The sequence below is a fragment of the Cervus elaphus genome, chromosome 9 (genome assembly GCF_910594005.1).
Source record: "Cervus elaphus chromosome 9, mCerEla1.1, whole genome shotgun sequence".
Classification (NCBI taxonomy): domain Eukaryota; kingdom Metazoa; phylum Chordata; class Mammalia; order Artiodactyla; family Cervidae; genus Cervus; species Cervus elaphus.
This window is the reverse complement of record NC_057823.1, coordinates 47,657,745-47,771,588: the sequence shown is the minus strand read 5'-3', so window position 1 is coordinate 47,771,588 and position 113,844 is coordinate 47,657,745. Positions and strand designations below refer to the sequence as shown.

The 113,844-nt window shown below is 37.3% G+C and overlaps 2 protein-coding genes and 1 non-coding gene across 4 annotated transcripts; 2 read left to right on the top strand and 1 right to left on the bottom strand.

Moving 5' to 3' along the window:
* Positions 1 to 235: 235 nt before the first annotated feature.
* On the bottom strand, positions 236 to 69,184 carry SEC24A (SEC24 homolog A, COPII coat complex component). 2 transcript variants are annotated; one of them, XM_043912801.1, is made up of 23 exons: positions 67,964 to 69,184; positions 45,535 to 46,017; positions 40,908 to 41,078; positions 38,882 to 38,959; positions 38,165 to 38,331; positions 37,727 to 37,899; positions 36,774 to 36,876; positions 35,512 to 35,638; positions 33,812 to 33,921; positions 30,383 to 30,495; positions 28,810 to 28,928; positions 24,525 to 24,580; positions 23,225 to 23,431; positions 21,824 to 21,944; positions 21,358 to 21,516; positions 17,905 to 18,078; positions 10,916 to 11,026; positions 9,221 to 9,396; positions 7,686 to 7,823; positions 5,368 to 5,472; positions 4,840 to 4,932; positions 3,496 to 3,599; positions 236 to 3,214 (listed from the first exon to the last, which is right to left on the bottom strand). In XM_043912801.1, the coding sequence occupies exons 1-23, from the start codon at positions 68,058 to 68,060 to the stop codon at positions 3,100 to 3,102; spliced, it is 3,300 nt and encodes a 1,099-aa protein (XP_043768736.1). In that variant the 5' UTR covers positions 68,061 to 69,184; the 3' UTR covers positions 236 to 3,099. The 2 variants fall into 2 exon arrangements, with proteins under 2 accessions (XP_043768736.1, XP_043768737.1); XM_043912802.1 differs by lacking the exons at positions 236 to 3,214; positions 3,496 to 3,599; positions 4,840 to 4,932; ... (6 more) ...; positions 21,824 to 21,944; positions 23,225 to 23,431 and adding an exon at positions 24,075 to 24,152 and having other exon boundaries at positions 67,964 to 68,522.
* A 6,334-nt stretch (positions 69,185 to 75,518) lies between these two features.
* Positions 75,519 to 104,000, top strand: SAR1B (secretion associated Ras related GTPase 1B). The gene is made up of 7 exons (XM_043912803.1): positions 75,519 to 75,667; positions 85,766 to 85,841; positions 89,436 to 89,555; positions 95,128 to 95,193; positions 96,676 to 96,779; positions 97,822 to 97,953; positions 99,329 to 104,000. Exons 2-7 carry the CDS (start codon positions 85,784 to 85,786, stop codon positions 99,443 to 99,445), a joined length of 597 nt encoding a protein of 198 aa, XP_043768738.1. The 5' UTR covers positions 75,519 to 75,667; positions 85,766 to 85,783; the 3' UTR covers positions 99,446 to 104,000.
* On the top strand, positions 91,153 to 91,259 carry LOC122701110. The gene has a single exon (XR_006342958.1). It is a non-coding gene; the product is annotated as a U6 spliceosomal RNA (small nuclear RNA).
* Positions 104,001 to 113,844: the final 9,844 nt, after the last annotated feature.

Genomic DNA, 113,844 nt, shown 5'->3' with positions numbered 1-113,844 from the left:
AAACATATTGAGAATTAAAAAATAAAAAATTTTAAACCCTTTCAATCTAGAATTTTAAACCTAGCTGTTCTTGAAGAGTGAGCATCTAGAATTAGGATTATGAAATCGCAGACTCTGACTGAGGTTTAAAGCATCTTCAACAGGATTTTTCCATTGACTTAATTTGGATGTACAACATAGAACTACTCAGTTACTGTCAAGTTATCCATGTCAATTTAAATACATAACCACAGTATGAAGTTCTTTCAATTAACTTTATTGAATAGCCAAATCGATAAGTTAGCACAGTTCAAACGATTATTTGCATGGGTTACAAATGACTTTTTTTTTTTTACAGGAAAAAAACAGTGAGAATTACAAACTGTAAAAAGGAAGACATCTTGTCTCTAACATTTCAGAGAAGCAAGATATAACACAGCACATTGAAGATCAATACATATTTGAATTTGAAAACAAGAATTTAATGTTACAATATTATACACTACTTTACAAAATTAAAATTTCTACATAAGGATTATACTTGTAATAGTTAATAAAATCCTGAAATCACATTTGGTGGTCCCCTAGATAACAGCTGTTATGCATCTTTGATTAGAAGAAAAATCTTTTATCCTAATTATTGTAAAACAGTCTATTAGATTCAATACATTACATTAAATTAAAACAATGAAATATAGGCAAACTAAAATAAATGGTACAGCTTGAGTGAATATTAATGTGCCAGACTTACAGAAATGTTATTTTAAAAATCCTAGAAATTAGAAAAATAGAGTACTTTTTATGGTAGAACTGCCACTCAGATTTAAATACCAAGATTGCCCTTGTCAATTACTTTAGTAGTTGTAGATCTGTAGAAAATTCAAGGATCTTTCATAATTTACAACTACAATAAAAAAAATATGGCATAGTGTAAATATTAGTTGCTTTACATCAAAAAGTAATACAAGATGAGATAGCAGGTAGTGCCCTACTTAAAAAAAAAAAAACTAAACTAAAAAACACATTCAATATTGCAAAAAATAATTGCTTAATATCAATATCTCCAAAAGATTCATTCATTCCCTCATTACTGGGAGAACAAATATTGTGAATTCTTACTAAAGTTATGTTTTTTATGACCTGGCTATTATAAAATTATTCTGGATTGCACATGTTATGCAATATCTAAAATAATTTTTTAAAGTAAATTTGTGAAATATACCAACAAAGCATGTGGTAATAACAAGAGTCATACCCACTTAGGGATGAAAGTGAGGCACAAGGAAGATTACTGTCCCTAGGAGCACAAACTTTCCCCTCTAGAAGATTCATTACTACTATTAAAAAAGGACCTACAATATCAACATTTAAAATTCACATTATGAACAGAATTTTAGTTATTTTAAGAAACATCAGTGCATAATAATGACTCTCAGTTTCTTTAGAAGAGGGGAAAATAGAAATGTATTCTAATTAGCTACAATTTGAAAATTGCTTTCTAATAAAGGAAGCAGCTTTCAAGAAAATTTCCAATTCAATGTATCACTTCCATACTGAAAATAAACCTTAACACTGCTTAAGGGAGATAATATTTTTATAGAACACAATTATTCTGATCTGGCTGGCAAGCAGTAGTATATACTCTAGTGGGACCTATTTCTTCCCTACCCCAAAACAATTCAGTTAAAGTCAGCTCATATTGATGTAAACCTGAAAGTTACTATTTCATTGGTGATCATATAAGATCAAGATTGTAAACACATTTTTCTAATCCATTAAAACAAAGAAACAAAAATCTTTTCATCAAGTACTACTCATGAACAACTTTTACTTCAAGAAGTTCATACAAGACAAGATGAATCTGTGAAAACTGGACCAAACTCTTTTTTAAAGATATTCTATCACACCACCTTAAATATACAGATGTATAATTTACCTATTTGTAAAAAAAAGTCACTTAATAGTTTTTACTATGATATTTCTCTGGCCAAATCAAAAAGCAGTATCTTGAGCATGTTCAGAAATCAAGTTTCTTTTATAACCTCCATATATCAGACTTGTGTGATCTTAATAACCACTAAACCAAACAGCGGCATTCATGCTTTACTAAGTTTTAATGTTAAGAATGAATCTTATGAGCAACTTCCAATTTAATTATTAAACTCCTTAGAAAATGTTACTGATGGATTTGAGACAGCATTTAAGAAATCTTTAATTTCTTTCATTCATACTCATTTCACCAATATAATGCCTTTATATTATACATCACAGAGCAGAAATGTACCAAATAAAACCCACTTAAAGGATCAAGATAACTAAGTTTCTCATCTCCCTATTATTGCCAGTCCCAGCATATTTATGAAGACAGCTCAGATTTTTTTCACTGCAGAGTAAGATAGTGTGTCCAAGCAAGTCTTCTGCAGTCGAATCAGAAAACCACTTAGAGTTTTCACTCTAAATCAGTGACTTTGTTCTTCAAGTATAGAGAATACTGACAAAGCTTGACTGTATCACTTCATATTCTTCTCAAGCTAGACTAGAGTTAATTTACTCTAGTTTTAGTTAACATGATGATCCTTTTTCTTCCTTTTAAAAAAAAAAGCAAAACTCTGGGGGATGGATACTAGTTTTCCAACATATTATTTACTTCAAAAATCTTTTTATTTTAAAAAGATCATTATCAATGGATTTGTAACTTCCCCACAACATTTAATCTTGTGAGGTTTTAAATGTAGCAGCCAAAAATTCAGAAAAAAATGAGAAATATACATTTGGAACACAGAAGTCTTTATTTTACAAAATGTACTTTGCCTCTGCAATACTGTCTTATTTCAATCCATAACAACTCAAACATAATTGGCAGCAAAGAAAAAAGATAATTTGTGTGATCAATCATATGCAGATATATTTTGATTTGAAAAATACAGTATTTCAGAGTTGCATGTTTGATTCTCCGCTGTGTTCCTTTATTTGCTACAATTTGTTGAAATCACAGTGAGAACATATAATCATCACATTAGTCCACAAACCTAATAGGAAAGGAAGGTATTACACATTCTCAGGTGTTCTGTGTTATTGTGACTTTCCTTTGAAATTATTAAGTCGAGTATCTTCATTTGTTCATTTATTCACTTGCTGTTGTATATGCAAGAGGAATTCATAATATGATAATGCAGATTCTGTTCTGTCTTCTACCATGTTTTGAAGGAAGTTTGCTTTCATTGGACTCTCATCCCTTAGGAATAAAAGACAAATATTTATATATATTAGACGAAACGTAATAGTAAAATAAACAGTGGATTTGTCACAAAGCTTTGACATCTATTTTGCTAATAAATGGATATAAAGCATAACTTAATACTACTAACTTGTACTATTTATTAAAAATAAAAATTTTTTTCTATACCCTTCTAAAGAGTTTGCAATAGGTTATACATACCTATGATTCAACTCAAAGGTTTCCTTGCAAAGCCAAGCAAACTGCTTTAGTGTCGACAAATGACAAATTCAACTTACCTTATTACATAAAGTATTGGGTAAAATGGTCTCTGCTCTCTAAGCCAAGAGATGAAAGCTATTGTTCTGGCAGATTCTGGTGTATCAAGTTCTGGAAGGTCTGTCTATTAAAAAAAACCAGCAACATACAACTTACTCTAAATTATCAACTATAATACTTTTCAAACTTTATCTTGTATATGAATCACCTGAGGATCTTACTGAACTGCAATTGATTTAGGATGTCTAGGGAGAAGCCTAAGATTCTACATACCACAATTTTCTCCCTACCCCTAAAGGGTAGGCAGACTTTTTAAAGGAACAGATAATAAATATTTTAGGCTTGCAGGTCATTTGGTCTCTGTTGCAACTTCTCAACTCTGCCACTGTTCCACTGAAGCAGCCACAGACTATACTATAAGTAAATGCACATGGCTATGGTCCACTGAAACTTTATTTACAAAACCAGGTGGCAGGCCTCCTTAGGCATAGTTTATCAGACACTGATCTAGAAGAATATGCTACCTCTTATCTTCAGTATATTATGACATCTAGAATTAACTGATCCATTCACACCGTTATTACAAATATAAGAATTTCTTATCTCCTCATTACCTAAAGCTCTTAGTCATTCAGATCAGCCATTAAGCTAGTGCTTATCCTAGATAGAACCCTATGTCTTTTAAATACATAAATGTCCTAATGACTTCTATAAATGAAGTTAAACCCATAAATATGACCAAGATGCGGACATAAAATATATTCCAAAGTTGGTGACAAACTGATAGTTGAAACTGAAAAGTATGCATGAAATAAGACCATGTTATAATTAATTCTAACTTTAAAATTCACAACTATCCAAATGTTACATAGTTTAACATGTGCTTTCTATGTGTTGTTTCAAGTACTCCCCCATAAGCAACAGCACTCTTATTTTACAAATGAGGCTTTTAGAGAGTGGGTGACAGAGTCCAATAATCAATATATATCCAGCTGATATTGGTCTCAAGTTGTTGGTTTGTGTGGCAGTTAGCTTAGTTCTTACTCTAAAGCAGCAGTTAAAAGGGCTCTGCCAAAGAACAATGAAATCACTTGCAAAAAACACAAAACACAGAAACAGAAGAGCCCTAACACTAATGCCAACTGCTGCCAACAGCAGCAAACTTTTTTTGGCCATTAACTACGTTCATTACTTTCTCACTAAAATAGTATACACACATAAGAACAAGCAAGTAAAAAATGCAAAATAACCTAAAGAATGCCTCTAAAATACAGCTATGATTTCAAAATAGGATGTCCATGTTTTTGCCATCATTTGAAACGCCTTTTAAGCCTATCACAATCACTATAATTACACAGTCTTACCATGGTCTGTGGAATTAATGCATAGTTTTCAACTCCTAGAACTTGGCTGAGAAAATTCTGTCCACAATTTCTTCCAACCCAAAGCATTAGTACCTGGAGACAGGAAGAAAATTATTTTGAGATATAGCTTAACAGTGAGATATTGACTCAACCTTTAACCACTGACTGTGTTTCAAAAGATCAAAAAGGGTAAATCCATGGCTGATTCATGTCAATGTATGGCAAAAACCACTACAATATTGTAAAGTAATTAGCCTCCAACTAATAAAAATAAATGGGAAAAAAAAATTTTTTTAAAAAAAAAGAAGATCAAAAAGGGAAGTTAGTTTACCAAGACTGTATAGCCTCCAACTAAAGTAAAACTACTATTTACCATAACAGGACATTGTATGCTCCGCATGCAAGGAGACTATGGAGGAGAAGGTGGCAAATACAAAACTATATAGATTAAATAACACATAATCCGTTAAGAGAGAAACTAAGGGGAAAGAAGGTAGCAGTGTACAGAGAGAAGTCAAGACTACTCACAGAACCTGCATCCATGAGAAAGGCCCCATCCCTGCTGAGCTTCTCCACTGAAAGCTGAAGAAGAGGCGGCTGAGGTATAGTGCGATCACTGATGCTGATTGCTCCCTTAAAAATTCAGCAAAAGATTAAAGCTTTTAGATATAACTATTAGGGAGCCACAATTTAATAAAAAGAAATTTAATGAGTGTTACCCTTGAGACTTTGGAATTTATTTAGGTAAATTACAATTATTCATATTTAAACATAAAGACGAGGAGGAAATATGTATCGTTTATCTAAACAAAGCCATCATGATCCCAGTCAAGCCAACTTACTTTCTGATCTTAATTTATTATTTTAAAAAACTAATGCAAGCCTGTGATGGTTAGTTATCCCTGTCTGAACATCTCGACTGAGGGAAAACAATCTGTTCTGAGGCTTAAGGGAAATTTAAAAAAAAAAAAAACACAAAAAAACTAATGCAATAAATGTAATCAGTACTCATGTCTCCTGATTAGATAAATTACATTAATGAGATCCAAATAAATCTGGAATTTAGTTAATGGTAACAGATGATTGTGTGGTTTAGATCATATACACATCCTGATGTAACAGTAAATCTAATGCAAGTGAATTTTCATTAGTTCTCTTCAATTTAACACTTACTGAATAAGGCCAGAAATGGAAGTTTCTCATTTGTCACTGACTATAATACTGCTATCTTAAAATATACACCTTTAATTATTTGTAACTATTCATTTTTGACCAAAATTTGATTTAAATACTAAAACTTGGTACTTAATGAATCTTATCTAAGGGAGAATGTAAATAAAATACTGACCTATCAAGGGGTACTACCAGTGAGAAGGCTTTAGCTCTACTAGGGCCTTAAGACCTTAAGTACCTTAAGGTACTTAATCACAGTACCTTAAGACCTCTGGCCTTAGGGCGTGTGGGGAAGAGACTATAGCCCAAATACAGCCAATCAGAAATTAATGTGAACTAAGAAAAGAAAGCCTTGTCCTTCTCTGGTGTTAAAGATGGGATGCTATCAGTGGCTCTGTTTTCTAGTCTTATATAAAAGGCTGGTCTGAAAGAATGAGGCAATGCAAACAAGAGTCTATGAATTTGAGTTAGACCTGAGTTTAATTAGACCCTAGCCTTTCCTGTGGTTTGTGTTTGAGTGCCCCATCAGTCCCCTTTCTTTCCTAAGCTCACTTGCAAAAGAGAGTCCTGATAAATATACCATTGAAAATCTTAATAGTGCTTATCTCTGAATGTATGTACTATGAGTGATTTATTTTTCTCCTAGTGGTCTCCACATTATAGACGTCTAACATACTGCATTTGTATTTTTATGTTAATTTGCCACTTTTCAATTTGAGAAAAATATAGATCCAGTTAGTTGAACTTGTCAAACACAGGAGTAATCTTAAGTCATTATTTTTGTAATACAAATTAATGTCATCAACAATTTTCATTTGCTAAAAAGTTATCTCCTTCATGTATGCAAGGTACCTTAAAATATTTAAACTCAAATGTTTTTAACCATAGTATTACTTCTAACATATATATCCTAACTTGATTACAATGTATTGTAGAAAGATTATGATTTAACATTTTCATGCTTGCAGCTTTAACTCTAGTAAATTTCCTATGAAGGGAAAATAATGTTACAACTTAGACAAATATTTTCTTTTCAATTCAAGAATATTATTACACTAAACAGTGACTGGGCATTCAAGTGTAATTTCACACTGGATACTCCTTTCAGATCAACCTGTTTAAATAAATAAATCATAGGTTGCTCTTGGAGAAGGCAATGGCACCTCACTCCATTACTCTTGCCTGGAAAATCCCATGGATGGAGGAGCCTGGTAGGCTGCCGTCCATGGGGTCACGAAGAGTCAGACACGACGAGCGACTTCACTCTTACTTTTCACTGTCCTGCACTGGAGAAGGAAATGGCAACCCACTCCAGTGTTCTTGCCTGGAGAATCCTAGGGACGGGGGAGCCTTGTGGGCTGCTGTCTATGGGGTCGCACAGAGTCAGACACGACTGAAGTGACTTAGCAGCAGCAGCAGCAGGTTGCTCTAGTCAATTTGACAATGTCTTCATTTACTTAGATCTCTCTAAAGATTTGTCTTAAACAAATAGTAAAGTTTATTACTTTAATAACTAGGTAATATTTTCAGGAGCTTCCCAAAGCCAAAATTTCTTTATATAAGAATAAAATGAAAAGCTTTAAGAAAGAAATCACCTTTCTTCATTTCTTCAATGGATTCAATATAATTAGGCTTATAAACATTCAAGTGAATAAAAAAATGATCAATCTTACCTCATCTGAGAGATTGTCAACTCTATACAAATTGGGATGAGTTGTGAGCATAAGGTAAACCAAGGGCTGATTTTTCACTTGACACATAGCAAAAATGCGTTCATCTAAACGTGCATTTGTCCCAGTCTGAAATGATTTCTATAACAAAAAAATATACCCATCAGAAAAAAGGTATTTGACAAATACATATAAAATTTTGCAAATATCAGCTGTTAAAAGAATATATTCAAACAGAATTAACAAATTTACTGCTACTTGTTCTTACAAAAATATATCTTAATCAAAAAAAATATATATATATATCTTAATCAGTCACACACATCTATTAAATTGTGGCTATATCCTCACCTAAAAGTCTTGACAAATTAATTATCTGACCATGGCAAAATCATTCCATCTCTCTGGCATCTGCTTCCTAATGGAATCTAAACATTCTATCTGTCATAAAGCAATAGTGATACAAAAATCTAAATAACTGGACAAGAAGGATAAAGTTACACTGCAGATGCCAAAAAAAAGGCATATGAAGTATGAAGAACCAAAGATATAAGTATTCTGTAAAAGCTGAGTGATGATGAATGGTGGTTAACTATCCTCATTTCTCCTACAGCTAGAGAAATTAAATAATGTATAATAACAAAGCTCACAAATCAACCAAGAAAATTAGTAATTTGAAGACAGCTACTTAGTAGAATAGAGTTAACAAGTAATTGTCAGTTTCAACTGGAATATTAGCTCCATGAAGACTAAATTCAGAGATAAGGTTTTGGGCATTTCTATTGATGGAAAGGAGTAGAAAGAGGCAGAGAGATAACAGCAATGAAACTTTGCTTTAAAACAAATGCACTGACTATAAGTAAGGAAGATTAGAAAAGGCTGTTAAAGAAAGAATACTATAGGAAATGAAAGACATTCCATTTATTCATTCAAAAACTACTTACTGAGTGCCTATGGGCTTCCCTTGTGGCTCAGCTAGTAAAGAATCCGCCTGCAACGCAGGAGACCTGGACTCGATCCCTGGGTTGGGAAGACCCCCTGGAGAAGGGAAAGGCTACCCACTCCAGTATTCTGACCTAGAGAATTCCATGCACTGTACAGTCCGTGGGGTCGCAAAGAGTCGGACACAACTGAGCGACTTTCACCTTCTCTGGTTCTATCTGTCCTGGGGTTCTACACTTACTATTCAGAAGCATTAATTACCCTGAACTCTGTCATCTAATATTTCACGCCAGAAAGCCTGCAAATTACTGGTGTTTTATTCCCTACGTAAGACATTAAAGGTCACCTATCCTCAGGCTAAAATAATAGGAAGTGCACCATGTGCATGCCTCTTCTTCCAAGCTTTGTTTCTCCTTACATACATCCTCCAGATCCTTTAGGTAGTTAATTTTTTGTATTTTTTCCTTTAGGTAATTAATTTTTTCTATTTTTTTCCAGAGTTTAGAAATTGTTATCTATGAGAAAGAGGTTCACAGGACAAAACTTTTGGCTATTGACACTTTCACTGTGTTAGTTTCTGGTTTTGATTCTTTTACCTGTTTAAGGAGAGCCAGCACAAACAGTGGGAAAAGCCGAAGAGAGAAAGGAACCATGAGTCCAGGCTGCTGGTTACTTAGGGCTGAAGAACGATAAGCTGAAAGGGAGTCTATGACGGCATTCACTAGGGCATCTCGAGCATCACTCAGACTGGCAGTCACAGACCTGTCAACAGCTAACAGAAGTTGAAGTAGGGACAAAAGAGAAAAAAGACAGAAGTTTAGTCACCCCACTGTTAAGGATAGAAAAACTTTTTTTAATTATACAAATTTTCTCTCAAGTTATTACATACACAAGGAACCAAACACAGCAGTTAAAAGCACATACTTTGGAGAATCAAACCAACCTGTGTTGAAATGTTGTTTTGCTCTTTCCTAGCAGTATGAAAATCTGGCAAGTAATTTAACCTTTATGACCCACAGTATCCTTATCTGTAAAATGTATACACTGGAAATACAAATGGAAAATATATACCCCAAAATTTTTTCCAATACCAAAAACACTGTAGTTGCTTTGAAAACTTCTCAAATTATAGCTAAACTCTATTCATGTGGTATCAAAAATACACTCAATGAAGTGACATTATTAACTGCTATGACCAAATTTATATATAAGAAAAAAGAATGAAGACTACTATTATCTAAACTCAAGGATTTTGACAAAATGTGAGGGGTAAAAAGTACATATTGGGATCAACCAAATTTAGTAACAGAACTAATACTTGTTGTGAAGATTTTTTAAAATTCACATATACTCCCTGACATATAGTTGCTATTGTTAATAATAAAGATATTGTTACAAAAATGTACTAGTTCAACAAAATATAAAGGCAATGGATCCTCAAATTTCTTAGGTTACAATTTTTAACTTTTAACACATGAGACTAAAGTGAAGTTAATTATTTATCATGTTACATTAAAGAACATTTTTTTCCCAATAGGAAATTCAAGAAAATAGGTAATTATTCCTATTACAGGCATTTGAGTTTGAAGCAAATTGATGATTGAATTTGAAGCAAAAGGACTCACTGGCAGCCATCCCTGAAGGAGAAAGGGAGCAAGAACCAAGATGACATTAAGCTCTATGTTTTTGAAAAAGGGATCCAAAAAGAAAACAAAACTAAACAAAATTCAAGAAGGCAACTCTGACATGGAAGACATTAAGTAAAACATGGCATTGAAGTCCACAGCAGGTAGACTGTGAGACAGAACACAGTTTGCATGTATGTGTCTGTATGTGTGTGTGCACTCAGCTGCTCAAACAGTTTTGTGGTAGCCTAAGGCCAGTGAGGGAAGAAGAAGAGAGCAAGCAGTAACTGTTAATTAATGGGCATGAGGCTCATTCAGGGGTGATGGAAATGTTCTAAAACTAGACTCAGGTGATGGCCATACAAATCTGTATACATACTCATGGATGTATATATGGAGTTATATACTCAAATGGGTTAAGTGATAATTATATCACTTATATCTCAACAAACTGAAACTAATTTCAATAAAGCTGTAAAATTAAAAAAAGAAAAAAAAATCAGGTTATCTGCAGCAGACCCATTTATTCAAATAGTTACTTGGCAGGCATACACTGAATCTAAAATACTGAAATTGTAAAGCAAATTATTCAAAGGAAAACACAAGTATATAGATTTTTCAAATGCTACTACTTGTAATATGTTTACAATAGGTAATAATTCTTACCCATATTGGCCAATAACCCTGAAATTGCTTGAACATCAGCTCCAAGAAAGACTTCATTTAAAGTTGAAACTACCGGCAAACACAGAGTATGAACACGAATTCTTCTTTCACCTTTGGAGAAAACATACAAATAATAGTGAGGAACAACAATATTAAAAAAAAAAAGGTGTGTATTAAAGTTACTCAGGGGACTTCCCTGGTGGTCCAGGGGGTAAGACTCCATGTTCCCAATGCAGGAGTCCCGGGTTCAATCCTTGGTCAGGGAACTAGATCCCATATGCTGGAACTAAAGAGCTTGTATGCCACAACTGAGATCGAAGATCCCCCGTGCCACAACTATGACCTGGTGCAGCCAAATAAATAAATATTGAAAATAAATTAATAAATAAAGTTACTCAGAAAAATCACTTCAATTTGGAACCAAACAGGATTATGTGTAGTAAGTAGGAATAGTATCAAAACAAACTCTAAACCATTATTTTTTCTACTACAAACTTTTTTCAAGGTACCACTGAAAAGACAATAGAGATCATATCCAAATGATGGTAACATGCTAGCTTCTTTAAGATTTCTTTTCTGAATTTTTTGATTATTTTATCCTTTTTGTAAAAGCGATTTTGGTAAAATATAGTTTAAGAAAACACTACTCCAAGATATGTTCTACATTCTGTTTTGATATTCAAACTCCAGAGAAATTTTATACTGTTCTTTTTAATCACAGGAAAAAAAAATTAAAAGAAATCCACTAATTCAATTTGACTCAGCTTGTGAAATTAAAAATAAAGCTTTCATTTAAAAAAAAAAAGTCACAATACTTCCTCTTTGCTAATTACCCACACAGCAAAAACCAGTAAATACAAGAAACAAAAGTGAAAACCATCTGAGAACCATATAATATCAAATATCAAGTCAAGCTCTTAAAAAGTTCTAACGCGCAAGACCCTGAACACCAAAGAAGAACAAGCAAAAAAACTGGAATGGATACCCACACTACAACCTGTAGGGACACATGATGACTTACAAAACCTTATCTAGGAGGAGCTCATACAAATTACTTTTAAAGAGAAGTAATATCTATGTAAAAGGGTGATATTATTTACAGCTTCTATTCTAGATAAAAACATTGGTAACTAAAAGAAATAAGATACAATGTTTAGCCTATCATAACAACAACTATTATATACTTCAGTTCAGTTCAGTTACTCAGTTGTGTCTGACTCTTTGCTACCTCATGAATCACAGCACACCAGGCCTCCCTGTCCATCACCAACTCCCAGAGTTTACCCAAACTCATGTCCATCGAGTTGATGATAGATACAGATAAACTCACAAAATCAAAAGGTGGTATTAAAAGGGCACTGAATGGGACTATAAATTGGTAAAATATTTCCCATGGCAGTAGCATGGCAGTAGCAAGATTTTTCTAAACATCTCTATATTTTTATTTCCAATTTGAGAAATCCATCTTAGTGAAATTTTTAGATGACAAAGATTTGCAGACATGGATAGAAATTATAATCACATTTTATTTAGGTTATTCTTAGAAAACATTAGGAATAACCTACACTAATAATTAATACAGTAAGTATATAAAAAGATGTCCAACATTATTTATTAAGGAAACATGAAATAAAACTAAAAGTGATACATTATACTTTATTAAAAGGGCATAACAAACAAAAAACCTCAAACCAAAAATAACAAGCAAAAACTAAACAGATAACAGTAAATGCTGGTCAGAATGCAGAGCAGGTGGAACTCTCATACACTGCTTAGAGCACAAAATGGTACAGCTGCTTAGAAACAGTTTGGCAAGTTCCTAAAAAGTTAGACATAAGCTCACCATACAACCCAGACACCCATCAAAAACACTGAAAAGTATTTAACCAAGTGAAATTATAACTTAGGCTCATACAAAACTCCATATGCAAATGTTTATAAGGGTTATATCTGAAATTGCCAAAAACTGGAAACAACTCAAATGTACCTAAGCTAGGAAATAAACAACCTGAGTACAATGGAATACCATTTAGGAATAAAAAGAAACAAACTACTAGTAGATGAAACAACATGGATGAATTTCAAATCCACTGTGTTAATTGAAAGAGCCAGATATAAAAGGTTTACCTACTGTATGATTCTATTCATAAAACATTTTTGCAAAGGCAAAAGTAAAGGGTCAGAAAACAGATCAATAGTTGTTAGGATCTGGGGATGGGAGACAGCCCAAGGACATTTTGGGGGTAATGGAACAGATTGTGATACTTAAATTATCAAAACTTGTGGAACTGTAACTTCCCTGGTGGCTCAGATGGTAAAGAATATGCCTGCAACGTAGGAGAAAATGTAAAAGTTGCTCAGTCATGTCCAACTCTTTGCAAACCCATGGACTGTAGCCTGCCAGGCTTCTGTCCATGGAATTCACCAGGCAAGAATACTGGAGTGGGTCGCGATGCCCTTCTCCAGGGGATCCTCCAGACCCAGGGATCGAACCCAGGCCTCTCGTATAGAGGGCAGATTCTGTACCGTTTGAACTACCCAGTAAGCTGGGTTCAACCCCTGGGTGGGCAAGATTCCCTGGAGAAGGGAATGGTAACCCACTCCAGTATTCTTGCCTGGAGAACCCATGGACAGAGGAGTCTGACAGGCTATAGTCTACCGGGTCACAAAGTGAGTATATCTGTTTCTATGCGTGTAATAGCTGTCATTGCCAATATGACAGGCTTAAACGTCTTAATTGTTAGTTATAAATGTTTTTATCTAGAATAGAAGCACTAAATAACGTTACCCTTTTAGACAAGTATTCAGTTCAGTCATTCAGTCGTGTCCAATTCTTTGTGACCCCATGAACCACAGCATGCCAGGCCTCCCTGTCCATCACCAACTCCCGGAGTTCACCCAAACTCATGTCCACTGAGTCAGTGATGCCATCCAACCATCTCATCCTCTGTCGTTCCCTTCTCCTCCTGCCCCCAATCCCTCCCAGCATTAGGGTCTTTTCCAGTGAGTCAGCTCTTCGCATCAGGTGGTCAAAGTACTGGAGTTTTACCTTCAACATCAGTCCTTCCAATGAACACCCAGGACTGATCTCCTTTAGGATGGTCTGGTTGGATCTCCTTGCAGTCCAAGGGGCTCTCAAGTGTCTTCTGCAACACCACAGTTCAAAAGCATCAATTCTTCGGCACTCAGCTTTCTTTATAGTCCAACTCTCACATTCATACATGACTACTGGAAAAACCATAGCCCTGACTGGACAGACCTTTGTTGACAAAGTAATGTCTCTGCTTTTTAATATGCTGTCTAGGTTGGTCATAACTTTCCTTCCAAGGAGTAAGCGTCTTAATTTCATGGCTGCAGTCACCATATGCAGTGATTTTGGAGCCCCCCAAAATAAAGACAGCCACTGTTTCCACTGTCTCCCCATCTATTTCCCTTGAAGTGATGGGACTGGATGCCATGATCTAAATTTTCTGAATGTTGAGCTTTAAGCCAACTTTTTCACTCTCCTCTTTCACTTTCATCAAGAGGCTCTTTAGTTTTTCTTCACTTTCTGTTATCAGGGTGGTGTCATCTGCATATCTGAGGTTATTGATATTTCTCCTGGCAGTCTTGATTCCAGTTTGTGCTTCATCCAGTCCAGCATTTCTCATGATATACTCTGCATATAAGTTAAATAAGCAGGGTGACAATATACAGCCTTAACGTACTCCTTTCCCTATTTGGAACCAGTCTGTTGTTCCATGTCCAGTTCTAACTGTTGCTTCCTGACCTGCATACAGGTTTCTCAAGAGGCAGGTCAAGTGGTCTGGTATTCCCATCTCTTTCAGAATTTTCCACAGTTTATTGAGATCCACACAGTCAAAGGCTTTGGCATAGTCAATAAAGCAGAAAGAGATGTTTTTCTGGAACTCTCTTGCTTTTTCGATGATCCAGTGGATGTTGGCAATCTGATCTCTGGTTCCTCTGCCTTTACTAAAACCAGCATGAACACCTGGATGTTCACGGTTCACGTATTGTTGAAGCCTGGCTTGGAGAATTTTGAGCATTACTTTACTAGCATGTGAGATGCGAGCAACTGTGCGGTAGTTTGAGCATTCTTTGGCATTGCCTTTCTTAGGGATTGGAATGAAAACTGACCTTTTCCAGTCCTGTGGACACTGCTGAGTTTTCCAAATTTGCTGACATATTGAGTGCAGCACTATCACAGCATCATCTTTTAGGATTTGAAATATCTCAACTGGAATTCCATCACCTCCACTAGCTTTGTTCGTAGTGATGCTTCCTAAGGCCCACTTGACTTCACATTCCAGGATGTCTGGCTCTAGGTGAGTGATCACACCATTGTGATTATCTGATTCGTGAAGATCTTTTTTGTGCAGTTCTTCTGTGTATTCTTGCCACCTCTTCTTAATATCTTCTGCTTCTGTTAGGTCCCTACCATTTCTGTCCTTTATTGAGCCCATCTTTGCATGAAATGTTCCCTTGGTATCTCTAATTTTCTTGAAGAGATCTCTACTCTTTCCCATTCTATTGTTATCCTCTATTTCTTTGCACTGATCGCTGAGGAAGGCTTTCTTATCTCTCCTTGCTATTCTTTGGAACTCTGTATTCAGATGGGTATATCTTTCCTTTTCTCCTTTGCTTTTCGCTTCTTCTTTTCACAGCTATTTGTAAGGCCTCCTCAGACAGTTATTTTGCTTTTGTGCATTTCTTTTTCTTGGGGATGGTCTTGATCCCTGTCTCCTGTACAACGTCACAAACTCTCTGTCCATAGTTCATCAGGCACTCTGTCTATCAGATCTAGTCCCTGAAATCTATTTCTCACTTCCACTGTACAATCATAAGGGATTTGATTTAGGTCATACCTGAATGGTCTAGTGGTTTTCCCCACTTCCTTCAATTTAAGTCTGAATTTGGAAATAAGGAGTTCATGATCTGAGCCCCAGTCAGCTCTTGGTCTTATTTTTGCTGACTGTATATCAAAAAGATAGGACACTGAAAGATGAACTCCCCAGGTCGGTAGGTGCCCAATATGCTACTGGAGATCAGTGGAGAAGTAATTCCAGAAAGAATGAAGGGATGAAGCCAAAGCAAAAACAACACCTAGTTATCAATGTGACTGGTGATAGAAGCAAGGTCCGATGCTGTGAAGAGCAATATTGCATAGGAACCTGGAATGTTAGGTCCATGAATCAAGGCAAATTGGAAGTGCTCAAACAGGAGATGGCAAGAGTGAACATCAACATTCTAGGGATCAGTGAACTAAGATGGACTGGAGTGGGTAAATGTAACTCAGATGACCATTATATCTACTACTATGGGCAGGAATCCCTTAGAAGAAATGGGAGTAGCCATCATAGTTAATGGAAGAGTCTGAAACGCAGTACTTGGATGCAATCTGAAAAATGACAGAATGATCTCTGTTCGTTTCCAAGGCAAACCATTCAATATCATAGTAATCCAAGTCTATGCCCTTACCAGTAACGCTGAAGAAGCTGAAGTTGAATGGTTCTATGAAGACCTACAAGACCTTTTAGAACTAACACCCAAAAAAGATGTCCTTTTCATTACAGGGGACTGGAATGCAAAAGTAGGAAATCAAGAGAGACCTGGAGTAACAGGCAAACTTGGCCTTGGAGTACAGAATGAAGCAGGGCAAAGGCTAATAGAGTTTTGCCAAGAGAATGCACTGGTCATAGGCAGGTATTTTAAAATAAATAAATAAAATAAATTAAAAATAAATAAATAAAATAAAAATAAATAAATAAATAAAATAAAAGTAATTTGTGGAACTATACATTAAAATGGTAGATTTTACCTAGTTCAATTATATATTAGGGTTTTTTTTTTTTAATAGGTTAAGAAAAATCAATGAGAAAAAGGACTGGGAATTATTCTGTCAAATAAAAAATAATATCTAGATTCAGAAATCTATCTTACTTTTACATTTATGGTGTGCAATGTTATTATCATCATAGTACAAAAAGTGGACTTCTCTAATACTAATAGTTTTCAGTAAAATATCTATCATACACTTTTTATAGATTTTGGCAGGGTTGTAAAAATCAGTAGACACAGCACAATAACACTTTTCAAAACTTTTTTTAAGGAGACGAAACAGAATTACGGTGAGAGCTGTGAATCTTTAAAATAATAAAAATAAATTTGGGGGCACTCTCCTGTTCCCCTTCTGATGTCTATGTCAGAAGCTTTCTCTGTCCTTTTTGCATTGTAATAAAACGTCTGCACAAAAAATAAAAAAATAAATAAATAAAATAAAATAAAATAAATTTAACCAGCCTTCACATCATCTTTTGGACAAAATATATTATAAATTAATTAGTACTAAACAAATTATACCCTTAAAAACTGTTTATCTTGCATTTGAACTCCTTCAAAATTCAACTCAAATGTCAACCTCTGTGAGACCTTTCCTGGAAACCCTATCTTAAAAGACCATCACCCCTCAGAACCTTTTAAACCCTTTACCAGATTTCTGTTTCTCATTAACTAATGTCACTATATAAACATATTATTATTTTACTGATGTATCCTTTTTATTGTTTGTCTCCCCTATTAGAATAAGGGCTATGAGAAAAAGGGTTTTAATTCAGTTTGATTGTTGTGTTACCGTAACGTATTTCAGACACTAAGTAGACTCTTAATAAGTATCTGTTAAATACAATGCTTAAAAAATTAAACACCAAATATCTTAGCTTTATCAAGAATAACAGAAAGCCTCTTAAGATTAAGATCACTTTTTTGGCTTAACAGAAATGGTAATTTTTTCCAAAGAAGATGGATTTTATCACAAGCCATAGACATGGCTTTTATCACATGGATTTTATCACAAGCCAATTCAAAAATCTTACCTTTGCTCCATCATTGTGCTTCTAGTTAACAATACTGTATTTTAGACATAATTTTGTTAAGAGGATAGATCTCATGTTATGTGTTTTTGCTATAACGAAACAGACAGAAAAGCTTACCTTTGCTGGATGTATACAAGAGTGCTGACTGAAAGGATACCAACTGAGTGTCAGTAAGACTCTCTTCCACTGACATCTGTACTGCATAGCCAGCATCTGGGTTTACATTGGGCAAAGACAGTAAGTCTGTTGACCGAACAAAGAAGTTCCCATGGAAAGTATGAATGGAAAGACCTAGAAAAGAAAAAGGCATCAAAATGATTTACATACACCTACATATAAAGTTTAGATGTAGTTTATAAAAAGATAAATACTCAGTCTTCACCCATTCCAGGCACACAGCTTCTAAAACCCTTAGAATTCCCTAAGTGTTGAGGGTTATAAAGTTGTCTTTTACTATGTTAACTAGGTGACTTCTGGAAAGGAACTAGGATGGAAAGAAACTAATGATGGGGGCGGGCTACCAGAGTATTCAACCATTTGATTACAGAGGGTTAGAACTTTCAGTCTGACATTCCCCCCACCCCCAACCCACTCAGTACCTACAGGGAGGGGAGAAGTGCTTGAGAGTGACGTAATCAGTCTTGACTATGTAATAAAGCCCCATAAAACCCAAAAGGACAGGGTCTTTACGAGAGCTTTGGGATTGTGAATACACGGAAACTTGCGGAGAATGAAGCAAGCTCCAGAAACTCCAGGACTCCACACCCTTTTCCTTTCCTCATATCTTGCTCTATGCATCTTGTCTCTTTTTTTGTTGTTGAGTTATATCCTTTTAAAATAAACTGGTAATCTTTACTCAGCTATTAAAAAGAATGCATTTGAATCAGTTCTAATGAGGTGGATGAAACTGGAGCCTATTATACAAAGTGAAAAACCAATACAATGCTGTAAAGTAAAATAAATAAATAATTTAAATTTTAAAAATAATACAAACACAGAAAACTCAAAAAATAAAATAAAATATACAAAGTGAAGTAAATCAGAAAGAAAAACACCAACACAGTATATTAATGCATATATATGGAATTTAGAAAGATGGTAACAATGACCCTATATGCGAGACAGCAAAAGAGACACAGATGTAAAGAACAGTCTTTGGGACTCTGCGGGAGAAGGTGAGGGTGGGATGATTTGAGAGAAGAGCATTGAAACATGTATTTTTTTTTTTTTGAAACATGTATATTTTAATATGTGAAATAGATTGCCAGTCCAGGTTCGATGCATGAGACAGGGTGCTCAGGGCTGGTGCACTGGGACAACCCTGAGGGATGGGATGGGGAGGGATGTGGGAGGGGGGTTCAGAATGAGGAACACATGTACACCCATGGCTGATTCATGTCAATGTATGGCAAAAACCACTACAATATTGTAAATATTTTAAAAATTAAATAAAATAAACTGATAATCTAGTAAGTACAATGTTTCTTCTGAGTTCTATAAGTCATTCTAGCCAATAATCTCAACCAAAGGAGGGATTTGCTGGAACCTCCAATCTATAGCCAGAAGCAGAGGTAACAAATTAGACTCACAACTGGTTTCTGAAATGCGGTGGTGTGGTGTGTGGGGAGGCAGTCTTGTGAGACTGAACCCTTAATCTGTGGGATCTGATGATATCTCTAGGTAAGCAATGTCAGAACTGAGTTAATTGCTTGGTAGTATGGGGAAAACCCACACCCTGACACTGGAAACAATCATATTAAATAATACACAGTAGTTAGTAAGAATGAGGATGGGATAAAAGATAACTTCTTAAATGAATTCAACACCACAGTTCAAAAGCATCAATTCTTTGGTGCTCAGCTTTCTTTATAGTCCAACTCTCACATCCATACATGACTATGGGAAAAACCATAGCCCTGACTAGACGGATCTTTGTTGACAAAGTAATGTCTCTGCTTTTTAATATGCTGTCTAGGTTGGTCATAACTTTCCTTCCAAGGAGTAAGCGTCTTTTAATTTCATGGCTGCAATCACCATATGCAGTGATTTTGGAGCCCCCCAAAATAAAGTCAGCCACTGTTTCCACTGTTTCCTCATCTAGTTCCCATGAAGTGATGGGACCGGATACCATGATCTTAGTTTTCTGAATGTTGAGCTTTAAGCCAATTTTTTCACTCTCCTCTTTCACTTTCATCAAGAGGCTCTTTAGTTCTTCTTCCCTCCAATTTATCTACTACCTATTAAATGAAAGCCCTATCAAATACCAGCTGGCTTGTTTGCAGAAACTGACAAGATGAAACTAAGAATCATATGAAAATGCAAGGAACCCAGAATATCACAATAATTCTGGTAAAGAAGAAAAATGTGAGAGGACTCATACTTCCTAATTTCAAACTTACTACAAAGTCACAATAGTCAAGAAAGTTTGGTACTTGCATAAGACAGACATATAGATTAAAAGAATAAAATTTAGAATCCAGAAACACACCCTCCCATTTATGATCAACTAATTTTCAACAAAGGGACATAGAGGACAAGACAATTCAATAGGGAGAGAACAGTATTTTTTAATAAATGGTGCTGGGACAACTATATCCACATGCAAAAGTATGAAGTCAAACACCTACCTCATCAAAAACAAAAATTAACTAAAAGTAAACCAAGGACTTAAATATAAAAATTATAACTATAAAAATCTTAGAAGACAACATATGAATAAATGTTCATGACTTTGAATTAAGCAGTCAGTAGTTGCTGTGAAAGTGAAAGTCGCTCAATCGTGACTGACTCTTTTGTGACCCCATGGACTACACAGTCCATGGAATTCTCCAGGCCAGAATACTGGGGTGGGTAGCCATTCCCTTCTCCAGGGGATCTTCCCAACCCAGGGATCGAAACCAATCTCCTGACTGCAGGTGGATTCTTTACCAGCTGAGCCACCAGGGAAGGCCAAGAATATTGGAGTAAGGGTAGCCTATCCCTTCCAGGCAGATCTTTCCAGATTCCTAGGAATCGAACCAGGGTCTCCTGCATGGCAGGTGGATTCTTTACGAACTGAGCTACCTATGATACCAAAAGTACAAATAAAAAATTAAAAAAGATGATAAACGGGACATCACCAAAATTAAAAATAATTGTGCCTCAAAGGGTACCATTAAGAAAATGAAAAAGGATGGACTTCCCTGGTAGTCCCGTGATTAAGAATTCACTTGCAAATGCAGGGGATACCAGTTCAACTCCTGGGCTGGGAAGACCCCACATGCCATGGAGCAGCTAAGCCCGTGAGCCATAACTACCGAGCCTGCAAGTACGCACGCCGCGTACTACTGAAGCCTGCAAGCTGCAACTATTGAAGCCCTTGGCACCTAGAGCCTGTACTCGGCAACAAGAGAAGCCACCGCATTGAGAAGCTCACGCACTGCAACACGGAGTAACCCCTGCTTGCCACAATCAAAGAAAGCCCAAGTGCAGCAATAAAGACCCAGAACAGCCAAAAATAAATAAAGATGATTTAAAACAAAACTCCATTTATGCCTTCATAAATGTCAAAAAAAAAAAAAGTGCCCCCACCTTTGGTACACCGAATCCTCATGACTGCCTCAAAGCCAATCTTCCGAGTGAGGTACCTCTGTAGTTCCTTCTGCAATTTCTGTACTTGGACTGGGTTGTGTTGATGGTGGTAAGAGGGATAATAATAGACACTACCTGCTGAATACCGAGAAATACAACCTGAAAGAGAACATATAGTCCTTTTAAATTCTACCATCACCTACTATTACTAACACAAAGTAACTACAAGCATTTGAATTGACCTTTCTTTACCTTCCAAGACATTGTCAAAAAAGAATTCATTCCTTTAAATAGTAATAAAGACACTTCTCTATTATAAATGTTCAGAGAAGAAGACTACAAGGTTAATTATAAACTAAACTGACTTCCCAAGGGAATAAGAATTCCTTCACTTTGTCATCTATGTCATCATAAAAATACCATTTTGACTTTCACCTGAGAAAAATAATCACTAGGAAGAACTTACCCAGAGAAGCCAAATCAGAATACTGTCCACTGAGAAGGAATAAGTCAACAGCTACCTGCTGACCAGAACAGTCCAAGGCTAATTTCTTATAGAAGTCAGTTGATGGTGTCAAGTGAATTTCCTATTAATAATTACAAAGAGAAAAAATTTTAAATCATTAAATTGTCATAAAATTTATATACCAGTTCATATATACCAATGAGATGACACTAGAGATGCAGGTTCGAGCCCTGCATCAGAAAGATCCCCTGGAGGAGGAAATGGCAACCCACTCCAGTACTCTTGCTGGGAAAATCCCATGGACAAAAGAGCCTGGTGTGCTACTGTCCATGCAGTTGCAAAGAGTTGGACACAACTGTGACTGAGCACACACACGCACAACCATATATACTGAGGGTTAACAATTATCTTTGAACCTTTATGTTTTGTAATATTTTCTCTTTTTTTCAGTAAGAAACATGTCCTGCTTAAGAATTTTCTATTTTGCTTTACTTTTTTTAAAAAGGAATATACCTATTATACTTATTTTGATAATCTTTTAAATGCTTAGTGCTGGAACTTCTAAACAATTCATATGTAATACTTTTCACCTATCATAAGAGATAAGTACGATTGATAGTTTCACTTTATAAATATAAGGAAACAGAGTTACTTAATTACTTAAGTAACTTAATTACTTAAGTAATTAAGTAACTATTCAAGCTCACACATTTAAAAAGCAGTGAAACTTAGGCAGACTTATTCCAAAGCTGACACCTTTAATCATTATAGTATATGGCCACATTCTCATTATCTTTTGAGAAATATGTATCTTAAAATAAGTTTATACACACAAGGTGCTCAAAAACAATTCAGGACAATCAATATAACCAACCATGACTAATTTTACTCATCATTCAGGTTCTACCTTGTCCCTAGCAAGCATATTCTCTTAGTTTCCCTGACTTTCTCATCAAAGGCAGGTGGCATTGCTGCTGCTACTTAGTTGCTAAATTGTGTCCAACTCTCTGTGACCCCGTGGACTATAGCCCACATGGCTCCTCTATCCATAGGATTTCCCAGACAAGAATACTGGAGTGGGCTGCCATTCCTTCTCTAGGGGATCTCCCTGACCCACACTGAATCCACATCTCCTGCACTGAGAGGCAGATTCTTTTACTGCTGAGCCACCTGGGAAGCTACACGCAAATTTGCTAGTGGTCTGCTAAAGATCTAACATAAGGTAAGAGTGAATCAAATAGAAAATAATGAAATAGAAATGACTACATAAAAGAGAAATGATTATCCATTTCCTTATATTCCCTGTTTTTCATAACTTAAAAATAAATTTAAAATAATCTCTCTAGTCAAAGGGACAAGACACCAGCATAAATCTTATCATACACTTGATGACTTTCTAACCTTAGCAGATGATCTTTGGTTGGGTTCCTCTCGAGGTTTCAGGGCTCCCACTCCAAGAGTAGGGAGTTGTGTTTGAAAAACAGACATGCGACCACCAGTTGGGGACATCAACTTAAAGGCAGCCTGAAGAGCTGGACCCAAGGCACTCTGAGTCTCCAAGGTCTTGGTGAACATTTGCGGCAAAGTTTTCAGTAAATCTTGGACGAGCTTGTGAAATAAAGCAAGAAAACTCAAAAGTGTTACAATAAAAAAAATTTTTTTCACAATAAGTCAGTAAGTAATACAATAGACAGGACATTGAGTCATGATGATGGTCAGAGAATCTACAGACAGTACAGTAAACAATGAAGTTGGTCAAATGACAAGAAAGCCATTTTAAGTCAACATTATAAATTGGCAAGCAAGACAAATCAAAATTGGGGCCTTACAGTTCTTGCACATGCAGTAGTCCAGCAAGACTATAAGTCCAAAATATATCCAAAAGAACCATCACAGTTTAGAGATTTGACATATTTAAATGCCATGAAATATGGCCTTCTCAATCACCTCTATACACTTTATTCTTTTCAGTTCCAAAGTGTATTTAACTCTTCCCTATTGCAAAATCTAAGGTAGCCAGTAAATTTGCCAACTAGTGATATTACTACAAAAGAAAAACAAAACAAAAAACAACTACCTCTTCAGGTTAGGTTGTACAAATAAAGAGAGTTAATGGGAAAAAATACTTTGCGCTATGGCAAAGTCACCATTGCCAACAGCTGAGACCATAGACTTGCTAGTTAAAATGTTACCCCTATGGCATATATGCATGTACAGGGTAGACAACATCCCCCCTTCAGACACATTCTGTTCACCTCTCACTGTATTATGTCATGGCAATTTCCAGGCAGGTAATAAGAGTTTCTTCTGAACTGACCTCAATGACACTCTGTGAATCAGAAAAGCAAAGGGCACTGAAAGCAGCCTAAAGTGCTTCTACGTAGTGACCAGAAGCTTATCTCAGCAACCCTCCCAATTTCCCAAATGGCTGGCAAGGCAAGTTTCCTGCATCTTATCCTGCTTTATGGAACAGACTTATCTTCTACCCTATTACAAACTGATACATTAAACTTAAAAGCAATCAGTTTAAGGGCAAACTCAAAAGCTGTTCATCTGATGAATTTTAACTAATTGCAAATATAAAATGCTACACATCCTAGAAATGTCACAGAAAGAAGCAAAATTCTACATAAAGTTCATTTTAAAAATACATTCCTTCAACATTTCAATCAAACATGTCAGATAGGAAAGTGCCCCTTACCTCTTTACTTTCATTTAAATTTACTAATAAGTTCTCCGGCATAGGTATAAAAACATCTGAAAAGATAAATAAATATTTCTTTTAAACAAAACAACTGTCACAGATGTTCTAGATATATAACACTGATATAATTAACCACCCCCACACTTAGAGAAAAGCTCTACTTTCACAGCAATGTATACCTATGTTCATAGAGTTACCAAAACAGCACTGATTTAGGTTTCTATTGTAACTTATCTGTTATGTAAAAGGTAAATAGTCTCTCAGAAAATAGAGATCCACAAGCACTCTGTAACGTTTGTACAAGTACTCCGCTTCTTAAAGACAATTTAGAATCCTGCCTTAGAATTCCTGCTTAGCCCCAAAAGCAGTCAAAGAAACACTCCTGGCATTAAAAAAAAAAAAAAAAAAAATCTTGACTAAGAAGACACACAAAAATTCTGTCTTGAAATAGAAGTAACACAGCCCACTAACAACTGCGTCATTCATAAAGTGGATACTTTCTCAGAAAGGAGGCTACTGTCCTACTTAGGGCTATAAAATCAAGTAAATCGCAAGGTATGCTAAATGGACACATCAGAGGAGTTTTTCAGTATTCAAATTTATTCCTTCTTATGTAGTAAATACTGTTTTCTGAAAGGAAGCAAACTGGAAGGAAAATGTGGGTGGTGATGGAGTACTTTGAGGGGGTCTCACTTTTTACATTTTTGTACTGTTTTTCATTACAAAATTACAAAAATAAGGCTCACCATAATTCTTATAAAAATAATACCAACAGATAATTTGAAACATTAAATATTTAACTATCATATAAAAAAATCTACTGTTTAGATTTCATCCCTTTTATCTTTAAGATTTTAATAAAAGTTTTAAAATATAATCCACACACCATGAAATGTACTTGTGCAGAAGGCACACTTCAGTGATCTTTTTACTGTATGCACAGAGTTGTACAACTGTCACCACTATCTAATTCTAGATCCTTTTCATCCTTGCAAAAGGGAACCCCACACTGATTAGCAGTCACTCCTCACTTCCCTACCAACTCCCAAAGCTCTAGGCAGCCTCTAGTCTTCTGGTCTCTGAACTGGCCTATTCTGGACATTTTATAATAATGGAGCCACACTATGAGGTCCTCTGTGACTGGCTTCTTCCTCTTAGCCTAACATTTTCAAGATTCATCCATGTTGTTTTTTTACTGCTGAGTAATATTTCATTATATGGATATCCTACATTTTGTTTATGCTGGGTTGTTTCCACTTCTTGGCTGAATTGTTAAAAAACATTCATGTACACATTCTTGAGTAGACATGTTCTGTACTGTTTTATTTTTAATAATTCATGTTAACAATTAAAATAAATTGAAATATAGTTGCTTTCCTATTAAGTAAAAATGCTGGGTTATATGGTTAACTCTATGTTTAACTTCTAGAGGAACTGACAAAATGTTTTCCCTAATGGCGGCACTATCTTCCATTCCTACTACTAGTGAATGAAGGCTCTACTTTCTCCACATCCTTGAAAAAACTTGCTACTGTCCTTTAAAAAAATGTTTGCTATGTGACACCCAGCAAGGGATATTCATCAGCTTTTGTATAAAATTGAGAGGCTGAACCATATCAGTAAATTCACAACTTGGCCCATTATCAGAATCACCTGTTATGTGATTTTATTTTATGCCAAGTAAGTATTTGGAGAAACATGAATAGGTAAGAGAAAGGGGAAAGACTGACTTGGCTGCTCTGTTGTGAGATTTGGAACAACCAGGACAGAAGGGGGGCTCTATTAATCTATTGCATTTTAAAGATGTACAGCCAATTCTCATAATTCACAGATTTTATAGTTGTGAACTTACCTATTTATTAATATTTATTTGTAATCCCCAAACCAATACTCATGGAACTTAACCAGTTATCCAGACATGCTCAGAGCAGCAGAAAATTCTGGTTTTGAGATTTCTTTTTAAGTGCTCTGATATGGCATTTCTTTGTGGTTTTCATTTGCATTTCCCTGGTAACTCATGATATGAGCGTCTTTTCAAGGGCTTATCAGCCAACTGCATAGACAGAATGTTGAATATGGTGTACCATAGAGACAAGGCTATTCAAATCCTTTGCCCATTTTTTAATTAGGTTGTCTTTTTATTAAGCTGTAGAAATTCCTTGCATGATCTAGATATATATTTTGATCAGATATATGACTTTCAAATATTTTTTCTCATTCTGTGGGTGTCTTCACTTTCATGATGGTATCCTTTGAAACACAAAAAGCTTTAGTTTTTAAAAACATTTTCATTTTTTTATTTTATTGAAGTACAGTTGATTTACATTGCTGTGCTGATTTCTGCTGTACAGCAAAGTGACTCAGTTATACAAATACGTATTCTTTTCCATTATGGTTTATCATAGAATATTAAATACAGTTCCTTGTGCTACACAGTAGGACCTTGTTGTTTACCCAAGGTTTTAATTTTTAAGAAGCCCAACTTACCTATTTTCTCTTTTGTCGTTTGTGCTTTTGGTGTTTTATCTAAGAAATCACTGCCTAATTCAAGGTCACACACTTCTATGTTTTTTTCTAACAGTTTTATAGTTTCAGTCTCATATTCAGATTTATGATCCATTTGGAGTTAATTTTTTAAACTGTGATAAACACATATAATATGCAAAGTTTATCACCATAACCATAAAACAATTTTGTCATTCTTTTTCAAATTTTCATTCATTTATTTAATTTTTTTTTTTGGCTGCACAGGCTTTCTCTGGCTGCCGTAAGTCAGGGTTACTCTCTATTGTGGTGCCCGGGCTTCTCACTGCAGAGGCTTTTGCTGTTGTAGAGCAGAGGCTCTAGAGCACTTGAGCTTCAGGAGCAGTGGCTCAGTGGGCTCAGTAGTTGTGGCACATGGGCTTAGCTGCCCCATGACAAGCGTTAACTTCCTGGACCAGTGTCCCCTGCATTAGCAGATGGATTCGTAACAACTGGACAACCAGGAAAATCCTCACCTCAACCATTTTTAAATGTACAAATTGTTTTCCATAGCACTGAACCATTTTACATTCCTACCAGCAATATACAACAATTCCAAAGTTTCCACATCCTTACCAGTCCTTGTTATTTTCCATTTCTAAAAATAATAACCATTCTAATGGATGTCAAGTGGTATCTCATTGTGATTTTGATTTGCATTTCTCTAATGACTAATGATGTTGAGCATTTTTTCCTATGTTTATTGACCATTTGTACATCTTCTTTGGAGAACTGTCTATTCAAGTTCTTTGTCCATTTTTGAGTTGTGGTTTATTTACTGCTGAGTTGTATGTATGTCTGTTAGTCACTCAGTCATGTCCAGCTCTTTGCGACCCCATGGATTGTAGCCCACCAGGTTCCTCTGTCCATGGAATTCTCCAGGTAAGAATACTGGAGTGGGTTGCCATTCCCTTCTCTGGGGATCTTCCCAACCAAGGGACTGAACCTGGATCTCCTGCATTGCAGGTGGATTCTTCACCGTCTGAGCCATTAGTAGCTCTTTTATTAATCCTTTATCTTATGTAAAATTTGCATATACATGTGTTTTCTCTGTACTTCTCTACTTCTTTTTACTGTCTTGATAGTTTTCTTTCATGTACAAAAGTTTTTAACAGTGATCAAGTCCAATTTATTTATTTTTTTCTTTTGTTGCTTCTGCTTTTAGTGTCATATCCAGGAAATCACTGCCAAACCTAATGTCATGAAGATTTTCCACTGTTTTCTTTTTTTTTTCCCCACTGTTTTCTTATAGTTTCAGTTCTTAAGTTTAGGTCTTTGATCCACTGAGTTAATTTTTTTTTTTAAATATGGTTGAAGATAAGGGTCTAACTTCATTCTTTTGCATGCTCAGTTTTCTCTGAACCATTTGTTAAAAAGACTGTCTCTTCCCCATTGAATGGTCTTGGTATCCTTATCAAAAATAAAGTTACCATATATGTGAAGGCTTATTTCTGGGCTTCTATTCTGTTCCATTGGCCTATGTCTATCCTCAAATACTGCCTGAATGAGATTTAACATTAACTTGCTTTTGTTGCCTTGTTCAGAATTCACTTTACCTCCATAACTCTGTTTCCTCTTCTATAAAATAAGAGCTTTGACTGAAGAACTGTCACAAGTTCAAAAATCTTGTCACTATATACTCAAAGTTTTCCTCAATATAGTAGAATCATACCAAGTGATCTGAATTGGCTGAACAATCATGAAATATTTCTAAAACTAAAATTTCCTCAGTTCATTAATTTAAGTATATAATATATACCTTCAATATCTGAAACTATTAGCATCTGAGGTTGAGAGAGACCTTCTTGAAGACTGTAGAAGTGGATTGTACTATCAAATGTTATGAAGCCAATTTTTGTCCTGGTGTTGCCAGGAAGCCTAAAAACAAATTCAGAAGAATATTTTATAAAGTTTTATATTATACCTAAAATATCTGCAAAGAGTTACATACAAACATTTGCTTCTGTCCTGTGGAAAATGTCCCAACATAAGTGTTTTTAATCCATGCAGTGTTTAATCACCATGGAAACATATACTACTCAAAAGAAAACACTACACATAACCCAAATAATCAACAAAACCAAGCAATAATACAGCAATCCAAAACTCATTATACCTATATAAAGCTATATTAATCACTTAGGAAATGACATATAAAAAACAACAGAAAGTATATAAAAAGTCTGTAGATGATTTTAACTTACAAAAAAGACTTCAAAAAATTACCACATACCAACTCTAAAATGTAATTTACATACTGCATAAATCTACATACTGCTTTACATACTGTATCTTTTTTTTTTAATTGCCTAAATTTATTTTTATATTGCTTAATGCATTCATTTAAGAAGATCAGAAAAAAGACGTTTTAAAGAACTTAAATATGTAAACCTTAGTTTTACAAGGGGAAAAACAAACTAGTTTTCATTCTTGGGTAAGTTAGTAAACCCTTTCATCAACAAACAATTCTTATACACAACCTACAACATTAAAAACACAAATGCCGATAAGAACAAAAATGTCTGTAACCAAGCTGAGGGAGTTAGTCCATTTCTGATGAGATTTGCTCCTGAACATTCTTCCTTACCATACAAGAGCACAAGAGTATTTCATTACACTGAAAGGTCATGCTAGCTTTCATGGGTTATACTAAGCATGTAAGAGCCATTTAAAGTAAAGTTGTTTTAAGAGGCTTAAATGACCAGCAAATGCAATGTGTAGACACTGTTTAGATTCTTTTTCCAACAAACCCACAATAAAAAAAATTCTTGAGACAACCAGGAACAAAAATTGAACTGGATATTATATCATATTATGGAATTACTGCTAATTTTGTTTGATGTGATTCTCATATTTTAGTTACGGTTAAAAATAACTCCACTTATTTTTAGGTAAAATGATCATATTATGGAATTACTGTTAATTTTGTTGGATGTGATTCTCATATTTTAGTTACGGTTAAAAATAATTCCACGTATTTTTAGGTAAAATGATATACTGACTGAGATTTGCATTAAAATAATCTAGGAGAAAAAGCAGGGGCAGGGGTAGATGAAGCAAGAACAGTTGAATGCTAAAAATACTGAACCTGAGGCTAAGTACCTGGAACTTCACTAAGTTCTTTCTATTTACCACATCCTTGAAATTTTTCCATAATAAAAAGTTAAAAATAAACTAGTATTTCTCAGAGAAAGGGAGACCTAAAGTTAACTGTGGATTTAAGTGGACTTTTAGAACATAATTACATAGCTTTTTAAATATATTTTGGAACTACCTATTCATTTTATTAATACAAACACTGTTTCTAAATTAACCTGAGTTAAGATACTTACAAATCCAGATTGTCTAACAAACTCTGGCAAACTGAATTCAAGTATCCAGTTTCAACTGCATTGTGAGACACATCAAAAACAAAGAGGTACACTGGAGGCTGAGGTGGTCGTAACTGAAGGAGAAAAAGGATCTCATTAAATACAATTAACAGGATTTAATTTAAACTTACCATTTGTCATGTCTACATATAGCAAAACAATAAAATAAACATTATTTACAGATCAAGTGGAGCCTATAATAATAATAAATGAAGAAAATAATATAGAAAGAAGTTTTTTTCAGATGCATACTTAGAAAAAGGAAAATGAGAATATGATTGTCATCTGTCAGAAGAGTGTTTTTTCTAGGACAGGAAGGAGAATACATATATTCAGAAAGCTTTTAGGGGACCTCCTTGGTGGTCCAGTGGCTATGACTCTGTGCTCTCAATGCAGGGGTCCAGGATTCAATTTCCAGTCAGGGAACTAGATCCTACATGCCAGAACTAAAAGAGCCTGCATGATGCAACTAAGAGTTGGTGTAGCCAGATATCAGGTTGGTGCAAAAGTTTTGCATTGTTGAACTTTGCCATTTGATATTGGAAAATTTTTTAAGTAAATGCGGTTATGATACACATCATTTTAATGCACATTTCTTGCTTTATGTTTTTTGCTAATGAATTATTACTTGTTAATTTTGTATGTATTTTAGACTATAGAAATTGTTACTAGACAAAAAGCGAATTCTTGCAATTTTCTTATCGGCGTTCAAAATGGGTTATAAAGCAGCAGAGACAACTCACAACATCAACAATGCCTTTGGCCAAGGAACTTCTAATGAATGAACAGTGCAGTAGTGGTTCAAGAAGCTTTGCAAAAGAGATGAGAGCCTTGAAGATAAGAGGCACAGTGGCCAACCACTGGAAGTTGACCACAAACAACTGAGAGCAATCATCAAAGCTGATCCTCTTAAAACTACACGAGAAGTTGCCCAAGAGCTCAATGTCGACCATTCTACAGTCATTTGGCATTTGAAGCAAACTGGAAAGGTGAAGAAGCTCAGTAAGTGGGTGCCCTCATGAGCTGACCGCAAATCAAAGAGGTTGTCATTTTGAAGTGTCATCTTCTCTTATTCCATGCAACAAACACAAACCATTTCTCAATTGGATTGTGACTTGTGACAAAAAGTGGACTGTATACAACAACCCGCAACTATCAGTTCAATGGCTGGACCTAGAAGAAGCTCCAAAGTGCTTCCCAAAGCCAAACTTGCACCAAATACAGGGTCCTGGTCACTGTTTGGTGGTCTGGCGCCAATCTGATCCACTACAGCTTTCTGAATCCCAGAAAAACCATTAGATCTGAGAAGTATGCTCAGCAAATCGATGAGATACACTGAAAACTGCAACACCTGCAGCCAGCATTGGTCAACAGAAAGGACCCAATTCTTCACGACAATGCCCAACCACCTGTCCCACAATCAACATCTCAAAAATTGAACAAATTGGGCCACAACATTTTTGCCTCATCTGCCATATTCACCTGACTTCTTGTCAACCAACTACCACTCCTTCAAGTATCTTGACAACTTTCTGCAGGGAAAACGCTTCCACAACCAGCAGGATGCAGAAAATGCTTTCCAAGAGTTTGCTGAATCCTGAAGCATGGATTTTTATGCTACAGGCATAAACAAACTTATTTCTCATTGACAAAAATGTGTTGCAGTGGTTCCTATTTTTATTAATAAAGAGCTGGTTGAGACTAGTTAAAATGATTTAAAATTCAGGGTCCAGAACCATAATTACTTTTGCACCTATCTAATTAATAAATGGGCTTCCCTGGTGGCTCAGAGGGTAAAGCGTCTGCCTACAATGCAGGAGACCTGGGTTCGATCCCTGGGTTGGGAAGATCCCCTGGAGAAGGAAATGGCAACCCACTCCAGTACTCTTGCCTGAAAAATCCCATGGACGGAGAAGCCTGGTAGGCTACAGTACATGGGGTTGCAAAGAGTAGGACACACAAATGAGCAACTTCAGGAAGGAATTAGTAAATAAATATTTTTTAAAAAGAAAACCTTTTGAGAGTATTGGCAATGTTCAATTTTTGGACCTGAGTGGTGAAACAGTGGTATTATGGTTAGTTGGTAACCTATATATTCATGATTCATAGGCTTTCATCATATTTCACAATTTAGAGAAATTACAGTTCTGAAAATGACAAATCAAGTCAACTTGAGTTGGTTATTTAACCAACACATTTCAACCAGTTGCAGAAAAATGCACAAGTATATTTTAAACTTGCAGAAAAATGTACAAGTGTATTTTGTATATACTTGCAGAAAATGTACAAGTATATTTTAAAAATTGCAGAAAAATGTACAAGTACATTTTAAACTTCCAAGCTCAAATATTTGTCTTCAATTCAATAAAAAGCATCAAATAATCACACTCAGAACTTGATGTATAATATACTTTTATATTTTTTTGCACATATCACTTGCCAAATTCATAGAATCTGCTGTCCAAGAAGTAAGTCTGGAAGAAGCAACATCTCTTGCAGACCTAGGCAAGTTTCCAAATGTAAAGGAAGCCATTTTTACAAAAGCTGAGGTAAAGAAACGGAGGAAAGCCAATTCAAAAAAAAAATTCTTCTGATTTTTTGGCTTTACATAAAGAAAGCTATAACAGCCATTTAAGTGTCACAAAAACGTTTTCTACACTGAAATTTCCATGTGGTGAAAATAGACTGAGTCCTCATAATTTCTATAGTAAAATGGCCCCAACTGACCAGATAGAGACTATCCCATAAAAATACACTAAAATAAAGTATTAAAAGTTGGTATTAAGTCTTATCTTCCATATTCCCTTTTCTTAGAGGCAATTACTGCATAGAGAAAGAGAAACCAAAAGTTCTGGATTTTGCAAGTCACTTAAGTAAATCTGTTTCATACCTGTAAAACAGGATGAACAGTGCTTAAGTAAGAGTTGTTTCTGATGATCAAAGAGATATATGTGGTTTGTAAAATGGACAGTACTAATCAAACATTAGGCATAATTATTATCTTTTCAAATGCAAGACCTCAGATACTCACACAAGTGTATATATAAGTACTTGAAGAGGATACACATCACATTATTATTTGTAATAGCAGAAGCCTAGAAGAGACCTAAAAGTAAGTATGATCCCAATACTCTATTGCAGATTTCTGAATGGATACCCAAGAAATAAAACGGAACTTCGCATATACTTTCACTCTCCAAACTTACCCTTATATACAAATTAACTATGTTTATAATGAACAGGATAACTTTTATAAGTTAAAAATATAAAATTTCATTAAAAAACTATATGGTATATTTAAAAAAAAATAAAATAAAATAAAAAACTATATGGTATATTTAAAACCCAGTATTATGAAGTATTTATGCTACATAAAAAGTGAAACTTTACCATGTATTCTGAAGGAGCCATAAACTCAATTGTAGCATTTTGAACTTCAGGTCTTCTGTGAGGTTCTCCATAGACTCTGGTCAAAGGGTTGTACATGAATTCTTCAGGAACTATGTGAATTAACAACATACACTGTTAAAACTGAAAGGATTACGTTTAATACAGCTTGCATTTGGCTGTTTTCTTAATTTAGGGATTCATATATAATTCAATATAAACTAAATATTAAAAGCTAAATGCACTTTTTTTTTTAAACTTGGCCATGCTGTGAGGCATGTGGGATCCCAACCAGGGATTGAACCCACTCAATAACCACTGGACTGACAGGGAAGTCTGGGTTAAATATACTTTATTTTTGAGTTCCATTTAATTTCTCTCCATAATGAACAGCACTAAGTATGTTTTCCTTTTACAATTACAAGTACTATGACTTTTCCTATTTTCTAATATCCTTTTTCTCTTAATTCCTGGAAAGCTGCTTTCCTAAAATACTTTAAGAGGATGATAAAAACTCATTAAGTGCTAATTATTTTCTTAAACGCAAGACTAAACTTTGTCTTAAATTTCACAGTGGTAAAAGGATAGTAACATTTGATGTTGTTTACAGACTCTGGTTGCCCCTGGAAAGCTACGGCAAAAATACTTCAAAGTATTTTTAGGGTATCAGGGTATGGGGCATGGTGAGTTTCAAAAGTTATTAAGACCTCTATGGAATATCAGCTGCCTTCTGCTTACAAAACACTAGTGCTCCAATATTTTCTAAATTATCACTGCACCTGTCTTCTCAATAACTGTTTAAAAATTCAAATCCCAATATATGCTAAAGGGTAAGCTATAGTTCATGAAATGCTCTGGGCTGCTTATGAAAGTGACTTCAACTTTTATTACAATTTAACTTCATATACCAAAGCACATATACATAAGCTTTTAAAGGTGTACTAAACACTATACATACATATATTTTCTGAATTATTACAGCATAAAAAGAATGCTCTTTTTCTACCCTCATTTTCTTCTACTCTAAAAATACAAACAGTAAAAGTGGTTTTCAAAAATATCAGAAGCTCCTCTATTTCCCAATACTTAATGAAATGTCCTTCTAAACAGATTTTTAGAAAAATTGAAAACTTAATTTTCAATGTGGATATCGGCATGCCCTTTTTCCTTCTCTAATCCTAATAGAATGTTGTTAGGTGATATTTCTCAATATATAAATAGTGAAACAGTTACTGAAGGCTATCTCCTCCTCATTAATTACTGAAAAAACTACATTCAACTAACCTTCTAGCACTGCCCACCTCCCTTCATACAGCAGTGAATGAAGCTAATGGCAGCTATTCTGTGGACTTATTTTCTCTCACCCTAGAGAAAAGGCACGGGACAATTTCTAAATAAAAATATTTCTTAAATTATAGGCTTAAATAATACCATGAAATATGCCATTTATTATATGCCTAATATAATAAATGTGAAAAAGTGGTATCAAAGTAATATTACCATATTTTTTTGCTTAAGAAGTATGTAATCATTTATATATAAGTATAAATGCCTAGGAAAAAAGTGAAAAGAAGTTATATCTGAGTGGCAGGATTACACATAAATAAGACAGGAGTTTGTGGTTTTTTTTGCTTTTTTAACTTTACATTTATATTATCTGATTCCCTACAATGAATATAATAATGTTAATAAAAAAGACATACCATCATTAATTCGGTAACATAAGTTACACTTCCATCTCCTTTGATCAAGAAAGCTGACAAAAGGGTTGATGTATGTCCTGCATGAACGGCATCTCACAATTGTACTAGAGGTAACCACAGGCAATTGCTGAAAAAAAAAACCACCAACTAATTTATTAAAGACAGCAATCATCATGTCTAAGGGTAAAGCAATTAATCCATACAACTGTTGCAATATTATAATTTTCGAGGAAAAACTAGGGTAAAAAATGTGTCCAACCTGCCACACAAAATATTATGCAGTTGACATGTATTTATTTTTAAACCTTAATGATTTTCCTGAAGACTATTCTCATTAAATTTTGCCTTTTAAAAAGTTTTTATTTTCTCATTAAAAGTTTACATTGCATACACGACAGTGTAAAGCAACTATACTCCAATAAAAATTGATTTGAAAAAAGTTTACACTGCAAAATCAACATAGTAAATTTACAGTGTATTTCTGAGATGAATGGTGAAGGATCGATCAACATTCTAAAAAAAAATCAATTAAATTATTGGGAAGTTTCTTCATGTTACATTAACAGGCTACTAAGTTCTCATAAAAGAACTATCACAAAGTAAGTTATGGTTTAAATCATATTTCAATGTTTTATTTGACTTGGCAATTATGCTATTTAAAGTCTATCCTACATATTAAAAGATCTAAAGTCTTAAAATCAAAAATCAATAAAGGCAATACAATCCTATTACCAAAAGGAGGTTGGTTATGGGAAAGTCATTTCACCAAAAAAAAAAAGAGAAAGTCACTTCACTTATGAACTGATCAACTCAAATGACTGGGTCACATGTCATGGGTCACATGTCAAGGTCCCAAAGCCTTAGGACAAAAGTAGAAGGGCTTTTTTTTTTTTCCTCCTTTTTTTGGGAAACAGTTTCTCAAAGCAACAGACTTTACTCCAAGAATAGAAGAACTGGGAGAACAGGTAAAGCATTTTAATGGGTAAACAATTTACAACTTTAAAAAAAAATACTATGGTTCATTTATCTATTTTCTTCAGTACATCTATCCTACTCAGTACCTCCTGAATTTTTCAACAATATGTTTATTTTATCTCATTGTAAAAGTGTTTGATAATAACCTTTTTGACTGAAATACAAATAAAGGAATTTGTCAATGGTCAAATTCCTAAAGACAGCTCAAACAAAATTCTTGCATTATTATAAAAGATGCCTTACCACTAAGATAATTTTCCACATTTACTTTCACTAATAAAACATACCACTAGGTCTTTAAAAGGATGAAGCAGCAGTCCCAGAGGAAGTTTGGCTTTATTCAGTAAGGCCTGAGTCTGAGGAATGCTAGTCAGTGTGCAGCGAAATAACCTGTATCAAAGTAAAAATCATGTATCAGTTATTACTATGACTAGTTTGGAACAAAAAAATTTCAAAAGATTTAAAAGGTACATGTTGTAACACTGGATCAGATTATAAATGAAGTACTTCAACAGGCTCTCACAAATTTTATCCTTGCTAAATATTTAAATCCTATTCAGAAAGAAAGGGTAGATGGTTACAATCCCATTTCACATAACAAAACAGTTTCTTCTCAGCTTGTGCATAAGACAGCGTGGACTATCAAAGGACTTACTTTTTCTTTATATAAATCTAGATTGCACTGGAATTACAAGGTGGTAACCCAAATTTGCAAATGTAAAGTTATATGTATTACCTGAAAGCTCAGTTTTGTATTAGGTTCTAAAAAGGCGGTTTAAAAATAACACATTCAATTTATCAGAAGTCTTCATATCTTAAAAACTTCATAAACTTAAACTCACAACCAAATTGAGAAGAGAAAAGCATACTATAATTATGTTTGCTATGAAAAATAATTTAAAAGGATAGCAAATAAAGGATTACAGAGAATCAAATCTCCACACTTCAGACTTTGAAAATATAATAGAGCCACCATAATGATAATGAATATCATAGTCCCAATAGAGTTGATAAGAGCAACTATCAGATCAGGCATTACAACCTTATTTCTTTACTTAGAACATTTCAAATATCAAGTAAACAACTAACAAAGTACTGTTTTGTGCATGCAGACTACTTTCATAAATTAATACACCTACATAGCTTGCTCAAAATACATGAAGCTCAAAAAAAAAATCTGGAAGCATTTTAGAACAAGTAAAATGTCATATTCAATAAAAAGTACTGTTTGAAACCTTACTCTGGGTTACAGTTCAGTTTCTGGATATCTTCATGCAAATTTGGAACTGGAGGCTGCAAAGGTGTCGATGGAAGCATGTTTCTCTCTTGAAGAAGATTGATAACTCTTAGCCCCTCTGGATGTAGGCTTAATCCACTCATACTTGCAGTTAAATGATTAGCACCTAAAGGAGTCTAAAGAAATATAACTTCACATTAAGTAGCCTTTACAATGTCTTCCATTGAAAAGAGAAGCATATATTAATAACAAAACTGTAATCTCGATTTCCTGGTCAATTGTTTTGGTTCTGGAGACATCTAACAGGACAAAAGTCTTATGAAATACTCATTATCATTCTAAGTTGGTAAAACAATGTTCATTGTACCTTCCTTAAATGTTTTCAGGTGAAAATAGTTTAAATCAAAAAGCAGAATACAGGTTATTAAAAGAAAAGTATACCTGAGTAAAAGCCTGTGGACCACTTGCGTAATTCAAGGAAGAGGGTGGTATTCCTGTTCCTGTTGTACTAGGTGGTGTTGTGTTCTGATAACCAGGTGGTAAAGAGGGATATGAATATCCAACACTTCGGCTCATTGTGGGATTCTTATTAGTAGGCTGTGATGTTGCTAGAAACAAGGTAACTTTTAAGTTCTATTTTACACTCCAGAGTACTTTAAATCAACACATAGATCCATTAAACTTGTAACTCCAAAATCCTTTGGGTAACTTAATACTTTAACTCATCAATTTTGTAAAATAAAACAAACACTAGTAACAAAGTGAGAGCAATGATTAAAATCTAGCTAATGTGGTCTATAGCTATAAACACACACAGGTTAAGTTTAGTATACTTAATTTACTCATGTCATGTACTAAATATTGTATTCACTAAAATTTTAATTCAAAACAACTTTAACTAAAATATGATAAATGTTCAAATGGATAAATTTAAATAGGTCTAACTGATAAAAGTATTCTATAGTCATAACATCATAATAATAAAGCCCATAATCCCAATTCTAAAGGGGGGGGGGGGGGAACCTAACAAAAAGTCTAAATCCATAGAGACAGAAAATGCTAACAGGAGATACCATTGCATGACCTAATTATTAGGTTTTCTTCCCTGTTTTCTATCAGGAACACATAAAAAAAATAAAAACTTTCATAGCATCTCACCCAAGAAGCCACCGCCTTCAATCTCATCATAACTATTGTGAACCACCATAGATCCATTATTGGTATTTGATATAATACCTAAGGAGGAAGTTTATTAACAATATTTAAATTAGAACCAGTATTACAATTTCTGCAAGATCTGATCTAGTGTTTAAAATTTATGATAATGTTCCAAATGACAAAGAGCTTAAACCACATCCCAGGAAATGTCACATGTTGAAATAAAAATTTCAAATAAGATTCTAAATATACAAAATATATAAAAGTTTCAAATAACTTTATAAACCTCTAAAAAGAATGGTACTTTGTGCAGTTTACAAAATTATATACAATCTGAAAGTTTTAACAGTTTCAAGAGCAGCATTAAAAACTTCTCAGGAGCAGTACACACTAAACTAAGTCACGAAAATCAATACTATTTAAGAATGAGGATAAATACGGATGAGATAAACTATGAGGGTAAAAACCTTTAAAAGAAATACAGAACAAAAAAAAAAAATTAAAAAAAAAAAAAAAAAGAAATACAGAACAGAGTAGAATCTAGAATTAACTCTAAAGTTATGTATAGTAATTAGAACAATTGCCTTAGTCCAGCAAACTAAACTAATAATAATAATCTATCACTAAAATTTGTTAGCTCTAATTCAGGTATAGAAGAAATCAAATCAGTGAACAGCATCACCTCTAGCACCTACAAATAAACGTGTTAACTTTTAACAGTCATTTTAATACCAAATAGATAAGTTTAATGACTTCAATAAAGTTAGTAACTCCTTTCCAATTCTCAAGACCACCATGACTTTACCCATGAGTTGATATATTAATAGAAAATCTTGGTAATCTTGTAGAAACAAAAACACTGAGCATATTTTTATTTATTTACTGTTGGCTGTGCTGGGTCTTAGTTACTGCACAGGTTTTTCTCTAGTTGCAGCAAGCAGGGGCTACTCTCCAGGTGCTACGTGAGGGCTCCTCACTGCATCGCTACTCTTCTGCAGCACATGGGCTCCAGGCTGTGTGGCTTCGATAACTGTGGCATGTGGGCTCAGCAGTGGCAGCTCCTGGGCTCTAGAGCACAAGTTTGGTTGCTCTGTGGCATGTGGGACCTTTCCAGCCAAGAGATCAAACCCATGTCTGCTGCACTGGCAGGTGGATTCTTTACCACTGAGCCACCAGGAAAGCCCTGAGCATATTTTTAGTTGGTTAAAAGTTTAAATACTTATTCCAGCTTGATTTTCAAAATTATCATGTGAGACACTTACTTTATCATTTTGTTACTCATTGTTAACATGATCCTTTTCAAATTATACACAGGTCAGTTTTTTTCCCTACTAACAATACTAAAAAAAGGAAATGGTAGGAGAAAATACAAAAATGATAATATTGATTGTACTAAGTTGTAGAATATGGGCAGTGGCTTTTCCCCCTCTTCTTCTGTTTTCCTATTTCCAATCTTGTTACAATGGTTATATTATACCTAAAATCCAATTTCTTACTTTACAAAACATTTTAAGTTAATAAACTTGTATTTTAAAGTTACATCTGAAGATAATGGTTTAAAACTATAAAACATGAAAATGTTTTTACATTTTACTTTTTATTTAGGCTTATAAATGTTTGTTAACAGTGGCAGTTTGTTAACAGTAATGGTGGCAATCAAAAATCTGCTTCCACAAAAAAGAGCCGATATATTAAAAATATAGCTTCAAACATCATGTCCAGAAAAGCAAAAGTCCCCCTCTCACTTCCCTCTACCAAGAGATACGTAACTTTATAGCCATGATTTTTAAAGTCTGCACAGTAACAAAAAAGTTAACAGTGATCCCAAAGGCTAGTCCACAGCCCAGAATAGAGGAATGGAAAACTGAGAAATTTTTTTAAACCCTAAATTCCTAAGGGGCATCTCAAACCAAAACAACCAGATTTTCTGGAAAAATATGGCTTGTGTGCACAGAATTCAGAGAATATTAATCCTTCCACCCTGAGTCAAAACTTTAGGACTTGACTTGGTTTTTGTCCTGCTTACCTTCTTGGTTGCTAGTTGAATTAAATGAGGGCTGGGGCACAGTTCTAGGTGTCAATTTCCGAGGAGTAAGGGCCCTCACTGGAGGTGGTCCTCCAGTTGGAGGGGGGCCAAGAGGAGCTCCTGGCTGAAAAGTGGTAGGCAGAGGTGGATTTGCTAAGGGCAGTGCAGACCCTATGGAAACAATGGTTTTTCACGCGTCACTTAAGAACTTAAGAAAAAGTCCAAAACAGCCTTCCACCAAATCTAAATAAGTTCCAAATTTATATTTTCATTATAAACCAACAAATTACTACAAATAGGTTAACTTTTCAGATTGACTGCCTAATTTTACATGCATACTTCACACATTTCCAAATCTCTCCTACCATAATTCTTGTGTGTGTGTGTGTGTGTGTGTGTGTGTGTTTGTGTGTGTACGCGCGCACTCAGTCGCTCAGTTGTGTCACTCTTTGTAATCCTATAGACTGTAGTTCATGGAATTCTCCAGGCAAGAATACTGGAGTGGGTTGCCATTTCCCACTCCAGGGGATTTTCCCAACCGAGGGGTCGAACCCAAGTCTCCTATGTCTCCTTCACTGGCAGGCAAATTCTTTACTGCTGTGCCACCTGGGAGGCCACCATAATTCTTACCTGTCAATTATTAAAGCAATATAAAGTCGGGATCAAATCACTTATAGAGTAGACACAATGCCCTGTTTATTGCTTAATTCTTATTAACTGGTCACAGAGTTTCAACAGGCTATGTCAAGTATTGCAGTAGAAATTAACATGAATAAAATTTTATGGAGTACTTATCAACATAGCCCATTCGATTACCATCAATTAGGGTTAGATTTAGCTTTCTAAAACTACAAAGTATTCTGGTTATCCTAAATTCTCCAAGTTTTATCTCATTTTGCTTCATTTTTATTGGGGGTATAACCTGTTAATATTAGATAATAAATGTGTACACTGTTTATAGTGTTTACCTAGTAATAATTATAAGCAGGTTACTTTCAATAATGACTTACATCCTATATTAAGAATACTTCCTAGGCTTAAAAATCAGGAAATGATCCAAAGTTTATGTAGAAACCTTATGAAACACTGCTATCCAAAATGCTTAAAAGGTATCCATCAAACTAACCTAAAAAATATCATGGTATTCATCCTTGTATCTACCAGTATCTCACTGCCTAAATTTCACCAATTTTCTATTAGGGTAGTAAGTTCTACTCTTGAGGAAATTCTGTGTGATATGGAAAGTTCCAAAACCCACAACCAACTTCTCATTTGCCAAAAAGGAGCAATAGTCTACAAAGTAGATAAAATACTACTGATTAAATACACGTGATTTAAATTTTCATTTTAATACTTGTTTTTTTTTTTTTTTTAATACTTGTTTTTTTATCCTTTGAATTTAATATATTCTATCTGTGTTTTATAAAATTGAAGGAATAAGGACAGCAAATATGAAAATTTTCAGTGTCTCTTCAATATTGTTGAATTCTTCAGTGCTAAGTCACTTCAGTCATGTCCAACTCTTTGTGACCCCATGGACTGGAGCTCACCAGCCTCCTCTGTCCCTGGGTTTCTCCAAGCAAGAATGCTGGAGTGGGTAGCCATCCCTTCTCCAGAGGATGTTCCCAACTCAGGAACCAAACTGAAAAATGATCTTCCAACAAGACTAGTCAGTGCCCTGTTGTCAAAAGTGAAGATAGAGATTTATTGCCATGGAACTCCCTTATCGAAGGATAGAGATCAGTCAAAGGAACAAAAGGGCAAGGTACACTACCAACTCAGCATGAACAAGAATGTATGATACATCTGGCTACAAAGATGTAACAACCTAATGTTTAACAGAATACAAGTGAGCTTATTGAGATTTTTCACAGCTTAAGAGGAATACTGTTGAATCCAGAATAAGCTACGTTTCATAAAATAGACTTTATTTTTTCAAGCTGAATGACTCTTATTTAGAACATTAATAGCTAGAGTTTCAGAATCTGGCTTCTGAGATCTCTAAAGCTAATTACATGCTAAAAGGTGGCCTATAAGAAAAGAAAAAGTTAGAGAATTTTAATATGTGAACTATATATTTTGCATAACTTAGATACAGTTTTGAGATCAGACAGTCAGGCATCTACCAACAATGATGAAAAAACAGAGGTAAAAATCAGGGAATTTTTTGAGGTCTCATTAAGAAAAGAGAAGAGCAGTCAAATAGTTCTTTCAGCAGTCATATGCTTCTTTTACACAGAAACCTTCCTAAATTTTGGCACTTCCTTATGTCTCTGTCACTACATCTGTGCTATAATCAACGTGCTCTACCTGGGGGCACCTCAGGGCGGTCTACCTTCTGTTATAGCCAAAAAAAATTTCAGGGTATTGATCACATGCTTTGTAATGAGAGGCTACACTTCCAAGTAGTTTTTATTTTTTAATTTTTTAAAAAAATATTTATTTATTTGGCTGCATTGGGTATTAGTTGCAGCATGTGAGATCTTTAGTTGTGGTATGTGGGATGTAGTTCCCTGACCAGGGATTGAACGTGGGTCCCCTGCACTGGGGACATGGAGTGTTAGCCACTAGATCACCAGGAAGTCCCCCAAATGGTTTTTAAACAGTACTTTTTCCTAACCTATTTTCTTGTGGCTTTGGGCAAATTATTCAAGCCTCACATTTCTTATCTGTAAAACATACTGCTATAAAAATTAAATAAGATAACACACATTCAAGTTTGGTAAAATGCTGGAAAATAACAAATATTCAATAAATGTTATAAAGAAGTGAATGTTCATTAATTTCAAATGATTAATGCTCACTCACAGTGTCAAATAAATAAGAATACAAGTAATCAGAAGGATTTTGGTTCTAACAATGATAGGTCAGAAGATCTTTCCAAAGAAACCAAGTTTCTAGAAGCACCCTTAATCTTTACAAGACCAAAATGCATTCACCAAGGTTAGTGGCTAGTCAAGAGGCTAAGAAAAATAGTTTCAGCAGTTAACAAACTATAAAATGCAAGAAGTCCATGTAGTATCTAGATGCATAAATACATATTAACATAAAAAGGTAACAACTGATAATACCATTTCACTTGAAAACTTTTACTAGTTCATTTCCTTGAGGATATCTGCTGAACAGAATCAATCTGCAGATCCCAATATAGAATCTGAATTAATAGTTAAAAAAAAAAAGAATAGTGAAATGGTTAAATGAACCTACTTTTGAACCACATATGACCAAACAATGAGGTTAAAAAGATTTAATGATCAAAGTGAGTCCAAGAATACATAGCTTTCTTCCCAAACTGATGTACAGATTCAGCACAATCTCTATCAAAATCACAGCTATCTTTTTTTTTCCCCCAAAATTTACAAGCTGATCCTAAAATTCTGAAGGAAATGCAAGGGACTGAGGACAGATAGAACAATCTTGGAAAAAAAAAAATAGTTGGAGGAGTCAATATTTCCAAACTCAAAGCTTACCATAAAGCTATAGTAATCAAGATGTTTGGTAACAGTTTAACAATAGACAAATAGATCAATGGAACAGAATTCAAAGTCCAGAAATAAATCCTACATTTATGATCAACATAACCCTTATTTTCAACAGGGGTGCCAAGATCATTCGATGGGAGGAAGAACACACTTTCTATCCTAGGACAACTATATATCCACATGCACAAGAATAAAGTTAAATCCCTACCTACCAACACCATATGGGGCTTCCCTGATAGCTCAGATGGTAAAGAATCTGCCTGCAATGCAGGAGACCCCAGTTCAATTCCTGGGTCGGGAAGATCCCCTGAAGAAGGGATAGGCTACCCACTCCAGTATCTTGGGCTTCCCTTGTGGTTCATCTGGTAAAGAATCCGCCCGCAATGCGGGAGACCTGGGTTCGATCCCTGGGTTGGGAAGATCCCCTGGAGAAGAGAAAGGCAACCCACTTCAGTATTCTTGCCTGGAGAATTCCAAGGACTATATAGTCCATGGAGTCACAAAGAGTCGGACATGACTGAGCAACTTTCACTAAAAACACCATATACAAAAATTAACTCAATTTTGATCAATGTTTGATCAAATTTGATCAAACACCTAAACGTAGGAACTAAAGTTATAAAACCTTAGGAAAAAAATGCAGGGATAAACCTCTGTGCATGGCTTTCTGACCACAGATGTGCTCAATAGTACTCCTCACTTCAAAAGTAAGTCTGTTTTCACCGCCCCTCCAAGATTCTCGAATTTCTGCAGTCAAAAACTGTCTGGGCTTTAACAAATAGATAAGCCAAGCCTTAGATCAAGTCCAGAGAGAGACCACAGGGATTGAGTTTCCCTAGAATACAAGATGGAACCTTGCTAATGTAAGTACTGGCCAGTCCTCAAGGAAGTGATTCTGCACGCATACCTGAAACCCTAAAATATCACAGTTGACCCAAAGAAACTCAGATAATACCTTCAAAGGAAAGAAGCAAAGCAGAAACAATCATGATTTTAACTTAACCCGAAAGTTGCAGAAATAATCTAAAGATTAACAGTGATCAAAAAAATAAAGTCTTCCATGTGATTTTAAGACCGAAATAGTAATTTAAACATTTAAAATAAGCAAAATTTTCCTATTTCTAGCACTCCTATAAGAACTCTACCTGATTTTATGACGTTGTTTTGAAGTGAAGTATCTCCAGAAGAAACATATTGAGGACTCATCAAATTTGTATTCCCAGTCATGGTTGGTTGGGATGACGCACGAGGACAATGGTTTGTCTGTGACAAATAGTTATACTGCCAATTCGAAGGTGATGGTACGCTGGCTCCAGGAGGAAAGCTACCAGAAGGCATTGGTGTAGCAGCTGGGTTCTGAGAAGTAGGTAGTGGCATTTGGGGACTAGGACCACTATGGAGTGAAGGTGTCACTGGATGAGAAGCCACAGGTGGTCCATAGAGAGCTTGTCCATGTCTCTGATAATTACTTAACGGAGAAACAGTCTGGGAACTACCAGAGTTAGACTGTCCGGAGACTGGATTCAAGGTCTTTGCTGGTATTAGATGAGGGTAGGATCCTGTAAGCTGAGAATTATACCCTTGGCTCACTGACACTTGTGAAGACAGGAGGGCATTCTGGACAGGACCTTCCAATAAGAGCAGGAAAAATTAGTCTTACAAACAAACAAAGCAATACTTAAAAAAATACAGTAAAATATATGCTACTCTTAAAACTCAACAACAAAAAGACAAATAACCTAATTAAAAATGAGCAAAAGCTTTAAATAGTATTCAAATATACTTCCAAAGACATAAACAAATGGCAAAATGTTCAACATTATTAGTCTTAAGAGAAGTGCAAATCAAAACCACAATGAGATATCACTTATACTAGGATGGTTAAAAAGACGGCAAATAACAAACGTTGACAAGGATGTGGAAAAACTGGAACCCTCATACTTTGCTAGTGGAAATGTAAAACAGCACAACTGCACTGAAAAGCAATCTTGGCAGTTCTTCAAAATGTTAAACATAGATATCATATAATCCAGCAATTCCACTCTTGGTCTCCGTAAAAACTTGCAGACAAATGTTGATATTATTATTATTATTTTTAATAGTCCCAAAGGAGAAACATTCAAATGTCCGCTAACTACTGAACAGATAAACAAAAGGGGCATAACCATACAATGGAATATTACTTGGTCATAAAAAGGAATGAAGTACTGCTGGCAAGCTATAACATAGATGAACCTTGAAACTTTATAATAATTGAAAGGCACTACTCACAAAAGACCATACGCTGCACAAATCATTTATATAAAATGTCCAGAACAGAAAAACCCAAAGACACAGAGGTAGATTTGTGGTTAGGAACAGGGAATAGGTAGTAACTGCTAATGGGTATGGGGTTTCTTTTTTGGGGTGATAAAGATATATTTATTTATTTATTTCAGTTGGAGGCTAATTACTTTACAACATTGTAGTGGTTTTTGCCATACATTGATATGAATCAGCCATGGGTTTAATGTGTTCCCCATCCTGAACCCCCCTCCCACCTCTCTCCCCATCCCATCCCTATGGGTTTTAGAGTTGGTTATAGTGATGGTTATTGCACTGTACATTTAAAAAAACTTTTTTTCATTTTATTTTTGGCTACACTGGGTCTTCACTGCTGCGCACAAGCCAAGGCAACTCTCCAGTTGCAGGGTGTAGGCTTCTCACTGTGGCGGTTTTTATTGTTGCAGAGCATGGGCTCTAGGGCACGTGGGGTTCAGTTGCTTTTAGTTGCTTGGTGGCATGTGGAATCTTCCAGGACCAGGGATGGAACTCATGTCCCCTGAATTGGCAGGCAGATTCTTAGCCACTGGACCATTACGAAAGTCCTGACTGTACATTTTAAAGCTGTTATATATATAAAAAATTTATCTCTAGAATCACCACTTCTCAGGAATATAGTCATTTCTGCCCATAAAACTAGAAAATGAAAAGAAATAAGATGAATATTTTTTAAAAGGTGGCACTCATACAAAACTAACTCCCGTGGACTCTCTACATTTAAGAGATATAACAAAAAAATACTTATCTTCCACTCATACCCTCTCAATCCACGCAACCACAGTACAAATACCATTAGTTTAATTTGAACCCTTTCATTAATTACACAATACTTACACAAACATACACAAGTATATATATATAGAAGGAGAGGGAGGATTGTGTATGTGTAAAGCACATACACATAAGTAGTATGTATCTGGGGAACGCTAGTTGATAAGCATTCAGTTCAGTTCAGTTCAGTTCAGTCACTCAGTCGTGTCCGACTCTTTGTGACCCCATGAACCGCAGCACACCAGGCCTCCCTGTCCATCACCAACTCCCAGAGTCCACCCAAACTCATGTGCATTGAGTCGGTGATGCCATCCAACCATCTCATCCTCTGTCGTCCCCTTCTCCTGCCTTCAATCTTTCCCGACATCAGGGTCTTTTCAAATGAGTCAGCTCTCCGCAACAGGTGGCCAAAGTATTGGAGTTTCAGCTTCAGCATCAGTCCTTCCAATGAACACCCAGGACTGATCTCCTTCAGGATGGACTGGTTGGCTCTCCTTGCAGTCCAAGGGACTCTCAAGAGTCTTCTCCAACACCACAGTTCAAAAGCATCAATTCTTCTGCACTCAGCTTTCTTTATAGTTCAACTCTCACATCCATACATGACTACTGGAAAAACCATAGCTTTGACTAGATGGACCTTTGTTGACAAAGTAATGTCTCTGCTTTTTAATATGCTGTCTAGGTTGGTCATAACGTTCTTTCCAAGGAGTAAGCGTCTTTTAATTTCATGGCTGCAGTCACCATCTATGTGCATTACTCTGCCAAAAAATTTTTTAAAAATACAGGTATTCTTTCAGAACAAAAGAAACAGATCCACATGTGTTAGTTGACTAATTGCTTATAATAATGAAAAATTGGAAACAAATATTCATCAGCAGGAGACTGAGTAAATTATAATTATTCACACAACAGACTAATTATGAATAAAATGAATAAACCAGATGTACATCTATCAATTTAGATAGACTACAAAAAGAAAACTAAGGACTTCCCTGGTGGTCCACTGGTTAAGAATCTGCCTGCCAATGCAGGGGACACACATTTGACCTCTGGTCCGGGAAGATTCCCCGTCCAGAGGAGCAATGAAACCTGTGTGCCACAACTGCTGAGACTGTACATCCTGGAGCCTGTGCTTTGCAACAAGAAAAGCCAAAACCGCCGAAATGAGAAGCCCACACATCGCAACTAGAGAGCAGCCCCTGCTTACTGCAACTAGAGAAAGCCCTCACGTAGCAACAAAGACCCAGCACAGTCAAAAATTAATAAATAAAATATTTAAGAAAAGAATACTGAGAAAAAGGAAGTTATAGAGAAAGAAGTATGATATCTTTCTTACACAAATCTTTTGATTATGAAAATTTTCATACATAACACAAAAATATAAAACCACTTTTTGCAGTCTCCCACACACAAATCAATGAAATATCAATAGGAAATATATTTGATTTATTTTGGATTGTTTGACATTTTACAATAGAAAATCTTTCTTTCAGGAATTCTCTGACAGTCCTTTGGTTAGAAGTCCACGCTTTCACTGCAGAGGGCCAGGGTTTGATCCCTGGCTGAGAAACTAAGAAACCCCAAGCTGCGCAACAGTCACACACACACACACAAACAACTTTCTTTCTCTCATAAACATGATATGTCTCTCCATTTATTCAAAACTGTTTTATATAATTCAATTATATTTCATGCTTTTTTTGTAAAGGTATCTTCCTTTAAATTAAATGTAGTTAACTTGATATTAGGGATTCTGTAGTTTGTAAATTACTATGAATAGAACATTTACTTTCACTTCTAACTAGTAAAAGGCTGTCAGGTATTCAAAGTACCATAAATGCCCAATTATAAGGTGAGATTTTCCTCAAAAATTATTTCTCAAAAAAGAAGGCACCATACAAGTCTCTACAAACATTCTCATTGTACAATAATGCTTTGTTCTAGTGGATTAACACTGTTTCAAACAGTAGGTACGATAAATTAATGAGTTACAAAATCAATAAGCTATAAACTATCTTTTTAGTTAAGAAATAGAAGACAGTTAAGAATGGAAAATATTGCAGGATATCAAATGTAATAAAGGTAACTATTGTGAGGTTTCATTACAAATATAAACATATATGAATATGGATACTGGGTCACTATTTAAAATGTATATCTTATTGTAGATTATAGTCAAAATCTGAAAGCCTGTGATCAGCTGATACCTTTGAATCTTCTTTCATCCAAGATTTATTCCTTACATATCCTATTACCTTTTAAAACATGGATCAGATCAACTTTCTACTCAAAACTTCCAAAGTCCTTAGCTTATAAGATCCTCTATGTCCCTGGCTTCCCCTCTGGTCTCATTTCCGACTTCCTTTGTTAAAAAATTTTGAACATTCATTTTATTTTAATGAAACAGTGCCAGGATAATACATATGTTGTTTCTGAGCTGGAAGTAAGTATCCTGTAGTCTTCTGATTCTATTTGTTTTTCTTGTTCTTGCAGCAAATTTTAATATAAAGTTCAATTTTCCTTTAAGATTAGGTTTAACAGATTATGCCAAGTCAGACAAGAAAATAGCCAATGTCTTGAACCACAGCTTCATTAGTTCTATATTTGTCATATTAATTACACATGGTTCTTTTCTTATTAGGCTGTTCCCATCCTAATTTGATTTTGCTTTCAGTTAATATTATCTGTTCATCTATATGGGCTAAGGGGTCTTTTTATCTGGTATCTCTAATTTTGGAAAGATGTCTATGCAGGGCTATGTTTAAGCCAAGTTGGCGCAGATTTGCAGTTCTAAACAAATACACACCTTTATAACTTTACCTTATATCAGTTGATCATATAATCTAAAATGACTCAATAATTTCCACTAAAGACTGAAAACCCTTTTCAAATATGTACATATAATAGAACCCAAAATCTTTGAGTGTAATGGCTTCTGGTAAGGTCACTATGTCAACTGACATCAATTACTCTACTTTAATAGCTAAAGGCATTTTACTATTCAAATAATTTCCTACTCTTTCTCTCTACTCAGCTCCAGTCACATTCACTTTCTTAACGCTCCTTCAACAAGCTTAAAAATGCTTCTACTGTAGCGTTTGTCACTATTTTCTCCACCTAGAATACTCTTCCCCCAGATATAATCTCACTCCATCTCTTCATTCAAGTCTCAGACACAATCTCCTCACAGAGGCATTGTCTGAACACTGCATCTAAAACAGAAACTCTTTCATTCTCTTCCCCTCTGACTCTGTCTTATTTTTCTTTCCAGTGTGTACCTGACACTATGTTATTTATTTATAGTATCTACTTCACTATAACATAAGCTCCAAGAAGGTAGGGATTTCTTTTGATCATTACTGTATTCTCAGCACCTAAAATGTGCCTATTACATAGTTGAGTTTGTTGAATGTGTGCTCAATGTTGTTTATTGAATGACTTCAAGAATAAATATTATAGCACAGAAACTCTTGTACTTTGAATAATAAAGTACCACTTGGGGAAAAGTGAAAATATAATAAAGGAGGCGATGGAATTCCAGTTGAGCTATATCAAATTCTAAAAGATGATGCTGTGAAAGTGCTGCACTCAATATGTCAGCAAATTTGGAAAACTCAGCAGTGGCCACAGGACTGGAAAAGGTCAGTTTTCATTCCAATCCCAAAGACAGGCAATGCCAAAATTGCTCAAACTACCACACTACTGCTCTCATCTCACACACTAGTAAAGTGATGCTCAAAATTCTCCAAGCCAGGCTTCAGCAATACGTGAACCATGACCTTCCAGATGTTCAAGCTGGTTTTAGAAAAGGCAGAGGAACCAGAGATCAAATTGCCAACATCCGCTGGATCATCAAAAAAGCAAGAGAGTTCCAAAAAAACATGTATTTCTGCTTTATTTACTATGCCAAAGCCTTTGACTGTGTGAATCACAATAAACTGTGGAAAATTCTGAAAGAGATGGGAATACCAGACCACATGACCTGCCTCTTGAGAAACCTGTATGCAGGTCAGGAAGCAAGTTAGAACTGGACATAGAATAACAGACTGGTTCCAATTAGGAAAAGGAGTATGTCAAGGCTGTATATTGTCACCCTGCTTATTTATCTTATATGCAGAGTACATCATGAGAAAGGCTGGACTGGATGAAGCACAAGCTGGAATCAAGATTGCCGTGAGAAATATCAATAACCTCAGATATGCAGATGACACCACCCTGATGACAGAAAGTAAAGAACAACTAAAGAGCCTCTTGATGAAAGTGAAAGAAGAGAGTGAAAAAGTTGGCTTAAAGCTCAACATTCAGAAAACTAAGATCATGGCATCTGGTCCCATCACTTCATGGCAAATAGATGGGAAAACAGTGGAAACAGTGGCTGACTTTATTTTGGGGGGCTCCAAAATCACTGCATATGGTGACTGCAGCCATGAAATTAAGACGCTTGCTCCTTGGAAGGAAAGTTATGACCAACCTAGACAGCATATTAAAAAGCAGAGACATTACTTTGTCAACAAAGGTCCATCTAGTCAAAGCTATGGTTTTTCCAGTAGTCATGTATGGATGTGAGAGTTGAACTATAAAGAAAGCTGAGTGCAGAAGAATTGATGCTTTTGAACTGTGGTGTTAGAGAAGACTCTTGAGAGCCCCTTGGACTGCAAGGAGATCCAACCAGTCCATCCTGAGGAGATCAGTCCTGGGTGTTCATTGAAAGGACTGATGTTGAAGCTAAAACTCCAATACTTTGGCCACCTGATGTGGAGAGCTGACTCATTTGAAAAGACCCTGATGTTGGGAAAGATTGAGGGCAGGAGAAGAAGGGAACGAGAGAGGATGAGATGGTTGGATGGCATCACCAACACAATGGACATGGGTTTGGGTGGATTCCAGGAGTTAGTGATGGACAGGGGAGCCTGGTGTGCTGCGGTTCACGGGGTCACAAAGAGTCGGACACGACTGAGTGACTGAACCAAACTGATTAAAGGATAATTTCAATTACTATGGTGATCACATGATGGACTCTCTTAAAGGTAAAGAAATTTTTCCACAATACAGCACCATAATGTTGCATATTCTTGTAAGCAAAACTTCTAAATAAACTAGAAAAAAGGGGGAAAAAAAATCCCTTTCCTGAAAAATTCAGTCCTAAAACATTAGGTGAGGTGAGCATACACATATGTGGAAACTGGAGTAGAGTAAGGGGGCAGCACAAGCAATGACAGAATGGTTACATACCCTTGTTTTTGTTGTTCAGTTGCTAGTCATGTCTGACTCTGCAATCCCATGAATTGCAGCATGCCAGGCTTCCCTGTCCTTCATTATCTCTCAGTTTGCTCAAACTCATGTCTACTGAGTCAATGAAGCCATCATCCTCTGCTGTCCCCTTCTCCTGCCCTCAGTCTTTCCCAGCATTCGAGTCCTTTCCAATAGTCAGCTCTTTGCATACAGTGGAACTGATCAAATAAATATATATGAGATAATGGAAGTAAGGTCTCTTATTCTCAGAAAAGGAAGTCACAAATATGAAAAAGGGAGAACAAGAATGAATCCAATGGTAGTGGGACTACAACAGAGGTGACAATTGAAACTCATGGACTTCAATGTGTATATAGTTAAGACTCCCTAGCTCCGTCTGCTGAGACTGAGAGCAGAGACATTCTAATAGCACTGATCTCTCAGTACTTGTGTTCTTGGTTTCTAAATACTATTCTCCACTAAAAGGAATCATGGCTGATTCATGAGCTTGAAAAGTACAAGATAAGCCTGCAACACCTTACTGTGCCAGAGAGCAAGAAAGTGCCCAAGAATGATGACACATGACAAGAGGATACATGAAGACAGCCTGAAAGAGCATCCACAGGCCAAATCTGAGATAATATAAGCATCAGTATAAACAATGATAATACTAGGTTATAACCCACTGAAATCACTAAAGTCATGAAATCAGAAGACATTGGCTTCTTGGCAAGAAAGCTAAGACAAACCTATACAGTGTGTTGAAAAGCAGAGACATCACTCTGCCGACAAAGGTCCGTATAGTCAAGGCTGTCTTCCCAGTGGTCATGATGGTTGTGAGAGCTGGACCGTAAAGAAGGCAGAGTGCTGAAGAACTGATGCCTTCACACTATTGTGCTGGAGAAGACTCCTGAGAGTCCCTTGGACAGCAAGGACATCAGACCAGTCAATCTTAAGGGAAATCACCCCTGAATACACACTGGAAGGACTGATGCTGAAGCTGAAACGCCAGTATTTCAGTCATCTGCTATGAATAGTTGACTCTTTGGAAAAGTCCTTAATACTGGAAAGATTGAGGGCAAAAGAAGAGGGCATCGGAGGATAAGGTGGCTGGATAACATCACTGATGCAACAGACATGAATTTGGGCAAACCTTGGGAGATGGTGAGGGCAGAGAGGCCTGGCATGCTGCAGTCCATGGGGTCACGAAGGTTGGACAACAACAACCCACTGGAATAGTCCACACAAATAAAATAAATGAATAAGTTAAAATTCTAACAAGGAATGAGATATTTACAAAGTCTCAAACTACATCACCCAAAATACTTTTCAATTACAAAGGAGAAATGAGCAACATGACTGTGAAGAAGCTTGGCAGACACCCTTCTAATCAAGTGATCAAAGTGAACATCACCAATAATGGGGAAAAATGAAATCATGTGCCACTAATGCGATGTGATGAGAATACAACATCTTTTCTGTAACAGTCCTGCTAAAGTGCATAATCTAAATCTAATCATGATGAAATATTAATATATGACAAACCCAAACCGAAAGACATTCTACAAAATAACTGGCTTGTAATTTTCAAAAGCATCTAGGTCATGAAAGTCAGAGAAAGACTGAGAAACTGCTTCAGACTGAAGAACACTACAGAGGCATGACACTTAAATGCTAAATGTGACTTTGTACAGGATTTTTTTGCTAAGGGTTTTATTGGGACAACTGGTAAAATCTGAACAGGGTCTGAGGATTAGATAATAGTAACGTATTAGTGTTAATTTCCTAATTTCATTAGTTGTATTGTAGTTATTTAGGACAACTTTCTTATGTGTAGGAATTAAAAAAGCATTTAAGAGTGATGGGACACCATGTCAGCAATTTACTCTCAGATAGTTCTGGGGGCAAAGTTCTTTGCAGTGTACTTGCAACTTGTCTATAAAGTTGATGTGATCAAACTTTTAAGTAAAAGCAAATGAAGACTTTTTAGGTGAACTCTTTAGGAATAAATTATGTTTTAGGATTGTCTACTTAAAAATAGTTTCTCCAAATCTTTTTGACAACTTGAAACTTAGAGTTTTGCTAAATTAAGTTAAATGACGGAAAAAAGTTAAGTCATTCCCAAGTCAAATAAGATACTGGAACATCATTTACTGAACATAGGTTTCCTTTTATAGTGAAACTAAAGCTATTTAGGACTATTAATGTTCGGTAACACACTAAAATAATTTTTTTTCTATAAAAGAGCATGTGCTTTTTTAGCAACCATAAATAGTATAAGTTTGCCAATCTACAGAATGCTAAAAAGACAGTTCATAATTGCTTACTTCTTGGTTTTCACTATAAACTGAAGTTTTTAAAGGTTAAGAATCCTAATTAAACTATGTAATTAAAACTACTAAAAAATCTGAAGATATAAGGAGTAGAGATACATTTTGTTAAGAAAAAGACAGTAATTTTGCTGGTTATTTCTAAATGGGAAAGAAAATATGGGTCAAATTAATATGAATATAGAAAGTTGTAGAGATTTAGAAGAAAAAAAATCTTTAGGACAGAATTCTATGGGGACTTCCCTGGTGGCCCAGTTGTTAAGACTGTGAGATTCCACTGCAGCGGGCATGGGTTCAATTCCTGATCAGGGAACTAAGATCCCTTATGCTGCTAGGCAAGGCTAAAAACAAACAAAAAAAAGAGAAGACAAGGAAGAAAGGAATTCTATGTGTAATCAGAACTATGATTGGAATAAATTTGAGTAGATAAATTTTAATATTAATGTAAGAGGATACAAAGCCTTAGTTTTCTTTCTCTGTTAAGAGGACAAAGTTTCTTAGGATACTGAGCTGCTTTTAATACCAGATTGTAAAGTTTCTTTATCTTTTAAGTAATCTGTTATAACTTTCTACATTTGCCTTGGAAATCTAAAGTCACTTGGTTAAGTGAATAAGTATTATTTCACAGGGACCTATGATACTGTTTTTAAAAACTGTTTGATATCTCTGACAAAATTCCCAAAGATCAAATTTATATGAAGTTCATTTGACCTCCAGCTAACTTTGAGGTTTTCCAAGAGGGCGCTCGGGGCTTCCCCGGTGGCTCAGCAGTACAGAATCCGCCTGCAACGCAGGAGACACAGGAGATGCAGGTCTGATCTCTGGGTAGGGAAGATCCCCTAGAGAGGGACATGGCAACCCACTCCAGTATTTTTGCGTGAAAAATCCCATGGACAGAGGAGCCTGGCAGGCCACAATCCATGGAGTCACAGAGTCAGACACAACTGAAGCAACTGAGCAGAGCATGTCACAGTGAAAGGGCCCTAGAGCACAAGAAAATTGTTTTATCTTGTTATCAAAGAAAGATATAAAACTAATTAGGCTTGTTTATTGTTTAAGTTTATATTGTATGGGTAAATTCTATTAATATAGATATTCTAGAAATAATATGGAATATCTAAAAACCTGGTATGTCCTAGTAAATAAAATGTTATCAGCCATAACTCTAGTTATTATCTTAACATATTGTATGTCACAGTAATAACCAAATTCATCTGCCAATTACACTGTCATCAGATCTTTAACCATGCCTTTTAAAGTCTTCTGTTAAAGAAATAAATAAATAAAGTCTACTGTCGTCCATAGACAGTTATTGTTTTACTCTGCTGCTGCTGCAAAACAAGAAGCTTCATCTTCAAGAACACTCACAGAAAGGACTTTCTGACAAGTACAGGTTTCTGACAACTTTCAGATAATACTGCTGAACTGGTAAGAAATTAAATAATTATAATGGGAAACCTGATGACTTCATGAAACTGTTAACAGAAGATTAAGATCAAGGATTCGTCACAGGGCTAAGTGCATGATGAATATAATTGGGGGATTTTTTTAACAAAATTATTACTGATTTTTAATCTTGTGTTTTCTAAATACAAGGAAACCCTTCCCCTCGAGATAATTATGACTTACGGCGATTTGGTAAACTCCACTTTTGTAAGTACAAGTGAAACATTTACCTTTTCTCTCTACTTGATTCCCCCAGAAACTGGAAACTCTTAGGTTCTCAGCAGCCTTATCAGATGGATAATGAAGATTACCTCCTGGCAGGTGCAGGAATCTCAAGATATTCTGAAGATCCTGAGAAGGGAAGAACCCACCTAGATCTTAGGTATCACAGACTGAATCTTACAGCACACCCTTGATCTGGCTTTCTTGGCCTTGAAAGACCTTTAAGAGTTCAATTTGAGATTCCTTATGAAAGTTCCACCACAGCTGAAAAAGAGCCTATATGATCAGTTACACTTATGTAAATAATCAGGCCAAGTTTATTGAAACCAGATTTGTTTTGCAAATAAATTAGCTTTAATCTGGCCATATTTGATGAAAACTAGGGTAATTTTAGAGAGAAAAAAATGTATTTCAGTGTATGTGCTGCTGAAGAGAGCACCAGAAAAATATATTTCAATGCATATTACGTCTTAGTGTTGTCTTTAAGGTTTTTCTATATTTACTGCCTAAAGACTCACTTCCAAAATAACTCTTTGTTATGTAATATTATTATAGAATTTAATTACAACTTAACTGAATTATTAAGAGGACATTCTAAGTTTGTTTCTGGAGTTTATCACAGTAAATTTTCTTTGGATGAAGATCAAATCCCCATAACCTGCAACTAGGATATTATGTATATTGGAAAAGACATCAGATAAAGGACTCTTTATAGCCACACTGGGAGGGGCCATATCAGGCTACCTCTCCTAAACAGACTGCAGCTCCTGTTTCTGACACCCAGCTCTGACTAACTGAGGCCAGCCCTACCAGATCAGGATGAGAAGAAAACATCTGAAGTAGACAGCTGACCCAAAATGCTGGACCAGACTTGTACACTAATTACTTGGACAAATGCTCACACTTCTGCTTATAAATCAAATATTTATTTCTTGGGCTTAATCATACGCCAAGTTTCAAAAGTCAGTATGTTGGGTTTGTGGCCAATTACCAATGTCCAGTACTCCTGGGTTACCTTTGTGAATTTCTCCTTTCCAAAACTCTAATCGGATGGCCCTTAGAAATTTTAGTTTAGAAGAAACTTGAGTACCATGCAAGCTACCATCAATATTACTAAATGGGACCCTGTTACCTGGCCAATTTATGACACTTGCTCTGAAACTGGCCACAAAATATATAACATCTCCTTTTTACTAGATGTTAAGTATTGGGTAGCTCCTGATCCCAGTGGATTTATGGAACAAGTTTATGGCCTTGGCTCTCCCTGGGCTGATCAGGAAGATGCACAACTGGTTTCCCGTGGGCTCAAGGTCACCTACAGGCAGCCTTGGAACCAGGCCCTGCCAATCTGCCTTCAATTCCAGCATGCTGGGTTCAATGTTTTCCAATGGTATGACCATTTAGCTACAGAATCTGCTATTTCGCACTTGAAATATAAGATATCATTACTGACATAGAGGCTTTAACAAGATTTACTGAGTAGGCTTTGAATGATAGTTATTAAAGCCAGTAGCTTGCTCAATTCAGAAGTCTACATGATGAGAAAAAGTGGTGCTACAGAACTGTAATATGACCCTTGAGATTCTAATTGCTTCCCAAGGGGGAAGTTGTGCTGTAATACATACTGAATGTTGTATATTATATTCAATAGTCTTCTGATATAACTCATCTTGAAAGCTGGGTCTGACCCTTTGCGACCCCATGGACTATACAGTCCATGGAACTCTCCAGGCCAGAATACGGGAATGGGTAGCTGTTCCCTTCTCCAGATCTTCCCAGCCCAGGAATCGAACCCAGGTCTCCCGCATTGCAGGCGGATTCTTTACCAGCTGAGCCATGAGGGAAGTCCAAGAATACTGGAGTGGGTAGCCTATCCCTTCTTCAGCTGATCTTCCCGACCCAGGAACTGAACCAGCGTCTCCTGCATTGCAGGTGGATTCTTTACCAGCTGAGCTACCAGGGAAGCCCAACTCATCTTAACACACATGAAGAATCAGATTTCTACTCCGAATAATCCTCTTCCCAATTTAGGGGAAATAATAGAAAAATGGTTTGGTTTAGGAGGCTCTGGCTTAAACTTTTAAACTACTGATCACATCTACAGTTCTCTATGAATTAATGAACATGCACAATCTATGTGGCAAGATAAAACTGGCATATATCCTACTAGACAACTTGAAATTAACCATTAGTCCTTGCCAGATATCTTACTAGTATAACTGCCTAAAAGGAAAGAAAGAACCAGGCTATTAAGACCCCAACATCAAGGAAAATGATAAACACAGGGTAGGAAAGCCATCACTGTGGCATCGAGGGACCAAATATTTGATTACCTAATGCTTTCTATCAAAAGATGAATGATCAAAGAAGGGAAATTAATGAAATAAAATTCCTATTTATGGCAAGACAAAAAAATTCTAAGTATAAATTTTTTCTCTGTCTGCTTGGGACTCCTCTCCTAAGTGTGTAATGTGTATCTGCATTAATCACACATACTTAGGAGATAACCTTCCTTATTAATCTTGTAAAGGGTCATGATGATTCACTACCAGCTCTGTACATGCAGACCTGGATTGTGTAAACTGTCAATATGTCATTTGAAGTACAATCCTTTGTCTCAAAAAGGTATATGACTGTACTTTGACTTCTGACAGGGGCAATATTCCTCAGAGCTTTCTAAAAGACTATCTCCCAGGTTATAATCCTCAGGTTGACTGAAATAAATTTTTCCATTTCCCTCTTAGATATTAGCCTATCGATTAATTTTATTGTCAACACTATATTTTATTCCAAATGGTTAGGAACATACCATTCATTGCCTAATTGAAAAGACAGATTTTATGAAGAATCTTCTGAGCACACAAGGTAAGCTCCACTCCATCCCTGTCCTCAAGAAGCTATGGTCCAAACAGAAAGACAACCAGGTGAGGACAAGAGAGAGTAAAATCTTAAGAGACAATAGAAGGTAGCCCCAGGAAAAGGATTGTCAAGGGTGCTTGCAGAAAAAGGAACAACATGTGCAATAGCTTATGGTAGTAAAACGGCATTCTGAAAAATCAGTGTGGCACAGCAGAGTCAAGTGATTGTGTCAAGCATCTGAAGTGAGGCAAGGGGTTAGGACATCAAAAAACCTCTTGGGGATTGCAGGAGAGATTGGAAGATACTAGAGTCTACAGTAGTAATCCAGGTAAGAAATAATTGACTAAACAGCAGTAGTGGGAATACAGAGATCTTTGAATCAATGAAAACATTTGTAAAAAGTAATATAAGCATATTTTGGGTCATCTGGATAGAAACCAACATCTCACAGCCTAGTACCGCCACAGGATTTCATGGCTCACTCTAATATTTTTATTTATTGTTTCATCACAGGCCATTATGCTAGAGGTCTTTAAGCCAAGTACAGTCAGTGAAAGCCAAGTATCATCAAAATGCACAAAATAAGCAAAAGTCTTACAGTATATCAATGAAGAAAATGAAAAGATTATGCAGTCATGAGACTATAAGGTAGAAAGACAAACACAAAAGAATCTGCTCTGGGCTTCCCTGGTGACTCAGTGGTAAAGAATTCACCTTCCAATGCAGGTGACACACATTTGATACCACACGCCTCGGAGCAACTAAGCCCACACACCACAACTACTGAGCTTGCGCTCTAGAGCCCAGGAGCCACAACTATCGAAGCCCACTTGCCCGAGAGCCCACGCTCCACAACAAGATAAGCCACCACAATCCGCTCATTGCAATTAAAGAAAAGCCCCTCCCCCCCAAAAAAAAGCCCAGCCCACATGCAGCAACAAAGACCCAGCACAGCCTAAAATAATAAATAAATAAATTATATATAAAAAACAGGAAACAAAAAACACATTAAAAAAAAAAAAGAACCTGCTTTGTAGTAGTCATTATCGTAGATCCACTTCAAGTGACTTATAATGTAAAAACTGTCTTTTTACATATGTATCAACTTGCAATAGTTTCTTAGAAGTGCAGTTGTAAATATGTAATGAAGTTTTCACCAGTTTTAATTATATTATTTTGAAGTCATTAATAAATTATATAATCTACCAAAATAATGGATCAGCGATTTTAAAGGGGTCCAGAATATACCACTGTGACATAAAAATTATTTTGAGTAGAGGGCATGAGTTCCGAGAATCTGCCTAAAAGCACTTATCTGCCAAAAAGTACAGCCTTCCAAAATAACTCAAAAGAATTAAGTTGCCCCACACCTAAACATACGTTGTCACAAAATGATCAAGTCTCCCATTTATTCTAGTAAGGACTCATTTATTTTTCCTAAAAATCATTTTCCGTAACTGCTCTTTTCTCTCTCCTCTTCCCCTATTAAGATAGTATATAAGTCTCAAATTCTCAAGGCATATATTTATGAACCCTTATACGCATAAGTAAATTCTGCCTTTTCTCTTGCTATCCTGTCTTTTGCCAGTTTAACTCACAGGCTCCTCCCAAGCACTAAAAACTAAGAGTGCAGAGGAAAAATATTTCTTCTCCAACAACCTGAAACTAGTTTCATCTTAAAAAAAAAAAAAAGAAAAACAATAACCATAATAGTCACCCAAATGATGTTCTAACATGTTAAAAATCAGAAGACTGATCAATTTTGGCTTCAGCCAAACAATCCATTGCATTATTTATTGTTTTAAGTTTGAATTATACTGCTTTTGTTATAATGTTCTTAATTTGTCTTGGTTTTACAATGGTACAATAGCTAAAACATATGGAGTTTATACCTAGTTTTGTATCTGTATATACATTTTATAAAAAGTAATTTAACATTGAGGTGGCAAAGAAATATTTAGCACCTACACATTAAAAAAACTGATAAAGGAAACTGAACTGATAGGGTTCATGGAATTGAATATGGAGACACAATAAGTCTGTGGAACTGATATGGAATTGAAGAAGGGAAGGAACCGAAAATGACTGCCAGGACTCTGACCTGTGCAACTCGGTGGATGACAGTGCCATACATTAGGACAGAAGGGGGAGAAAAGAACTGCAGAAGGCAGGGGATAACAGAACAGAGAATGAAGAATTGTTTTAAGTATACTTTAAGTGTCACCAAGAAATTCAAGTGGAACTAGAAAGACATCTATTTTCAGCAAAAGAGATAGGTTTCAGCTTATGATATAACTTTGGAAATCACTGGCATACAGTGTTTGATATCACAAGAATTAATAATATCATGCAGGGTGTATGCACAGAGTAAGAAAAGAGCCAGCCACAGAAATCATGTGAAATAATACATGTTTACTGTTAATTTTTAAAATACTATTTATTATTTATTTATTTTTACTGCTCTGGGTCTTCACTGCTACACACAAGTTTTCTCTCATTGCAGGGCTCGGGCTTCTTGTTGCAGTGGCTTCTCTTGATGCAACTCGCAGGCTCGAGAGCACGGGCACAGTAGTTGGGGCACACAGGCTCAGCTGCGCCAAGGCGTGCGGACTTAGCCAGGCCAGGGATCGGGCCCCTGCTCCTCGCACTGGCAGGTGGTTTCTTAACCACTGGGCCACAACGGAAGCTCATATTGTATTGTTTTGTTTTGTTTAGAAAGGAAGAAAAAGAAGGGAACTAGGTTAGAAAGCTCCAAAGATCACCAATATTTTAGGAGAAAGACAGCAATTAGAGAGAGGGATGAAAAATATTTTTTGTAACTTAATAACCAAGAAATTATTTGTGGCCTTATTAAGGGCAGTTTTGGTGGATGTATAAAAGTAGAAGCCAAATTAGAAATTATATTAAAGAAACAAATGAGAGATTAAAATAAATGCAGGTGACTGCTTTTCAATCACCTAACCAGAAGTTTCAGAAACAAAGAGAACCTAGGTTCTACGTTTATAAATTCCAATTTTATACTTGATGGAATCCCAGAACCTAAACTAGTAAAGTTTATGGTCTAAATTTTACCACTGTACATGTACTGGTGATTCTCACATACTTCAGAATAAACTTTATGAATTTTAGAATCCACTGATACATAAAAATGATACTCCCAGAATGGTTTCCCCAACGACTTAAGGTCTTGTATTCTTAAACAACTCATTCACCAATCCATTCAGTAAATATATGCATGTGCTCAGTTGCACAGTCGTGTCTGACTCTTAGTGACTTTACGGACTGAAGCCTGCCAGTATCCTCTGTCCATGGGATTTTCCAGGCAAGAATACTGGAGTGGGTTGTCATTTCCTCCTCTAGAGGATCTTCCAACCCAAAAATTGAACCTGCATCTCCTTCATTGCAGGTAGGTTCTTTATCAGTGAACCACCAGGAAGCCCCAGTAATATACAATGAGCTACTACTTGCCAGGGACAGTTTACACTTTCTACCTACCATTCATGAATTCAAATGACTAAACCAGTTCAAATTAATTCAAGGCTCTCTTGAATATGGTTCCATTAGTTATGGTGTCCTACATGAAAGTAAATAAAAGTTACAGAAAAGTAGCCAAATATTCAAAACACTGTGCTTTAGATGGCAATGTTTTACTTAAATTTTGAAAAGTTCCTTCTCCATGTGTGCTTTTAAATACAACAGATCTGGAGAACAAGTCAATTATAGAGAGAAAAAAAAACGATTTAGCACCTCTCCCTGACATCAAAATACACTCGGATCGCTTACAGTTGACCAATTGACACTATAAGTGCAACAAATGGATGCTACTGCCTGAGGACAATTTGTGGATCAGTGACTAAATAGAACGGCTTTAAAGAAAGCAATGAAAGGGGCAAGAGCAAATGCTAAGAATCAAAGTGGGGGCATCGGCAATTTCAAGAAGTACAAGACATTTATGAGATGTGATGCTGAAATAGCAAAGAAATGGACTCAGTACTAACAAAAGTGAGGGTCTGGTCATGTATTAATTATAATCCAAAGGAAACTATGCTGGGTGGCAATTTCAAAAAATATCAGCATTTACGCTAAGTATATATATCTACCTACATAAAGAAACCAAAGAAAAGCTTCTGTTCCTTGATCCAGGCATAACCACCAGGCAAGCTGAATAAATAAGACTGCCAAGTTTAAATCTAGGTTCCACAACACATTAGCTGTGTAACCTTGAATGAGCTGCTTGACCACTCATCTTTGTTTCCTGGTCAGTAAACCTAACAGTTCTCATATCACAGGGCTGTTATGAGGATTAAATGAAATGATGCATATAATGCAGTCTAGCACAATGACTAGGAATAGAGTAAGTACATGATAAATGCTAATTCTTATTGTTACTATTTCTTTTAGGAATTCCCAGTCTATCAGCAAAGTCCAAACAGACGCTCAATGTAGTAAATTCTACTAGAGGTATGCAAAGTCGTACGGGCTTCCCTGGTAGCTCAGACAGTAAAGAATTTGCCTGCAGCGCAAGAGACGTGGGTTGAATCCCTGGGTCAGGAAGATCCCCTGGAGAAGAAAATGGCTACCCACTCCAGTATTCTTGCTTGGAGAATCCCATGACAAGAGGAGCCTGGCGGGCTACAGTCCATGGGGTCACAAAGGGTTGGTCGTGACTGAGTGACTAAGCCTGCACGCGTGCAGTCCTGTAGGACTTCAAAGTTACTGTGCCCGATGAAAACACTAAAAGGAACTCAGCCACAACAACCAGTGTTAGACATCACATGCCAATCTTAGTCTCAGCACTAAAGACTTCATATAGGACTTCCTTCCCTGGTTGCACAGTGGATAAGAATCTGTCTGCCAATGCAAGGGACACGGGTTCAATCCCTGATCTGGCAAGACCCCACATGCCCTGGAGCAACTAGGCCCCTGCACCACCACTACTGAGTCCTCGCACCCTAGAGCCTGTGCTCCAAAGAGAGGCCGCTGCAATGAGGAATCTGCACACGCAAGGGAGTAGCCGCAGAGGAAAAGCCCACACAAATCAACCAAGACCCAGCGTGGCTAAAAATAAATAACCAATTTTTTTTTAAAGACTGCCTGTATTAAAAATACACAATCATAATTATGGCTTACCTCATAGAAACTAAAAGAGATTTACATTTCTGCCATGCCTAAAATAGAGATATGAGCACAAGTCTAGCATTTAAACTGATGACTAACCCATACATCACATTCTACTATGTTTCAGCTGATAGTATCAGACACAACTTGGTGACTGAACAACAATAACTGTACAAAAATCCACAGAAAATTTCACCAGAAAGAAAACAGTTGAAAATGAGCTCAAGTCTTATAATGAACAAGTCAATACATGTTTAGTGAACTAAACTGCAAATACCCAATTCTAAAATCATTCAACAAAACTGGTAATTTCCTAAATGTGCTAGACACCATGCGAGTCTGCTGGAGAGAAGATGATGAGCAAAGACAGATATTCTTGCCCTCATAGGACTTATAGTCTAGAGGGAAAACATACTATTTTATAAAATTATAATGTAACAGGGGAATGAATCTGGGTGGAAGAGAGAATGTAGAATATCCTTCTCACTCTTAACCTATAAGGGGAAAAGCTGAGTATTACATAAATATTACAAAAAGTGTTAATAAAACTACAGTTTCTAACTGCCTTGACAAATTGACTCAAATAGTCAACAAAGGAGCTAGTTACAAGTGGGAGTCATGATTTGCTTTTAGTCTTTATTATATGATAATCAGATGAAAATCTGCCAGTTTAAGTAGTCTTGCAGTTTCAGTGTCAACTTCTGCAAAGGAAATGAATGTACCCAAATCTACACAGAGACTTAGAAAAACCATTCTAGACAACCTTTGGATTGTAGTACAATGTAACAATCAACCACAGAAAGAAATGTCCAGATGTATGAGGTATTCTGTAATAACACTATACAATACGAAAGTAAGTTACAGAAAAACAAGAGTTGACTCAATCAATTTTTAAATTATAATCTTAAAAAAAAAAAAGGAAGCTCCAACCAACTAAACTCTAATGCATACTTTAGGCATGCTACATTAAACCTAAAGCATGAGAATTCAATAGTATTTAAGCAGCAATAAGTGCCTAGAAAGAGTTAACCAAAAAAAATTAGATCCAGCACGGAACTTTTTTTTCACCTTTTAGAGAAATACCCTTCCCTCCAATTCTCCACCACATCCCTACTCTCTTTATTATTAGTGGAGTGATCAACGTGAACAATAACGGAACCCAATGCAGGATATTAGCCATTTTACTGAGAATACTTTTACAAAAAAACTTTAGAAATAGGGTTTATAAAAAGAATGTCAAAGTTATATCTTAACAAGGGTGTATACCATATGACCCACTATTCTACTTTTATGCATTTATCAAAGAATACAAAAGCACTAATTCAGAAAGATGTATGTACCCCTGTGCTCACTACAGCATTATTTACAGCAGCCAAGATATGGAAATAACCTAACTGTCCATCAATGGATGAATGGATAAAGATGTTATAGACACACACACAATGGAATATTAATATAATTCAGCTATAAATAGAATGAAATCCTGCCATTTGCAAGAACATGGATGGAACTTGAAGGTACTATGCTAAGTGAAATAAGCAGACAAAGAAAGATAAATACCATGTAATTTCACTCATATTTAGAAGCTAAAAAGACAAAGTAAGTGAACAGACAAAATAAAACAAAAACTCACCAATACAGAGATCAGATTAGTGGTTACCAGAAGGGAAGGGCGTTGGGGAAATGGGTGAAGGGGTCAACTGTATAGTGATGGATGGTAACTGGACCTGTGGTGGTGATCACTTTGTGGTGTATGTCAAATTATAATAATGTACACCTGAAACTTATTTTCTAGAAAGTGGGGGTACACATTTGCAATCCTATGACTTCCTTCCCTATCTGACTCCGAAATTGGCTCTGCGCAAGCTGTGTACACAGACTCCTTTTTTATTCTCTTTTATAATCCTAAGGACAGAACTGGATCAAATCAACATAGTGACAACATCTCCAATACAGTATACACAATGGCTAAACTGCTTTACCATTTCAAAATATTCAAAACTATACTTACGTATAAGTTTGCAAGCATATTTGCAGGGTTTACCACTTAAAGCTCCTGTAAAAGTGCAACTTAAAGAAGAAAAAACACAGTCATATGGCATCTTGCTTAAGAGTTTTGGCCTTAATGTCTTAAAGTCATTTCATCCTCAGTGAAAATGCAACTAACTAGCCTAGAATAAAAAATAGTTTACATAATCTGTTACCATAAGTTTGGGAAAAAACAATTGATTCAACTTAATACCATTTCAGTGCTTACTCTCACTTATTCTTGCTACTGCCTACATACTTGCCTACTCATAAACATTTTTAAAAGTCTTTTGGAGCCTTCTTTGTAAAGAAAACAGTAGTCTCTAAAAACAATGTAAATTAGCTATTTTAGTCAGTGGTTATTTTCTCGAACTCCACAGAAACCTTAGATTTCAATGGGAAACTGAAGCATTTTAATATTATTCTACTAGTTTTGTTTCCAAGTAAACTGGTAACCCATCTCCCAACAGATGTTGGGAGAACATCTGTCTTTATTATAAGTTCTTTATTATTATAAAGAACTTAGCAAATCACAACATAGGACAATTTAAAGAATCCTAGAAAGAGTATAAAATTAGAAGACATCCTCACACCGAATGACAAATTATAGTGCCACATGTACACTCTGGCCAGAGGTCCAGAGACTTTGTGTCCAATCACTTCCCAAGTGATGTAACGACCTCTGGAAATCAAACAGGAGATCCTCCCCTTCTAAAGCTGAAAAACTGAACAGGTGGCCTAGGTACAATTCGGGGAAGGTTCAGGGAGAGAGGAGCAGGCCCTAAAGAGGCAAAGCATAATCCTCCATTCATCTCCGCAGGTTCACACTGAGTACTTCATGCAGGCCCGACCGGACCGAAATGAATCAGCCCCCGAACCGTGCTCTCCAGAAGACGAAGGTGAGGTGGCGCGGAGAGAAAGGGCACATAAACAGATGCCAAGAGCCTTGCATGCGAGTTGTGAGTTAAAGACGGAGTCTGTGTTTTTCACCCATGTATACCCAGGGCGTTTTATACAGCAAATGCTCAGCAACTGTGTGCTGAACGAAAGAATAAAGAAATAAATATGAAACACTAAGCAAGTCGCGGTCCCTGTGGCTCAGCCTCCCAGCTCCAGGCGCTCCTGACCCTGGCAGGGAAGTCACTCTCGCCTGCTGTCCCCTCAGACGGAGGCAACAACCAAAGGTCAACTCGGGCCGGGGCCCAAACTTCGCCTTCCCCAACTCTTAACACCCAGAGGTACTTACCGTTGGTGTAGGGAGACGCCGACGCCGAGGCGGCCCCATTCTGGGCCTGGAGGCCGGTGGAGGCGCCGCCAGAGGCGGGTATCCCGGGCTGGGACATGACGACGACGTTTATAGGGGTCTGGTCGGGGTCTGCGACAGCCCCAAGCCGAAAGTTGAAAAACGACGGCTGGAAGCCAGAGATGGGGCTAACGACTTAGGACTGAAAGCCGGATAGAGAGAGGGCGGCGCAGGGAGCCCTACGCATGGCGCCGCACTCTCCCCATTCCGCCGGCGGTCAGAGCTTGGCCTGGGTGCCGAGGCTTGCGTGTCGGGCCGGTGGGGCCGCGAACGCCGGGTTGTAAAGCAGCAGCCAAGCGGAGAGAGACTGAGGGAGGCCCCGACCGGAACTGCCTGTCAGCCGCTGGGCGCGCAGGCGCAATCGGGACACGTGGCACTTCCGGCTCCGGCCTCGCTGCGGCAGCCGCAGTCGGTGAGTTCTTCTCTCCTGGCGGGGCTGCCCTGAAGCCACCTGACAGCTCCGGGTGTCCCGGCCCGAAGGACCGTGCTCGGCCTCTCCTGCCACGTCACTGACTCTCACCGTCGGCCGGAAGTGGCGTGTGTCACCGACACGGAAATCCCCGCCGTCGTGAACGCGGCAAGGCCGGGATCTGAGGACAGTCAGGGTTTCAGTGGCAGCTTTCGACGGGTGGGACTGACAGTTCTCCAGTTTTTGTGAAGATTACCTGAGAGGACAGACTTGTCCTCTGTTGAACCGATTAATGTTCATCACGGTATTTCATTTCACATTTCATCATATTCCAGGTGTAATTTATAAGGGATTTTTTTTAAAGGTTAATGGTATAGGTGTTCAAAGTAATCAAATCGAAGAGGAGGCCTTTGCTTTTTGACCTGAAGATTCAAAAGTAATTTTAATTTTGAAACTCGCTGATTCATATAGCAAGTCATGCCAAAGTTCATTAACATATTTAAATGGCAATTTTATTTCCTCTTCTAAGAGTTTACAGTAAAGTACAACATTCAAACTTCCTTTCTAGGCAAGGTGACTTCTTTTTTTCTTGCAAGTAAGACTTTTTTTTTTTACTTTTGAGACTAAAGGGAGGTAGAAACTGGAATGATTAGACAACATAGTTAATGACATCAGTGATCATATTAGCCACCTTCCTTATACTTAGGTTTTTCCTGTCCTGAGCTGATGATAAAGCCCTCCTTTCAACTATAGACTTGTATCGTTGACCACAATGTCTTGCCAAGGGTTTCAAAACCTGTGAAAGGTGAAATACATCTTAACTCATTTAATATCAAATGCCTACTATGAAATGTTATATTACATACAAAAAGAGTAAGAACTAAACTGCTGTGAGAGGCCTGAAAACAGTAAGAATTCAAATAACTACCTGTTAACTTTTATCTTTTTTTTAACATTTGCCTCATATGTGTAAAAATTGTTTGCTGTGCATGAAATTGAAAAACTCAATTCCTTTGTACAAGATACAAGTACAAAGTCTTTAGAATGAAGATGATACTTTTGGTCAAAATGTTTTTCGCTTAGGGCCCCATAACAAAAATCCCAAAGCATATGTCCCAAGACCACTTGAAAAGATACACAATCACAAGCCTCTCAATGGTTTTAAGATACATAAACACAGGTCTATTTTCTGAGAAAATAGACCTCAGAAACTGAACCTCCCAGAGCTTAGAAAAATCAGGGTTACTCTTCAAAAGAGCAAATCCTTAAGCCTGGACTCAAACTTGCATTAGTTTAATTCTTTTTATGCAACATTTTAATGATCTTGGTTTACTAACCTTGGCATCAGTTGGATTTGGTTAAATCAAGTTTTCTTTGGACTTTGTTCTGTTTAAGCAATATCTCTGTTCAGCAAAAAAACAACAGCAGCAGCAACAACTGATGAAGAAGAATTAGCCATTTTAAAAAGCAAGTAACCTCTGGTTCAATCAGGTTAAATAAACATAAATAATTTGCTAATAAGTAAACAATGCTTTTTCTAAAATGTGTCACACCCCTATGTATCCCTGTTGCTATTATCACCCCCACTCCAAAAACAAAAACAAGAAACAAAACTATGGTTAAGTCTTTCAAGTGTTTTTTACATTTTCAATGTAACAGCTTTAAAATATTGAAGGAAAAGGCATTATTTGTCATCTGCACACCCTGAGGAATAGTAGGAAAGTAAGTTTAACTAACTGAGGTGAGAAAACATACTTAAACATTTAAGTGCTTTTCATATTTAAATATCCACACAAGTGCCAAATCCTCTGGCTTCTTAAAGTGTGGCCACATAAATTTTATGGAAAAATTATTAGTACTATTACCAGTTGTTAAAGGTATTGATATTTCTTTGATCAATTATTATATCTACTCTATACTACCATACACTTTTCTAAACTAATGTCAATAATATATTCTACTTTGTAATCCTTGATTTCCAGAACAGGACCCTTCTACCACATATGCCTCTGCACATACATATGTATCACATTTTCTGTACATTATTTTCAGAGCCTTCAACCCTGTTCAAGAAAATTATAAACAATAAAATAAGTGACACAAAAGTGTTTCAGTAAAATAAGTGCACAAAGTGTTTCAGTAAAGAGACAGCATTATACTAAGAATATTTCATAGTATACTCTTTCATTGACTTTTGATTCCTTATTTAGACCCAAAAAAGGGATATGCATTCCTAATAAAATCTGATGTGCAGATGTGGACTTAGGCTCATGCCAGCCTAAGTCCACTTTGCCTGCCTGCTCATAACTACTGAACTGTCAGCTGATAAGCAGGATCAATTCTGCTTATTTTTCAGGATAATGGAAATTATTTTAGGTCTTCTAGTTATTTTTTAAAATTTGTCCTATTTCAAACAAAGAACTAGTTTCAATTACAAACAGCAGGTTTCTTTTGAAACTGTCTTGTGGTTCCGTTTTAGAAACAGTGCCTTTGGCCTCATTTGCCTCTCACAGGACATCTGTTTGTATCTGAAGTCAGTGGTTCTGAAGGTGCAAGCTCAGTTATCCCACACCAAGGCAGTAAATTGCTTTCTTTGAAAACTTTTCAATTTTATGTAGTTCTCACTGCCCACTCTAGTTAGTTTTCATCATCTCACACTTGAACTATCGGGATGGTCTTTCTGCTTTCAATCTCTCCCACCCACCCTTCATGTTGAACTGAGCTTCGAAGTACTGATTCCACTTTTATTTTCCTATACCTCTAAACCTGTAATTGCTCCCTTTACCTGCTCCATCAAGTTAAAGTTTCTCTGCGTGAGTTTTCTCTTCTCATTCTGAGTAAAATCCAAAGTCTGACTCATAGCCTTCAAGGCTTCAGATCACTCAGTCAGCCTTATTATCTCTCTCATCATCTTCTACACTCCCTCTCACTCACTACTCCGGACACACTCACTATTGGTGTTTTTTTTTTTTTTTTTTTTAGACCTAAAGAAACAACACTGTACAAAGAATACTTCATTGACTTTGATTCCTTATTTAGGAATAAGGAATCTCTCTAGGCATACAAGCACAAGTCTGCCTTAATTCTTATTTCCATTACCTGGGATGCTCTTCCCCAAGACGCTCATCCAGCTCAATCTCTCACCCTTTCTTTAGTCAAATGGTACCTTATGGTGAGGCCTTTTCTGAACACCCTGTACAACAGCATACTCTCCCTACTGACTTTCTATCCCTCCCATCCTTTTTTTTTTTTTTCTTCACAGCACTTACCAACATTGTTATATATTTGTGTTGGTTGGGAAGATCCCCTGGAGAAGGAAATGGCAGCCCACTCCAGTATTCTTGCCTGGAAAATCCCATGGACTGCAGAGCCTGGTAGGCTACCGTCCATGGGGTCCCACAGAGTCGGACACGACTGAGGGACTTCTTTCACTTTCATGCTTATCTTTCTTCAATGGAATAAAATTTTATATACCTCATAACAGTTTTAAGGTAATCATTTTGATTTCATGTCTGTCTCCTTGGTTAGACCATAAGAGAGACCAGGGCCTGTGTCCTGTTCAACTCTGTATTCTCAACACATGGTTTGGGGCCTCACATTTAACAGGTGTTCAATGAACATTTTTGAATGGATAAATTTAAAGTGTCATCTCTTCCAATCTTCTATTCAGAATATTTTGACTCTCATTTGTTCACTACTATAAGTTCCTATTGCACTTGGAGATTAAATCACACCACTAGCACTTATTTCTGAAATATCATGTTCTCTAATTCTTTTATTCTTAACTATTATGCTACATTGTGTCCCATCTGATACTGACCTGTAGTGTAGCTGAAATACTGTCAGTGTCTGGTCAGACTTTATTTCCTCTGGGCAGCTGGTACAATACCAAAGGCCCACTCTTTCCTTATATCTCTCTGTCCCTGCCTAGCCACATATACTCTGGCACCATGGTATCAGAAATCTGAAATATCAGTGCCCTTCTAAACTATCTTTTCACCATATTCTCTACTGGATGACCTCACCAGCTCCTTCATTAATTGATTTATTCATTCATTCAACAAATACTGATTAAATGCCTTCCATATGACAGGTACCAAGAAAAAACAACAGGACAGACAGGGTCTCTTCCTTCTGTGGAGTTTTCAGTGGAGGAAATGCAATAAAAATGTAAATAAATATACCTTTTTAAATTTTGAACTTGATAAGTGCTGTTGAGGTACTGGTAGTAAGACAGAGACTAGGAAGCAGGGACTTGATGTGGACAGAATGGTTAGGACATGAGGTGACATTTAAGCTGTGATCTAAAGGACAAGGAAGTTAGCTATACAAAGGGAGAATATGGGGAAAAGTAGGACTCTGGGCAAAGGGATCAGCACCTACAAGAGCTCAAAGACAGGAATGAGCTTGCTGTGGTGAGCAAGACAGAATGGCACAAGATGAGATTGGAGAAATATAGGAGGCAGAGCAGCAAGAGCCTTATAAGGCATTGTAAAGACTTTATAGACTTTGGGAAGCAATTGAAGAATGGTAAACAGTAGAGTAATTAAATTCATGCTTTAGTATGAATGCATCAAAAAATCAATCCAATAGCTGTGAAGATAACCAATTGATAGGGAAAGAAGAGTTGCTGCAGTAACCCAGGCCACAGATGATAGTGACCTGCAGTAAGCTGGTTGTACAGGAGATAGAAGTAGACTCACTAAGCCAGGTCAAATCTTGGAACTTTGATATTTCCTCTACTTTTGCTACCAACATGTAATCAATCACATATAGGTTCTAACTTCTACAATTTCTCACACCTGACTCTCTCTTTGTTCCCACTGACCCAGCACTGCCCCATATTACCTCTCACCTCTGTGATTGCAGCTGTCTCATTACAAATCTCAGTTTTCAGCCCTTATCTGTTCCAATACAACCCACACACTGCTGCCAGAGCAAACTTTCCAAAAATAGGATTCTGACCCTGTTCCTGTTCTGCTCAGAACCTCCAAAAGGCTCTATAGCTTGGGAGTCTACATCCTTGGTGGATGTAGTGGAAAGCTATTTAGTCAAAGCATAATACTTGCCTGGTGCTTTGCCCATCTCTGTTCCTTTCTAAATGTTATTCTCACATTATGATATTATCCCTGCTGAGTATTAATCCCCATTTTACATATGTAGTAACTGAAACTTCAAGTGGTTAATGTTAGAATCATAATCTGTAGCTGTACTTCTATTAAAATACAGTCATTAAAATTAATGATTTAGAAGAATACTTGATTGTATTGAAATGTTTTTAGTTTTAAATGTTTTACAAAACTGTTTATAGTATGATTATAATCTTATAAAAATGTTTATATCTGTGAGGTGTGACAGAGGATGATTTTTGTTTCCATTTTTCTTGACTTTCCAAACTTTTTAACCATGATTGTGTATTACTTTTATCATGATATTAGTCATCAAAAAGCTCAAGATATGTAAATATCTTACATATCCTGTAAGGCTCTCCTCAAACACTGATATCTCCTGCCTCTCCACTCCCTCACCCCTACCAGAAGCTTGTAGTTTGTTTTCCTTTCTCTCCTCCTACCTTCTTTTATAGTCAGTTGTGAATTAAAATATCTCCCAGTCAAATCAAAAGGTCCTGGAAGAAAGAGACTGTCTTGCTTATTGTCTTTCCCCCATTCCTAATCAATTTACAGTCTATTGCTGAAGTCAGGAGGAATCATAATTTAGATTTCTATCTAAAGGCTAACTCAAATGCCAAGGATATCAGGAATATCTTTTCAAATTCTGGAAAAGAGCTGTGGCATAATCTTGAGAAGCCCAGTGAAGTGCCTCAAGCCACTTAAAAGTATTTATTGTCGGGGGGAGAAAGGCTCAAGAGGGAGACGATATATGTATAATTATGGCTGATTAGCATTTTTTGTGGCAGAAACCAACACAACACTGTAAAGCAAGTATCCTCCAATTTTTTAAAAAAAGTATTTATTAAACCAAACTGAAGACTAGATCTGTGGAAAGGAGAATAAAGGGAAACCCAGACTAGAATAGCAGGCTCCTCCAACTTAGACCAATGGACTCTAGTGAAATTCTTTATCCCCCTGAGGACAAAAATGTACCTAAAAGTCTTTTATGAATGAATCACTTGCTCGAATGTATTCAGCACCTATAGTATGCCAAGCACTGAAAATATGTTCAACAGGAGAAAAGGCAGATATGGTTCTTGACCTAAGGAAGCTGATAGAATGCCTGTTGGGGAGGCTATAGATAAATAATCATACATTTTAATTGTAAAATTATAAGCAAGATAACTTCAATCAATCATAAGATAAATTGTACAGTTGCTGGGGAAACCTGAAATAAAGGGCTTAACTGAATCTGAGAGGGAGTCTGATGAGAGAGCTATTGGTGCTGAGACCTGAAGAGTGTGTAGGAGTTAGCCGGGTAGAGGGAGCTATCTGCGGAAGCCGTTCTGGCAGAAAGAATGACAAGTGAGAAGCGAGGACCAATGGAGTAAGTCATTTCCTGAGGCTGGGATGAAAGAGGCGGAGATCCAGCAGAGCCAGTGATAGGCTTATTGGGAATCTATCGAATAACTGCTTCAGTCCCCAAGCACCTCCTTGTTCTGCCTGCATCACCGAGAAAGAATCCTAGGCTTGAGAGCAATCTTGGAAGCACTGCCATCACATTTTCATTCAAGGCACCCGAGTATTCCTATTTGAATAAATTTAAGAAAAGTAACATCCATGAGCAAAAAACAGCAGAGTCAAGACAGTCTTAAAGATCAACATTCATTAGCAAAGAACGACGGAGTAAAGACAGCCTTGTTGAAAGCTCAACACATTATCTGGCACATAGTTACATTTTGTAAATTACTCGTTGAACTCAAGAAACAGGTGCACTTTGAAAATGTAATTTATTTTAAGAAAAGAAAAGAAAAGAGGATGTCACGTATAATTTCCCCAAGCTAAACACCGGTGTTGCCTTCTCTGCCTGAAACTCCTTCAGGCCTGTGTGGGCAGCAGGTCCCACCTCGGAGCGCACTCAACCGCGGGACTGTCCGCGGAACCGCCGGAAGGCGGAACTGCAGGCGCTCGGCACTGCTGTCCTGCGAACCTTCGCGAGTGAAGCACCCGCCGGCCCGGAAGGCGCTAACGCGAACTACGGCCGCGGCAGCCATCGTTCTTTGCAGTTCGGTGTCGGAGTGAATAGTGCCGACTCCAAACAAGGAATTGCGTTTTCTCCAACCGCAGGTAAGTGGCGGCCTCTCGTCCCGGAAGAACTGGCGGGCGGCAGCTGTCGATCCCGGGGAAGGAGCGCCTTTGGGGCTGGGCCCACTCGATGCCCCTGCCTATAGCCGGGCGGGGAAGGGGCTCCTGTTTTTCGCCCTGGAATCTGGCGGCGGGAAAGACGACAGGTTCCTTTCATGCTTCGCGGGACCACTCTGACGGCCATCTGGATAAGACACCGCTGCTGTCAAATGGTGGTAATTTCAGGAATCAAATAGATGACTCTGAACTGCAGCCAAGCCCTTCCTTGCCCTTAGCCTCAGTTTCCTTACCAGGTAAGGTGAAGGCTGCGGGGATCATTGACAGCTCAGAGGCAGTGACGCGACGTGTTGTTTTCAACTCTCCCACACAGTGTGGGGACAAATCGAGCTTTCCTTACTACCAGTAGTTAACGTTTTCCCATTGCCCAAGTCCCAGTTGAGTGGGGAAAAGATACACCATACTCTTGGGGGAAAGCTGCAATTATTTACAGACTGTCCCAAGAGTTTCCAACAAGGTTTAAATACTGACTTTGACAACAGCTGAAACTCTTGACATCGTTGACCAAAAGAACCAAACTCGTCAGGAATTTTGAGGTATTAGGTACATTGAGCAGAATGAGCTGAAGAAATACTTTTAATTTGAAAAAGTAAACCCAGTATTAGTTGCACATTTTTATCTCACACGTAAGACTGTCCTGCGTTCAGTGTTAGAACACCAATTAGTCTCAATGAGGCAAATGAAAGAGGGAAAGGAACATTTGTTGTCTACTATGTGTAAGGCGCTAATGTACTTTTTGTTCATTACACGAACCAAAAGGTTTAGTTCCCTACAGCCATCCACTGAGGGAATAGTAGTATCTCTGTTTTACAAATGAGGAATAAGGAAGGTTTACATTTTGTCAACAATTAGTGGTGCTGATATTTCAAAATAATCTGCATACCAAATATTTTAGTGGACTTGCATTGTCATCAAAATATTTTGAATTTTAAAAACTTTAGGATAGTTCATTGACGTTTCCTGAGTTTGTGGAAGAGGAAGGTGTTGCCATCATTTTAGAAATATTAGAGAAGCAGTCATTAATTACTGAGACTAGTAGTTTACATAGGGTACATTTTAACTCCTTTGCTTTGCACTTTGAGCAAGAATTGAAATCAGAGAATAGGCTATCAGAAATGGAAATCAGTGCCATATATTTGAAGCTTATAAATCAGAATTCTGTAGTAATGATTCATTATTTCTCCACCCTCTTAAGTACACTTGGCTGAAAATCATTTAAATTATTTTTCTGCAAAACGTTACTAAGCAAGTAATTTTCAGATCATGGTATTGAAAAGTTTACCTTCCTTGCATGTAGCTTTTAGTACAATTTGAGTTAAAAGTATTTTAATGATTGAATTAGCCATTGCTTATGTCAGTTTTTATTTTAATTCATTATAGGTAAGTTCAGTACTTTTAAGATTTTTTTTTGATGTGGGCCATTGTTACAGTGTTTATTGAATTCGTTACAGTATTGCTTCTGTCTTTATGGTTTGGTTTTTTGGCCACCCGAGGAATGTGGGATCTTAGCTCCCCGACCAGGGATCTAATCCACATCCCCTGCATTGGAAGGCCTCTGGAGTCTTAACCACTGAACTGCCAGGGAAGTCCCTCATAGCTTTTTAAAATATGTAGTTTTTTCCCTTTTCCTCTTAAAAAAATCCAACTTATATCTGTCACAGATTTAACCTTATTTCAGTCGAGCATCACTCTTCCTTAAAGGAAAATGGAGTATGTACTTTTTGTTCATTACATGAACCAAAAGATTTAGTTCCATTTTTATAATGGCTAAACATTCAGTCCTCAAATGTTTTCTTGAGTTTTTTATTTGCATCACTGTTTCAGTACTTTAAAGGTTGTAAAAAGAAAATCTAATAATTTTAGGGTTGGGTATTTAAAAGCAGCCTTATTTTGAAACATTCAACATCATCAGTGTCCATACTTGTATGGACATTGGCCCTCCTTATCCATGGATTCTGTTTCTGAAGATTCAAGAACGGATAGAAAATATTTGGGGAAAAAAAATTCCAGAAAGTTTGAAAAAGCAAAACTTCAATTTGCCAAGTGCTGACAACCATTTATATGGCATTTACGTTGCATTTACAACTACTTGCTTTGTGTTAGATCCTTTAAGTAATTGAGAGATTATTTAAAGTATACTAGAGGAAGTGCGAAGACTGTATGTAAATACTATGACATTTTTATATAAGGGGCTTAAGGAGAGGGTGTAGGGTGTAGAGGCCTGGAAACAATCCTCTAGATCCCCAAGGGACCAAGGCACAGGGCCTTGTTGAAATTCTACAAAACATGGCCAGAATTTGGCCTTTGTATTTCTAGTGCCATTTGAAACTGAGAGAGGGGTATTTATAGTTCCTAAATTGGTTTACAGACAGCATACTGATCTTATGGAATTTGTGCACTGTATAATTACAAGCCTGACAAAACTGTGTAGAAAGTTATGATCAATCTCTTCTACTGAAATTTCCTTACCTGGATTTGAAGGAAACTATTCTAGTGCTTTTCTGGTGACAGTGATGTTGTTGTTAATATTTAAAGTAAAATCAGAACATCATTAAAAATCTTTTTCTTAGTAGTAGTTATTAATATTGAAGTTGATTTCAAAATTGGCATTGAAAGTTCTGTGCTTTGATTTTCAATTGATTTAGTCTAAATTAATACCACCTTATATGGTATATTCAAAGTATTTTCATGTATGTTATTGTACTTAATCATTCCTAACACTCTGTGAGGCAGGCGGTATTTCCCTTATATCGAAGAGCAAACTGGGGCTCATAAAGAATGGCTTTCCCAGGATGAAATTATAGTATTTCAAAAGAAGAACATTCAGGACTTCCCTGGTAGTCTAGTGGTTAAGACTCCATGCTTCCACCACAGGGGCACAGGTTCAATCCCTGGTGGGGGAAGTTCTACATGCCATGTAATACGGCCAGATAAGAGGCAGGGATGCACATTCAGTTTAGATTTTTTAAAATCTAGGACATCCATTCTACCTTATTCATTTTACCACAGCTCTACCATGCTTTGCTTCCCAAAGTTATTAATGTATTTACTCTAGAATCCTATTCTCAATAGGATTTATCTCCTTAGAATATTCTAGTTTTTATTTTCTACCAGCACTACTTTTTGGAGTATTTGTATCTTGTCATCTTATGTTTATTTTTTCTCTTATGTATGTTTTTTAAAAGTTCACACCTAAATGATTTTGCTAAATTACTTACATTGTTGTTGCTTAGTTGCCAAGTCATACCTGACTCTTTTGCGACCCCATGGATTGAAGCCTGCCAGGCTTCTCTGTCCATAGGATTTCCCAGGCAAGAATACTGGAATGGGTTGCCATTTCCTTTTCCAGGGGATCATTCTGACCCAGGGATTGAACCCGGTCTCCTGAATTGGCAGGCGGATTCTCTGTCGCTGAGCCATCTGAGAAGCCCAAATTATTTTGTTGTTGTTCAGGCACCCAGTCGTGTCCGACTCTTTGCAACCCCATGGACTGCAGCACACTAGGCTTCCCTGTCCGTCATCTCCCAGAGCTTGCTCAAACTCATGTCCATTGAATTGGTAGATGCCATCCAACCATCTCATCCTCTGTCATCCCCTTCTCCTGCCTTCAATCTTTCCCAGATATCAGGGTCTTTTTCAATGAGTCGGTTCTTTCATTTTTTAATAATAATTTTATGGAGAGAGAGTACATACCATAGAGGATAGTTGTACATAACACTACTTAGCATTGTAAGTGTACAATTGAGTGTTTTTAGTTTACTCATGTTGTGCAACCATCACCAGTAACTCCAGAAACATTTTCATCACCCCAAAAGAAACCCAGTACTCATTAGCCACTCCCAATTTCACCTTCCCCCGCAGTCTGACAGCAACCAATCTACTGACTCTAAAGGCTTGACTATTCTGGACTATTTCATATAAATGGAATCATCCTTATAAGTTTAATGTGGCAAGGCTTTGAAAAGTTATTTGTAATCTGAGAATTTCTTTTCCATTACACCCTTTGCACTGATTTTCATATTATTTGAGTAGATCACTTTTCTAATCTGTGGGGCAATTTTTCCTGTTTGGTGTTCATGCAATAAATAAATCTGCTGACGTGTATATGTTTCCTTGTTCTTGACCTTTGCTTTTCACATGTCTTAATAGTGTGTTCATGGTGTTGTGTAACCTGTTCTCAGGGCTCAGGTATCTGTTTGCGGCTAAGTAACTTTTATTCTTAGTTGGCATTTTTACCTCTACTTTAAAATGACTAATGACTCCTAGCTTGTTTTAAAGATCTCAGAAGCCATGACTTTATAGAAATATAAATATCTCATTAATTTCTGAAGAAGAGTTTCCCCATATATGTTATTAGTTATCTTGGGACAAATTTTACAAAAGCAAATCCTTACACAAAAAATCCATTTATCTGCATGGCTACCCTCTCTACCATCTTACCCACTCTACCCTCCCTCAGTCTTCACTTAATCTTAGCCAAAAGGCCGAGAAGCGATTCTCCCTCAGTCTTTCACCTACCAACAGTCATCTTCAGTGAGGACTTTGCCACTTGACTCACAGTCCTGCTTTCTGTAATGCTCCCCTCCAATCTTCTGGTGATTCCACCGCCTGTCAGCGTGGACAGTACTTTGGAGCTTGCCACCACTCAGACCTTCCTTAAATTCTGAACCTACATTTTCCTCCACTTTGCTGGCACAGTTCTGATCACCTTTCACTTCTTGCACCCTTTTACTACATCTATATCTGCTATTTTTAACTAAAGATTCTTCCTCTATTCTTCCAGTTCTATTCTGTGAGAAGCCTGCTTTTGATCCTCACCCATTCCCGTACTTTGTCTACCTTTGTAACTTTATCCACGCAGCCTGAACTTCTGATCAGACCATTTCAGCCTCTGTCACTAGTGCTCTCAAATTCTTGTTCCCCTTTTTTCATTTGCTCTTCTGGAAGTCCCTAATACACATTTGCTCCTTATTCTCTAAAGCTGAGCACTGCTGGGGCGGGGCCGGGGGAGCAGCGGAGGGCTAGAAGTCGGTGCATTCACTGCTGTGAATGTTTCAGTCTTAGCAATTGGCTCTTTTTTTTTTTTTTAATCAAGGAATCTGTTTTATTTTGTATTTTTCAATAAAAAATTTTTTAAATTTAATTTTATTTTTATTTATTTATTTATTTTTTCAGTGGGTTTTGTCATACATTGATATGAATCAGACATAGATTTACACATATTCCCCATCCCGATTGGCAATTGGCTCTTTTTAGCCGTCTTTTAACTTGATCTTTCCCCCACAGTAGCTATTCTAATCCTCACTCTGCTCCTCAGAATTTCTCTACACTCCTTCACCTTTCCTGGCCTTCCTTCCTTTTCATCTTAGAGAAAGAGAGCGTGCTGTCTGCCCAGGCTCCTCTTGAGACTTTGCCCCTTTTGGTTAATTCCCTCTCTTGCTCATCTTTAACTTATTCCTTGCCACTAGCTCCTTCCTTTCAGTTAATCAACATGATCAAGCCTCACCCTCCCCTAAGAAGAAAATCTCACTTCCCTCACCCCATTTCGAATTTTTTGCCAGAAGAATTTCCTCACTGCCTCCACCTGCTAACTTCCATCACATTCTCTTCTCAATAATATCAATAACAGAGGCCATATTTTAAATACTTATTTTGTGCATTTTATCTTGTTTGCTCATAAAACCCCGAGAGATTTTAATTTGTTCAGGGTCACACAGCTCTGCTGGGACTTAAGTACTGGCCGTCGGCTCTCCTGGACTACCACGTCACCGCGAGCTGCTCAGGCGCTCAGCAGCCGCCTCCGTGTCACCGAAGCCAGCAGTGACATCTCTGCATATAATGTGACTGACTTCTTTTCTTGCCTGTCTCTTCTAGTTCTTTTACCCTTCCTGGGTTCTGTTGGTTCTTCCACCTGTATCTGTACCTTGAAGACTATCTCAAGTGAGAATTAATTTCTTCCATAGCATTTGGCAAGGAGCCTCTGGGCAGAGATGATGGGAAAACATTCTGATGCCAGGAAGGATAATGGGCAGATGTTTTAAGGTAAAGTACAGGTCGCCAGCAAGCAGTTTACTTTAGCCCAGGGAAAGCTACAAGTAGGGAAGTGATATGTATTATAAGCTTGGAAAGGTAGCTACAAGTAGGATGTGGAACACTGGACCAAGGAGTTTGACTGTATCATCTCTCAGCTCACACACCTCCAGTGGCTCTCCATCCACAAGCAGACTGGCCATATAATTTAACACCTAAATCAGGACCCTTTTGAGAAGGGAAGCACTATTAATGATTACACTGAGAAAACTTTACTGAGACTGTCCCCAGCCAACTGAGAGTTACAGTCACCCTGACTATGCAACAAGTCTGAGATGACATTTTGGTGGAGCTACTCTGGAGGGCATGTACAACTGGGTAGAAACACATTTTGATGTTAAGATGGTAATTTAGGAAAGTGACACAAGGATTTTGACCAGGTGGCTCCTTGAGAATCAAAGAAAATGCAGAAATTGATAGAACTAAGGAATGACTGGCCGTGGGATGTGAGGGAGAAGAAGGAATTACATGTCAGAGTCATGAGCTGGAGTAATTTTTAAATGTTATGTAATAATTTAAATAACTTTAAACCTTTAAAACTATTGTTATAAAGCTTTAGAGAGCCAATGCAACGTAAGGAAAAGGGGGATGGATGTGGAAGTCAGACTCATGCTTGAAACTTAGATGTGCCAATCACTAAAAGTTGAATTTTACTTGTAACTTCAGCTTCTGCAAAATGCAATCAATAATATATTTATTCTGAAAGGTTATTGAGGGTTTTTTTTGTTGTTGTTGAGTTTTTTGTTGTTGTTGAGGTATTTAGTGATGATATTTGTAAAGTGCCTAATACTGTAGGCCACGTAGTGAAAGAAATAATAATAATAGCAGTTAAAATTGAGTGTTTCCTCCATGCTCAATACTAAATTTTTGTGTGTAGTAATTAATCTTCACAACAACCATCTCAGATAGGTATTGTTATCCCCATTTTACAGATGAGGAAAGTGAAATAAGTTACTTAAAATATTAGTAAAGCCTTAGCTCCAGAGCTGCTGCTGTTAACCTCTAGATCATACTGCTCACAGAGGTTTAATAAATGGTAGCTGGTATTTTTTTGTTTTGCTCCGTTTTATTAAATTGAAATGCAAATTCAGCATTTTTTCTTATGTTTACATATTAAAAGTAGCCAGCATGAAAACCAAATGTCTAAATTTAATCTCAGATTTGTTGATCAGTCTGGCTTCTGCATCACTAATTAGCACCCATTGATTTTCACTCTGTCTCCATCCCCTAATCGCAGTTACGTCATCTAACAATTCCCGACTCTCTGCTGTAGCCATTTAGGCTCTGGGTACCCGATCACCATCCTTTCCCTTAGCTGCACCCTGTTGTCACCACAGAACTGGGAAAATAGGAGTTTGAATGTAGAGACAAGCAGGACTGGTTTTCTCTTGTTTTCATACATAATATAAAGTGTTATTTGTGAGCATACTATATACCTCTTTCAGGCTTCCCTTGTGGCTCAGCTGGTCAAGAATCTGCCTGCAATGCAGGAGACCTCAGTTCGATCCCTGGGTTGGGAAGATCTCCTGGAGAAGGGAAAGGCTACTCACTTCAGTATTCTAGCCTGGAGAATCCCATGGACTGTGTAGTCCATAGGGTCGCAAAGAGTCAGACACGACTGAGCGACTTTCACTTCACTATACCTCTTTCTGTTAGTATGCACACACATACCTCATGTCTTTTTTTTTTTTTTTTTGTAATTTATTTTTGGCTGTGGTGAGTCTTTGTTGCTCCATGAGCTTTGATCTAGTTGTGGCAAGCACTGGCAACTCTCTAGTTGAGGTACACAGGCTTTTATTGTGGTGGCTTTTCTTGTTGGGGAACATGGGCTCTAGGGTTCACAAGCTTCAGTGGCCCATGGGCTCAATAGCTGTGGCTCCCAGCTCTAAAGCACAGACTCAATAGCTGTGGTGCATGGGCTTAGTTGCTCCGCAGCTTGTGGGACCTTCCCAGCTCAGGGATCAAACCCGTGTCTCCTGCACAGGCAGGTGGATTCTTTACCACTGAGCCACCAGGGAAGCCCACCTCATCTCTCTGTTATTTATTTTAATTGTTTTGTCTCTATGCTCTTATGATCATTACTCCCCTAGTACCTTAGGATTTACAGTATGGGCATTTTCCCCCCGCCTTGTGCTTGAATAATTCTTGAAACCTTATAGGGTGAGTTGTTACCATTTTAGGTAATATCCTATTCAGTTTTAACATTTTTCAGTTTAGTTGTATTTGTGTAGCTAATTTATCACTCTATAACCTTTTTGAGAGAATGAGCCATGTTTGTCATCAGTATTTGTATTCCTCATGATGTCTAGGTTAGGACCCTGGATGTAATATGAGCTAGGTAAGTATGTATTGAATTAGAAGGGGAAAAAACTCAACACACCACTGCTTTATTTGATTCTCTACAGTGAAAATTATTATGATTTCCTTCGAAAAGCATATACCTAAAAATCTTCAGAAAAGATAAGCCACTTGTATATATTTTTTCTAAGTCTCAATTTATCCATGACCTAAAATGATAATAGTAGAAGGAGTAGTAATTTTCAACTTGTAAAATAATAACTTCTAAGGTAATAGATTCTTCTTACATAATTATGTCACTGTTGTAGTTACAGCATATAGTTACAGTATCACATTCTTGTGATACTGACAAATGAAACTATTTATTTTGCCAGTGTTAATCTGGAAATCAGCTGGTTGTAAGAACAAAATTCTACTTATGCTGGTACAAGCAAGAAGTTAATAGAAGAGGGGAGAAGCTACTGCCAGGATCCAGGGAATCTCTTAGTAAATACTGCTAGGCCTTGTGCAAGCTAGGTAGGCTGTCTCTTCTCTGTTTCTCACTCTCAAGGTGATGTGGTCTCAACATCTTAACCCTCTAGGAAATTCTGAGCCTGGTGGGCCCATCTTTGTCCAGCTTAGCCCACTTTGGAGGAGAGGTGGCTAAAGAAAGGAGGGCTATGTGTTGTACTTTGTCTAAAGAATAGCAAAGATAGCACAACCCTTCAAACTTTTCAGAGTTGGCCCTAGTTTAGAGCCTAGGTTCTTCTGTTCAGCTATAGAAAATGAACTTCGTTGATCGAAAGCATATTTTTTTTATAAATGATACTTCTTTTCTAAAGATACATTTTCTCTTGTTTTTCACATTAGGTATATTAGTTTATTAAGTACATGTCAGGTAAATGCTGAATTGAACTATACTCTGCATTTTCTAGTCTGATTTAGTAATTGGTTTTTTTTTTTTACATTTAGTAACATGATTACAATTTGAAAAATGCAAAAAGATAATAAACCCAGAAATATACTGTCTGGTACCAACTGCTACAAAAGACCCAAACAAAAAGAAAAAGAGTTTTTACTCCCCATAGGTAAAATCAGATTCAGAAACTTATTTCATGATCATAAATTTCCTCTCTTTTCCTTTTGGCTCCTGTCTTTCCCTCTACTCCAAGGTTTTTGGTAAATATTTCATAGGCAATAGAATTTAATTTACTATTGAACATAGATTATATCTAAAAATTCTATTATGTAACACTTTGATGAACATCTTTATACATAAAGCCTTTCCATATTTAGGACAATTTCTAAAATTCTTGGGTCAGTTTGTATCACCAGATACATTATTGCCAAATTGGTTTTAAAAAAGATTTGTTCCAATTTATACTGCCATTAATAATGCTTCTTTTACCACATTTTTTCTAGTCTTGACTGTTATAATTATTTTTCATGTTTGCTACTTTGGTAGGCAGGGAATGGTCTCTACATGGTATTTTAATGGCATTTTATTTTTTATGCATCAGTATAGACCAGGTTAGACTGGCCTGGAAGAGTATTTAACTCTTTGTAGTAAGGTTGCTGTAGAATTATTTACTCACAGTTGATGTTTAATGTCATTGCTATTTAATATTGACTACTAAATCCCACTTTTTTTTCCAGACCTTATAAGATTTGGCTATGTCCTTCATATTTGACTGGATTTACAGTGGTTTCAGCAGTGTGCTACAGTTCTTAGGTAATGTTGGCCCTTTGTTCTCTTTTGTTATCCCATTTAATCCTACTTATATGAAAGTGTCTTTTATTTGTCTAGAGCCTCTTTATATGTAACCCAGTAGTTACAGATGTGGGCTTTGGAATCATACAAACAAATTCAACTACTCATTATACCTGTTATGAAGTAATCTTAGATAAATTGCTTTCTCCACTTTAGCCTTAATTTCCTTATGTGTAAAATGATAATAATTCCTACCTCCTAAGGTTGTTGATAAGCATATTATTAGCAGGAATAGCTACTATTTATTAGCCAGTTTCCATAAGAGCTTTACATCCTTTATCTCAGGTAATCCTCACAGGAATCCAAGGCATTATTATTTTTGCTTTTTTAATAAAAATGCATGTTCCATCAAGTACCTCATATGTTATAAATGGCATTTTTTAACCTACTAAATGAGACTTGTTCACCCAGAGATTCTGACTAGTGATTTTCTTCTCTTTATAGATTTTACAGATAGGAAAAACATTCTTCTTTTATTGACACCCTTGACTTCTCACATTTTTCAGTGAAACAGGCTTTTTTTCCCCCCAAAGACAGACTTTTGATTAACTTTTATGTTGGGATATACACAACTTTACTATAGCAGTAATTAACAAAAATATTTCTAGTCCCCTGTTTTCAAATTTTTCTCTAATTTGAACTGCCAGAAAGAGAAGCATTTCATGTAATTAGAGATTGATAAACATAGTTCAAACTGGCCACAACTTACGGAATGATATATTCTATATAAATATTTCTTTCTCCACAAACATAATCTTAACTGAGGAAGTAAATTTTGCTTGGGAAATATAAATTTTGACTACTATATATTAAAAGGATAAAAGTATAAGATCAAACTTTGTCACTGTATTTTTATTTCTTAGTTGAACCTTAATACTTGCAAATTTTAAAAAACTCAGGATGTTTTCCTTTACGTTTTAGAAATAAAATTCCTCACATTATTTTATATTGTTGCTCTACCACACGTCAAATGTCAGATCTCGTTATACTACCTCCAAGAGAATCCTTAAGTATTTTGTCACATATTTGTAAGAACCGGGTCAGAAATAGGGGTTTTTAAACTTTATTTTGCTGACGTTTTGGATTATAACAGGTTGGAATCTGTATCTCAGTTTACAGAACAATGAATCTATCCTGAATTATGTTGAAAAGGCAAAAAAGACTGCATCATAGTCAGGAACAAGAAAGTTAATAGAGCTAGCATCAGGAGGCAGTGTAGAGAAATGGAAGTGAACCAAAGGTCTGGGATCAGACATGGGTTCAAATCTCAGACCTGACTTCAGCATTTGAGTAAATAAGTTTGAGTCTTCATTCTGCTCTGTAAAAAAGACAATAATGATGCTCCTATACAGAGTTGAGGATTAAGTGAAATAATGTATGCAGGTGTTTAACAGTGCCTACCACTGAACAGAAACTTAGTTCAATCCAGTTGAAAGATTAAATGCTCTAGCTGTTCCCCTTTGGAATCTTATCCGGTACACTTTTACTATTTAAAAGCTAAGGTGGTAAGACTGAGTGCATTGGTTAGAAACAATCTATATAGAAACCTTTTAAAGAAATACAATGTTTAAGGAGATTATTAGTCAGTATTCATAATTACAGGAGAGCTGTAGTATCCCAGCTCAAGTGACTGTGGAAGCAATTTTCTCCTTAGGACCCAGGTTGTTGGTTGATAGGTGATCAAAAGATTAGGACTTTAAAAAAAATTTACTTCTTAGACTTAAATGTGGGTATATAACTAAATGTTATTTTGGCGTGAACTTACTGGAAAATGGATAGCCCAATCTGTAATTCCCTAATATCTTAAAATTTTCACTTACTGATTAAATTTTTTGAGTTGCTACTGTGTTCCCGGTCTTCATATACTTCTATATAATTCCATAAGACAATTAAATGCATGAAAAATAAAGTTCAATACTACTACACACCTATTAGAATGCCCCGAATTCAGATGACAATACCAAATGTTGTCAATACCAAATGACAATACCAAATGTTGGTGGGGATGTGAAACAACAGGAATTCTTATTCATTACTGGTGGTAATACAAAATGGTATAACCACTTTAGAAGAGAGTTTGTTGTTCTCTTATGAAACTAAACATACTCTTAAACCATTCAGTCCAGCAGTTGTGCTCCTTGGTGTTTACCCAAAGGAGTTGAAAACTTACATCTAGCCAGAAACCTGCACACAGATATTTATAGCAGCTTTAGCCATAATTGCCAAAACATGGAAGCAACCAAGATGTCCTTTAGTGGGTGGATGGATAAATGAACTATGGTACTCCGGGAGTTGGTGATGGACAGGGAGGCCTGGCGTGCTGCGATTCACGGGGTTGCAAAGAGTTGGACGTGACTGAGTGACTAAACTGACTGAACTGACTTGACAGCCAGATAATGGGATACTGTACAACATGAGAAAGAAAATGGGCTATCAAGCTATGAAAATACATGGAGAAACCTTACATGCATATTGCTGAGTGGAAGAAGCCAATCTGAAAGGCTACATATTGTGTGATTCCAACTACATGACATTCTAGAGAAGGCAAAAATACGGAGGCCATAAAAAGATGAGTGGTTGCTGGGTCGTGGGTAGGGTGGATATATAGGCAGAATACAGAGACTTTTTAGGGCAGTGAAAATATTCTGTATAATGATGGACATAAGTCATTAAACTTCTGTCCTCTTTTGGGGGAGAGTCTACATATGTGGGGACAGAGGTATATGGGAAATATCTGTATCTTCCTTTGAGTTTTGTTGTAAAACTAAAAGTGCTCTAAGAAAAGTCTTTGAAATATATATATATGAAAAGCTCAATATGGAATTCTGCAATGAATGTCAGTCTACTGTAAACCAGTCAGTGTTGTCTTTATCTGTTTATCACTTTAGCTATCAGTGCTTGATTGATATATTTTAAATTATGTGCTTGGATATTTTTGTTGTTGCTTAGTTTTACGCAGTCATGTGAATAGTTTAACCTTATTCTCAGGTAAATTTGACAGTGAACGAAACTTTTTTACTGAAAAAAACTCACTGTAGTTTTGATTGTCAAAAATAGTTAATTTATTTTTACCTGTGAAAAAAATGAAAAACCTCTACTTTTTCTTTTGGTCTAGCTTCATAAATATATAATCTCAAGTATTTTATGTCTCTAGTAGAGGGCACAGATATTTTTCAAGGGGTAAATTAAAAGAGGATTTAAGTTAAATCATCAAGGGAATTGGCATTTTGGTATTGCAAGATAAGTTTAGGTCACACACATTCATTGACTGGGGCAAAGTTTAGTTTCATAATGATCTGACGTCCCAAATCGTAATAGATTTAAAATAGTTCTTCAAAACTAAAAATGGATTAGAAATCCAAGCTTTTTCAGGCCAATTTATAAAATCTTAGAAGTTCAAAAGGTTAATAAGTGTCTCTTTATAAAAAATCTGGGGTAATTAGGAAAAGTATCCAAATAACTAAATTGTGAAGATATTATATTTTTATTTAAAGTCATTTTATTTCTATAATCTGTGTCAGATATCACTGACTAATCATAGCTCTTACTCTGCAGGATTATATAAGAAAACTGGTAAATTGGTATTTCTTGGATTGGATAATGCGGGAAAAACAACATTGCTACACATGTTAAAAGATGACAGACTTGGACAACATGTGCCCACGTTACATCCCAGTAAGTATGTTCTCCCATACAGTGTGTTACTTGATGAAGTGATTCCAATTCATAGACCCTAACCAAAAGGTTTTGTTTGTTTTTTGGTGGATAAATTATGATCATGTCATTTCACTTGTTCTTAATATAGTAAATGATAAGTGACCCAACTCCAGGGAGTATATTTAGATCTTGAAATAATACTCATATCATCTTATAGTTAGTATACCTTTGTCCAACTAGAGGAGTTAAAAAGTTATTGTCTCAGGGATTATGATAGTATATTTAACCACATATTGTTTAGGTTATAAATAGTCAGCATTACCTTTCTTATATAACTTAAATTTCTTTCAAATTTTAGAACTGTACTATTTTAATCATTATTCAGTGGACAGATCATAGTCTTATACTTTGCTGTAGCTCTTAACTTATTAACCAGTTATTTTTCTAGTTCTAACAACCTGAACTGTTTCTAACATAAAGACCATAGAATTTTTATTCCAAAAAACAGGGCATGTATTGATACACTTACAGAAAGTTTTCTTTTATTTTGTTTTTGGCCAGGCCCCATGGCTTGCAGGATCTTAGTCCCTCAACCAGGGATTGAATCTGAGCCCACAACAGTGAAAGCGCCAAGTCTTAACCACTGGACCACCAGGGAATTCCCTAGAAAGTATTAAAGTAATTAAAAAAGAATTTACTGTGCTTTCTTTTAGAAAGCCAATTGAAAGACATTAATAATGATTCTGTAAATCACTTAATATGTATCATTCTTAAGATTATGTAATAGGTACTGTTGAGAGAGTCAAGTTAGAGTGACAAAATTAGTCACTTTAAAATTAGAAACAGAAGTCTAATTTTAAAATACCTGTGGGGGAATTCCCTGGAAGTCCAATGGTTTAGAGTCTGAACTTCCAGTGTGGGGGCACACAGATTCAGTCCTTGGTTGGGGAACTAATACCCCACATGTTGCATGGCACAACAACAACAACTTATGAACTTGTTTTAGTGTTGAAGAGACTATGAATCAACTACACAGAGAGTTTAAAGACAAGCTAATCCACAGATTTTGAAATAATGAGTGTCAGCCTTAAAAATGAGTATAAAGTTGAGAATTGGACTAAAAAGTAAATAATACAACAGTTAATTTAATTCCGTAAATATACTAAGAACAAGGAAGGAAAACAGAAAAAAACAAACTACCATTTTATCTCTAAAACTGTTAGTGAGTCAAGTTGGAAAAGGAAGATTTCATAAAATTGATACTTTTTTTTTGCATTAGGAGAAGAAAGTAGGGCTTGACAAATAAGATTCTGATACAAGAACAATACTATTAAAGAAAAATCATGGTGAAATTGAGTATATAAAATTATCTGCAAAAACAGCAGAATTGGAAGAGATTACACAGTGGTCTTATATTAGGTGTAAGTCACTTTTAAAATTTTATGATGTTCTTTTTAATATATTCAACAAATATTTTTTGAGCACTTGCTTTAGGTCAGACATTGTTCTAAGTAATAAGAGTAAAAACAATGGCACAAAATAGATGTTATCTCAACCTTCCTGCATCTCATATTCATTTTAGCTTATATTTTTCAATTAATCAAAAGCATTATGTGTACTCTCTTCAGCAGCACATACACTAAAATTAGAAAGACACAGAGAAGATAAGCATGGCCCCTGCAGAAGGATAACACACAAATTTATGAAGCGTTCCATATTTTTAAGAATGAAATTAAAAATACTCCCTAACACCATACCAAAAATAAACTCAAAATGGATTAAAGATCTAAATATAAGACTGGATACTATAAAACTCTTAGAGGAAAATGTAGGCAGAATGCTGACATAAATCTCAGCAGTATTTTTTTTGATCGACTGCTAGAGTAATAAAAATAAACAAATAGGGTCTAATTAAGCTTAAAAGCTTTTGTATAGCAAAGGAAACCATAAAATAAAAAACAAGCCACAGAATAGGAGAAAATATCTGCGAAGAGACTGACAAGGGATTAATCTCCAAACTATACAAACAGCTCATGCAGCTCAATGTCAAGAAAACAAACAACCCAATCAAAAAATGGGCAGATCTAAATAGACGTTTCTTCAAATAAGACAGATGGATGGCCAAAGGCACATGAACAGGCATTCAACATCACTAATTATCAGAGAATGCAAATCAAAACTACCATGAGGTATCACCTCACATCAGTCATAATGGTCATCATCAGAAAAATCTACAAACAGTAAAGGCTGGAGAGGGTTTGGAGAAAAGGTAACCCTCTTACATTGTTGATGGGAATGTAAATTGCGACAACTATTTTGGAGAATAGTATGACAGTTCCTTAAAAAATTAAATATAGAACTACCATATGGTTCAGCAGTCCCACTCCTGGGCACATATCTGGAGAAAAACCATAATTAAAAAGATACATGCTCCCCAGTGTTCACTGCAGCACTGTTTACAACAGTCAGGACATGGAAGCAACCCAGATGGCCATCAACAGAGGAATGGATAAAGAAGATGTAGTACATACACACAGTGGAATGTTGTTGTTGTTGTTTAGTCACTCAGTTGTGTCCAACTGTTTGTGACCCCATGGACTGTAGCCTGCCACGCTCATCTATCCATGGAATTTCCCAGGCAAGAAAACTGGAGTGGGTCGCCGTTTCCCTTTCCAGGGTCTCTTCCCAGCCCAGGGATTGATTACTCAGCCATAAAAAAGAATGAAACAATGCCATTTGCAGCAACATGGATGGGCCTAGAGATTTATCATACTAAGTGAAGTAAGTCAAAGACAAATATCATATGATATCAGCCATATGTGGAATGTAGTAAAAAATGATACAGATGTACTTATTTACAAAACAGACTCACAGATCTCGAAATCAAATTTATGGTTTATCAAAGGGGAAACATGAGGCAAGTAACAAATTAGGAGATACGGATTAACATATACACACCACTATATATAAAATAGATGACAAGAGCCTACTGTATAGCACAGGGAACTCTACCCAATATTCTGAAATAAGCTGTATGGGAAAAGAATCTGAAAAAGAACGGATCAATATATATGATTCACTTTGCTGTACATCTGAAACTAACACAACATTATAAATCAACCATGCTCCAATAAAAAGTTTTTTTAATGAATATGGGAGAAAGGTAACATGTATCTACCCTATGATCTGGCAATTCCACTGCTAGATATTTATCTAGGAAAAGTGAAAAAATATGTTCACCAAAATCCTCATACAGGAATATTTGTTATACCAGCTTTACCTGTATTAAGTCCAAACTGGAAGCAGTTCAGATGTCCTTCATAAAAAGAATGGATAAACAATGGAATTCTATTCAACAAAAAGAGGAATAAAGTACAGATCCACACAATGCATATTATATTGCATGGAAGAGGCTCGTCACAAAAGTTATATACTATATGATGCCATTTATATAAAATTCTAAAACAGGCAAAACAAACCTGTGATGACAGAATTCAGATCAGTGCTTGCTTCTGGGAGTGGAGGTGTGAACTGACTCGGCAGGGGCAAGAGGGAACTTTCTGGGATGTTAACAGTGTTCTATATCATAATCAAATTGGGACTCATTTTATAAAGCAGGGAGTGTACCAGAGATTGTAACCATAGAGATAGTTTGCCAGTCATGTCCAAGCATTATCTTTTCCTAATGGAAAGGATCATGCTTTGAACACAAATTGTATTAATTATTCATTCAGCTGGCAGTCTTCCTACAGAATTTTTTAGCAAGATAAACTACTCTGGGGTCTCATAGCTATACTGAACAGTTAACAGTTGTACTGAACCTTTCACTGTAATTGTAGCGGCCTTCTGCTTTTGTCCGTGAGGGAATAACGGAGGTTGGAATTACCCTCCCACTAAAAATGACTAGAAAAGTGGACAAAAATATACACTACAGCTGTTTTCAGATATTGGGCAATAGCTAGCACAGGGCTATGATTCCTGAGAAAAGAAAAACAAACCCTTGTCTGTTTTAACATTTATCATAGGGGTTAATTTTAAGACCATGGTGTAGGGAGAAGAAACCCAAATGTAACTCAGTAGTCTTACTGAATTGAGGAGACAAGAGAACAGAACTTGGGGAGGCTGAGGTGACTAGAATTTGCTGGGCAGATTACCACAGAGGAAACAGCTCTGTAGAGAAAGAACTCCAGAAATGTTCATGGCTGAATACCAATCTGTGCATACATAGGGTAAAACTACACATAGCCCATCAAAAGAACAGTTATAGTGAAGTGGTTGGCCAGTTCATTCCTAGATCTCACACGGAGCTATCAATCCATGTACCCACCAGCCAGAAAAAAGAGACCTTGTAGACTACTCCAAAAAAGCACAGCTTAGTAATGAGGCTAACATAGCTCCAAAGTAAAGGCTACTTTAGATCTGCTGTAACAAAACTTAAAAACTGATCTGCAAGCAGTTTAACTGCCTGCCAGAACAAAGTCCAACTTATTATTAAAAAAAAAAAAAAGTCCAACTTATTTGTATTTATTTATTTATTTTTTTTGACCGTGCTCCAGAGCTTACAGGATCTTAGTTCCCTGACCAGGGTCCCCACAGTGAGATGGTTGAGTCTTAACCACTGGACCACCAGAGAGTTCCCAAAGTCCAACTTTCTTGAAAATGATACAACAAAATCCAACATCCAATAAAAAATTACTAGACATGCAAAGAAGCAGGAAAGTGTGATCCCTAAATAGAAGAAAAGTCAATCAGTAAAAGCGGATTGATGGCACAAGTAAAAAATATGATGGAATTAGGAAATATGAACACTAAAACAGCTGTTATGATATGCTGAGAATGGAGCATTTATATGCTCCATAAATATGCAGAGAATGGAAGATTTAAGCAGTCTAACAAACCTATCACTAAAGTCCAAGACAGGAAGATAAGGGAGCAGAAAAAAAATTTGAAGAAATAATAGCCAAATTTTTTATTATAATTATGTTTGCCATTAAGGACTGTGTGTGCACGCTTAGTCACCCAGTTGTGTTTGACTCTTTGCCAACCCCATGGACTGTAGCCCGCCAGGCTTCTCTGTTCATGGGGATTCTCTAGGTAAGAATATTGGATTGGGTTGCCATGCCCTCCTCCAGGGGATCTTCCCAACCCAGGGACTGAACCCAGGTCTCCCGCATTGCAGACGGATTCTTCATGGCCTGAGCCACTAGGAAGCCCCAAAACCATCACCTGTGAAATATAACAATCATGAGAAAATATTGTTTTTTCACCTTTATCATATAAGATGAATTACAGGAAAAATTATTAGGTTAGACCAGTCACTTGAATTCACAGTAAATAATTGTCAATTTCAGCTGGACAGAGGAGGAAAAATAAGTTGGATTTGTGGTGGGCACTGAATACTAGAATTGAATATTACCAGTTACTTGCATTATACTGGCAATATAAAATGGAATATAGTAGTTATAACAAAGAATTCCTTTTTGATTTGACCTTATTTGCAATTAAAGTAAATCAAACTTTAAGTGGCAGTATATGCCAGAAACGGACTTCTAAGTTTCATGTTTTTAAAACATTTTGTATTATTATTTAGCTTCAGAAGAACTAACCATTGCTGGCATGACCTTTACAACTTTTGATCTGGGTGGACATGTTCAAGGTGAGATTCTACTTCTCTTACAATTGTTTTATTTAATAAAAATGTGACCATTATGTTACAGTGAATGAAACCTCATTTTATTCAAGGAAAGCCAGAGTAGACTTAAAATTTAGGAATTATCACCCCTGGATAAATGCTTTAAATGCAAAGGATGATTTTCATATGATACTCCAGTTTAAGTCTGAATTGCTTTTGGTGATAAAGCATATGAGTAAAATTTTGCCTCCAATTTTTCTCTTCTTCAGCCCACCTCTCTCTTACTGTCATAATCATGTTATGAATATGTTATTGCTTCTGTTGCTCCATATGAAAAGCCTTCATTGACTAATTCATTACCTACAAAATAAAGGCCATACTCACTGACCTGGTATTCAGGATTTCTATGATCTGGTCGCACTTTTTACTTTTTGAGTCTTTATTTCCCACTGTTCCCTTTTTCATTCTCTTTACTCCATCCAAACCAAACCATCTTGGTGTCTGTCCTTCCACCTCTGTGCTCATGAGGTCTCCATCAGCACACAGGTAACCCACTTTCAGGGCCCAGTGTTAAGTGTGGCTGCCTCCTCTGAGAAGCCACTCCCAACTGGGAGTGCTCTCAACTGCACTTACCTAGCAATTAGTACATTTGTATACATGTCTAAAGATTGGAGTGACTGTCTTATTTCAGATTCTACTAAACTTTCTGGGATTGAAATGCTAGTTACTTTTTAATATCCCCAAAAGGACTTAGCAGTACCCACTACATAGCAATTCATAAATAATGAATACTACAAAGGTTGTGGCTAGAGAAAGCACATTTGAGATATACATCAATTGTTTAAAATATACATAAACTAATTCCTAGAATAGAATGATTAGATTTAGAACCTAATGGAGGTTGAGGCTTCATCTCTATATGAAGGTGTATTATAAAGCTGAAGCCAGGAGAAAAAAGTTACCTTCCTCTAAGGGCACCCTCAAAAATATTTTCTTTTCTAAAAGAGAATGTCATGGAAAAAATTACCCTAATGGTTTCATAGACTTGTGCTATGAGTAGAACAGTTTGCTTTATTTTTTAACTTAACAAGTCTGAACCTGATACTAATTTCCTTCTGTCACTGACTCCAGACTTGATCACTAGCAAAAAACTGATAAACTAGAAATGTCAAAAAGAAATGAATACTGCATATAACAAATAGTAGTGGTCCCTCCGACGAACTTAATGTGCATCCTTGTCCATTAGTAAGCAAATACTAATTCTTCTGACATGGGTAAACTGGGCAGACTAAAATATTTGACTTGCCCAAATTAAGGAAAACCTGTAATTTCTTCTTTGGTCATCTGGAGAGATTTTGGCAATACTGGGTAAAAGATTAACAAGTATATAATGATGTAGCAGCAGCTAAGGGCTAATTACACTTGATATCTTTTTGGACTCTTCCATCAAACCATCTGCTAGGTTTGACCAGCAAATAAAATCTAACTCCTGATTGTTTTTGTTAGCTCGAAGAGTGTGGAAAAACTACCTTCCTGCTATCAATGGCATTGTATTTCTGGTGGATTGTGCAGACCATGAAAGGCTGTTAGAATCAAAAGAAGAACTTGATGTAAGTTAAATAATTAAAACTAAACAGCTGAATCACTCTGGTAAGCCTGAGAAAATAGGTTAGAAATGTAAGTATGAGAGTGTAGCCTTTCTGCAGCCTCTGATGTAATTGCTGACAATTTGTGGAGTTCAGAGATTACTTAGAATGCAGAGGGAGTACCTTGGAGTAATTGTGGCTGTTGAGGAGTACTAACAAGATTTCCTTCCTGAAGGCTTAATATTAGGCTCATTCTATGCAATGTGTGCCCTTGTAGCTTATTTCATATCTGCTGCATTCCTGTAGTGACTTGGTCTTAAGCCCCTGGTCTTCCAGGTGGTTTCTTCAGGAGTTGGCCAGAACCTGGAAATGGTATAACATGCTGTCTTTGTGACCATTCCCAGGAGTGATCAAGGCCATGTGTAGCCACCTCCTCTCCCATCTCCCAGGTTACATGCTTTGTAAAGGGGCTCAGGAGCAGTAGGCAAGGCCAGTGCTAGACCTTGGGCCCACAGAGAAAGGAGGTCCATGATTCGATGGAAGGTTGACCCAACCATACATCCACCAAGAGCAAGCAAACAAATACTTATTCATGTGGAAAAGTCCTGGTAAGTTCTATGGTCATGGAACAGAGCCAGAGAATTCCTTTGTTCCTATTTTGTGCCAGGCATTATGCATATTACCTCGTTTAATTCTCAGATTAACTCTGTAAGGTAGGTGCTACTATTGCAGATTCTCTTTGAACTTCAGCGAGCCTTATTTGTCTAAGATCTCACAACTCAAAAGCAGCAGAATTAGAAATGAAACCAGGTCTGCACACCTTCAAAGTGTTGAGTCTAGTCTCAGCGAGCATTTACAGAAGGAGACAGAGAGGCAGAAGAACTGAGCTATGGGATCGTTGAGCTCACTTTAAAATGTAGGGAAAGTTCACCAAAGAAAGCCAAACTGCCAGGATATGATAGAGAGTGAGCCCTTGATGCCCATTTGCTATCTTGTCACAATGAGCCCTTTAGATGGTTTTATATCAACATCTTAACTTTGATTTTGCTTTTTTTTTTTTTTTCAGTCACTAATGACAGATGAAACTGTTGCTAATGTGCCTATACTGATTCTTGGGAATAAGATTGACAGGCCTGAAGCCATCAGTGAAGAGAGGTTGCGAGAGATGTTTGGTTTATATGGTCAGACAACAGGAAAGGTAAAAAAAAAAATTGACAGGTGTGAATACTTCATTCAGTAGTACAAGTATCTTTTTATTTTATTTACTTTTAATCTTCTGAAAAGGTCTGTTCCCATACTGCCGTTAACAGTAATCATGCTTATCAGTCTAATTGGTAGTCTGGCTTCTTTTCTTTAATTGGGATATAATTGACATATATTATACTAGTTTCAGGTGTCCAACCAGATATCTTTAAATTACTATTGTCCAACCTCACAAGCCCATTTTCATTTTCATCTTAAAAACTGTCCTTGGTACATTTGGGTCTTTTTTGAATGTCCTCATTTGTTTTCTTCCTACCACTGAATGCAATGAAACCTTTTCTTCAGTTCAGTTCAGTGACTCAGTCGTGTCCGACTCTTTGCAACCTCATGGACTGCAGCACACCAGGCTTCCCTGTCCATCACCAACTCCTGGAGCTTGCTCAGACTCCTGTCCATCAAGTCGGTGATGCCATACAACCATCTCATCCTCGGTCGTCCCCTTCTCCTCCTGCTTTCAAGCTTTCCCAGCATCAGGGTCTTTTCCAATGAGTTAGTTCTTCGCATCAGGTGGCCAAAGTATTGGAAGTATCACCAACCTTTTCTTGGTGATATAAAAAATGTCACAGCCTATGCATATGGGAAACTTAATGAAAGCTTTCAAAGTTTTGTCATAATTTTTCAGAATTAGCCACTAAATAATATATTTGAATGTTTAAGCATACCAGTAGTGTGTTTAGGCCCCCAGTTCAGTGTTTTAAGTCCAGAGTTCACCACAGATAAAAATGAAATGTATACTTGGCTATAGCAGAGTTATGGGGTTTTCAGAACATACACTTCATAATTAAGCTTTAACACACATTATTTTTGCATTCATTTTTACTGAGATTTGTTTTGCGGAAGGCCCTTAGCATTGAAAAATCCCAGAGTAGAGCAATATGGCGGCCTATGGAAGGAGACTGTTATGTTAGATAAGGTAAACTTTGGTCTGTTTCCTGTGTCTTTTTAATAAGTCAACGCCACATTAATTTTAAGAGTTGCCTTGTTAGGTCATAAATCTACTCGCAGAATGTTTGTTTTTAATATTAGTGAAGCCAGTTGTCCCAGGTAACTTGAATTTTTTCAGTCACAGATTCTTTTCCTTCTTGTGCACCTCACAGGCTCACCTCTGTCCCACTGACTGAACATCTGTCCTACAGCAGAGTGAGAGGAGGTGCCCTCTGTGTTCAGGGGAAGGGACTTGGGTGACAAACAGCCATGGCTTTATCACAGTCACCCTTTGTTCTAAGATGTACGAACTGCAGCTCTCCGAGGGAGTAGGGGTTTTATTTCATTAAGAGGTCACCCAACATAATGCCCATCTTCTCTCCTAGGGCAATGTATCTCTGAAAGAACTGAATGCCCGGCCCTTAGAAGTTTTCATGTGCAGCGTGCTCAAGAGACAAGGCTATGGAGAAGGCTTCCGTTGGATGGCACAGTACATTGATTAACACCAGCCCACATCAGTTCCAGGTCTCACCATTCAGGCCTACTCAGAGATTTGATCACTCAACATGCATAACTTGAATTCAATAGACTTTTATTGTTGGTTAGAAAACAGATGTTTTTTAGATTATTAATATTTTATCAACTTAATTTGAGTGAGAATTGAAAACTGATTCAAATAAGTTTGAATATCACAATGTTAGCTTTCTAATTCCATAAAAATACTTAGTTTTTACAGTTTATAATGCGACATTACCCCCAGCACCATTTTTGAACAGCAACTTTCCAGATGACATTTGAAGCACTTTTTAACAACATGAAACTACAAATAGCAACCATATTTAAAAGCTCATCATGTTAAATTTTTTATGTAATTTTTTGGAACTAGTTTTTAGATTTTAGATTATATGTCCACCTATCTTTAGTAAGCAGTTAATAATAAGCTTATAAATGACTGCATGATGCCTTACAGTTTCAATTATTTTTTTCTTATGCAAACGTCATGCAATAAAACAAACCCTAATATTTGGCATCCTTGTTGGGCAAATGTTTCATTTTAATGTGTCTTATCTAGCTAGTATGCTTTGAAGTTTTGCATATTTAATATTAAATATATGAGGGTTGTGGGGAAAGGAGATTGCTTTAAAATATTTAGGATAATGTTTTAAGTCCCTACAGGCTTTTGCATTTATCTAGAGACAAGTTATGTTTGGTTGCACCTTATACCACATTTATGTCTGAATCATGTATATTTTTATCTGTAACACTACCATTACCAGTGCTGATGGGGTCCACGTCCTAGTCCCTGTGGGATCGGCCTTCTGAAAAAAAGCACATGTTCTGGTACAACCCAAGGTTAATTTTTGGTTTGATAAGCCAGTCCCAGTTGTCTAATTCTGAAGTGCTCCAATCTTAATGGCACCCAGTTTGGTAATCTGCCTTTTCACCAAAAATAATGACAGGCACCAGTCTCCCCACACTTAGAGGTACTCCCCAGTCTTACTTAATGGTACTTAATGGTATTCAGCAGGGCAAGCGACACATAGGGTGTTGTGCAGTTGCATGGTGGAGGCCTGCATCTGAGGATGAAGGAAGCGTGTTCTGCTTCAGTTGTCACTGAGATATTTGAAGATTTTGTTCCTGTCCTATGGCTCTTTTTGCATTTGGGGTATGTTTTATTTCTTGGTGGAAAGAAAATGAATCCATGTATTTAATTTTCTTTTTTCTTAGTTATTCTCAACCAGCTCTTACTTTATAACACAAAGGCTTTTGTTTTTTGATACCATGCTTGCCACATGATAGTTTCTACAAGCCTCACTGGTAAGATTTTCTAATCAGATTGTGGTTGGCTTTTTAAAGCATTTTAATTTCATAAGAAATTGAATTCTTTTTTCCCATATGTCTGAGATTCCCATAATTAGTTGAAAGACAAGTGCCAAATAATTATTTTTAAAGACTCTGAAGATGAAGATTTCCTCTCTTGGTCATAAACCGAAGTTTTATAGTATATTTAACCAATTCTATTGAGAATAGATTGCTCCAGTTCCATCAACAGTAATTTTAATATCAGAATTACTGTTTTCTTTAGCTCTTGTCCAAATCAGAGTTAACTATAGTCCTTTCTGTCATCAATAATATAATATTGTATATAAAGCAAATAAGGATTGAAAGATATGCCTGGAAGGAATTACTAGTTAGCTAAACCAACAAGGTCATTTCATCATGACATTTGGTTTTAGGAATTCAGCTATTCTGTTTCATTTTCAGCTTCCTTCTAAAGGAAAATAAAAAAGCTTTCTCCCTGCCTAAAAACATCAGTAACACCAGGGAAAAGTAGAAATGACATTCAGCCTCTTGGTTTATTCTGCCAGATATGTTTAAAGTTCTCATTTCTAACGTCTTGACTGAAGAGAATTAAGCCTTATTCAAAGTAATTGCCTCTTGTTGATGGTATCTGTTTTCAATATTTACAGGGACATGCTTTTCTTCAAGTATTTCCTAGTATCTATTGTGATAATTAAGAAGTTAATTAACTGTGTTATAAATCGTTTAAAAGAAAAAGCTTTCTGGTTTCTCTAGAGGGGATTTGCTTTCTGGCACAAACTCTCTTGTTCCAGAACTCTCATTCTAGGTCTGTCACTGGGATCAAAGGAACAGTCACTTTGTGGACCACAGCTAAACTGTGGGTATTTTCCCAATGATGTAAGAGTCTTCCATAGTCTGAACCTCTGGAAATGAAGCTGCACTTTCCTGCCAGCTGAAGGGAGATGGACCTCAGAGTTCCCTAGCCATTGGGCTTATCATCCAGCTCTGAGAGCTCCTTAGAAAACAGAGAGAGTCACTGCTTCCATCAGGAGAAGCAAGTTAAGAGAATGCCAAGAAATGGCAAAAGCATGTGGGAAAAATATATACTCTGTATGTGCCTGTGCAAGTGTGTACATTTGTGGAGTATTTTGGGGGTAAATGTAGTTAATTTTCTTCCCTCGGTAAAGTGTGAAAATGTAATTAACACTATTATATACATAAGACTGGATTCCATATACATCAGGAAGTGTTCAAGAGATGTTTTAAAATCTTAAATCCAAAACTCTAAAAACAGATGGCCTCAGCTGGCTTTTATATTTTTAAAAAGATTCTTAACCCCATACCTGTTTCAATGACTGCTATTAATTATACTTTTCTGTAACTGGTTAAATTGATGGATTCCAGTTTATCTTGATGAATTTTTAGATTGGAGATTATAGCATTTTTAAAAATTGGGCACAGATATTCCCTGAAGAATATGAAAAATATTCTTCACTACTGACTTAGTTAACCCAGTATCCTTGAGTGCCAAAGAAGTGTGAATTCAGATATTGCCTGCATAGATCTAAATTTTAGTTTTGTGTGCCTGTGTACATATACAACTTTACTGTGGTTTACAACATAAACACAGAATGTTGTTTCTTTTCTTTAGTTTTCAACTGGCTCACACTACATGTAGTGCTTTCCAGCACATAAACTACTTGGAAATCACTGAAATAGACTAATAACTGTGATAAAAGTGTTTCTTGTCTTCTGCAAAATGATTTGATTAACCACATTCAAAATCCAGCATTTTCACAAGCTCCGTCATTAAAAACAGAATACCTCCAGTTGATGACTTGAGCTCGAGCAGACAGGTTTATATTTTCTGAACCTGTATTTGGTATGTGTCTCAATGTGGCGTTTCAGTCTTGTTAGTCACTTACATGACTGAAGTTTGCAAGGCTTCTATCGCCAAATAAATTTTGATCAGAGTACAATGACAAAGCTAATATAAAAGAAAGTCTCTCAGAATATCGTGTGTTGATTTAGAGTACATTGTTTGAATCATTTTAAATATATGTAAAAATTGGTGAAGTTTCGAAAAAATCTCCAAAACAACATGAAAAAATGAGATTAGAAAATATAAATTTCTGGATAAAATTAATAAGAATTATAGGTTTTCTATAAACCTTTAAAAATTTTTTTTGTTACAGACAGTAAGAGTTCAGAAAACATATTTTAAATTAAGGACTGAATTCTCAAAGCCCAGTATTAATGTTTCTGGTCTTTCCAGTCACTGTCCTTTTGAAATGCAAATTAGTGTTTTTTAACCAAAAAAGAAAAAAAGAACAAGCTCTTAAAAATATGGGGCTGTGCCTCTGCATAAAGTGATTGGGATTTTGTTAAAACCATGTTTCTACTCTTGAACCCTATAGCCATTCCCCCTCACATACCTCCAGCCCATACCTGGAAATCCTGAGTATAAAGGGAATTGACCTTTGTTAATTTGACCAACTACTGACCATCTATTGAAGATGCAGTTTTGAATCAACTAATTTTTGTCTTCACAATTTAAAACATTAAATAGATAATATATTTAATACCTCTGATTATTCTGGGCTTTGACCACACCTTTAAACAGATTCCAAATTAATCACAGTAAAGTAAGCAAATTTATTCAAAGTAAACTTTGTTTCAGGAGTGCCCCCACTCCAAATAGATTTTAAGACAGAAATGGGAAAGGCTTTTGAGTTATTTCATGGAGAATCATTATCTTTAGAAAAGATTCACATCAGAATGGCCAACTTCACCTGGGTTTCTGGATTCCCTGGTGCTGCTCCTAACCTGAACTCAGAGTCTGCTGCCATACTGAGGCAAGAGCACTCAGGGTGAATGCAGTCAGGTGACTTTCAAAGTGTCTTCTGTGGTGAGGCCTTCAGTGTCTGGCTGAATGCAGAGTATGCTGAAGTGGTGAGTCAGTGGTAAGTTCTTCATCACTAACCTTGTTTGCACTTTTGTACACCACTGCTTGCACTAGTATCTTAGTGTGAATTTTAACAATTGTTTTACAGTGTATACAGATTGTTAAGCATTAATTTATATAAAGATGTTTCTGTTTACCTTTATGTATTTTACAAAGAACAGCTATAATAGATGGTTAAATGTTCTTGAATTGTGTTTGTGTGTTATTTTGATTATGTTCTATTATCTTTTTACCCCCTATGATTTGAGTGTCAGATATAGAAAAATAAAATAATTACCTGGTCTTTGAAACACTCTGGTGTCAGGTCCTGTTTTTATCATCTAATAGTTTTTATTGTGCTTATTAGAAACTTCTTGAACTTTGAAATTACTAAGGTTATAGAACGTGCCCTTTGTGCAAGGATTCCAAGCAACTGAGGCCTAATTTGCTGTGTAGTAGGACTTATACAATGCTGACTCAGTTGAAATGTGAAAAATAAGCACTTGGTTGGTTTTATCTACATCAAGGTTCTCAAGCTTTAGTAGGCATCAGAATCTCCTGGCGGGGGGGGGGGGGGGGGGGGCGGGGACTTAAAAAAAAAAAGAAACCCTAGAGAAAAAAAAAAAAAATCCCACCAAAAACTGTGATTCAGTAAATCTGGGGTGGAGTGGAAGGCAAGCATACAAATCTTCAACAAGTTTCTCAGGTTTTTCTGATGCCAGAATGTGTAGATTTTCATTTAGGAGAAACAGTAATATACCACCAAATACTAATAACACTAAGTGATCATTGGCTAATCAGTGAAGAAAACAAAAAATTTTTTTTCTGAGAATTCATTTAATAGTAAATCCTACATCAATATAGGGCTTCCCTGGTGGCTCAGTGGTAAAGAACCTGCCGGCCAATGAGGAGACACAGGTTCAGTCCCTGGGTCAGGAAGATCCCATGGAACAGGAAACCACAACCCGCTCCAGTATCCTCCCCTGGGAAATCCCATGGACAGAGGAGCCTGGATGGCTACAGCCCATGCGGTGGCAAAGAGTCACACACAAATTAGCAACTGAGCATGCACGCACATCACTGTAACCTGTAGCTGGTGGTTCTCAACCTTGGCTAAAATTCAGAATCACTGAAAGCCCAGGTAGCAGAATTTTTCAACTCAGGTGATGCAAATGAAACATTATCATTTCGGTAAGGATTATCAAGCTACTTTTGAGACTTAAATCCAACTATAAGATGATGGCCCAGTGGTTAAGAATATACCTTGCAACACAGGGGATGCAGGTTTGACCCCCAACTGGAGAACTGAGATTCCCACATGTGGCAGAACAACTAAGCCCAAGCCCCTCAACTACTGAGCCCACACACCAGAACTAGACGGTCCATGCACAGCAACAAAAGATCCTGTAGGTCACAACTAAGACCTGATGCAGCCAAATAAATACATATTAACAAACAAAACTTTATACAGCCATTCCTTTAACCTTTCCACTAACAATGTGCAGGATGACATAAGGCTTTGCCCTAACTCTTAACATAACCAGTCATGATTCTATTACCGCTGAAGTGAAGTGAAGTCGCTCAGTCATGTCCAACTCTTTGGGACCCCATGGACTGTAGCCTACCAGGACCCTCCATCCATGGGATTTTCCAGGCAAGAATACTGGAGTGGGTTGCCATTTCCTTCTCCAAGAGATCTTCCCAACCCAGGGATTGAACCCGGTTCTCCCACATTGTAGGCAGACGCCTTACCATCTGAGCCACCAGGGAAGTTCAATTACTGTTGAGCCCATCAAATAGAGATTTAGCATGCACTCAAACTATTTGTTGAACTGAAACTAACAAAGACAGTGAATGTACTGAAGGGATAAATGCTAAGAAAATAAAAATCCAGTTTATTCAGACATTTCTCCAAATAAGACAATCAGATGGCTAATAAACACATGAAAAGATACTCAACATCACTCATTATTAAAGAAATGCAGATCAAAATTACAATGAGGTATCACCTCACATTCATCAAAATGACCATCATCAAAAAGTCTACAAACAATAAATGCTGGAGAGGGTGTGGAGAAAAGGGAACACTTGTACTGTTGGTGGGAATGTAAATCGATACAGCCACTATGGAGAATAGTATGGAGATTCCTTAAAAAAACAAAAATAAAACTACTATATGACCCAACAATCCCACTACTGAGCACATACCCTGACAAAACCATAACAAACATGCGTCCCAATGTTCACTGCAGCACTATTTATAAGAGCTAGAATGTGGACGCAACCTATTAACAGACGTCCATCAAGAGATGAATGGATAAAGAAGCTGTGGTACATATATTCAATGGAATATACTCAGTCATAAAAAACATTTGAGTCAGTTCTAATGAGGTAGTGAACCTAGAGCCTATTATACAGAATGAAGTAAGTCAGAAAAACAAATATTGTGTGTTAACGCACATACATGGAATAGAAAGATGGTACTGAAACCTACTGCAAAGCAGCAATGGAGATGCATAGATAAGAGAACGGACTTGTGGACACTGGGGGAAAGAGAGGGTGGGACAAACTGAGACAGGAACATGGAAACATATATATTACCATATGTAAGACAGTCATTGGGAATTTGCTATATGACATAGGGAGCGCAAACTGGTGCTCTGTGACAACCTAGAAGGGTTGGATGAGGCGGAGAGGTGGGAGGGAGGTTTAGGAGGGAGGGGACATATGTATACCTATGGCTGATTCATGTTGATGTATGGCAGAAACCAACATAATACTGTAAAAGCAATTATCCTTCAATTAAAAACAAGTTTTTAAAATGGAAAAAAATCCAGTTTATTTACCTCATTTTCTTAAATTTAGTTACATAATATCCCACCAAACTATCTGATGGGCTTCCCAGGCGGCATGAGTGGTAAAGAACCCACCTGCCAATACAGGCGACATAAGGGACATGGGTTCAATTCCTGGGTTGGGATAATCCCCTGGAGAAGGGCATGGCAACCCACTCCAGTATTCTTGCCTGGAGAATCCCATGGACAGAGGAGTCTGGGGGAGCTACAGTCCATAGAGGCTCACAGAGTTGGACATGACCAAAGCAACTTATCAAAGCACACAGCACAAACTATCTGATATTTGTACTAAAGGTACAGCAATGCAATGTCACAGCCCCCAAGAGTGTGAAAAGCACCTTGTGGGGAACAGGGGAACTAGGAGACAGTGTAAAAGAAGCCCATTGGGTGGTGGCCACCATTCTCCTAATTGAAAGGTGAGAACAACAACTTAGAAACCTGATGACTAAAAACAAAGGTCCCCAAAACAGGCCCTTATAAAGGATTCAGCTGGGTATTAAGTTAGTTGACAAACGTCAAAGCCTGTGTTTACAAAGCCTCTTAACTTGATTTATTTAAAATTAGACACCAAAACTCAATAATTTTCTGGCTATTATGTGGTAAACAAAGGAAGCCTTGCTTTGGAATGTGGATTTTGATTGGAGGCAGTACGGTGAACCACTTAACATGCTTATTAAAGTCACTGAGTTCAGTGATGGCACCATGCCACTACAAACAGGCTGGCAACGTTGCAAAAAGAAACTGAAGAGCTTTCTTACCTGATCATATTGAAAGGACCTGGGTTAATGGGTAACAGTCCTCCAGTCAAAATCTTCAGAGGTGTCATGTTTCATGTCTGTTAAAAGTAAACAAGGGGAAGAAATAATTGGAGGTGAGGTACAGGTGAACAGAGAGAGAACACTTGGGGGTCAAAATGAAGATATCTGTTTACTCTTTTCTTGAGCTAAAAGGAACTGAATGTGAACCTCATCAGTGGAGTTGTAGCCTCATTTCATCCAGGATGAAAATCCCAGAAACTAGAGAGATTATAAACATTACCATTACAGCACCATTTTTAGGGTTCTCTCCTAGTCCTTGGGTTTGGGTTGAGGTCTCTAGACCCACCTCGTGACTAGGAAGCCACAGCAGATTGACTGCAGTCTAGAGAAAAGCACATTGACTTCCCTCCATTCTAGACTTCTCTTTCGAGACCCAAATGGCCTTTCTTTGAGTAAAACACAGAATAGGTGAGTTCCAGCCCTGTTCTGGGCCCCAGGGCTTATTTGCAAGTAGGGGCTCCACTGCAAGGGACCCACTGCAAGGGGCTCCACTGACAGTTCCTGAAGGAAACCATGCAACACTACTTTCTTTTCTGACTTCAGGGTAGTAAACACAGGGGCAAAAAGCTATTTTGAGACCAGTCTGAAATTTTCTCCACCTCAGCTTCTATTTGGGGCCAGGTTCAGAACCCACAATCCTCTGGCAGTCTGATGGCAGGGGGACCCCTCTTGGATTCTGAAGCCTCACTCTGCCTTCCTGTTTGGAGAAGCAGTCTCTGATTACTTGACATGTTGGCGGCCTTGCTCACTGCTCCATGTGCAGGACTGGGCTGGGTAAAATATGAGGGAGGGTCCCTGCTCACTGGGTTCGTTTTCTCTCTTTTACATATAAAGCCTTATCTGTGGAAAACTATTAGTTATCACCAGGTGTTTGTTTGTTTTTTTTGTTTTTTTTTTTTTATCACCAGGTCTTTTGCAAGAATCGTGCAGGTGCTGGGTTCAGGTTGGGACAGGTGGCCACACTTTCTGTCTGCCCTTCTGCAAGCCAGTCAGTCAGCTGGCATTTCCTCAATACCTCCTTGCTGGAGACTTACATGGAATGATGAAAAATGGGCAGCCATCTGCCCGCGGCACCATGGAAGGCAAAAGAGAAAGGCCCTCAAACACCATCGAGGTTTCTAAAACAGGGGCACCAGAGCTGAATCTTGAAGGCATATAAACTGTTTAGTAAAGAGGGGGTGAACAAGGTGAGTGTAAGCAGACAGAACAGCAAAGAAAAAGGCACAGCAGAAAACGTCACGCTGTGAGTTAGGGCTGGTAGAGCCCAGAGCCTGAAGAGGTGCTATGTGGACAGCATATCAGACAGATGTCAGTGGAGGAAAAGACAAGAACATGAGGCCTAAACTAAGAAGGCAGGAGAGCAGGGCTGCTCTTTCCCATCTTTCAGCCCATTTTTCACCTGTCAGAGTAGGCTACTTCTAACACTGATTCCAAAACCAACAGTTTATGATGTATGACCACGTTTTCCAACCCAAGGCAGGAGCCAGCGATCCACCAGGAAAGTGTGCTCAGGGAGCCATGAGATCAGGAATAGGCTATTTGAAGTTGGGAACATCTGTACAGACATGTGTCCCCAAAACGCCACACAGAGCATGCACACCAGAATGTGTGCTAGTGACAACAAGGAAGACACAGGTTTGAAGTCAAATTAAAAATAACACAGGGTGGATGTTGCACAGGGAACTCTGCTCAATGTTACATGGCCGCCTGGATGTGAGGGGAGTCTGGGGGAGCATGGATACATGCATACCTATGGCTGAGTCCCTTTGCTGTCCACCTGAAACTACCACAACACGGTTAACTGGCTATAATCCAATATAATAAAAGTTTTTAAAAAACACACAAGCTGGAACTGTTGACACAGCCAGTATTGCCAACCTGTTCAATAAAAGACATCAGGCTAAAGGGGTGGAGGGTTGGGGCTCCCTGAGGGTTCTGCTGGGAGCCAGGAGCTGAGGCCCCAGCTGTCCCTCTCTGATCCCCCTTCTCCAGGAACCTCTTACCTGGGGACTGGCTTTGCCAGCACAGTGTGGGGATCTGATGGTTCCATCCACCAACCAGGAGAGGCATAACAGAAGTAGCTGAGAAGAATACCCTGCTTTCTAATCCCCTAGTAAACTCCTGAACTTGAAAAGTCAAGTGGGTAAGGTATTCTAACTCCTCACACAGCCCGAGGACTGCCCAGTGAACGCTGGACCGGACTTGATCTCTGTGGCTACAGGGCTCAGCACAGCGTGTGAACAGAAACATCATGTTTCAAGTCAACAATTACAGTTGAATTTAAGGAAGACGTTTTAAACTTAATATGGATGGCTTAGCAATGGGTTGCTTACAAAATGACACGCTCTCTGTCACTAGAATTCAGAGGCTGTCCTAGAGAAGGTGGTGGGCAAGACGAGCTTTCATGCCCTCCCAACCACCTAAACCCTGAGGTATCACCCAGATGAGGCTCCTTGGCTGAGACCTGAGCAGGAACCAGGATTGATAATGCGGGTCGGTACTGGTCCCGTACCCCTTCTTGACCAGAAGGGAAGTGCTCCTGGAGGGCAGAGGGGTCCCTAAGACTTGAGCATTCCCTCTGGTTCCTGATGGCCCTTCAGGGTACATTAGGAGTCTAACAGTGGACGACGCAGCTATCGGGGACCGCCCACGGCAGCTCCTTCCGTAAGCTGAAGGGCATAAATAATTACGGCGGGCATGTGGGAAACAAGGTTTTGTATACCAAGCACCTGTCACCAGAGCCGGGCAGTCACCCAGGGTCCCAAAATAGCAGTTCAGAATATCCACAGGTGACGGTTTATTTTGCTGAGTCACTCTTCTTTTTTGGCTTCTCCTACAAACCCTGCTGCTCTTCTGAGTTTCAGGTTGATCCCAACATCCAATCCCTAGCAATGCAACGTTCCTTCTCTGCAACAGGGGGTGGGGTGAGGGGGTGGGGAGCAGGAAAATTCAGCTACCTCCCGCCTCCTGCGTTAAACCGTTTCAGAATGGCCGCGGAGGAACCCCAGAATGCTGGGAAGGTGGGTGTACTTCAGGCGCAGGCAGCTGATTGGCTCAGGTGTCACGTGAGCGGTGTCCCGGATGACCGCCAGGTGCTTCCAACCCGCCCTCGGCCGGCAGCACGTGACCTTCCTCTGCCCTGCCCCGAGACCACAGGTGCCTTGGCTGGGCTTGGGCGGCCCATGAGAAAAACGGAGCTTCAGTGAACAAATCCCTCTGGCTTCCTGGCCTCTCTAGTCAGCCTGCCGGAGTCAGGGCGCCCTCTGCCTTAACCTCCGTCCCCCTCCTCTCACAGTGATTCCTCATTCTAATCACCGCACATCCAGGCCCACTTTGATCCATTCTCAGCCATCATGCATGGGGTGGGGCCCAGCAGGAACGCTCATCCTCACTTCACAGATAAGGAAACTGAGGCCCAGAAAGGGCCAAAACACAGTCCCTAATTCTCCTTTACCCCAAAGCCCACACGAATCCATTCCTAGTCACTTCCTCATGTGCGGTGCATTCCTGGGTGAATTTTCGGGACTTGAATGGCCACAAATGGCTAACGATAACCAAAGATGGGGGTAGAATAAGGCGGATTGCCCACTGAACACAAACCCCTAGACCTGGGCAAGCCACCCTACAATTGCTGTCACCAAATCACAGAGCCCGCCCCACACCCCCAGCCCTTCCAGAGAGGCGTGGGTCCCACTTCCAAGCCTGCAGGACAGATAACTTACCTTCCTTCCATTGCCCACAGGTCCTGCTCAGCACTTTGCCCTGTCACCAGCGGGGCTGGATCTGGTGCCTCACTTCATGTTCACCCCCATGGTTAATGCTATGCTCCTAATGACCCCTCTCCTGGTGACATGAATCTGTGGCCACCGTGGCATTCTGACAATGTGATGACCCTGAACTTCTTCCTGCTCTGGCTCTGCCCAAGTCCAGTCTGGAGGCTCACTGTAGCCCCAGTCAGTCCCGCCTACCCAGCTGGCCTTAAGGTAAAAGGAAGGGCCCTGGCAGGCTCTCACCTGACCCTCACTGACCACATCCTTTGACCATGGGCTTTCCCACCAGGACCTAAAGAAATCAGTATCCCCAACATCTTCTATCTGACAGATGGAAAAACTGAGGTACATCAAGTCAACGGCAGAAGACTAGAACCTCAGTTTCCTGATCCTGGATTAGACATACTTTCCTACTGCGCTCTACAAAAATCACTATGGGGATGGGGTTAACAATAATGAAAAGAAACCTCCTTGAGTTTGAGTTGGGGGACCCAGGGGAGTCATGGATACTCTAGGAAAGGAATTTTTGCCATGCTGTTTGGCTTGTGAGATCTTAGTTCTGCAACCAGGGAATGCAACCCCAGGAGCAAGAGCGCCAAGTCCTAATCACTAGACCACCAGGGAACCCGCTTTTTTGCTTTTTAATGTTTTAGAATGGTTTTTTTTTTTCCTTAACATTGTGTTTGTTGTTACAACAAAGCAGTTGCACATTATTAAATGTAGTAGGTTTTTTCCCCCCTCTATATAGGATTCTTTTTTCAAAGAATTGTGGGGGGGAAAGACAAAACAAAAACACACATTGTCAGGCATCAAGGCTGGGCAGCAGATGGCGCCCCAGATCCTACCTACCTTGCAGGAGTTTCATCAGAACAAGGGAAGCTCAGGGCAGGCGGAGGAAGAGTCCCTCCCCTCTGCCACACTGTCTGTGTGTAACTGCACCTGGCTTTGGGACTATGGGATTAAAGTCTGTCTCCCCCACTGGCCTGGTCTCTGCATAGGACATTTGGTCATCCCAATGTCCTCAGGGCCCAGCAACTGGTGCCCCATGAATGCTGAATCAATGCGTGCAGGAACAAAGTGGGGGAGTGGACACTCCTGGCCTCCCCTTGGATTCCTGTACATTGGCTCATTAGTGATTATTTTATATTGATTACAGGTTCAAGTGATCAAATTTTGGATATAATGGATTAACTAAAATATATTATTAAAATTCATTGTACCTGCTCCTTTGTACTTGTTAAAGATGTGGCTACTAGAATTACCTCTGTGCCTCACACTTCATTTCTATTGCACATTGCTGCTTCGGGCCCACTGGTGTTTCGGCCTCTCCTGCCCACGGTTATCAGCTGGGTCAGCTTTGCAGCTGCAGGCCTGGCAGCGGGGCCCCTGCATCACTCTTCTGGAGCACTGTGGCCAAGCGGGCCTGGCTCTGGGAGAAGGGAGAATCTGGGGTGTCGACAGCCCCAGATCACAGGTAGGGGAGCTTGGCCACACAGGCGCCCTGTCAGCCTGGGGACTGATCTGCCAGTACCTCATGCTGACTGAGGCTGGTGCTAAGTGAGCCCTTCACTGTCGGCTGAGCCCCCTGAGAGAACACACATGTCTCAGTCAGACAAGGTTCCCTGATCCCCAGGGATGTGGCAGGCATGGGGCCCCTCAGTGAGAGACACCTTCCTCCACAGTCGTTCAAAGCACACCAGGTTTATTTCCACCGCCTTCTACATTGTGGAGTCACAGAACTTTGGATCTGGAGGTGCCCTTGGGGACTCACTGTCTACTGCATCAGTGAGGAAATGGGGCACTTCTCTGTGCTTCACAACCAAGTCAGCAGCCCCAGAAGCTATTTTCCTTGAGTCTCAGTTCAAGCTCCTTTCCACGCTCCTCCCCTTGGACTGTCAGAGGAGGTTCAAGACCCTTCCACCCATAGCTGAATCCAGCTTTGTTCTTGTGGACCTCTCTGTCCAGAATGCTTGTTGTCCCTTCCTCACAGCCAGCTCCCCTTGGGCAAGCAACTAGTTATCCTTCGAGTCTATGTTACCTGGAAGCTCTGGGAAGGCAGGGTCCTGGTGCCACTCACAGCACACAACCCAGCACACTGGCAGAATGAGATGCATGCTCAGTAGATAATTGTCTGTCTATGAATGAATGCATGAATGGTGTTGCTTCCTGTGTCCCCCCACCTCATCCATAAAGGCCTCCACAGTACCTCCCAGTTCCCTCATTGCCTCTCTGCTCGACTGTGAGCTCCCCCAGGGCAGAGACATTGGCTTCATTCTGCATATATTCTGCATACTGGTCCAAAGTAAGTACTAAGGAAATAACCAGTGAAAAACAAGCCTGGATTAAAACCTTTCCTGATCTAGGGACAGATATCAGAATGGAAGCAGTGAGATTCTATTTCTTGGGCTCCAAAATCACTGTGGATGGTGATTGCAGCCATGAAATTAAAAGATGCTTGATCCTTGTAAGAAAAGCTATGACAAACCTAGACAGTATATTAAAAAACAAAGATATCATTTTGCAACAAAGGTCCATATTGCCAAAGCTATGTTTTCTTCAGTAGTCATGTAGGGATGTGAGAGTTGGACTATAAAGGCAGCTGAACATTGAAGAATTGATGCTTTAGAATTGTGGTGCTTGAAAAGACACTTGGAAGTCCCCTGGACTGCATGGAAGATCAAACCAGTCAATTCTAAATGAAACCAACCCTGA

What these genes read in the sequence shown, in the direction of transcription:
- SEC24A (XM_043912801.1), bottom strand. Translation starts at nt 68,060, where the DNA reads ATGTCCCAGCCCGGGATACCCGCCTCTGGCGGCGCCTCCACCGGCCTC. An exon ending in TTGTTAGACAATCTGGATTT is followed by an intron (nt 28,929 to 30,382) that starts GTAAGTATCTTA and finishes ATTTGTTTTTAG; the next exon opens with GCTTCCTGGCAACACCAGGA. An exon ending in TTCTCATGGATGCAGGTTCT is followed by an intron (nt 4,933 to 5,367) that starts GTGAGTAGTCTT and finishes TCCTGTCTCCAG; the next exon opens with GTACTAATGCTTTGGGTTGG.
- SAR1B (XM_043912803.1), top strand. Translation starts at nt 85,784, where the DNA reads ATGTCCTTCATATTTGACTGGATTTACAGTGGTTTCAGCAGTGTGCTA. An exon ending in CAGTGTGCTACAGTTCTTAG is followed by an intron (nt 85,842 to 89,435) that starts GTAATGTTGGCC and finishes CTTACTCTGCAG; the next exon opens with GATTATATAAGAAAACTGGT. An exon ending in AATCAAAAGAAGAACTTGAT is followed by an intron (nt 96,780 to 97,821) that starts GTAAGTTAAATA and finishes TTTTTTTTTCAG; the next exon opens with TCACTAATGACAGATGAAAC.